This window comes from Pinus tabuliformis, chromosome 1_2 (assembly GCF_031772625.1).
Source record: "Pinus tabuliformis cultivar Carrire ecotype Pingquan chromosome 1_2, CPIR1, whole genome shotgun sequence".
Classification (NCBI taxonomy): domain Eukaryota; kingdom Viridiplantae; phylum Streptophyta; class Pinopsida; order Pinales; family Pinaceae; genus Pinus; species Pinus tabuliformis.
This window is the reverse complement of record NC_142298.1, coordinates 871,461,424-871,605,602: the sequence shown is the minus strand read 5'-3', so window position 1 is coordinate 871,605,602 and position 144,179 is coordinate 871,461,424. Positions and strand designations below refer to the sequence as shown.

At 36.9% G+C, this 144,179-nt stretch overlaps 3 pseudogenes across 1 annotated transcript; all 3 read right to left on the bottom strand.

Moving 5' to 3' along the window:
• Positions 1-6,644: 6,644 nt before the first annotated feature.
• Positions 6,645-7,910, bottom strand: LOC149208712 (NDR1/HIN1-like protein 6 pseudogene; annotated as a pseudogene). The gene has a single exon (XR_016252148.1). The product of XR_016252148.1 is annotated as an NDR1/HIN1-like protein 6 pseudogene (transcript).
• Positions 7,911-58,378: 50,468 nt separating this feature from the next.
• On the bottom strand, positions 58,379-104,598 carry LOC149208711 (lysine-specific histone demethylase 1 homolog 3-like; annotated as a pseudogene).
• A 1,882-nt stretch (positions 104,599-106,480) lies between these two features.
• LOC149208710 (uncharacterized) lies at positions 106,481-109,252 on the bottom strand (annotated as a pseudogene).
• Positions 109,253-144,179: the final 34,927 nt, after the last annotated feature.

The window sequence follows — 144,179 nt, the reverse complement described above, 5'->3', positions numbered from 1 at the left end:
CCATATCAACTCATGAGACCGTTGTTAACCATAATAATCCCAACCGATGTGTTGACATTAAACATCCAGGCTACCACATCAAGGGTCGCCTTCCTATCTGTCTTGCTGGGGGTGCCATGCCTACCCAACCTCTAAAATTTCACGCAGATCCAATCACTTCCAGCCCACTTATTTATGTTTCAAGAACCTTGGATCTCCATTCGTCCATGATGGACCACAATAGGCCACATTCAACTCACTTCATTTAAAAAAACATAGTATAAGTATACCGTTTTCAGTCACAAAAAGATAACAGATTTGAATTTCAAGAGGCAAATTTGCGGCAGAGAAGAGAAAAACTTTGTTGGTGTCTCTGGTAAGTTTATTTTTCAATGAAGACAACCAATTATGCATTAAAACTATCAACAAAATGTCTATAAAGATTTCATTTTCTGAAAGAAAACTTATGCTTCAAGAACCTCAACCCTCCATTTATTTGAGAGATAACGAAAACGAAAATGAAAGTTTTAATAAACCAAATGCCTACATCTTGAAAGTTTCAATAAATCATATGTTTACATCTGGAGATCGTTCCTTCTAACTACCTTGGCCTAGGATGATCCAATGGTTGAACATCCTCCAATCATCTAACATATAATCCAAAGGCCTAAAGTGATCCAATGGTTGAACATCCTCCAATCATCTAACATATAATCCAAAGGCCTAAAGTGATGACAGGTGGGCTGGAGAGAAGTTCTTCTCAAAAGAAAACCCTTTACGGCATAATTAATGAAAATTTGTTAATATTTTATTTCTATATTCAAAAATAAAGTAGAAAAGCATTTCAAAATTACCATAGTTTTGGAAAGTTAAAAATTTAATAAAGATAAGTAATTTTAAATATATTTTTCAACCAACATCATTTAAAATATTGCTAAATTTTAACAATTTATTGCAATTTAAATTGTTAAATTTGTAAATATTTGAAACAACCACCTTTCTTCGATATTATAATTTAAAAATACAATTTAATTTTCGTATATAAATTTTCAAAGTTCATAAGTTGATGACCATGAAGATTTCTGGTTAATTGTGTATTCTCATTGAGATATGCATCTCAATAATAACAAACAGTTATTTATCATCAATACAATTTAACTTATAAAAATTATAATTTTACAAATTATTACAAATATAAATTCAATTAATATTACAAAAAATTTAAAAATGAAACATTTAAATTTATCCTAAAACAAGATAAACATTTAAATTCATCCTAAAACAAGATAGTTATAATTTGAAACTCTTAAGAATACCTCCACAACTCTATTAATTCGTAATTAGGGAAACTATATAAAACCTTTACCTAATATGCTTTCACTTTTTCAAAATGGTAAAAACTATAATAAAATAAAATTGGTTATAAATATTTCTATTTCTCTTTCATGAGGGAAAAATTGTTAAAAAAAAAGGTTCCCATATCTTTATTTTTTTTCAAGTTTTCACTAAACTTGTATAAGAATGTGAAAAATATTTCCATTTATTTAAAAATAAATAAATAAAACATTAAAATTATCTTAATTTTTTTTAAATTTGGCAAAATTTGAACAGCCCTGTCTATTTTTCACTTTATTTTAAAAAATGTCTTTTTTATCTTCCCGACTTCTTCTTTTTCTAAAGGTTCACCACCATGATTATGAAATGGATATGTGTTATTTTGAATGGAAGAAAAATGTAATCTCGTGAGTTTGCACTTTGAATGAAATGTCTATTTTTCACTTTATTTTAAAAAATGTCATTTTTATCTTCCCGACTTCTTCTTTTTCTAAAGGTTCACCACCATGATTATGAAATGGATATGTGTTATTTTGAATGGAAGAAAAATGTAATCTCGTCAGTTTGCACTTTGAATGAAATGTTGATGCCTCTCTACATACACAAAGCATAAAGAAAAAAAGGATGTTGATGCCTCTCTACAAGCGTAAACATAAAGGAAAAATGGTCCTGGAGAAATGTGAACAAATTTACCTTGGTGTTTCTTCTTAGTTTTTCTCGGAAGTGTATTCCCATAAGACAAGGATAAATATATCCCGCGTTAAGGGTTGAAGAATATTATAGGAAAAAAACATAGGTTAAGAATAATATGGGAAAACCATAAGTTATGAAAAAGAGTTGATAATATTTAATATTTAATTATATTGATTTTATTTTATTTTTATACTAGTGCAGATTATAACAAACCTCATTTTTTAAGTGCAAAATTTGAGGAAAGGTTTGAACGTGGAAATATTTGATAGCAAATCTCTTTTTTTAAAGTGCAAAACTTGAGGAAAGGTTTACAAGTTGAAATATTTGATTGCTTTAAGAGTTTGATAGATCTCAGGTTAAGATGGATTTATGCTGGTTTACATAATAGATAATTATATAAAAATAAAACATAAATTTTCAGAAATAAGAACTATAAATACATAAATCAAAATCATTAAAATGTGATTTTTTTTTAAAGCTTTGATGTTTTGTAGGGGAAGACTTACCTTTACTAATATAGCTCTCACACAAAAAGATTCAAATTTAGCACAACAAATTGACAATTGATTATTTTTAAGTGTGGAAACTTCATTTGAATTGTATGTCTTTAAATAGGCTATATTACAAAAGAATACCATGGGAAATAAACCATGAGTTGTGAAAAACGGTGAGCCAAAATGTGTACATAACTTTAAATTGACTATTTTGTTTTAATTAAATAATTTTTATTTTTTATTTTTATAGGCTAGATTAGAGAAAAATACCATAGGAAAAAAACCATGGATTGTGAAAACTGTAAGTCAAAATGTTTCATAAAGATAAATTGACTATTTTATTTTAGTTAAATAATTTTATTTTTTGATTCATTTTATTTTAATATTATTATTTCTTGTTTTATTATTTTATTTTTATGTAATTATATGTACTAAAAATAATTTATTAATAATTATAATTATTATTTTTCTTTTAATTTTATTGTGTTTATTAAATTTTAATTTTATTTTGTTTTTATATAATTTGACGAAGTTAAACTGTTAAAAATTATAAATTCTCTTTCATAATAGTCTAGAGAGTTTTTAAATTACAACTTCTCTTCCATACTTAATTAAACACAATTTCTATAAATATGAAAAAACTTATTATCAACATTTATTTAAAAACAATTATTAAAAAAAAAACTAACCCTACCATCCCATCTCTACACAAAATGAACATAAAAGTCAAATTTGAGAGATTTAATAATTCTCGATTTCTATTTTTATTCGACGCAAAAGGAACATAAAAGTCAAATTTTAGAGATTTAATAATTCTCGATTTCTATTTTTATTTGACGATGACGTTACAGAGTTCTTGATTCTCCTTTATGCTTTGGAAAATCTTCGGATTCGTGCAAGTAAAATCACAACCAACAGTGTATTGTAACAATCTTGTTTATGTAAATATGTGTACATTACGAATTACAATCTTGTTTTTTAAATATATGTTTTTTAAATATATGTAAATTGTGAATTTCGGATCAATATAGTTTTTTAGAAAAACTAACCCCTCATTTCTTTGAAAAAAAAATCACAACCAACGGTGTATTATGAATTTGTTTAAATGAACAAGTAATTAAAGTCCTCAAATCCGAAAAGATGCAATAGCATCATGTTAAGCATACATTCTAGGGTCATATAATCTGACTTAATGTCATTTTGATTACCTGTGGCTTCATCTATGAAGTAATTATAAGCACTCCTGAAGTAATGTATAAGAATGGTGAGACATGTACTCGAAAGTTTTGATAATGAAATTGGAGGTTAACATTTAATAAAATATGAGGTTATCATATGATAATACTATTGTATAATAATGTGTAGTTTTATTTTAATATATAAAATAATTAAATTATTAAAACAACAAAAAAAAATCATAATTTTTATTATAATTGAAAATTAAAATTATTGATAAAGGCGGATAATTATTAAAACATTTGCAATATTGAAAATGGATGTTAGATGAGAGTGGATGTCAGTTAAAATTAGAAACTAATGGAAGTCAGAAACTAAAAACAGTTTAGAAATCCTTAATTTCACTAATGGAAGTCAGAAACTAAAAACAGTTTAGAAATCCTTAATTTCAAAGACTGAATTATATATTAAACACATTTTTAAATCTACACCATCCATATATTTGTTTTTTAAATAAAAAATTTGAAATTTCAAGACCACGCTGTTAATATCTATCCAAAGTGACCGCTTGAAACGGTGCATTTCGGTCGATCAGAGATTAGAAAACGACATATGACAGTATGTTTCTTGAAACTGCCGTCTTAAGGGAGTTTCTGAAAAAAATCCACTCTGCATGTCTCAACCCATTGTCAACGGTCATTCCGGGGAGAAGCTTAGGTTTCGATATCAGCGCAGGCGCTGTGGACGGAAACAGTTGGCAGGACAAAAGGCACTAAAATCCCAGCGATCTGGGAGGGTTCTCTTTTTATTTTACATCGTGTAAATCTTTACAGAGGTTAATTCCTGCGCTACTTCAATCTTGGACGTGAGTTTAACAATGGATACTAAAGATTTAAAAAGGAGAGAAGATGGTGTAGATGAGTTGGTCGAGTGGGGATGTGATGCAGGAGTATTCTCGCTTCCAAAATTATCAAAAAATTTCAGAGACAAAGTTCTAAGGGGTGTTTTCAAGAATTCTATTTTTTTTATTGTAAACAATTTAGTTTATTTGATTATATAGTAAATATGGGAGGTTTAAGAGTGATTTATGGGGTGATCTTAAAAATACACTAAAGGATTTTAGAATTTAGGAAAATCTAATTTATGGAGTGATTTTGAATATAGAAAAATTAGTGATGTTTTTAAATTTTATTTATTATAAGTTTATAGAAAATAGATTGTAAGCTTATAGAAAATAGAAAAGAACGTAGAAAGAAAAGAGAGGATGACCAAATAATTGTGAAATTAGTCTATAAGAAAGGAATTAGAGATTCTGAGTAAATGTATATACAGATTTGATTTAATGAAATATACTTTCATATATCTATTGTGTTCATGAATTGTCTATGTATGAATAGAAGAATTATAGTATCCCTGAAATCTAGAATTCACAGAACTTTAGAGTCTGTGTAATCTGAGGTGAGGTTAAACTAGTAGAGTTTCACTATCTGTGTGAAGTCTAAAACTAATGATAGATTTGTTGATTAATTTATCATGTTGAAAAGAAGTCATGTACAAGAATTAGATATTTGTGTGCGTTGTCATGACGGTGATCTACAGCGGTCAAAGAGAAAAAAGTGTATGGTTACTTTGATGTCAATGGTGCATTGACATCCAAAAAAATAAAAAAGCTGGACTTTGTAAAGAAAAAGTAAATTTTCATACATTAAAATAGAAATTATTTTTAGAAAATTAATAATTTTTCCTGCATTAAAATAAAAATCATTTTAAGAAAACTAAACTAGATCTGATAATAGCATCCCACTAAGAGTTACTTCTCCCATCCAATACGCTGGCTGACCTGCGCATTGACATCCCAAAAATAAAGGAGCGAGAACTTGCAAAGAAAAGAAAATTTTCCTACATTAAAATAGAAATCATTTTGAGAAAACTAGACTAGATCTGATAATAGCATCCACTAAGAATTGATTACTTCTCCCATCCAATAAGCTGGCTGGCCTGTCCTAGGCTTAAGGTAGTCAGGTAGTCATAAAAAATAGAAGTAAGGATTAAAAATGACAACAAAAATTGAAGACATTCATACTATTCAATATGAAAGTTTGTTTCCAAACTCAAAATATACATACCTTGACTAAGGTATTGCCTATTCAATATGAAAGTATTTTTCCAAATCTGTTGCCTATTCAATATGAAAGTTTTTATCCAAATCCAAAATATGCATAGTTGGACTAAAATGTTGCCTTTGCCAATTGAATGAGAATTAAAAGTGAACATATTCCTTAATTCAAATTGTAATTTCTTCCAAATCTATTCAAAATGTGCCTTTAATTTTACAAATTAAACTCAAATTTTTAAAATTAACTCAGAAAAATACTCTTAAAAAAAACCATTGCATCTCTAAATTATACTACGCCATTCCCACAAAGCCCAGACACAGCAAGTCAAACAATCCGTGAGGTAACCTGGACCTCGACTAATTGATTCCAGGGCCAAACCCCAGCGAGGAAATTCATCGACGGAACGGATAGCAGCATCCGTCCTCCAAACAGCCTTCCACACAACCTCTGTCTCCAAATTGGTCTCCTCTTCTACTTGAGGCCGAGGGGAACGCTGACTCACCTAGACAGTTGAATTGGCCTCCTCTGTCACTGAGTAGCCGAGACAGTTGAATTGGCCTCCTCTGTCACTGAGGATGAGGGAAAAATCAAAAGACACGAAGATATAAATAGGGAATGAGATCTCCCTTCTGCCATCAAGCTACAAACCCTTGTTTCTTTACTATAAAGTAGTTAGGAAGACAGAAGACCTCAAAATGCAACTAATAAAAAAAATACTCAGTGATCCGAACGATAACAGAAGACATTAAAATGCATCTAATAAAAAAAATACTCAGTGCTCCGAACGATTTTTAGACATTGTATTACAACGTTTTTCGATTCATCATAAAAACAAAGAAAGAACAATATAGAGTACAGAATCAATTATATTCTATATATAGACCAATGCCTACATGTAAACAAAGGCCACCAGCAGTGCGGCCATTAATGTGGTATATGCAATATGAACAAGAACTGTATATCTAAAAATCTAGCTGCAGTCGTCGCATCAAATGATCAAATCAGAAAACACTGTAATCCTATCCTCGGCCCCCTAACTATGAATTTAATTACATTCGAGATCACGTGATAAAACCCGTCATGATTGATCTCGCTTCCCAACCCTCACAGCTTCACTCTTACTTTCGACTTCTCAGTAGTAACTTTGACATTGCCATTAAGCCTGTCAACGACCAGATCCCATTGCACGCGGACCTTAATCTTCATCGACTTCAATTTCCCCAATTTTATCTTCACGGGCACGTCGGCCTTCAAATTCAAGGGAACGCTGGCCTTCTGCTGCTGCTCTTTCAGCGTGGAGACAACGGCACTGGTGAGCCGAGCACCGGTCGCGCTGAGCGCTACGTCCAACAAAGTGGTATTCTTGTGGCCCTGGTAGAATACTGGCAGGGCGCCCGTGCAGACCTCCGTGCCGGAGTAGGAAACAGCGAGATGGCTGTTGTCAAGATAATATATGCCGATCTCCTTGTTTGGATTCCGGGCCCTTACATTCACAGCGAACTGGCAATTTGTGCTCAGGTCGGCGTTGATGCTGAAGTTACTGATCCGGATGCTGTCAACAGAGTATTTGGGGATCCTCGGCTGGAAGACCAAATAAAGAATGCCACAGGCAATGGCGATGATTGCGACAAGCACAACTAGAAAGCAAATGGTGCAGCACAAGCAGCGGCAAAAGGAGTTCCGGCGTTTGGGAGGCCGTGAGTGGTACCTGGGAACCTGTCGTGTTGGTATGACTTGATCATTTGGAAAATGAATTCTCACCTGCTCATCTGAAGGAGGATAGATCCGGTCATTTCCAGATGCAAGAGTGGACTTGGGAACCAACGGAGAGCTCGGCTTCTCGTTTTGATACTTCCCTTGCTTTTTCTCTACATCTTCCAACCTTGGGTGCACTCGCTGGTTATCTGCCATCGTCCCAAACTTCTCAGAGCAGAGAAACGAGTCTAAACAAAATAGGCCGTCGAGACTCGATCCTGGGGCTATCGAGATATATGGGACTCAATTCCATAAAATAAAATAAAAGACTCTCGGCGTACTCGGAGGTCCTCAGTCGACCCAAATTCCAATAAAGAATTATGGAGACGCGGAGACTTCAAAAAAGTAAAAGTCGATTTGTAGAGTGACCACAAATCCACGGTATTGAAGAAAGCGAGGCGAAATTCAGGGGCTAAACGCGTAAAGCAAAAGACTGTAAGCATACTCTGGGGCCCTCGTCCAAACCAATGATAAATTCTGGAGGCGCGGAGCTTTCACAAAAATAGAAGTGAATTTACCGCCATTTACCGCGTTGTGCCCAAAATTCTACCGCACCAACAAAAGCGGGGCGAAATTCATTACTCAGACAGGTGCTCTCTCCTGGAGCGGTAGTAACAATTATGCTTTTTTTTTTTGAAAGTCATGGAAATTTTAGTTATATTTTTGAAAAAAATTGTCATGAAAAAATTTATAGAAATTATAGATAAATTTATCTAAATTTATAATTTTAAATGTTTTAAATTTTTTCAATACTATAAAATTTATTTTCATTAGGGAAAAATAAATTCAAATAATATTTCTATCCAGATTCCAACCATTTCTGACCGTCTAGACAATTCCACAGCGTGAGTAAAGGACTCCACAAAAATATCAAAATCCCATGATTATTTATTTTGGAATCCGTGCACAGCCTTTTCACACCTGCGTTGAACTTCATTAAACGGTTTTTATATCATCCAATCTTTATCGTGCGCGTTTTTGGCTTGCGTGTATAAACGCTATTTTTTATTATTATTTCTGGTTATATGTTTTCCATAAATTTAGTTTAAAGCTTTTCCCGAAATTTTAAATTATATTGTTAAGGTTGCTCTGGGTTTTTAAAATGGCAGGTTTTTTAATTAATTTTAGGAGAAAATGGCAGGTTTTTTAATTAATTTTGGGAAAGTTGAACCCGGTTTTTTGTTCTAATATGGCGATATAATTGTTTATTGCGTTGTTTATAGAGGCTATAATTTTGGGCAGAGAGCATATTTATTGTTTCAATTTTTTAAATTGAAGTTTTTTAAAATATTTGATTAAACATGTTTGAATTGTTTTTTATGGTTAAAAATTATTTAGAACATCCAAAATTGACCAACACAAATTTCCAAAAATTCCAACAAATTTATCAAAATAGTACCCAAATCTCCAATGTTTTGAGAGCTCAAACATGATCTATTTAAACTATTTAATCTATCATTGTGATAGATAATTTAAAATTGTTATAACATAAATTAACATTGTATAAATATAATGTATTTTAAGAGATACCAACCGTGTTCATTTTATTTATATTAAAAAATTATAATTCAAACAAAATAAAGCTTCTGTCTAGTTAATAACAGCCGTCCACATGACCTTCCTTATCTCTTACAATATCAGGGGCCTTGGAGCCGGCCCCAAGTTCTTGGCTCTAAAGGGCTCTTTTCTCTCTGCCCGACCTTCCATTATCTTCATTCAAGAGACTATGCACCCTGGTTCGGTCTCCCTTGCCTTCTTCCGTAAAATGTTTCCTTCCTGGCATATTGTTGCTACCGATGCGGATGGCCTCTCGGGCGGTTTGGTTTCCATGTGGGATCCTTCATTGATAAAGGCAAAGGCATTCAAGTGCATTGCAGGCATCCTTCTCAATGTATCTATTCGTGGGCGGCCGAATTCAATCAAAATGCTGAACATATATGCCCCTTACAGGCACAGAGCCCCCTTTTGGGACTCTCTTTTCTCCTCCGGCATTATGGACATGCACTCATTGCTCGTCGCTGGCGATCTCAACCTCACCTTAGGCACAGAGGAATGTTGGGGCCACGGCATTCCTGTCGACAGATTGGCAGTTAGAATGAAGATGGAATTATTCAACCGGAACCTGGTCGACATCATCCCGGCTGTCATGGTCCCCACTTGGGACAATGGTAGATTGGAATCTGCCTATATAGCGAAAAGGTTAGACCGCTTCCTCCTCCATCACAGTATCATTCGTCAATGGGGGATGCCAAAGGCATCGACAGGCGGGGAGCTCACCTCCGATCACAGGCCCATCCTCCTAGAATGGGCTCAGGCGGACCGAAGACTTGGCTACTCTTTTAAATTCAACGCTATACACCTCCAAGACGAATCATTTAATGAATTTATCAAGAAAAGCTGGGACGAGATCATTAATTCGCAAGACGCCTTCCTCTTAACCTTTCGAGATAAGATCCAACTCTTAAGGGCCAAAACAAAGTCATGGCAGCATTCAAAAAAGACTACGGATGCACAGGACCTCATTCGCATCAACTCTGAAATAGAGCGAATCGTCTCCTCCATTCACCTCAGTGGCAGAACTCTTGAAAAGGCCTCCTCATTATGCTCCCTAGAGAGGAAAAAGCGGGCATTACTCCTTAAAGAAGAGGCCACCTGGCGGCTCAAAAGCCGGGCCATCTGGCTTAAACATGGTGACAGCAACTCCCGATTCTTCCACTCCTTCGCAAACGGTCGCCGGCTCAAAAATTCCATATGGAATATCCAAAATGACCAAGGACAGAGCCTCTCCGCCCACCACGACATCGCCGCCGAGGCTACTCGCTTCTTTAAGCATCAATACTCCAGACAAAACACCGACCTCAATGACTCTTTTTGGGCGGTTGAACATCTTCCAACCATGTTCAACGATGAGGCTAATGATGCTTTCTACAGGTCTGTTTCGGAGGAGGAGCTTTCAGCAACCATCAAGTCTTTCAGCAATGATAAGTGCCCCGGCCCTGATGGATGGCCGATGGAATTTTTTGCGCACTTCTTCGAGCTCTTTAAAAAAGACCTCCTCTGCATGGTCGATATGTCCCGCCTGTCCGGGAACATCAACAGTGCTCTATTAGCCACTTTTATCGCCTTAATCCCAAAGTCTGAAAATCCTTCCACATTTGGCGATTATCGGCCGATTTCGTTGTGCAACTCTCTGTATAAGATCATCTCAAAAATAGTTGCTGACAGGCTGAAGAAGGTCCTCAACTCTTTTATATCCAAAGAGCAGCACGCTTTCCTCAAAGACAGGCTCATAATGGATGCGGTTGCCATGACCCAGGAGTGTATCCACTCTATCTGCTCCAAGAATATCAACGCTGCCGCTCTCAAAATTGACCTTAAAAAGGCCTTCGACTGCGTTGATTGGAGCTTTCTCAATATTCTCCTCTCTAAAATCGGATTGAGGCCTCCGGCTATCAAATGGATTATGTCATGTGTAGAATCCGTCCAGTTCTCGGTTATCATAAATGGGACTCCATCCACTTTCTTCCATGCTGAACGAGGACTCCGTCAGGGATGCCCCCTCTCCCCGCTCCTCTTTATCTTGGTTATGAATTGCCTCAGCTCTCACATCAACCATGCCGTGGGTGAAGATAGATACAAGCCGGTCCGCATATGCAGGGACATCTCCCTCTCCCACAACTTTTTTGTAGACGATATCCTCCTCTTCGCCATGCTCTGTAAGCAATCTTGGATCTTCCTCTTCTTGCTTTTCAAAAGATTCCAAGCTGCCACTGGTCTCTCCATCAACTGTGAAAAATCAGTTTTGTATCACAATAATTCGGATCCTGCTCTCGCCCAATGGATAGCTGACCGCTTTGGAATCAGCACTGCCCTCTTAAAAGACGGATTCACCTACCTAGGCTTTCGCCTCAAAGCACTGGGAACGCAATGTTTAGATTGGGCATGGCTGGTGGACCGCTTCCTCCACAAGATCTCCAAATGGGAAATGCGCCTCCTCACACTTGCAGGCAGATACATCCTCATTCGGTCTGTCCTCACACAACTGTCTGTTTATTGGTGCCACCTTTTTGTTCTTCCATCTTACATTATCAAGCAACTGACCTCCATTGCCGCTACTTTCTTATGGAGCGGTCGTTCGACACCAATAAAACTCCATCTGGTTAAGATGAGTTCCATCTCTCGGCCCAAAGAAAAAAGCGGATGGGGCCTCCTCGATATGCAACACTTCGGCAAAGCGCTCATATGCAAATCAATACACAGGGGTTTCTTTGGAAACGGACCGTGGAGTCTCTTGATGAAACAGAAGTACCTAAAAGGCCGGCCTCTGGCTTTCTGGTTCCACCGATCCTCTCTTGGCATTCGTTCTGGCTCCCCCATCTGGCTCTGTTTCAAAAAGGTTCTCCCCTTCTTCAGGAAACACCTCAAATGGACTCTTTCTACTGGCTCCTCTATCCTTATCGGCATTGACCCCACCCTCTACAACCTGGAATCTATGATCCCCCCTTCTCTTCTCCTTTTCTTCCATTCCAGGGGCTTATTCACGTGGAACTCCCTCATTGACTCCTGGTCATCCCTTAATCCCAATTGGAAAACTGACCTCCAACTTGCCATCCCTCCCCCTCTCCGCCCCCTATGGCTCTCTTTCACCTCCCATTTCTCTCACCAGGGGATAGTCCAACACGGCAATACAGACTCCCTTATCTGGTCCACCGACTCCAATATCCATCATGTCTCTGTCAGAAAAATTTACTCCTCCTCCATTGCTGACCTCCCCCCTCTCCCCTCCTTTTTTCCTGCTAAGCTCTGGAAGGCCCCTTGCCCTCTAAAAACCATCCTTTTCTCTTGGCTACTCTTCTTCGACAAAAACCTCTCCTGGGATGTTTTACAGAGGAAAGGCTGGCACGGGCCTGGTAGATGTGTTCTCTGCCTTCAGGAGAATGAATCCAACTTACATATGTTTCTTCAATGCCCTGCTGCTCAAGCAATCTGGTATGATCTCTCCACTCTTCTCAGTTTACCTCACTGTTCATTCTCCTCCGTTCAGGATGCCTTTTTATGGTGGGCGGACCAAAGCTCCGCCAGTCAAGCTCTCTTCTGCCTCACTTGCTGGAATATTTGGACATGGCGCAACCGATGCATTTTTCAGGCCTCCTGCCTGCCGTTGCTCTCTATTCTGCCCCTTATCATGGGATCCATGCCCTCTCAGGCTGACTGAACGACGCTTCTTGCCCATGCGCGCACAGGTTTATGCATATTTGTATATGTCTCACACATGCCATCTATATGGCGGTTATAGTTTTTGTTTTCCTCATGTTTCTCCATGGTTCTGCTGCGTCAGACGCTATATATCACTTTGACTACAGGTCGACACATATGCTCTCATTTCTCTCTGCTTTATGCATAGCTTCTGCTCTCCTCTATTATACTCTCATGTCGCCCCATATGCAGTCTTTTTCTATATCAGGCACTCATTCTGTTACTATCAGTTACAACTACATACGCGCTCATCCGGATCTCCAAGCATATGATCCACAATGTAACATGATCAATATATCTTACTCAATATATAACATGCCGATTTTTTCCTTCTGAAAAAAAAACTCTGTTACAATTAGTATCGGGAAAATTCAGAAATCTAATTTAAATATGTAATTATTTTTTCCAATATTTTATTCAATAATATTAATTTGAAAAAATGAAAAATATGTTTTTTTAATAAAATCATACTAATTTAATATTATTTAAATTATATTCACACATAAAATTAGCATTCTATTTTTTCCCTAAATATTAATATTTAAATTTAACAATTTAAAATTATAATTTCAATGCATTTACCAATCAATTTTTAAACTAAATTAATTAAAAAATATTTAATCAATTTTGTAACCATATTAATTAAAACAACTTTTTTTTTAAATGTTGGCAAACACCGCATCGAGATTCTTTCATAGTATTTTGTAGCATACAGCGCAACTACCACACATGGCTCTATGAGGAACATCGATTAGAATGGTGCGTACAAGTATCTTCCACCCATTTCTCAACGTTTATATGCTCTCCACATATGGACCATCTCCCTGATGGTGTTTAAAACATTATAAATTATAAATTCGTGTTTTTTAAAAATAATATATATGTATATATATATATATATATATATATTTTTTTTTTAAATAATAAAATATAATTATTTTATTTCTAGGTGTCAAATTAGTACTGAACATAATTGTTTTGTTTTGTTTTTTGTTTTTTGTTTTTTGTTTTTTTTCTTTCCAGAAGAAGAAAAAGCACCATAGATTATATTAAGTCAATATAAAAAACCATGATTGGATATAAAAGGATGACTTGAGCAGCCATATCAAGACATCACTGAGAAAAAGCATATAAGAAGGATGACAAATAGCACAACATAACATGGAGACTGTGGAGAAAAGGATCAGACCGATATTCAAAACTTCTAGAACTCGATTCTAGATCGAGAAAGACAATACTCATAAATACATATACCTATCATCATAATCATGAATAGTAGTGAAGATAATTGTTATTAGCTATTATCTAGTAGTGAGAACAATCATCTCTAATTGTTATCAATACATGTGCACTAATTCATCATTGTTATTCAAGGAAAACCACTTCGACTGGTTGGTGGCTTGTAAGGGGGCAGGCTTTCACTCCTACCCACATGCCTCTCTGTTTTGGGCCTTTAACCTATTTCCTTACCTCCAAAGAATACTAGCTCTTAACTATGCAAAAGAAATTAGAACATACCCCCAATCCATATACATTTTAAAATAATATATAATAATATCTATTATAAATTATAAATAATATTATAAACAAATAGTAATTATAGAGACAAGTGGTAGGATGACATGGCACCTTATGTTCATGACGTGTGCCAAGTGGATTTGGAATTTATGGATGGTCAACTGGCCCTTGTTTGAATGACACGTGGCAATGATGTGGCATGACATGGTAGACAATGATGTGGCAGTGATACATTAGATAATGTGGCAAGGCCTCAGGATTTGCACGAGGAGTTTGTCTTGGAAGGGTTTGTGGTGTTAATGAAATCCGATGATTTTTGTTGTTTTGGAGTCTAGAGGAAATTCAACATCCAGAAGTTGGGCCAAGCAAGAGGTTGGGAGGCCTAGAACAAGTTGGATCTCGAATCACTAGACCTAAGATATAGTGTAAGGGCCATCTAGGCTAGCAGAGGAGTTGCCTTGTTGTGAAAAGGAATGGGACTAGACCACCAGATTCTTGAATGCATCCGAGATGAAGAAGGATTGGATAATCAAATCAATGGGAAATATGCCATAATAGGGTAAAGCTGCTCTGCAACGATCTAGGGATAAGCACTCCTAGTGTTTAAGCCCTCAGTTTTGACCCATGGTCACATGCATAAAGGAACAGAGAAAATAAGGAGCTATGAGCAGAAATTTGGCGATATTAAGTGCCAAAGTTCAATTAAAATAATTTTTAATTAAAGTTAATTTTAGGACATATTTGAGTATCTATGCCTATAAATAAAAGGAAAAACAACATGAGAAGTAGAGTTCCCATATAAATCGATTAGTTGTGGTTGTTGTTGACACGTAGAATCATAGACAACTTAAATAGAATGAGGAGAAAAGAGGGAATTGAACAATAGATAGAAGAGAAGCAAACCTGAGACAGAGCAAAAGATAAGTGTTGTGCAAAGGTTGCATGCGAAGGTTAGTTGAGATCTAGAGTTGTTATGAGTTTGAGAATAGTAGATCTAAAGAAATGAGAATTAAGTTGTTGAAAATAAATATAATAAAAAAGCATATCGGTATGGGAGAAGCAACAGTGGTGAGGAGCTTTAATTAAACTAAAGAATTAGAGATAAGGAGGTTGTTGTAGAACAAATATCAAAGAAGATATTGAGATATGAGATTTAATAACTATGTCAATGATATTTTGATAGAAGAGCCTTAGATTAAATTTTGAAAATGTATGAAATAAGGGATCTGGTAGGTTGAGCAAGTAGGTGCTTGCAGATAAGGGGATTGGAGTCTCCTTTAGGTGGGTGCCTATAAATATCAAGGAGTTGGTGCTTCTAGAAAGTGGGAGCTCGCAAAGAAAATGGGGTTGGAGCTTCTTGTAGGTTGGTCCTTATAGAATCTGATGTAATTTGGAGTTAGTTTTTGCATCTACATCATAATAAAAAATAATACTTGGTTTTCTCCTATATGGATTTCCACGTAAAAATATTGTCTTCAAACTTTATGTGATTGGTGCATTGTTGCATTGTTGAATGATTTTAATTGGCTAAATAATTGCTAAAAATTTTAAAAATATTGATTTACCCCCCTCTCAGTATTTTCTTGGTTTCCAATAATTGGTATTGAGTCTAGTTCCTTCAGCAACAGTCTAACAACTAGAAGGTAGATCTAAAACATGGCCAATCAGGATGGAATTTCCACCAAAAAAACTCTTATATTCACTAGAACAAATTATGCATTTTTGAAGGTAAGAATGATAACTTACACAACATCCCTTGGTGTAGGTGTCTAGAATACATTGTTGAGTTTGTATAAAAAACCAGATCTATTAGTTGACAAAGATGGTAAGCTAGTTTTTTCTTATAATGCTAATGCAATAAATGCAATCGTAAGTGGATTTCCTTGTAGGTTTTAACCCCGTACAGAAATTACCTGCATACGAATTCTAAAAACAGAAAATAAACAATGGCGAGAGCATACCACTTAAACCAAATATACATAAAGATTTTCCCTTGGATCCCAAAACCGAGACTACCAGATTGATTTTTCATTATGTTCCTTTTAATGTTACAATACATATATATACATGTTGAAGCATCCATAAACCCCCAATCCATTAACCCTGGATTAGAACATAACCGTAGTTCCCTTAACTGGATCTACAAAATACCATGGACCAAAAACCATTGCGCCCAAAACCATGTGCGAAATCCATGCACAAAACCATAGGTACGTCCACCCACTTAATATAGGGTCCAAAAAAATTTCCCCTAGGCACTGCCTCAGACCCTATAGAGGGGGGCTACCCCCCCCTCAAACCCCCCCATAGGGGGGGCTGCCACCCCCCCTATGACCCCCCTGTTAAAGTCGTGGAAAGAATATAACACAACTCGACATTCTCCCACTTGTTGTTTTCTTTCCACAAGAGAGCTTAATCATTGATCCAGTCCTGCAACGCCCATTGTTTCTGTACACCAAGAGAACCTCACAGTGTTGACAGACTTTGTCAATGCATCTACAGTATTCTTCAAAGTGTCCACCTTTACGAGCAACACCTTCTGTCTTCTACCATATCACTCACAAAGTGATAATAAACATCAATGTGCTTTGTCTTTGAATGATAAGCAGGGTTCTTTGCCAAGAAAATTTCACTTTGTTTGTCACAGTCTATCCTTATAGCTCGCTTTACTAACCCCATACTTGAACACAATCTCTGCAACCAAACTGCTTCCTTACTTGCATGATTGGTTTCCATGTATTTTGTTTCTGTAGTTGACAGTGCCACTACAGATTGTCTCTTGCTCATCAAACTGATTGCACCTCCAAATAGGTTAAACACATACCCACTTGTAGATCTTCTCTGATCTAGATCTCCAGCCCAGTCTGCATCAACAAAGCCACGGATGTCCAAAACTCTTTCCAATCCTGGTCTTCCTTGGTAGCACAAACCATAATCACTAGTACCACACAAATACTTGAAAACCTGCTTCACCGTTGTCCAATGCTCCTTCCCTGGTTTTGACATAAACCTGCTCAATACTCCCACTGCATGTGCAATGTCTGGTCTAGTACAGACCGTCACATACATCAGGCTACCGACTACACTTGCATATGGAACACAAGACATGTCCTCTTCCTCTTCTTGTATCTTGGGACATTTTTCAGTAGATAACTTTACACCTACACGAATAGGAACCTTCACTGGTTTACTATCTTGCATATTAAACCTCTGCATTATTGTTTCAACATACTTCTTTTGGTTTAACCAGAGCTTCCTCTTTGCCCAATCTCGTTTAATTTCCATGCCCAAAATATATTTTGCAGCACCAAGATCTTTCATGTCGAATTTGGAGGACAATTGGGTCTTCAAATCCTAGATAATTTCTTTGTCATTTCCGACCAACAACATATCATCCACATACAAGACCAGAGAAATAACATGGTCACCAATTAATTTAAAATATACGCAGTGATCTGCTTTGCTTCTGGTGAAGTCAAGTCCCCCTATAAATATATCAAATTTTTGATACCACATCCTTAGTGATTGTTTTAACCCATACAAAGACATTTTTAACTTGCATACCAGTTCTTGACTAGGAACTGTACGGTCTATACATAAAACTAAATTATGTAAAAGATATACAACATGCAAAAAAGCATGACACAGATCACATTCGAATGACCAATTATAAAAAAGTGAATAGATGACAATTCCAGTACATAGCAACAAGATTATTCGTATTTGCTTTACCCTAATTCATTTGTTTGTTGAACAAATTAGTACCCAAGCCTTTTTTTGAAATTAGAACAAATGACACTACAAGCCTCCCCCAACGCAGAGAATAATAGATTACACTAGCAAAGTGATGAATAAGAACAATTGAATGTCATCATGAAGCAAATGGTATAACATATAAAGTTTAGAAGGAATGAAGCTTGATGTGTGTATCAATATTTCAGGGCATTGCACTCAATATGCTTCTTTTTTTTTTTTTTTCACTTGTAAATAATCATTTCCTTCACGTTTCTCTTCCCCAGCAACAAAAGCCAATGTAGATTCAACATTATCAATTATGTAAATGCAATATATAACACTACCCTTGTTTGGAAGATCTTGTTGACATATCATTTCAAAAGTATACCCCTGCGGAAAAACTGGTTTTGTCCATGAAGATTGACATGTGCCAACATTGACATGAACTGAAATAGAGAATATCATAGGCTTGAAACAACATAATACCCTTTCCACCAATTCTTCCAGATCACAACCCTTAGGATCATAACCCATAGCTTCAAAACTTGCATAACTAAAACCATCTTTTGGAGTTACATGAATTGTTGATAAAGCTGACTCTTCAATCGAATTCATGGAGTACCCGCAAGGATCAAATTCAAAATCACAAACTTTCACCTGAGGAAGAATTATGGATATACAGGATTTAAGTGTCATTTCCGCTGCAGAATTACAATGATCCTTGTAAAACAAATAAGATCGCTCGCGGTCCAGATGGGTCATGCACATCTCCAGTGTAAAACCTAGGTGAGACGTACCCTCTGATGCAAAATCATCAGCAAAAGTGGAGTAGATATGTCAGTTGTAAGACATTCCAGAATTTCCCATAACATAAGCCATCCCACCAGATCTGAGAGATCCAAAGTACTTATCTAGATATGACACTTCCTCAGAAAAGCTCCTGTTACAGGGAAAAGTGTCTATTTAGAACTGCTCTATCCCACTAAGGTGTGACAGCTACCTTAGAAACAAACAGAGAAAAACTACTTTTGTATTTCCTTTATGAATTATAGATAGAGAGGAATAGAAAGAACCAACCTGTGTCTTGCGCTAATCCTTTGATCCAATCCCTCTCTTCTTTGATAGTCTCCAGCTACCTGCTCCCTTGCATGCCCAGCTTCACAAAGTACCTGTAAGATCACAGAAGCAGAGCACTATACAAAGACATGGATCTATATTCATAAACAACTTAGGATCAGATTTAAGTTAACCATACAATTGTAACAAGCATCAATGATACAAAAGCATGGAGGAGAACTCAAATAGTTTTTATTGATAAACAAGAAAAGATCCAGGAGGAGTTACGACCAGTGGTTCCGACCCAACATCAACCTCCCAGCAAAGAAGCCCCTCTTCACCTCAAACAAAGCATAAATCACCCAACAATCTGATGTTTGTCTCTAGAAACCAACAACAATTCTTTACAATATGCAAAATTCCCGCCTCCGGATCTCTGGTATGAGGGATCCATATATAGATATCTGTAAGGAGGATGAGTCAGCTTGTGATTTGATTAGTGTCTTCTCTCTGTCAGTTCTTGCTTCCACTTGGAGACTGAGGGCCTCTTACTCATCCTTGGTCGAATTCAGTGAGGCAAGTGTCACAGGAGAAGATTCTGGAAGCTTCCATTGCCTCTCCACCTCGCGGAATGACACTGCCATTTGTCATTTCTCGCCCATCGCACTCGACAGAAGGGAGTTTTGAAATGCAACGCACCCTCACAGTGCATTTGGGTGAGATGCAATGCACCTAGCCAGTGGAGCAGCTGCAATGATCCTGTTTTGACCAATTCTGAGCAGTTTCTGGTGGAGAACTTCTGGGAGAAGCTGTAATTTGTTGACCTTGTTCCTTTAGGGGTTAGAACAACACTTTTAGGGACTTAGGAGCCCTTGGTTTATGGACATTTCATGCTTGGAGTTGTGGGGCACAAAAATGTCTATAACAGTTGCCCCCTAAAGTATGAGGCCATTAACCTTTTGGTGTCGGGTGAAATGCTTTATTATGAGGATCCGAAGTTCTTTCAATGCTGGGAGGAGACCTGTATTAAGATACAATACAATACATTATCTTCATACTGTTTTCATGATCTAGCTGAGGCAGGCATTCCCATGCTCAGCTTTATAAATTCATTTTCATGTACATAGGGCAGACAATCGTCTGAGGGTAGACTGATGATTCTGATAGAGCCATCATCCTTTTGGTAGGATGATTATCTGTGCTGCAATGTTGTACATTTAATGTCTTTATTTCCCTGAATATATATCGCAGCTCGGATGGATGAAACTAGATCCAGGGTCTTCAATCTCGTTAGATCTTCACTCGAAGTACAAGTCGATCCATGTGAGAAATGTTCTGAAGTCGAACATGGAAAGACATCGCTTGATTACCAGTCAATGATGTAAACTGTTAACAAGCGCGAGAGAAATCACCGATAATGATAATGATCCTCAAGGTACTGCAGTACAATTCACGTGGTGTGAATAAAGGACTTGGCGTCGAACACCACGCAAAATCTTTCGGTCGAAGGCCATTGATGTAAACCTGTCGCCGGAAGTGAGAAACTTGCCATTGAGGCATGCAAGCTTCAAAGTACTGAATGGGGTGTTCCTAGATCAACTTCTTGGATAATGAGCTGATGTCGAGAAGAAGTGATCCGTCATAGGAGGGCCTTAATTAATCCCACATCAATGACACAGAACAGAGCAAATGATTTTGATGGAGGTGAAAACGATCTGGTGATATAAGGTTCAGGGTGGCGGTCATGAAAGAATGGAGTATAATGTATGGTAGTGGGTGAGACACAGGTGACTTCTCTGGATGACTTCTCTTGAACATATCGGCGACACTGATGTGATGAATTGGTAGCATTAACTCCAAATGTGGATGGTATGGCGTGACCATGGTGATGTGACCGGTGAATGAAACAACCCAACCCGACTCGGACAAGGAGTGGAAGTGTCATGTTCAAGAGCGACTTGCTACCAACAAAGTTTCTTTGAGTTTTCTTCCCAATTTTTCCCCAGTCATTGCTGACCAGTACCTCTTTATTTTTGTCAAGCTTGAGGAGGATAACATATGCTTGTTCTATAATTTGCCCTTCGGGCAAACCCATCGCTATGTTTTAACGAGCCTAGCGATAGTGAAACTCGTTCTCGTCTAAAGACAAATTTGTCGCTAATAATCTTTTTAACGAGTTTAACGACAAAGATAACTCGATCCTTTTCAATTTTAGAGAGTCTGAAAAGGAACATAAAGGTAACTCCAAAATTCATTTTTCGTCATCTAATCCCTTAAGTCCGAAAAAGTATAAAACAATACAGAAGGGATGAATTTTCGATAGTTTTAACGAGCCGAACAAAACAAGCGCTCAATATTTTTGTGCAATAATCCCTCAGGTCCAAAAAGATTAAAATCTAGATGAGGGATAGCACTTCTTGTCCCTTTAACGAGCTGGAGAGGCCAATGGCTCGGCAATCTTTTCATATTCTACGAGTCAGTTGAAAAGAGCTTAAAGGAGACTTGTCTTTTGAGGAACGAGTGATGAAATGGGTAGCAGCTGATTCTAGGTAAGGTTTGGAATTTTCCAATCACGGCAGTGTCACAAGGATGGCTAGTGAAATCACTCTTCGCAGCTATTCCTCAAAATGGGTAAACAATCAAATGGAGGTGAATGATCAGCCAATGAAAAGTGGAGGTGACGGTGCAAACACGACCAAGGCTTTAACAGCTGAAGTACTACATTCACGATGGTTATTTACCGGGGAATAGTTCATTTTTTAATGAGCTTAAACGCGGGTGGAAACATTTGCTCATGTCTTATGCTTATTTTTTAATGAGCTTGAACTATGTGCTAAAACTGCTCGATTAATCCAGTCTTGTGATAAGAATGTCTCATATAAAAACGACAACTTTTAGAGTTTTGCCCCACATCCTTTCTTTATGCAAGTTAGGAAACGACCAATCCAAAAAACAGATAAATGATCGCTCTTTGCTTGCACTCCAAAAGGTTTGCATGCCCTCAGGTATAAAACAAAGTTTCAAGGTTACCCCTTCTTTAGTACGTTAAAACATTTGTTTTACCGAGAGAGGCCTACCTCTTACAGGTTACCCAAAGATCGTTCTATTCACAGTGCAAACAAAACACTTCTCTGGCGATGTCTACCGAAATAAACAAAGGTGAGTGGCGGTGCTCGCCAACTCACATAACTTTGACAAGAGAATCTTGTTCTAGAATAACCCCCTCTTCCAATCACGGATGGGGGTACAGACTAGTCATATTCTCCTGCGGAAACCTACCCTATACCCGAAGTTTTCCTGCCGAAGCAGACCAGGGTGCATGCCCCCTGGGTTTCAGTCATGTCCCTCCGAATCACTCGCGCTCATTGGGAGGACGGAATGGAGATTGAGACATTTCTTGCGTGAAAAGACCATCCAGGGATGGTATATGACTATTTGATCTGTATGATCCGGGAAATGAAAGCTGGTCCACGAGCTTGACCACTCTTCCTTCGTGCGGAAAACACATTACTCTAAAGAGTGAGGAGACAATTGCTCCCATGCAATAAATATAGTCTCGTCCAAGGAGTAGATTGTAATCTAGGGGTCCTTGAACTACCATTACATTCATGTGAACGGTTTTCCCTCTCAATGTTATGGGCACATCGGGAAGGATCCCTAACGGTCGACTGGTTCCTTTATCAAAGCCTGTCATATTTCTCATCTCAGGCAAAAGCGATGGCGAACCAAGCGCTTTCCAAGCAGTTGAGGAAAGGATACTCACAGAAGCCCCCTCATCTATGATGGTACCAGCCATAACCATTCTATATATCTGAACAATAATTCGGAATGGTACACTAGCTGGTAAACGGGGTCTGCCTAGTTGATTCCAGTCGAAGGAGACAACTAGGTTGCTTGGAGGTGGGACCGAATAGACGGCCGGGTACGACTCTGACGAACTTCCTTCCTGCGGTAAAGGAACGGGTAAATTGCCCCCATGTTCATTGGAGTCTGTGCTTATGAAAAGAATTCGGACGGTGTCATCCTTGTTCTCTTCAGTGATTGTATCATCTGAAGATGGAACCTTTGAAGGCAAGACTGGGTCAACTGCCGCCTCGACCTTTTGACTTTCGTCTGGTATGGATTCAGATGGTTCATCTTCAATGACAGATGCTTCGGCCGACCACCTGAGCGGGTCAGCCGGATTTTCAACTAGTGACGGACTCGGCAAGAGTTTTTTATATCCAGGAGGAAGTCGTAACGGTGAAACCGGACGATCATCCAAAACTCTTTTAGCTTCGTCTAAGAAGGGACAACGGTGGATGGCATGATCACCTTCACACAGTTTACAAGGAAATCTATATTTTCCTTTTTGTCCTGGGGCTTCACTTTCACTAGTTGACGGTGTGTTTTCAACATGATCATCAGAGGTTGACGACACCGGGTTGTGCAAACGAGGAGACCAGTCCCTTAAGATCCGAGGGATGTAAGGACAATCTCTGTGAAAGTGGTCTCCTTTGCAAATGACACATGGCGATTTAGGCCTGGTCGGTGCAGTGTGTGGATTTTCGTTAGACGACACTCGTTTGCCCCCATTCGCTTTTGGCTCCTTCTTCTTCTTCTCTTTCTTCTTCTTTTCCTTCTTCTTTTCCTTCTTCTTTTCCTTCTTCTCCTTAGGAACTTGACTTTTGGCTTTACCAGCCCCATCAAGCGAAGAGGAAGGAGGAGAGGATGAATTAGAGGAAGTAGAAGGTTGGTGGGTAACTCTGGACTCATCTAATTGCTGATTCGATTTTTCAGGAATAGTGGTGTTCTGAACGACAGAGGTTGAGAAGAGCCATACAGGCAAACCAATTGTCAGTCCTGGAAGCGACAATGTGGCCATATGGGGTGCACCAACATCTCCCCAAGAGGAGAAGGGACTAGGATTTCCTCCAAGGGGAATTCCTTGGTTGGTGGACTCCATTTTCTCAACACAAGATCAACGTAGGAAAGGGGTAATGAATATTCCGTTTAAAATAAATTTTTAGACGCTTTGACACAACTTGTGTTTTCAGTTTTTAAGAGTTGAGAAAAAACAAAAGATGACTCTAGTCTCCTTCGATTTTTAATGAGCCTGAAGTGACAAGTGCTCAGATGGACCTTTTCCGTTAAGGAGTCTGAAAAGGAACGAAAGGGACTGCTCTGGAAGTCTAGGTAGAGGGAGTACCAAACCAATCGCAAAACTGTAGAATACTTTTTACGGTACGACAGTCAATCTTCCCGAATGCTGTGTTCAGTGCATTGCGATCGATAGGGCGGCCGACATGGCTTCCTATCGATAAAGGATTTAAGCCTATAGGGGTCTCCCAAAATATACTCGACGGTACGTGGGAGCACAAGTCCGTACTGGCACTTATCGTCTCAAAGTGGAGGAATCACCCAACCATCAGTGAGGACAACAGTTACCATGCTTTACGACGCCGGAATACGTCTCTAGCTTAGACCTCTAAATGTTGTGCGTTAAGTTCCAAAGCGTTGTTAGATTCATTGAATTTATTTTAAGTTGATCTTGTTTATGAAGTTTGCCTTTTGGGTTCACCACGAGATGTAGATGTAATTCCTAAAATGCAATCTAAAGATGATAAACAAACTTTTATCTCTTTTGTGCAATGAAAATCCTAGCTACTAGGGGAAAAGAAAGACAGAATCTTTTCACAAAGAGCAAAGAGCACACTGTAAATGCACTTTCCTAAATCAAGCCAAACAGACTGTCTATATGCAAATGCACATGCATGTGTTTGTTTTTCGACTTTCTTAATATATAGATGCTTAAAAAGAAAGTTGATGTACAAATCTAAATTTCTTTTCAAGCGACAAACATAAACAAGTTTCTTTTCGAAATCAAAAAATGGAGACGATTACAACACCTTACGATTTTGAAATGAATACTCATTCTTGACACTAGAAAATTACAAATTCAGACCAAAGGCAATAGTAACAGGATAATCGACCATCAACAGCAATCAAACCTTCTCCTATGATCGAAATCGACACTTGCGACAGATTCAAATCAAAGGACGACAGTATGACTATGCTACTTTTGCAAAGGAAAACTGTAAATGATTCAACAAACACACAAAAACATCTACAGTTCTTTTGTACAAAGGAGGCGGAATAACAGCAAGGAAAAGAGGTTTCTAACAGACATATACTGATCACAGGCAGCAAAATTCAGGGATAGAACTGGAAAGAATGAAGCACAAGAACCACAGCTGCACAGAGCTAGTCTGATCACCGCACCTGTAACACAAAGAATCTGAAATGCAGCGCAAGTTGCCCCTTCGGGAAGTGCGCTGAAATTCAGGATCTCTGAACAGTACCTGCGCTGGGCCAGAAACGAGACTCTGTCCGGGTTCCGGGTCACAGTTTGCAGTTCAATCCTTGGTTTTTGGCCGAGTAAAAAGCAATCAGTAATGCAACAATCAGGGGTAGATATAAGGAGGATCTAAGAGCTATCACAAGGGCAATCAGATAGTTTGTGAATCAGTTGTTTAAATCATAAACAGATCCAGTAGATGGATTGAAGTAGCAGTTATCTACTTTGCATTTGTTATGGAAAATGCAGTTCGAATGCTACTTGTAAGTTTATGAAACAAACAACAAAGAATGATAAACAAACAAACTAATTAGCTCCCCAACGGAGTTGCCATTTTTTTACAGGGAAAAGTGTCTATTTAGAACTTCTCTATCCCACTAAGGTGTGACAGCTACCTTAGAAACAAACAGAGAAAAACTACTTTTGTATTTCCTTTATGAATTATAGATAGAGAGGAATAGAAAGAACCAACCTGTGTCTTGTGCTAATCCTTTGATCTAATCCCTCTCTTCTTTGATAGTCTCCAGCTACCTGCTCCCTTGCATGCCCAGCTTCACAAAGTACCTGTAAGATCACAGAAGAAGAGCACTATACAAAGACATTGATCTATATTCATAAACAACTTAGGATCAGATTTAAGTTAACCATACAAATGTAACAAGCATCAATGATACAAAAGCATGGAGGAGAACTCAAATATTTTTTATTGATAAACAAGAAAAGATCCAGGAGGAGTTACAACCAGTGGTTCCGACCCAGCATCAACCTCCCAGCAAAGAAGCCCCTCTTCAGCTCAAACAAAGCATAAATCACCCAACAATCTGATGTTTGTCTCTAGAAACCAACAACAATTCCTTACAATATGCAAAATTCCCGCCTCCGGATCTCTGGGATGAGGGATCCATATATAGATATCTGTAAGGAGGATGAGTCAGCTTGTGATTTGATTAGTGTCTTCTCTCTATCAGTTCTTGCTTCCACTTGGAGACTGAGGGCCTCTTACTCATCCTTGGTCGAATTCAGTGAGGCAAGTGTCACAGGAGAAGATTCTGGAAGCTTCCATTGCCTCTCCACCTCGCGGAATGACACTGCCATTTGTCATTTCTCGCCCATCGCACCCCACAGAAGGGAGTTTTGAAATGCAACGCACCCTCACAATGCATTTGGGTGAGATGCAACGCACCTAGCCAGTGGAGCAGCTGCAATGATCCTGTTTTGACCAATTTTGAGCAGTTTCTGGTGGAGAACTTCTGGGAGAAGCTGTAATCTGTTGACCTTGTTCCTTTAGGGGTTAGAACAACACTTTTAGGGACTTAGGAGCCCTTGGTTTATGGACATTTCATGCTTAGAGTTGTAGGGCACAAAAATGTCTATAACAGCTCTGGTGAGGAAATGGTTGGGCTCCAGGATGTATGAATGTTCCACGAGTGTATTTAACATTTTTTACAGAGAGAGACAGGTTGCTTGCATTGCTTAATATCGGAGGGATGGAAAGAAGCAGCTTAGTCGTCCCGCAGGTTTTGAGAATAATCTTGAATGGGTAAACAAAGAGACTCAACTCACACAAGAGATATGAATCAAAACATTCATTAGAGAGCTTAGAAACTATTTTGCATTCAACTTCGTTGAGCATCTCATCCAATTGGGTTTGACTGATTTCCCTTTGGCCCCTACCCTTTGATTCAGTAAAAAATGAAGATGCAAAAAACTCAGTCTCTAACCGTTTTTCAAATCATTTGAAACCAATTACAGTTAGCGGGGCAACCACTTCTTCACAAGGCATATCCATTTTGAATTGCGGCATAGATGGAATTCAAAGCAAGGTAGTTTTTCAAAGCGTTGATCGAGAAATAAGCACTAGTACAGTGGAGTAAAAAACTAATACCATAGCCTTGCAGTAGAGTTGGAAATTCCTAAGCCCACAGCTCCCACTCTAGGAATACCCCAAGAAAATATTAGGATGGTTCTCAGATTCACTGCACATAAATGAAGACCGAAACCAAATTTAAGATTCTGTACAACAAAATATTGTTACATCAACAAAATATTGAAGCAAAGATCCTACATTCTTCTCAAGCCTAGCAAAGAAAGGTATTCAATATTTTTCCTAAAATTCATGGATACATATCTATAGATTCAGTAACATTATTTGACATTAAATATATATGCGATATATAATTTCCGCTAAATGGGTTCATGTCGACCTAAAACAAAAAACTTTTGTCGATCAATTCGTAGCATAGAAAGAAAACATACATTGGAGTAAGCAGCAATGCGAATTTTTGGATGCCACCGCAAGGTTGAATGTCTTTAGTCTTGTATCCCAAGGGATTTTTGTATTGCGAATAGTTACTATTAAAATTCTTCCTCCCACCTTTTGCGTCCATCACAACATTTAGCCTTTCTGAATTAACACAAAACAAGCGACATCAAGAAGAAACCAAACAACCCTAAGTTATAAAAAGTATGGAATCTAAATAACATTGACGAAACATGCATGAGATGAGAATTGAAAATCAAACCTTAAAGAAAAATAGATCTAAGATGAGCATGAGATTTTCGAAAACTTCAAATAATAAGGCCCTCTATCCCCTGAAAGTTAGAGAAACAATGAAGCCCGCAAGAAAACCGCGTAAAAATAAGAGAAGGAAGATGTTGTCCTTCAATTAAATTCCCCTCAGCAAAATGGAACATGGGCATTGAAATGTCAATCTGGAAATATATAGAGGTTGGAAACATTTGGGTGAACGGGAGGATCTATATCTGTTGGAAATAATAATCCCAACCACTGTTTTAAAAACACTGACAAACACCATGCTTGCCCAGTTAACTACTGTAGGGTTGCGATTTTGTTTGTAGGCGAAAGGATTGAAGTCAGAGCAGAAGTATAGCATTGACCATTCCACAACACAACAGAGAGTTTAAGGCATTTAATGAATTTTGGTAAATAGATATGGGCAAACATTTACCCCACGGCTGTTGCCCACACTCCACAACACCTGCAAGTTCAGAAAACAATTATTATGTAAAATTGTCCATATTGCGTATTAATTATTTGCTCTTTCATGTATTAATGTCAAATTTGTATGTTGAGATAAATATGAATGTAAAGAGTCATTTGTATAGAGAGTAAGAGAGGGTGAAAGTCTGTGAGGTAATGAGGAGAAAATTGTGGAGGAAATATTGGTGGGCACGTGAAAACTAGTTTTACAGTAATTTACTCCGCAACCCTAGTGATGCATAAATCACAATAAGTCTTTTGTGTTTTCACTTGGAGCTGCAACCTCCATTTATCACACGAATATATTTTATTATGTTTTGAAATATAATACAAAGTATGTTATGTTGCGATGTGGTCTTAAACCTTCATGAGTAAATTTACACAATCTTTTTTTTTCTACTCTGTTTTGCTGTGAGTTATTTTCCTGTGTATTATTTAAGTCTCTATGTAGTTGCGATATCCTTGCCACAACATAAGACTTACCTTGCCGCAACTGAATTCTAAGCTAGGCCCCTCTCCTCTGCCCCGTAAAAATTTTCTAACATGGTATCAGAACAGGTTAAATATTTATTTTGTATTGGGGTTTTCGCAGTGCATTATATTAGATATCATTTTGGGATTCAACTGCGTTAAGTAAGTCATTCATCTATGACCATTTCCATGAGAGGAAAAACTCCACAGTTAAGCGCGCTTGAGCCAGAGGCAATCTGGGATGGGTGACCTCCAGGGAAGCCCTGTTTACCAGGTGCCATCCCTGGAAGTGATGATTGACACTATGTGATTCATTTCACTAGTTTCAATCCTACTTATTCACCCTTGTAAGCATCACCCGATGCAATGAGTGTTAAGTCGGCTATTAAAAAATCATGAGAAATTAGTCAGTTACGACTACCTCTCATGAAAATGGTCATAGATGAATGACTTACTTAACGAGTTGAATCCCAAAATGATATCTAATAGGTTAAATATTGTTAGTGTAAAAACAAGTGTTTTTACTAGCAATTTAAAAATTGTTTTGAGGGAAGACTTTTGAAGTGTATTTACCAGCAGGTAGCTTTTTTTTTTACACTTAGAAATGGAAACATTAAGCACAAGATTGACTAATCCTCAGATACCTCATCTTAATGGAAACAATTATGATTATTGGGCTATTACAATGAAGGCCCTGTTTTCTTCTCAAGACATTTAGCATTTGGTGAAGAATGGTTTTCAAGAACCAGCAGATGCAGCAACATACAGTGCCTTGTCTCAAGCAGAAAGGGATTTGTTAAGGGACAATAGGAAGAAGGATGCAAAATCCCTCTTCTACATTTTCCAATCAGTTCATGAATGTATTTTCCCAAGGATTGCAGCATCAACGAAGTCCAAGAAAGCATGGGACACCCTTCAGATAGCCTACCAAGGCATGGAAAAAGTGAAAACAACAGATCTACAAATCTTGAGAAGAGATTTTCAAACACTTTGTATGAAAGAGTCTACGAATGTAGACTCATTTTTTATAGGTGTAATTGGGCTGGTTACTCAAATCAGGTCTTATGGTGAGACACTTGAGGAAAGGAGAATAGTTGAGAAAGTTTTGAGAAGTTTTCCAGCAAGGTTTGATGCCATTGTTGTGGCCATAGAAGAGACAAAGGATCTCTCATAGTTCTCAGTGGATGAGGTTCATGCATCACTAATTTCTCATGAACATAGCCTGAATAGAACAACAAGATCCTCATTGGAGCATGCCTTCAAGACACAAGTTTCATTTGGACAAGGTTGAGGCAGAGGAAGATCATATGCTAGAGAAAGAGGAAAAATCCCACACAGAGGTAGAAGAAGCAACCCTTCAAGCTCAAGTGGAAGGGGAAGAAATCAAAATTCAAGTCAAGGCCCAAGCCAAAACCAAGCACAAGGTCAGAGGTATGATAAATCTCAAGTTCAAGGTCATTACTGTAGGAAGTATGGTTATTATGAAAATGAATGTAGAACGAAACAATATGACATTAGTAACAAACCAAACGTAAATTTCACAAAAGAAAATTAGAACCATGATAACATGTTTTTAGCTTGTAGCATAGCACAAGAAAAACATAGTGATGTATGGTATCTGGATTCAGGATGTAGAAACCACATGTTAGGGAACATAGAAATGTTTTCCAATCTAGATGAAAGTGTGAAATCTGAAGTGACATTAGGGACTGATAGCAAAGTCTCTGTCATGGGAAAAGAAAGAGTTAATATCCTAACAAAGAAGGGGGAGAAGAAATACATCTCAGATGTTTACCTTGTCCCTAGGTTGAAGCATAAACTCATAAGCATTGGACAACTTATGCAAAAGGGCTACAATGTCTTTTTAAAAAATGATGAGTGCATAATTTTGGATAGGCCTCCAAGCAAACAATTGATTGCAAAGGTTTAGATGACAAACAATATAACGTTTCCCCTAAAGATAAGATAAGATTTGAATGAAGAAGGTGCACAAGCACAACTATCAATGAAATCACAAGAGGATGGAAGAAAATGTGCAACTGTCACAGAAGTAAACTTTCAAGCAAAGGTCAAAGATGAAAATTGGTTGTGGCATTCGAGATTTGGACATCGCAACTTTGGAGGTTTGAATTTGCTGCATAGGAAAGGCATGGTGAAGGGATTGTGACTCATAGAAAAACCAGAAAACCTATGTGAAGGATATATCTTGGGCAAGAAACATAGAGAGACATTTCCAACAGGGAAGTCAATAAGGGAAAAAGAACCCTTGGAGATTGTCCACTCAGATTTATGTGGATCAATGTAGACACCATCAATTGGTGGTAGCCACTATTTATTGACCTTCATAGATGACTACATAAGGAAGACATGGATTTATCTCCTAAAACAGAAAAGTGAAGTGTTTGAGTGCTTTCGCCAATACATTGCTCTTGTTGAGAAGAAAAGTGGACACTACAACAATGTCCTTAGGACCGACAGAGGTGGTGAATACACCTCAAATGACTTCCTTCGATTTTGCAGGGAGCATGGAATTCACAAGCAATTTACAATAAGATATACACCTCAACAAAATGGTGTGGCAGAAAGGAAGAATAGGACCATTATGGAAATGGCAAGGAGTATGTTGAAGGCAAATCATTTGCCAAATGATTATTGGGATGAAGCTGTCACTTGTGCAACATATATCTTGAATAGATGTCCAACCAAAAGTATCTAGAACTTAGTTCTTGAAGAGGCATGGAGTGGTAGAAAGCATAGTGTCACTCACATGAGAGTCTTCGGTTGTGTGGCATATGCACATGTCCCAGATGAGTTGAACAAGTTGGACAACAAGGGGGAGAAATTTATATTTTTCGAATATAGTGACGAATCCAAGGCATACAAGCTCTACAATCCATTAACCAAGAAGGTCATAATCCACAGAGATGTGTAGTTCATAGAAGAGGAAGCATCAGATGGAAGTTTAGAGAAGGCCGTACATGTGAAAGCATATATAGCACATGTGGACAAAGAGGAATTGACAACAGCAAGCAATTCCTCAACAATGACTCCCTCTACTCCTATTCAAGCGCAACAAAATAGGCAGCAAGAAACATTGTCAACAAATAATAGGACAACATCACGCAGTCAAGCAAGTGCTTCTCCAAGCACGCCACAAAGCGGAACACCAAGTGACATATCAAGCCAATCTTCAACAAGCACAAGAAGACCAAAATTTAGAAATTTAAATGAGATTTATGAGCAAGATGAAGTTGATAGCAGTGCTAGTGTGAATTCCTTATTTGCATTATTTTGTCATGTAGATAACCCAGTTCATTTTGAAGATGCAGTCAAAGAAGAAAAATGGGTTGCAACAATGGAGGAAGAAATATAAAAGAATGACACATGGGAGTTAGTGAATCTTCCACAAGGAAAAGAAGTTATTGGAGTGAAGTGGGTCTATAAAACCAAGAGCAATGTCGACGGTAAAGATTGAAAGGCAAATAATAGGACAATGTCATGTAGTCAAGCAAGTGCTTCTCCAAGCATGCCACAAAGCGCAACACCAAGTGACATATCAAGCCCATCTTCAACAAGCACAAGAAGACCAAAATTTAGAAATTTAAATGAGATTTATGAGCAAGATGAAGTTGATAGCAGCGCTGGTCTGAATTCCTTATTTGCATTATTTTGTCATGTTGATGACCCAATCCATTTTGAAAATGCATTCAAAGAAGAAAAATGGGTTGCGACAATGGAGGAAGAAATAGAAGTAATAGAAAAGAATGACACATTGGAGTTAGTGAACCTTCCGCAAGGAAAATAAGTCATTGGAGTGAAATGGGTCTATAAGACTAAGAGCAATGTCGACGGTAAGATTGAAAGAAACAAAGCAAGGGTAGTTGTTAAAGGATACAAGCAACGACATGGATGAGATTATGCAGAGATGTTCGTGACAGGCGTGAGGATGGAGACAGTGGGTACAATTTTGGTGATTGTCGCGCAACATAAATGAAAAGTGTATCAAATGGATGTAAAATCAGCGTTCTTGAATGGAGTGCTGAAAGAGGAAGTGTATGTTGTGCAACCACCTGGTTATGAGGTAGAAGGTAAAGAAGACTAAGTGTATTGGTTGAGGAAAGCTCTTTATGGGCTGAAGAAAGCACCGCGTGCATGGTACAACAGAATAGATGCTTACTTGTTGGACAATGGTTTTGAAAAATTTGACCATTAATCCACTCTCTACATCAAAGAGAGCGATGGTAAGATTCTTATTGTCGTCTTATATGTAGATGATTTAATTTTTACAGACAGTGATAATTTCCTCATCGCTGATTTCAAATAAGTGACGAAGAATGAATTTGACATGACTGACTTGAAGTTGTTAAGTTATTTTTTGGGCATAGAAGTGAAACAAACAGAAAACGACATGTTTATTTCTCAAGAAAAGTATGTAGTAGACATTTTGGAGAGGTTTAATATGTAGAACAAAAAGCCCGCACAAACTCCAACGCTCATGGGGTTGATGTTGAGAAAAGAAGATTGTGGCGGCAATGTCAATTCAACATTATACAAAAGCATGATAGGCACTTTGATGTATTTGACTGCCACTAGGCCTGATATAATGTATGGAGTGAGTTTGGTGTCGAGGTTCATGGAGACACCCAAGGAGGCACATTGACAAGAAGCAAAAAGGATTCTAAGGTATGTCAATGGGACAAAAAAATATGGCGTTTTGTACACCGCAATAGATGATTTCAGGCTGGTTGGTTACACTCACAGTGATTGCACTGGAAGTGTCAACGACAGAAAGAGCACGTTAGGATAGGTTTTGTTGAAAATAGCAACAAGAAATGCTAAAAATAGAAGTGCTAAAAATAACGGTGTTATAAATAGCATTTTGGGATACATTCCAATTTTAGTTAGTCCCTGAACTAAAATTGAGAATTAAAATTCGAATTTGATCTTAGCAGCTATTTGTAAAATAATTAATTAATTCATCTTGAGTTAATTAGTTGTAGAAAATCAAACATGAAGTCTATGTGAAGACATGCAACAATTTCCCCTTTAATTGAGGAAGTTATCCCTTGATTAAGGAGATCAGAATGAGTTGTACTTTGAGTTGTAATTAGTTAGTTCAGTTAACTGAGTTAAGTCCAGTTAGATTAGTTCCAACAATTTGTGGAACTGATTGTGAGTTCAGTTAGTTAATGCATGCATGCATGTAATTGCTGCACTTCAGATAACTGAATATTCTCTCATAAATAACTTATGCATGTCAGTTCAGTCAGAGACCCAGTTGAGATGAGATGATGAGACAATGTACTATCAGTTGCAAGAATATTCCATTGAGGATATCTCTTGCATGCAGAAAGAATTCATTCCTTGGAGATTGTGTGGTTATTTCTGAGCTTGGTGAGTTGTGTGAGAGGTCAATTCACACAGGTGGCAGCTATAGGACCCAGGAGAAACTGCACAAGAAAATAGGAGGCTTGGAGGACTGAGAGAAGGCATATGTTGTGTCTATTCAGTCTATGAGCAACATTGAGGGATTGTACTGAGAGCTGGATAGCTTGTGAGCTAAAGCTTTGTGTAATCCAGACATATTTCCACTTGTATGATAATACAAAGATCGGGGTTTTTAGCTGAGGCTTTCCTGAGAGTATTCTTCTGTGTTCATGTGTGATTGTTTCTCATTCTCTGTTATATGTGTTCTATTTGATCTTGCTCAAAATCGATTAAGCTTCCGCAAGTTTGTTTGTAGAAGTAGATCAAGTATTTTGCTTTAGTATATTGCATAATTTGTTGTCTACAGTGGGAATTTCTACATGGTGTCAGAGCAAAGGTGATTAAAGAGAAGAACAGTATACAAAGAAGGGAGAAGTTCGAAGTTTGGAGTTCATAATTATAAAATTTGAATTCTTATCACATCTCAAATTTCACCAATGACGTTCAACGGTTTGAGACTCGAGTATGCTCTTGATGGCAGCTTGAATTATATAGCCTGGAAAGATCGCATGGAAATGATATTAGAGGACAACAGTCTAAAGGACTTCATTGATCAAGAAGTCCCCAAGCCAGCAGCAGCTAATGCCCAAGAATTTGCGGAATGGAAGAAATGTGTAGCTAGAGCGAGGAGAATCCTTCTGGAGGGAGTTCGAGACCACATAGTCTCGAGTCTCCATGGGAAGGAGACACCGTTTTGTTGTGGTAAAAACACAACCCCCCATTATTGATTTGTTCACTTTAAATAATGGGGGCCCTTTCTATAAATTTTTTGGCTAAACACCTTTTAAGTTTTTGTTTTAGTTGATTATCCCACGTTTTTGTTAATTTTTCATTTTTTAGACTTTTGCTTTTGATTGCTTTGTTAAAATCGATTTTTTATAAGCTTCCCATTGATACTTCTTTCGTCTCATTTGGTCAACTGGTTTGTAAATTGTACTCCTTTGAAGTCTAATAATTTATGTCACCTGGGTTAAAAATGTATAAAATGTACAATATTCCATTTTTGTAAATAAATTAGTTCGATAATGCATTTATTTTAAATATTAACCCCTAGTTAGTTATTACTAACATTTTTCATTTTTTACTTATACAGCCAAATCATGAAGCAACGGGATTTTAGTAATTTACTCCAATATCTCAAATAAATTACTAATCTCGAAAAATCAAAATGTCAAAGTGGTTTTAGTTTAGAAAATTTCATAACTTAAATAAACTTCGTTAAAATAAAACAAAAATAAAACGATATAAAATAAAATATATATATTAAAAAAAAAAAGATTTTCGATCGGATTTGAAGTTTTTAATTGCAACATTTTAAAGGACCTCGACCACTCAATCCTCTCGATCATCGATCCCCTGATTATTAAAGGGCATGGGAGCTTTAATTATAAGGCCTTACGATTTAAGTTTCATATGATTTGTTTTAAGTTTAAACTTCCAAGCCTGCAAATGAATAAAATCAAGTGGTAGAATGTATAATAAAATAAAAATTTTATTACATGATTCCATCGGGACTTTTAATCGCATCGGAACTTTCCAATAAGCACATTTTTTTAAACTCCCTCACCTCCCGATTGCTGATTGTGAGAAGGCATAAGACGTTAAACCAAAGCCTCATGTGTAATTCGCTTTATGATTTGAGTTTCAAATGATTTGTTTTTTTTACTCATACGTATGAAGAGTGGAGTGGTAGTTTAATTGTAATATAATATATTTAAATAGTTATTTAATATTTTAAATTAATTAATATATAAATTTTATTAATTTAATTTAATTAAAATTTAATTATTATTTAGATTAATATTAATTAGTTTATAAATAGTTAATTATATTAGTTAGTTAGATTAACATTAATTAATAATAGCTTATTAAATAATTAGTTTAATCTATGATTAATAATTAAATTAGAATTAATTATTAAATAATTAGAATTTTAATTTAGGATTAGATTTTTAATTAAAATTTTGATTTTTTAGTCTAGCAACAGAGTTTCTAGATTTATGCCAGATTTGACTCATCAACTTTGGAGGCTCATAGATTGAGTTTTACTTAGCCAAGTGAGGCCCAGGACGGCTCATTGGAAAGATAAAATCAAGGAAAACATTTCTGAGGAGGTTTCATTAACAGATTTGGTCATTTATTGGGTCAAAAATCAGGAAAAAGATCAAGCTCCGAATTAAAAAAAAAAAAAAAAACAAAATCAATTTTCTGAGTTTTATTTTCTGCATTTTCATTTGTCCAAGCCTCTTCTGAATGCAGATATATTCGTCAATGATATCCTTAGCCAATTAAACCATCCAAGGCATCAATAAAAAGCCTATATTTTATTTTCAATTATTTATTTAAATTGAATTTGAATGGATTTGTTTTAAATGTCAGAAACGATATTTTGATTTTATTGATTGCATCTTAATTTATTTTGATTTCTTTTTGCAAGAAAACAATAGAAGAGATATGGAGGAAAAAGATTTCAATTAATGAGAATGCTACAACAATTAAAGATTGGAATTTTGAGCAAATAAAATTGGATTGGGAAGATTTTTCTTCAACAAACTTTCATCTCAAAAATTCCTTTGGAAATATTATAAATAAAAAATTGTAGATTGTAATAAGGGGCTGCTTTGCTCTGCAATTTTGAACTTCAAAAAGCACTTATATAATAGGAATTTAGAGTTGTAGGAGGGAGTAGAGAAAATATCAAATCTGAGGATTATTGAAGATTTTTTCTTTGTATCTTGAATTATGTATGATGGGCAGAGTTTGCACTACTGTAGCTTTAGTTTTGAAGGTAGAAGTTCAAGCAATGTAAAGGACTGTTGGAGACCAAGGTCAGAGAAATGGATTCAATAAATTGGTATTTCTAATACTATTGTTTCAAATACTAGTTTCATTTTTATGATAATAGGAATATGTCATTTGTTCATGTTTGTGCACTTCTGTTGATATGGGTAATTTTGCCTCAATGTTGTCATTATGTATCTATGATCTTATGGATTAAATTCTGATTTCTGAATAACTATTTACTTAGAAATCTGTCTTATAAAACTGATTTATTAAATAGTAATGTGTTGTGAACTATTTCTGCATATTATTGTTTAATTATTGGATTTACTGATTTGATAATCAATATCATTTTTGTGAATTACTTCCCTGAATGTCGTTGGTTTATTATTTCAGTTAAGAGGTCTCAATAGGATGTGTTTCGGTATTTACAAATGTCAGTTAATTGAACTACTTTGTTAGTTTGATATTAACTAAAATCCAGACGTATTTAAATCCTTATCATTTAATTATCTTGCTCTTAGTTAGGTTAGATCTACATTTGCCTAAATGAGATAGGATTAAAATTAGTTTCTTTTGTTTTCATTATAGAATAAGTTTGCATTTAGATTAATTTCTACATTCTTTTAAGTCATCTTCTCAAAGAGGCAAAATTTTAGTTGTGGCTTGGCTGAACCCAAATCGGCTTAAGGGTCATTCTCTTGCCTGATCAGCAAGAATAAATGCTCTGATATCCCTGTCTATTGGTATTTAAAGATATATCATAAACCAATAGCTATAGGGAGAAGGTAACTGGACCTAGTTAAACCAGTCAGAGTCACTAATCCAAACGGAAAATGAACTGCTTTAAGGTCCGGACCGAGTGGCTATCCCCCAATGTTGAGACAGACATTTTTGGCCCTCAACATTTTTAGTGCTAGAAGGAGGGCCTGAAACTTGTCTATTGGAGTTTTTTCAATTTTAACATTTTATTTAAATCACTATGGCTCTTCTTAAGCTTCCAATTTGGAGTTGTATGCATGGACGTGCATCTTCCAATACTCCACCCGAAGTGGTAAGACTCTTGTCTCAGGTAAAGATTAATGGTAAGAGAAATTCTTCTGTTTTTAATCATGTCTTTCAATTTATTCAAAATGTTTCAAATTATGATTTTCAAGGAATTAATGAAGGCATTTTATGTAGAATTTTTACTCTCACATTGGCGACAAAAGTCAGAAACTGGTGTAGAACTCTTCCGGTTGCCTCAATTCACAACTGGGATCAATTTGTTGCAATTTTCATTTGTAAATTTGACGGCTATGATTATGAACATGTATGTGATGAAATTGAATATCTACGAAGATCTGAAAATGAGTCTGTTAGAGATTTTAATATTCAATTTCATTTGAATTGTTTAAGATTTAAAGTCGAAGATAAACCTACGAAAGAAGAATCATTAGATTGGTTTGAATATATTTCTTCTCTTCCTCCCATTCCCAATCCATATGAAATTAGTTCAATCTTTGTTCCATCCACTTCCACCATATATGAGAATTCCAATATGGATGTGCCAATAAATTATGATGAAGTGGTCTCACAAGGCTTGGAAAATATTTCTATCCAAATGCAAGAAGGCGACAACAACAATTTTGGAAAAAGAGCTGCTTTGAAATCTGAAAGTTACTCTACGGTGAATTCAGAAAATTTGATTGCAAATTTGATTGCAAATCATCAAGTACAAGCAACAATCAAATTAAATAATAACATGCAAATTGTTGTACAAATTTCTAAATTTTTCCATGATGAGCGAATGCCGAAATCAGAGCAGCAAAGCAACCTTCTTCAAGAAAGCATGAGTACACAAAGGGATGTTCTAGAATTTGAAATTTATAGTGAACAGAACGCACAAGAGTTCTCAAACAGAGACATTTTTAAATGCATTGTTTCAGATTCACATTTTTCCCTTTATCCTGATATTTTTAATGATGGTAATTTTTCCCCTCTTGCTATTAATGATATTTCAGAAAATAAAGAGGATGATCTAAATGAATTACCAATAAGTTTTTATCAAGATAGAGAAACAATTATTGATCATTCTTTTGCCATTAATGAACATGAAATTTTTATTCCTCTTTGTTTTGATATATTGGATGAGATCGAAGGTAATTCTAGAGAATATTGTGAAGTTGTTTATGATAATTACTTTGACATTGAGGATGTTGATTTCTATTCTTTTCAAGAGAATCCTCATGATAAATTCAAATAATATCTGAGGATGAAGAACATTTCAATTTAGAAATTATTCCAACCAATCCTCATTTTAGAGCAGCAAATTATCTTCATGATTTTACCATATGAGAAAACATTCCAATTTATGATTCATATCATCATTAAGCTCTCATTCCTACTCATAATCATAATTCTCTTTCTAATTCACAAGTTGGAATTGGCAATTATTCAAATTCCATTATTCTGGCCAATTCTTGTGAAAAAAAGTTATTTCAAAATAATCCCAATTGCGCTGTAACATTAGCTGTACCAATAGTGATTTCATTTTATTTTTTCTTTTACACTTATTTTGTTCAAATTTAGATTTATTTTCTGATTTTATTTCTGATATATTTTTGACACTTTACGCTGACATATTGAACACTTTAATAATGAACACTCAATTAATGCATTGCATGATTGGGAAATCGAAGTTTCATATTATAATCATGAACATCAAAAGCTTCAATTTCAATCGATGTTCATCTCTTATCAATTGTTTCTATCTTCTCAAAGGCAATATCAACAAGAGAATATTTTTACAATCTGGCCAGCAATCCAATTCAATTAATAACCTTCCATTATATCTAACAGACTTTTATCCATTTTTCATTAACTCATTTGAAAAATATTTGGGAAGTTTTTCTTCATGGAAGATTGTCAATAATTTAACATTTGTAAATAATACTAACAATTTTCTGCAAGCCTTTGGATCTAAAAGCTCAACTCCACAATCTAGCATGTTATCTTCTCTTTTCAAACCTTTTCAATCATTAATAGAAATCCATCCAGATTTCTATGATCCAATTGGTATTTAATTAGAAAGGAAATTTCAAAAGAAGGAGATTTTAATTAAGTTGCTAACAATAACTGTAAATTCTATTTACAAATTTATCTTCTTTAGTTTAGTTATATTTGTATTTGTATTACTAACATTTGAACTGTATATATATGAAGGAATTAAAATGAGAGAATGACTACACTGGAAATATGACTATACATAGTCATTTTCATGCATATGGTTAGAATAACAATAGAATTAATTTAGTTTGTTTATTTTTATTTCTAATAGCTTTGCAAATTAAAAAATAAAGCAAAACAATCAGCTTTTCTCATACACGTTCAGTGGAACATTTTCTTCTCATCAGAAACTTTTAATTCTTGCGTCCCATTTTTTAAATCAAAATCTCTTGCATCAATACCTCTACTCTGCCTATTTTGAATAATGTCTTGACTAAATTAAATTGAGGTTGCACTTGGCACCCATCACTTCAAAACCAATTTTCTCCATTTCAAAATATCCTTATAAGTTTTTTTCTGAAATTTATTTGTTAAAGGTGTTGAGGATATAAAGCTTCATGATCTCATTATCCCATGAAATGTATGACTGTCCATTATAAGCTTAATTCCAATTCAATCATTATTAGTTATACTAACCTTTCACTGTAATCACATGAATTTCATATTATCTTCCTCAAAATTGGTTAAAATGACCTTAAGGGTGTCCATTTTGCTATGTGCACACATTCAAATCTGTGTTGATATTTTTCCACAATTAGTGGCTTTATCCCATTCTGAATTTTAGTTTATTATTTGATGCTGCAATACGCATCATATTTATTTACTAAAGGCATTATTGAACAGTCACTATAACAGTACAAATTATTCTCAATATTAACTCAGAATGAATAAAGATAATAATTATTGTTGCAATTCAAAAGGAGACATTTTCATTTCTGATGGATTCTATGAATTTCAAATTCTCTGAATATGAATAATTGATTTCCTTCAGCTTGATTGCCCACTCTAATTTATAATAAATAATGAGATGATTTTAAACAAAGTCAGAATTTTGATAAATCAAAGGAAGAATTTGAAGATTCATGAGGTAAAATCTACAAACAATTTTCTTCTAGGTACGTATTTATAAGTTCATTTTCATCTATTATTAGTTTCTCTTTTCCTTAGTTTATTTTTTATTCTTGTTATGTTTTATTTGCAGGTTTTCATTTGTTTTCAAAACTTGAAGTAAATAGCAAACCTATTTCAAATTTGCAACAGGTTCAGGTAAATTTTATTTGTGATTCATTAAAATTTGAGCATTCTCTAACTTTTCTTTCAGTCATTAGAAAACTCAATTGAAATTTAAAACAATATCACAGGATTCATATCAGAAACATTTCAAACTTGATTTTCATATTGTTGATACTACAGTGAATATATATTCACAATATTCCCATCCCACTCATCTTTGTCAATTATTTCATTCCGATATTGCATCATCCATATCACAATCATTTGGTTAACAATGCAAGACCTCCGATATGTTACCTCACTCATTCTTTCTTAAAATGCCATATCGCGTTTCACATATCAGAGTTTTTTAGTTGAATATACTTCCATTATCTTGAATCACCGATCTCCGATAATCGACTTTACCAATATTGTGATGTACACATAATTCTAGACCCGATATGAAATTTAAATCAAGTTCATAAGACATATCACATCCATTCAATCACAATAATGGTAGGGGCATAATTTTAAAAGTATTGATGTCTCGGATCCGATATGATATTAAATTCTCATAATAAATCCATCGAATCCATGCTTCATCACATATCGGCATATCAAGAATATTACATGGTGTACTTAAGATTGACAATCGCCAATTTCTTTTGAGGTCCAAAGCCGGTCCCACCTAAGAGCCCCGTCATTAATCGCATATCGACATCGCAAGAATTATATTGACATTTTCGACATGACTATTTTCCGATATGTTGATATCGCAATTGCTTCATCGCATTTTTATTTATGCTCACATCACAATTTCGAATCTGCGATGTGCGATGTATGATGTGCGATATGCGAAGTACAAAGCATGATATGACTATCCCTGATCCCCGATATAACATTTCTTCAATGGTGTGATCGCTCGATCTCATTGCACATATTCTCTTCGCATGTTCTCATATCGGCAATTTGCCATTGAAACCTCCGATGCGATAGACTCCAACGCATGCCTCTATGCCATTAACATTTAATCGATATATGGCATATTAACAAAGGTGAAATTTTGCAGATTGAACTTTAAGCATAGTGAAGAAACATGCAATGTGAATCATCTGATAAGGCGTTGTGTTATTTTAAAAGCAATCTTGGGTAACCGCTATGGTACTAAAGCAATTGATAACAAATTTGCAGCATATTTAAATCATTTCGATTTCTCATATATTTCAGTTTTAAATAATTCCATAATTAAATAAGAAATTCAAGACCTCTATCTTCACATTTAAATTTCATTATCTTGGATTTGGTCTTAATTCTGGACAATTTATAAAAATTATGGAGTTTATATGAAACTTATAATATTTTGAGAACATTCATTACTGCAAATTCTCATTCTCATTTCTGATGCATTTGTTTTAATTTCGATTCCCTTGAACACAAAGCATTCCATTTTTACATTTCACTGCTTTCTTTAGTTTAAATAAAATAAATAATGATTTTGGGTTATAAGATTTTGGCTAGTTTGACTTCTTCATGTTTTTAATGTTAACTAAAATAAGAAGTCAGCTAGTATTGGAGAAATTGATACCTCTCAAGTAAGATCAAATGCAATTATCCAATGGTAAGATTCATGTACCCACTTTCATTAATTCTCATTTCATTATTTTAATTGCTTAAATTCTGTTGATATATAAATCTAGTTTGCAGCTCTTCATAAAAGCTTTCAATCCTCTGCCAGATCATATTTTGAAGTCCTATACTCTTCTCCTAGTTTTATTTCAAGAAGCAGTGATTATATTCATTGAAACAACTACACCAGGAAGTTTCTGAACCTTTAATATGTTTCTTTAAAGCATTCTTTTTATTAGAAAATGATTAAGATGATGCTTTGAAAAAAGAAGAATGACATCAGACAAAAAGTTTCCATTGCGTCTGAATTTTATTATGGCTGCTATTTGAAGCCTAAAACATTTACAACCCTGCAAGGTATAATTTTTCTGAATCTCGACATAAGAAGGAATGATTACATGATTATTTTCTTTTACTTCATGTTATTGAGACATTGATATAACCATTCTTGCTAGAGTTTGTATTTCAAATTTCTTTATTTTCATTTTTGTTTACTGATTCCTTTTTTCTCTTTGGCTTAAGAATTCTTTTCCTTTGGTTTTTAGTTTTGATTTTGGTGACTTTGCCATAATTTATATGGAAGGCCTTCTTGTTACCTAACAATGGTCAGCATACATAGGGAAAAATTGTTAATAGTCTACTGTTAGCTTTTTCTTAAAATCTCTTATAAAGTTTGTTTTTTTATTATAAAGGTAGATATACTTAAGGAAGAGATTACAAAATAAGAGAAGATGACAAAGTATCATAAAATCTGAAAAAATTCTTTTTCATCAAAATTGTAATCATTTTGAGATTTCAATATTTTATTAAGATCTTTCAAAGTTCTATTATCAGTCAAGAAAAGTTATTTTTAACCAAGTAAAAACACTTTACAGCAAAGCACCTTTAACTCTGAAATTGTCATTCTTAACTCTTAAAGAGTCAATGATTCTCCTTGTCCAAAAAAGTCTTATTTTTCTAGAGTATAATTCAAAAATATATTTAAAACTTAAAAGATAAGAGGTCTCATCATGAGCCTGCTTACCATGATCATAGGGGAAAAATAGGCTGACATTACCAACATTGCTAAACGAACCAGGGTAATGGCTTATGATTACAAACAATTATAAGATAAGGGGTCTCATCACGAGCCAGCGTGTTCAGTCCAATTATAACCAGTGAATGGCATTGTCAACTATCTGGCTACCAAACCAGGACAATGGATTTTACGAACTTAAAAAAAAAAAACCCAAAGAAAATAAACATATATAAATGGATTTATCTCTAGGTTAATAATTATTAAATAGAGGGGATTCTGAACCATTGATGATTATTAAGTAACCCTGTCGAGACTATAGATGTTTGTTGGCAGCAGTGGCTCTACCTGTGACAAATGAGTATATTTTAAAAGCTAAGCTGTAAAGTGACCCCTGCTTTATCTCTACAACTAATTAAGAACTGATATAGAGTTTTGAGATATTTTAATTTATGAGAAATTTTAAGACAAATTACAGTTAGATGATTCTTGCTTTTATTCAGACTGATGAACCTAGTCAAGCAATCCAAAAATAATTTTCTCCTCTTTAATTATTTTTACTTTACTTTTAGGAAAATCTCATTCATATCAAACAGAGATAACTGGTTCTTTTCCCGGTGTCGCCATTGTTGTGGTAAAAACACAACCCCCCATTATAGATTTGTTCACTTCAAATAATGGGGACTCTTTCTATAAATTTTTTGGTTAAACACTTTTTAGGTTTTTTTATTTTAGTTGATTATCCTACGCTTTTGTTAATTTTTCATTTTTTAGACTTTCGTTTTTGATTGCTTTGTTAAAATCGATTTTTTTATAAACTTCCCATTAATACTTATTTCGCCTTATTTGGTCATCTGGTTTGTAAATGACACTCCTCTAAAGTTTAATCATTTATGTCGCCTGGGTTAAAAATGTATAAAATGTACAATATTCCATTTTTGTAAATAAATTAGTTCAATAATGCATTTATTTTAAATATTAACCCCTAGTTAGTTATTACTAACATTTTTCATTTTTTACTTATACAGCCAAATCATGAAGCAACGAGATTTTAGTAATTTACTCCAATATTTCAAATAAATTACTAATCTCGAAAAATCAAAATGTCAAAATGCTTATAGTTTAAAAAATTTCATAACTTAAATAAACCTCATTAAAATAAAACAATATATATATATATATATATATATATATATATATATTTGATCGGAAGTTTTTAATCGCAACATTTTAAAGGACCTCGACCACTCAATCCTCCCGATCGCCGATCCCCCGATCATTAAAGGGCATGGGAGCTTTTATTATAAAGGCCTTACGATTTAAGTTTCATATGATTTGTTTTAAGTTTAAACTTCCAAGCCTACGAATGAATAAAGTCAAGTGGTACAATATATAATAAAATAAAAATTTTATTACACGATTCCATCGGGACTTTCTAATGGACGCATTATTTTTTAACTCCCTCACCTCCCGATCGCTTATTGTGAAAAGACATAAGACGTTAAACCAAAGCCTCATGTGTAATTCGCTTTATGATTTGAGTTTCAAATGATTTTTTTTTTTACTCATACGTATGAAGAGTGGAGTGGTAGTTTAATTGTAATATAATATATTTAAATAGTTATTTAATATTTTAAATTAATTAATATATAAATTTAATTAATTTAATTAAATTAAAATTTAATTATTATTTAGATTAATATTAATTAGTTTATAAATAGTTAATTATATTAGTTATTTAGATTAACATTAATTAATAATAGCTTATTAAATAATTAGTTTAATTTATGATTAACAATTAAATTAGAATTAATTATTAGATAATTAGAATTCTAATTTAGGATTAGATTTTTACTTAAAATTCTGATTTTTTAGCCTAACAAAAGAGTTTTTAGATTTATGTCAGATTTGACTCATCAACTTTGGAGGCTCATAAATTGAGTTTTACTTAGCCAAATGAGGTCCAGGACGGCTCATTGGAAAGATAAAATCAAGGAGAACATTTCTGAGGGGGTTTCACTAACAGATTTGGTCATTTATTGGGTAAAAAATCAGGCAGAAGATCAAGCTTTGAATTAAAAAAAAAAACAAAATCAATTTTTTGAGTTTTATTTTCTGCATTTTCATTTGTCCAAGCCTCTTTTGAATGCAGATCCATTCGTCAATGATATCCTTGGTCAATTAAACCATCCCAGGCATCAATAGAAAGCTTATATTTTATTTTCAATTATTTATTTAAATTGGATTTGATTGGATTTGTTTTAAATGCCATAAATGATATTTTGATTTTATTGATTGCATCTTAATTTATTTTGATTTCCTTTTGTAGAAAAATAGTAGAAGAGATATGGAGAAAAAAGATCTCAATCAATGAGAATGCTCCAACAATTAAAGATTGGAATTTTGAGCATATAAAATTGGATTGGGAAGACTTTTCTTCAATAAACTTTCCTTTCAAAAATACCTTTGGAAATATTATAAATAAAAAATTGCAGATTGTAATAAGGGGCTGCTCTACTCTGCAATTTTGAACTTCAAAAAGCACTTATGTAATAGGGATTTAGAGTTGTAGGAGGGAGTAGAGAAAATCTCAGATCTGAGGGTTATTGATGATTTTTCCTTTGTATCTTGAATTATGTATGATGGGCAGAGATTGCACTACTGTAGCTCTAGTTTTGAAGACAGAAGTTCAAGCAATGTAAAGGACTGTTGGAGACCAAGGTCAGAGAAATGGATTCAATAAATTGGTATTTCTAATACTATTGTTTCAAATACTAGTTTCATTTTTATGATAACAGGAATGTGTTATTTTATTCATGTTTGTGCACTTCTATTGATATGGGTAATTTTGCCTTAATGTTGTCATTATGTATCTCTGATCTTATAGATTAAATTTTGATTTCTGAGTAACTATTTACTCAGAAATCTGTTTTATAAAACTGATTTATTAAATAGTGATGTGTTGTGAACTATTTCTGCATATTATTGTTTAATTATTGGATTTATTGATTTGATAATCAATATCATTTTTGTGAATTATTTCCCTGAATGTTGTTGGTTTATTATTTCAGTTAAGAGGTCTCAATAGGATGTGTTTCGGTATTTACAAATGTCAGTTAATTGAACTACTTCGTTAGCTTGATATTAACTAAAAGCTAGACATATTTAGATCCTTATCATTTAATTACATTGCTCTTAGTTAGGTTAGATCTATATCTACTTATTGAGATAGTGTTAAAATTAGTTCTTTTTGTTTGCATTATAGAATAAGTTTTCATTTAGATTAATTTCTACATTCTTTTAAGTTCTCTTCTCAAAGAGGCAAAATTTTAGTTGTGGCTTGGCTGAACCTAAAACAGCTTAAGGGCCATTCTCTTGCCTGATCAACAAGAAGAAATGATCTAATATCCCTGTCTATTGGTATTTAAAGATATATCATAAATCAATAGCGATAGGGAGAAGGTAACTGGACCTAGTTAAACTAGTCGGAGCCACTAATCCAAACGGAAAATGAGCTGCTTTAAGGTCCGGACCGGGTGGTTATCCCCTAATGTTGAGGCAGACATTTTTGGCCCTCAACATGTTTTCAATGTGGAAAACATTGAAGGATCTATATTAGAACAACAACGATCAGAGGAAGTTGGCACTGAAAGATAAGCTTCGGAAAATCAAGTGTGAAAAGGGCGACACGATATCTACATATCTGAACAAGCTCACCACTTGTAGGGATGAGCTTGGAAGTGTAGGGATCACGACAACCGATGATGACATGGTGAGTTTTGCTCTCCGTGGTCTTCCTAAGAGTTGGCATAGCTACCAAGACTCGGTAAATGGAAGAGGGAAACTGCCAAATTGGGAACGACTTTGGTCGGATTTGATGCAGGAGGAGATAAGAAGAAGCACCAGAGATGGATCTTCATCAAAGCAATATGATGAATAAAATATAGCCTTAGTGAGTAAGGCGAGGAAAGGGAAAGGGAAGGCATCCCATTCCAAATCCAGTTCTTCCCATGGTGGGAAGAAGATTGACAAATCGAAAGTGAGATGCTTTCATTGTCATGAGGTGGGTCATTATGCTACGAATTGTTCACAGAAGAAATCCAAGAAGGGATCAGATGGTGAGGCACTGGCCTCACAGTTTGAATTGGATTTCGCCCTCATTGCATGCATGGTTTCATCGATAGTGGGATGTGTTTGGTACCTGGATAGTGGAGCTTCATTCCACATGACCGACGACAAGAATCTTTTCAGTACCTTGGAGGAGAAGGATCTCCAGATGCGAATCTTTTAAGTAACAAACTATTTCCATGGGCACTGAAACATTAAGGCTTTTATAAAAACAACCCAAGGCAGAGATTTGGGACTAAGCCATCTAAAGATATGATGTTAAGATAAAGGCTCCATGAGCTTAGCTTGTCATCTGGCCCTCCTTATAATGCTAAAAATTTGTTGACGAGATGGAATGTACCTCCAATAGATCTGGGGTCTCCCCGATGTGAAGTCCCAATTAGACCTCACATTGTTTGGGATAGGATACCCATATGGTATGTAGGCCCATCTATCATCATGTCGATTTCGCTCCTAGATATCAAGTGAGGAGTTGTTAGAGTGAAGACAAGAATGATATGCCCGAAACATGGAAACAAAGTCAACCTAAGATTGACAAACTACAAATTCATGAGATACAAGAGAGTAGTAGCAACAATAAGAAGAAGTATGCCATGAGAAGGGTCAGTGAGCTAAAACCATCTCAAACATACATGAACAAGAACATGACAAAGGTTAATTACAAATCAATTCATAATAGGTTACTAGCATGACGTGTTATAAATAAGCACAGACTAAAAGAAGACATGAAAGCCATAAGCTAAGAATGAGTTCAGTAACATATGCCCACATGAAAGCAAACATACAAACATTATGGAATTATAAGAAAGTCAATACAATGATCATAAAGATGCATGGGAACACTAATGAAAACAAATAAATTCTTATTAATGTTGCGGAAAATACAAGTACATATCCTGTGATTCATCAAAGCCCAACAATGGAATATGGGCTACTCATACCATTACCCAATGAAAAACTCTAGCCTCGCCACAACTCACCCTACTAGTTACCAAGAGTTTAGTGCCTCTAGCTCTTCAAACACAGATCAACTATCTAATGGTCGTACTAGTTCTAGTGCTAAAATTCCCCCCTTCAAATGACGCATGAGGGCATATTTATAAAGGTGAGGTGATTGTTCACCTACCATTATCTTTGACCTACCCTCAAGACTCTTGAACTTCCTCCCAACTCTCTCATGTCCAATGAATATTATATGCCCAACTAATCTATGCATAGATATGGGCATTACATTGACAAATATGTACATTTTGATAGAAGAGAAATTGTGAAGAGAATAAAGAAGAATTTTGGAAACCCTAGGGTATTAGTTGCCAATGTGTTTGCCACGTGAGGGACAAGGTTGTGTTGTTTTCTTGCTTTTCTTGTGCCTCATTTTCATTCTACCAACTTTTGATGTCATGCCCTTGGTATTACTAACTTGTTCTAGAAGCTTGTATGGATCTAGCTTTCTAGCTTGTCGAAACCCTAATTGCACAACCTCAAAGAGAAACACTAGCTTCCTCCATGCAAATCAGCATTTTGTTCCCTTTCTTCTACTTGCAAATAAATAACATTGTTCATTGTCTTGCAGTGCTAAGAGCCATGTATGCTCATTTCTTTGAACTTGTTTCTTGGATAACCATATTGTTCATCAAGAAGATCATCTTCCTTCTCTATAGCCTCATCATCATCTCCTTCTTCATTTGTTGCATTTTCGATTTCGACAATAAACCCATCTAACTCTTCTTGATCCATATTCTCACCAAAGTGTGTTCCATGCTCATCACTTGCATACGATGGATCCTTATCCCCATGAAACACCAATAAACTAACTTGCTTCTTATCAATGTTAATATTGTGCCTTCTTGTGATGAAATAACAAGTCATCACAAGATGCTAATTGGCTATAATTACCATACAAAATAAAAGCCCATTTTGCCTACCTCTCATAATCTCAACATGGCTTTGACAAAGGTGAATTAGAATTATCTACATATAATTGAATCAAAAAACTTAGAATCCTCTATAATTGCCACTACAAACATGGCCATTGTATTGATTATCATATGACCATTGTATTGATTATCATAAGCAAAAGACAAACAACCTACTGAAATTACAAAATGTAGGCATACCAATCAACTGCAGGATATCGACACTCAGAGAAACAACGAAATGCAGATATACCAATGGACAATCAATTCCAAGACACCGTAACAGAATTATTCATATATGCAATACGCATTACTGTGATTCATACCATTTTTTCCAAAATTATTAACCTCGTAATTTTACATTAAATCCAATGAGATAAAGAATGGGAACTATACAGTCTCTACATAAAACTAAATTATGTAGAAAATATACAACACGAGAAAATAGCAAGATGAAGAGATTCGAATGACCAGTTATAAAAAAAGTGATCATTGATGATAATTCCAGTACATAGCAACAAGATTATGCATGTTTGTTTGACTGTAATTCATTCCTTTGTTGAACAAATTAGTACCCAAGTACTTTCTTGAAATGAGAACGTACGACGCTACAACCCTCCCCCAATGCAGAGAACAATATATTGCACTAACAAAGTGATGACATGGAACAAAATAGATCCATCGTGAAGCAAATGGAAGAACATATAAAGCCATGTAGAAATGAAGCTTGATGTGTGTATCAATCTTTTAGACCATTGCACTCAATATGCGTCTTTGCTTTCTTTTTCACTTGCAAATAATCATTTCCTTCAGGTTCCCCTTCCCGAGCAAGAGAAGCCAACGTAGACTCAGCATCGTCAATTCTGTAAGTGCAATATATAACACTACCCTTCTTTGGAAGCTTCTGGTGACTTATCATTTCACAAGTATATCCCTGTGGACAAACTGGTTTTGTCCATGAAGATTGACGTGCGCCAAAATTGACATGAACTAAAATATAGAATATCATAGGCCTAAAACAAAGTAATACCCTCTCCACCAATGCTTCCAGATCACAATCCTTGGGATCATAACCCATGGCTTCAAAACTTGCATAACTGAAACCATCTTCAGGAGTTACATGAATTGTAGATAAAGCCGGTCCTTCAATAGAATTCATGGAGTAACCACAAGGATCAAATTCAAAATCATAGATTTTTTCCTCTGAACTTAAAAAAATTACAACATCGGGAAAAAAATAATAATAATTTGCAACATATAAAACAATAATTTAAAAGATAAACTAAAATATTAATTTTATTATTATTATTATTAAATTCAAATTTCAGAATTTTTTATTTATTTATATTTACATGTAAGTCAGAGGTCAGACCTTTCTATTTCATATAACAACTTTGACGTTGCCTACCTTCCGACTCCCGTCTTAACCAGCGTCGTGCCACATACCGCAACAAAATGAAACTAGAATTGCATGCCCCGAAATCTCGACTCCTGACTTCCCTTTCATACCGATTTACCCCCTTTCCCAACCTCTCGACCTCTCTCTTAACCTGAATATGCTCCATGTTGGGTTCTCTCTATCCACTATAATATATAATATATGAAGAACATCCCGACTTCCAATCAGTTGACTAGCCACCCCTTTTGGAGGTCAGAGGTCGGATGTTGGACCTTTTCGAAGGACAGACCTTCGGAGGTCGGAGGCAAGTCGCATGGTCAGAGGTCGGACACCGCAACACAATGGAAGAACATTCTCTTGCCCCGACCTCCTGACTCTCGACTTCCCCGTATTCCCATCCTCCTAACTCCTCACTTCCCTTTTAGCCCATCTATGCAATGCGTTGGCCTCATGCTATCTAATGCGTTATTCATTATATCAAGACCGTCTCGACCTCCGACCATGTGACTTGGGACCACTTTACAAGGTCGGGCGTGGGGCCTTTCTACTTCACAAAAGAATACTTGTCATCTACCTGACCTTACGACTCTCGACTACAATTCCATGAGAGAGAACACTTGAAAAATATGTAGTTTGTTATTCTCCACACCTGACCTCCAAAATATTGACGTCCCTCATACCCCAACATGTTGAAGGTAAACATCATGACTTCCGACTACCCAACTGCCTTGCTCTCCGAATAGAAATAAATTATATATCAGTATGCATTCCAACCATAATTATCTTTCACATTTCCCTACTTATTTGTTTAAAACAAACACCAAAATAGGAAGCCACCATTTAAAAAAAAACATTCCCCCAATTCCCACCATGGAACCTCGCCTCGATTTTTGGATGCAAGTGGTTGAAACGTCTCATCACTTGAATGATTAATTAACACATCTCATGCGAATTTATTGTTGGACATCCCGAGGGCCTCAAGAAACTAAAGAAAATTTCTTTCTTTCTACTCCCTATTTTACACTCTCTTCTTCGCACCCTGTTTACAGTAGTTCTCTGAAACTTGTCCCTCATTACAAACTATTAAGTTGAAATTCACTGCAACCGTCCTCATTTCGTGGTAAACATACACTGCCATACACAATTCCATTAGTTAATTTCATATATCTCATACAAAGTTGAATTTATTTTTACTCATCTGCAGGGAACAAGATGGGAAAGAAAGGTAAATCCACGACGTCAAAGCAGGCCATACAACACATCAAAGAATGCCTAAAGGGAGCATAAAATCCTGAACCAGAGCTCTGCAATGTCAACACAACTCTCATCTCCGACACCACCTTCAAAACACAAATGGAAGGTATGATGAAGTGGGAAGAAATATATAATTTCTTTGAGAATAGAAGCTAGTTAAATTTTGAAACTTCAACTAAGGGAAAAAAAATTAGTTTGAAAAAATTAGAGGTACAAAACTGCACAAAGTTGTTGCTAGAGCCAAAAAATTTCCTTATTACAACATGGTTTCATGGGCCATGCGACATCTAGATTTTCCCACCTGCAGTATACTAGACTACAACAAAAATTTTATAGCCTCTTGGAATCCGCAAGTACTCTCAGCAATTTACAAGCTTAGTCCTCCCAAAATCTTCTTGAACACCTAATTTCTTGATAACTTCAACAACACAGTGTTCAGGAAGTATGAAGGAAATTATGACAAAATTGTCAAACATTGGTTATGAGAAGATAGAGAAGGATTCAAACTTAAGAAATCAAAAGAATATCTGATTGTTGTTTTTAAAAGACCCGTTAGGTTCCTTGTCAAAATGTTGGCATGCCTATATGGAGAGAAAGACCCTGAGCATTGCAAATTGAAATGGATGACTTTAATGCACAACCTACTCAATGATTCAAAGCATTTCAATTAGGCCAAAATTCTTTCTCATAATATAATAGATTCCCTTATGTTTTCCATTATGTCTCCTTGAGGACATGATCACCTATTTTGCATGTCAGCATACATTATCGATATAATAATTGTTTTTGTTATGTTTCCTCTAATGAAATGGAATTACCTAGCCGAGCAACAACTCCCTATTCAGAATTATGCCCCAATTTTGTGGGAAAGTAACTTCAAATTTCACTTTTACTACATCTATAATTATGTGATGATTCCTTTCCATCAGATTTTGTTTGGAGAAAACCCTCCCAGGTTTAGTGAAGGCCTTAAAGAGGCCTTACAAGAAATAGGAGACTGGTTCGTCAAAGAATTATTCACATATATCAGAGTCTATGGAAGTGAAGTTGACCCTCATCTCCTTCCTAGATATATTCCAAAGAGGATAGACCTAAGAGAATTAGCCAATCAAATTGCCTTGAATGGACAAGCTTAGAAATTGAGAAAACTTTAGAAGAAAATCTGGCCAAACTTCCCAATTCACTTTGGAAAATTTTGCCTCAAGGACCAAGGACATGCATTTAAGGAGGGTGAAGAACTCAACCATGTTTGGTTTTATTCATTTCCCCTTCATCAATATGACCCTCGCAGAATCATCAATGACCATTATAGTGTTGTCAACTACATCAAAACCTAGACACACCAACAACCCCCCTTTGATGAAATTTTCATTAATATTGATAATTTTGACCAAGCTTTTCAAAGAGGGCAGATGTTGAGTAGAGAGGATAGAAGTAAACTCCAATAGTTTAGAGAAACTCTTTATGAGGACTTCCTTAACCAAAAGAGTCTTCATACAAGTACTGCAATTGAAGAGATGAAATCTCTCGAGATTCTCAAATACAATTTCAATGACATTATTTCATAGCATGTTTCCTCCTCTACAAAAATAGAAGAGTTCCAACTTGAAAATGTTCCTGATGTTTCTTTTACAGCTCCAAAGACAAGCACAACAAAAGTAGGAACTAGTAAAGAAAAAGAGCGAGACACCTAAATAGACCAACAAGATGAAAGGAACACAAAACTCACAGGTTAGAAATAGGAGAGACCAGACAAAGAAAAACCAACATGAAAATAGAGTTCGTCTGGCGACAATGTCATTATTATTGACAGCCCAGATCACACGACTGAGGCAGATATACAGTCGAAGAAAATTAATAAGGAACTTGAATATATGGACATTGATACAAAGAAAGAAGGGAAAATTATGAGGACACATGTGTCAATATCACTTTCTCCAATAGAGAAAAAATGTTTTCTCAGCATAAAGAATAGAGTACCTAGATATCCGTTCCACAAACCTATCGTGACACATCCATGACTCCAATTTCTATGAAAATCCCTCTCGACTCTTTTTTATTTAAACTTGTTACTGAATTATAGACTGTTGGTGAAACCGTTCCATCCTTGATTCAATATTACTCAAATGCTCAAATCAAGTCAATTTTCAGAAAAACGATGAAAATAAATCTTGAAAAGTTCAAAACCATTTTAGAATTCAGTTGGAAAGTAAAAGGAAATGTTGAGGAAAAAGTTGAAGAATCCTCCCAAGCTCTACGAGCCTTTTTCAATTACAACCAATACCATGTTGGAAAACATTTCATTGCCTACAAGAACAACTTGCAGAAGATAAAACATTTGGAAAGTGAAATTGAGAAATCCAAAGCTTTTACTGAAGAAAGTTGGCAGAAGAATTCCACAACACTTGTAGGTGGGTTCGCCATCAAAAGAGAGAACTTGCAGAATGAACACCAAAATCAGTTGAATAAACTGAAACTGAAACACTTCGTAGACATGCAGGTAATTGAAAATGCACATGCATAGAAAATACAAATTTTGAAGGAAGAATGTGTCAACAACATTGTGACCATGATGACAACATTGAAAGAAGAAATTAAAACTCTTAAGTTTCAATCAATTCAAAGTCATGAAGCAGAGAATAGCTTGTAGGTTTTTAAGGCGCAAGCAATACAAGCAAGAGAAATATTGAGAAAAGAGAAGGCCAAGTTTTATAAAGAAATGGAAAAAATTTGCACATTATTTCAACAAAATATTGATCTTGAGGACATAATAGAATATTTGGTGGAAGAAGACAAGTACATCAAACAAAAATTCACATCAATTCTTGAATGGGAAACAAAGTTCCAGCCTAACCACATCTCAAAAGTCTCCAAAATAGATAAAAGACTAATGTTTGCTTCTTTGAGTCAACGATAGTTTGAGGCAAAAGAAATCAAAGCATGCATCAAAAGGGCCAGTGAACGTTGTCTGTCAGTATGGGAGATGGGGACAAATTCTATAGAGGAATTCGATCTCTCAGGATCCAAACCATTAAAATATGTGAAACTCGACTCAATGCAACACAATCTCAAACATAACGCCATAGATGACTAGAGAGTCATAAGCACCCTCAAAACCTGGAGTCAACAAAACTTTCAGATATTTCTACAGATTCCCTTCGAGAAGATCAAATTCATTTCCAAATTTAGAATCAAGTACAAAAAAATAAAAGAGTTGTGTAGAATTTGATATCTATGTGTGAAGTGAATATTACCCATTTTCATCTTGTCCACTTCTTAGGAATTTCTCAATTATTTTCAGATTGGGCTAACTACATCAAGGAAAACACACCACATTTGGTCATCATTGACAAAGAAGAGTTGGATGAGGAGGAGGAAGCTTGAGCGGCATACCAGATTCACCTAGACATAATCCTCTCCGGAAGGATTCAAATTTCAGAGATAGATTTATGCTTTCTTGCATACAAATCTTACATATTTTCTAATTCCATACTATTAAAAAAAATTTCCTTTTATTCAATGTTATTTACATGACCTCTTACATTGGAGTAGGGGTCTGTATGCTCATGATGGCCAAGAATTTTATTTTCCAAAGTATTTTTTGAACTGAAATATTTTTTGAAGATGAATACAATGAATTGAATGCATCTTGTTCCTCTAATCACTTTCATTTTTTAATGGATGTTCCTGCTCTTCACTTGTCAAGTTTACTAATGTTTATCTCTCGCTCAATATTGGCATAATGTGCTCGGAATTTTTTTTTGCATATGATACACCTTGTTTTCTTCCTGAAACCAACTTGCTACCAATTTCTAAAGTGTGAGTTTTTTTCAAAAAATAAAACTGCCAGTTGTATGTGTATTCACCTTTGGGATTCATTCCTTGCAATCTCTTTCATTTTTAAATGGATGTATATCATGCTCAATGCTTTACTATTTTCATGTCTATGTATGGCACAATATTTTTATTTGTCTATGTATGCCACAATATTTGGGAAGAAGGTTAGTATTTCAACATGGATTTTTCAAACGTACACCTTTTTATATAACAAAAATCTTACTTGAATGCGGACTGACCTACCACACTCATTTGGTCTCATGAATTTTATCTCTTTACAAGCAAATTTTCTAGCCAACCTTTAACTTTATCAATGTATATTTATGCCTAGATAAAATAATATTTTGTTCAACACTTGTCAGTATACCTTGCTGCATGTTTCTTTTTGTCAAAGCAATTTGTTTTATGTTCTATGATTGCATATGTATTTCATAGTCAACCCTCTTTTTCAAACTACAATGCACTTAATCATTTATGTTTTAATCATAGCTTATTTTAAGTAACTTTTTTCCTCTCATCACATGGAAATATATATTTCGAACAACATTTTCAGTTTCATTTCCCAACAAATTGTTGCATTCAAAGGTTTTTGAAAAACAAAATGGTGTCTTGAATGCCTACTTAGCTATCACACACATTTCCTGCCTTGAATTTATTTTCTTGGTGCATGTATTTCCTACTAGTTTCTTAACCTTATTCATGTCTGGATATATATATATATATATATATATATATATATATATATATATATATATATATATAATGATAATCTGTATATTTTTCTATGATGCATGAAACAACCTTTTTTTTATGACATTGAAATTAAAACAAATATGTATTGTCTGACTGCACATATTTTTTACTGTCAACCCTCACATTGAAACGACAATGCGCCTAATTCATCTGCTTCTCAACAAAACTTCTTTATAAGCAATGCTTTTCCTAGCGGCACATGCAACCATTTTTCTTTCACAATTTTCTTATTTAACAAAAAAAAAATATATCTTACAATGATATTATCTTTAACTTCTCCTCTTTCTTCCTATGTGTGACATATGCATTGTTCTTCATTTTAGAAAAACATTGGAAAGAAAAAGGCGGTGAAACCTAGAGACCATATAACAAATTCACTCTCGATATAACTGTAAATTTAAAACCCTGCTTCTCTCTATCCCCTATATGGACAATGGCTCGTTGCAAAGGCATCCCCTACAATTTGTGTATACTAAATTCCCATGCCATTCTTAAAGGAATTTGTTTCATATTCCCTCTAACAATCGGTGCTATAGGCACAATGCTTGGACAATTTATATCAAATGGGATATCTATGTAATTCTAAAAAATAATTGTAGCAAACACTGAAAGTTCAGGTGGCTTCAAACCAGGCATATAGTAGATATACTCACCATATCCAAATGCACCATTTACTAGCCCAACTTTAACCCACAAATTACATATCAACATCAAATTCTCTCCATGGTGTAGCAATACCTCATGATCCAAAAAATCATCGTCATTGTCATTTTTTTCTATTCTTCTCATCTTCTCTAAGACACACCTCACAATTGAGTTATTCAATGATTTTAACATCTACCGATTGTGCAAGTTCACCAAATTATTCATTGCAAACAAGTGAACCAAAGAATCAAACAAACTCTTTTCCTCTTGACGCAGGAAACTGTTAACACATGACATTAGAAGATCCCAATCATGCGGAGTAGGATCTGTATTTATGATATTCATTAAAAGATTTCAAAAATACGCTTGTCTAGGATCATCTCCCTCTTGCCTGAATATTTTATCCAAAGTGACAACAATATTGAATATTTCCCACAACACCTTCCCTATTGTTCTCCCTGCATACAAAGGTTTATCCTTGACAAGAGGCAGCTGCCCAAGGTCACCAACAAGAATCATCGACCTTCCACCAAAAGGAGAGTCCTTCTTCTCAAGAAAGGCTTCCCGCAAACGTGCATCTATCTGTACAAAAAGCCTCAGACCTATAAAGCTCATCTCATCAATTAGAACATAATGAATGTGCCTCATTTCTTCTTGAAATGTTGCTAGATATTTCCCACTCAGCAGTCTCATATCTTTTATGGGAATGTTTAAATATGAGTGTATTGTCTTTCCATGTATATTGAAAACAACAATGTTAGTGGGTGTGAGCAATAATAGTGGACTCCTACCAGCCATTGCAAGAGAAAAAATAGCATGAAAAATATATTGAATAAGAGAAGACTTCCTAGTTCTAGTTGTACCTTGAATAATCATTCTCAACACATCATCCATTTCAGCATCAACAAAGTGGTGCATAACGATCTCAAAAGCAGCTCGTTGTTTCTCAGACAAAGAGGAATGTGCAACTATTGTCTCCCCAATTGAGTCACCACTAACAACACCTGCTAACTGGCCATATTTTATAAAATTGATAGCCTATTCCAAAACTTCATCTGGTATAATTCTTTCTTGCCAATTATAATCAATATTGTGGTCCCTTCTCCCAAGATTGTTAAAGTTAGAAATCGCTACACTATTCAAAGGAACAACCCAGGAAAGAACCTACTACTTTTCAGGATCTCTGTCAACATTATCTTCATGAAAAGAGGCTCAACATCCTCTTCATTACTCTCATCTAGCAAAGGCCCTCGATCAACATGCCATGTGTGATATCTAAGACTCCTCCAATTCTCAATGATAATTTCTCTTGAATTTCCTATATCTTAACCAATGTCGCAAATCGTCTTCTAAAAAAGAAACTCACTCCAACAAAATGTTTCAAACTCTTTTGACCCCTCGTTTGGAATAGCATAGAAACACGACCAGACATAAAAAATAACATGCACATGACACAGTTTCCATGCGTCCTTCCTCTGCTTTGAATCATAGTTCCACGGTCTCATTGTTTCTATCAAACACAAATGCTCTAGGAAATGGGGGTGATTTTGATATAGCTAAATAAAATTGTTCTGACATGAAATTTCATCAAATTGCATTGACAGTCTATGCAACACTTTCTTTCCAACATTTAACACAAAAAATTGCGATTTCAAACAACAAGAGGCAACTTTAGCAACATATGGAATTTTTCTTGCACACCAATGTCTCGCTCAACAAACATCTCTGCAAGAAAACACTTATATGTGAACAACGCAAGAGCATCAGATACACCTACACTTGCAACCCTTGTCAACATCTCAAGTTAACTTTCAGACCTTCTTTCTGCCTTCGAAGCATATTTCGTAATATATTTGATCATTGCGTATTGAGAAACAAATGCTTGAAAATCAATGTTTGCTCGCCACATAGTGAGAAGATCTGCATTATGGACATTCAAACTATCATCGTTCCGTGTCGCTTCATATTTCGTCCTCTTTTTTTCATCTACATACATTTCGAACTCAGCATGAACCTCCCATGGAGAATCATAATTGCATGAAAGGATAGAGCCCTTCTTCCATAGAAAAGAATCAACACTACATTTTGTGTGTCTTTTCACTATGTTGACCAAATTCTCATAATGTTCATTATGATTACACAGAAAAATCTGCGAGCTTTTCAAAAGGAATGAGTCATATTAACACTTCAAGGAACCATCACATTACAACAATGTATGTCGCATGGATTCCACGTTGTTACATAATTTCAAAGTAGGACTTGGCTTCATCAAAATCTAAATGGTTCTTCCAATCTAATGTTTCCCTATTCAGAGATCCTTGCAGCCACAGGAAACTGTGGATGTGTGCACAGGTCCGATGCTGCAACTCATACCTGCCATTTTTTCCCCATAGTTAGGATATAAAAACCAACCCAAAAAAAAAAATCCACCATTCCAAGCCCATATACAATATGTCAAAAGAAAGAACCACTAACCTATAACAAAATATTTGCCTCTCAGATACTTCTCAAGAACCACTTCATGAAATATATTGAATCTTTGGTGCATGTAGAGAGAAACTACATGCGAGTACTGAATACCATTCTCAATATTTTTTTCATGTTCATTATGTCGATGAGAACATGTCATTGAAGAAATAATAGAATGCAAGTTAGGAAACTTAGTGTCAGTTACACTCAATGTAAAAAATAATGTTGGGAAAACCAATTGCATCATCATGTCGGTTAGATCAAAATAGAACTTTGTCCAATATTCCCTTGTACCCCTAAGACAACAACCAAAATGAATTAATTTCTTTACTAGTTTATTGTCAGGTAGATCCCCGATCTATTGACGCAACTCTTGAATAGTTTCAGGTGCACTCTCATTGATATTATTTTTCAAGAAGAAAGAATTTATTCCCTGGCTACGATGACGCATAATCATATTCAACAGGAAATACTAAAAAATGAGGATGGCTTCCAAATCTCTGATCACAATACCTAAGTAGATGCAAACCATATTCATGCATTTCAACATTGCAAATACATGGATGAAACCAATCACCATCACTAGTGGGAAACAAAGTTGGGAAGGCCATGTCTAGCAACCCCTCAGTGTTATATTCATTGATAGGGGATGTGCCAATATCTATCCATTTGACTGCTTTGTCACCTCTAGAATATGCACTTTCAATTAATCTCCTTATTCGTTCCACTTCCCTACACTCATTAGGCATCTGAGAGAGAAACGATGATGGATGGTAGTGCAAACCACCAACCCCCAACATTTCAATGTCCTCATCGACTCTCCCCATTTCACCCAAATCAATATCCACATACTGCAACCTACTAGACACATCAATGAGTCGTTTTGTCAGAGAAGCTATAGAATCCATATTGATTCCAACATCCCTGTAATATTTATCCATCTAAATTTTGTATACCAATGCATCTAAAACATGCTTCCTCTTCACATAGCATTCATAATACTTAGACTCAACATCGCATCTCCTTACAATTATAAAATCAAGTTGCTCCACACATCGTGGAAGCTTCCTCACAATCAAAGATATGTCTTGTGGAAAACTAATTGTATGCCCACTATATTTATATTTTCCACCTCGGGCATGTGTCACTTGTAATATTGGATTCACTCACACTATTAGCATTTCTTCAACCTGCGTAAAAACTCCTAGCACCCTAGGTTTCTCACCAAGATCCATGTTATTAAATCAAGAGAAACAGTGAGCACCCCTCTAATTCTTACACCTTTTACAGATGGGCCCTTCATGCCATCTCACAACTTGTATACCAAGATATTATTCATTACAACCTTTACACATTTTGACAACAGACAAGTTATCAATCCTGCAATATAACTTTTTATGCACCTCAATCATCTCCCTGGTAAAATCATGTCAGCTAGTACCACTCGCTCTGTGAAACACAAACCGAGATGGAGGACAATCTAACACAACCTCCCAGGTTGAGCATTCGCTTTAACATTTATTTCCATAAATTCATGGGAATGCATTCTTCTATTTTGGTTGAAATTTGGTTCATTCTACTTGCATAAATTTAAAATCATAATGCCAAATGAAACCTATAAAAAATCGACTTGCTAACTTTTTGAGAGAAAATACATACATCTCTAGCCCAACACACCCACCCATCTCAACCTAACGAGCCGGCAAAGGTTGCATTTTTTTTGAATTTACTTATTGACCACTATTCACTCCAATATTTATCTGCCAAAAAAAAAAATACAATTAAAATATGAATCTAACATTTTCCAAACACATATTCAAATGCACAAATCCCAACAAAACAAATCTAGTTGCATGACTTGTCCTATCCGATGAGAGGGACCCTCCATAGACTCTCTATGAATAACAACATTGAAAACACACTTTCTTCCAAATACACTTGTTTTGACATTCCCAACTCACTATCGCAAATTGTCAACCATCCAAGCAAGCATAGTACTATCAGCAAAAACCTCAGATGGCCAAAACCCATCTTGACGAACACACAAATTCTCTGTTCCTTCCGCCTCTATCTCTCCACCAATATCCCTTACAACATTTCTTTTCACTAACCAATGAAAGAATAGAAAACGTGGAACAATTAATATATTCCATTCACATGTAAAAATCCTATCGAAACAAAAAACTCCTTGATGCACCTGTTATCTTCCAAGATACCTAGCACAAACAGAATCTGATAGAGTTGTGATATTCACTATATAGTTGCTAGAATGAATGCTCGACCCCACATTACTGTATGATGACTGAAATTCCCCACCGTATCGCCCAACATATTGTTACCATCAATAAAACCCGATGTTGCAAACCGCTCACCCCCACAAATGTGCCCCTGTTCCAATAGTCCATTTGTTCTGTTCTGCGCAAAGGAACCATCATTCTCACATGCACCAACACTTTCTTTGCAAACACAATGTTGGAAAAAATACACAACGATAAGAAATTTTTGCTTCCCTAGATAAATGTCAACATGTTCAACATCCACATAAAGGAACAATTTCAAGCAAATCTTATTCCCATCATACTATTGATATTCCCGTATGTACCATTGTCTACTCCATCATGTTGACGAATTATCAATGCTCTTTTCTTTTCCTGGTACATGGCTCTTCTACGTGAATTTACTACATCCTCGTTATATCGATACCATTACCAATGATATTCATCCACTCTCTCACATGAACCAGGAAACTGAGCTCTTTTCGAACCACAATTTCTTATTCCTTCAGTTGACATTCCTACACCAAATTTCAACTCAATTTTAATTTCTCTTTTCAATCTTCTTTCCCATCCCACACGCTCAACAAGTATAATTGTTTAAGCATAGACACCTTACAGAAGAAATAAAATTCAATACTAAATAAACTTTAAATACTTACAATCATCCTAGCATATTACATAGACATCATATATATAAACAACATCTCTATCACTACAACACACACAAAACCACCACTTTCGCAATCTCATATAACCAATAAGGAATCACTCTACACAATCCACAGATACATACATAGAAAAATAACACTCAAGTGTCATGGCACCATCCCATAGTCGCGGCCACCTCTCTCCTCCCCCCCCCCCCCCCCCACTATTCCTCCCTATCCCTCCCACCCTTCGAACTGCTTCCATATTGTCGGGTAGACTCTCTCCTCGCCCTTTCTATTCCTCCCAACCTGTCCTGACATCTGATCTTTGTTGGCATATTCAGGGTTGAATCTCTCCTCCCCCTTTATATTCCTCCCCACACACCCTGACCTCCAACCTCCGTCGGCATAGTCGAGGTTGACTCTCTCCTCCCCCAGCTATTCTTGCCCACCTGTCTTGACCTCCGACCTCAGTCGACATAGTCGTAGTTGGATCTCTCATCCCCTTGGTGTTCCTCCCTACCCAACCCGACCTCTGACCTTAGACCTCAAGTTTGTTTATTAACTTCACACTTGCCCCATTTTCGACAGACCCCTGGGATTTCCACCCCAGTAACTAGCTAGGAATCACCACATATGCCATCCTTTTCTGACCAAGGAACACCCTTACCTATCACACCAACCAACCAGCACTCACCATGCATATAATTCTTTTTTACTAAGGACAAACCTCGCCTATCACACCAACCAACCAACATTCGACATGCGTATCATCCTCCTAACCAACGATGACCCTTGGTTGACACACCAACCAACCACCAATCACCACATGTACCGTCCTTTTCTGACCAACGAAAAACCTCGGTTGTCACACCAACCAACCAACACTCGACATGCACAAGCTTTATCTCTCGGGGGGGGGGGGGGGGGGGGGGAACGCAAGATGCACCCAATCTACGCTATAAAGCCATAATGTTGCTCTCTTAGGCCCATCCAACTCACTCTCTGCCTTCACCATGAATTGGAAAATGGATTCCTTCCCTCCCATGCTGAATGCATAAAATGAAAGCCCTCGTCCCCACCCTCGAAATATGGCTGAATTCTACGTTCGCCATGTTGAGTTTCTTTCCTCGACCCTGGCTCTGCATAAGAGGTTCCAAAACCTGCACCCTTGCTTCATTCCAAAATTTTCTATATTTCATATGTTCTCTAGTGCTACCCCTCCTGAGCTTCAACACTAAAATCGTCAACATCTTCTCACCCCTTCTTCTTTCGACCAACTCGGATGGGGATTTCCATGCATGGTGGATCCAATGCTCTAGCGCTCATTCTTCCCCATGATTTTTACTTCCACTTACACTTCTCCTTGCATAGGTCATTTCTGCGTGCACCATTCTGGGGCCTGAAAGTAACTACATGTTGTTTTGCAAAATCTTCCACTCCCTATCCCCCAAGCGGAAGACTCTAGCAGAAGATACCCATCCTCCTAAAAATGTAAGGCTGTCAAAGAATTCCTTCGAGCACCTCAATGCACCATCACAGGCAGAAGAAGAAATAACTTCATCAATGCACACATTGTCCCCTCTCTACCCTAGAAGCATATACATTAACAACCGAGAAGAAAAGACATACCCCTCCCATACAAGTGGTTTACATGTAACCTTTCACATTAATAAATGTGTCTCTAAGACCCATGTATTCAATTATATGTTTCTTTTCACTAAAGTTATCTTTTTAAAAATAAATGGTGTTGAGCTGAGAGTTACCACTTTCCCTTTATTATGTTTTCATGATTTGTAGTTTTTCATTGCTCATCTAGTTCCAAATTCTCCCATCGGGAAACAAAATTCACATACATACTAATTCAAAAAAAATGGTAAATTTATCACCAATACTTATTTCGTTGTTATGCTTCACAATTGTACAAACATTTGTTGTTAAATTTTCATAAGGCTACATTGTTCTTTACTTTGATAATTTCTTTTCATCATTAATATAGTAATTTCACCCCATATCATAATTAAATTATTCAGATCTACAACATTATACATTAGCATATGTAATTATATAGAAATAACATCATCATCATCATCATCAATGCAACAGAACATAAAAGGAGCAGTAGAAGGAAAGCATGCACACACATAGAGACACCAAGATTGGTCCGAGACCAGGAAAAAACCCATTATGGGGAAAACCCTTGCAAATATTCTTCTTCTTAGATCATCATCAAATGATTTAGAAAAAGAGTGTACAATGATCCATAACTTTATCTATGCAACAAAATAGCTATGGTATCCATGAAACAGATCTAATCATGCTTGAAAACAAAACCCTGATTCTGATGATTGTAATATGACGTCACTAACTGTAGACAACTGCTAGATACTACCATCACTATGTCGAACACCGCTGAACACTGAGAAGAAACTTTAGAATATTGAAATCTCATCTTTGAGTCTTGGATGTAGGGAGTAGGAGTTGTGTGAGCGTTTATAGTAGACCTAGTTGCTCTCTGTGACCTGTATGTCAGTGTCTATGGTAGCTCAGACACTCTTAAACCATTCTGTGCATGCGTCCAGTGACCAACTCACCAAATCTTCTCAAAAACCCTTGGACGCACTCTTATAGTTATTGTGCATGTGTCTAGGACCTACTAGACACTCTCAAGACCACTATGTGTGAGTGTCTAGGGACTGACACCTCCAGATCTGCCTCTAGAACCCTAGACGCTCTCCTAAGATTTTGTGCCAGTGTTTATAGGTCTCTGGAGGCTCTCATAGGCTTGTGTGCCAGCATCAAGGGACTAAAATTCCTAGTTATGTTCCAGTGTCTAGGGCTAGAAAGCACTAGATCAATGCGAGCTTCGACCTTGAGATTGCAGACCATTGTGTAAACTTTCCTCCGACATACCTATGCGAACCAAGAAAATAAGAGAAGAGAAGATGGCTTGATCAAATGTGTATAAATGAGCTTGAGGTATCTTCTATTTATAGGATTTAATGAGTGTCCACTTGGGGTTAGGCAATTACTTATGTGGTTAAGGCTGACCCATTCCATAATACATGTATGAATAAAATAATTCACAACTCAACTTTCGCTTGACCAAATTGGGTGATATTTAGGTCGATTTTGGTCCTCTCGAAAAGAGGAATATAATGAAATCATTATATAGGTAATTTGAGCTGTCCAAGGTGGAATTTCACTGCAGTTGCAAAAATTAACACTCCCTCTCAACTAGGGAGGATTCCACCTGCCAATATTTGTCCATCAATCAATATGCCATTTTGGAATCTTCAAGTGTCATCATGTATCATCATGTATCATCTATGTCATATAGACATTGTGCCATGTTCATCTCAAGTGTCTCATCATAAAAAATCATCATTGTACATCTCGATTTATCCTTTGCTTATTCCTGCTTATCTCTTGATTATTCCTGCTCGTATGCTAAACATTATCGAATCTATAAAAAGAAGAATTTGTTACCAGAGGGGAGCTTAAGCTACCACCCTCTATCCATTAGGCTACTACCTGGAATCTTTGCCAGCGGGCTGCTACCCAGAATATCCTCAATTGTCATCGAAGAGTATATCATCAAGGAGCACATCTCAACTTGGAACCACATCGGGGAGCACATCTTGACCCGGAATCTCATGGGGTAGCTATACATCTATGACCCCATATCGAGCAATAGGATTTCCAAACACACAGGGGAGAAAATCGTCGACCCTAGAATCTCATCGAGGAGCTTACCCTTAACCCAAAATCTTATTGGGGATCTTACCCTCAACCCGAAATCTCAAAAGGGGAGTAACTCTCAACCCAATCCTATTTCCTATTAGTCTTCCCAACAATTAATATCAATAGTCACGCGGTAGAACACCTACATCATAATCACCTTGGGTTGTACACCCCAAGTACACTCTCAACTCATTGGCAATACGAGGAGTGGTATTACCAACAAGCTCTGCTTGTGGGTATGATGCCAACTGGGGTATATTCTGCAAATACCAAACAAGGGAGTAGCACCTACAACCCTATGAGTAACATATAGGGGTCATGCCCTATTTTCCAGAGTTCCCTCAACTCGAGGAGCCCTTATCCCTCAATTCCTCACCCTTGGAGCTCAAACAGGGGGGAAGAGTTGGTTCAGTGCCACTAGTACAAAATGGCTAATTCGTTACTAAAAAAACAACTAAAATTTTCATATAAACGACCATTTTTTAGGTGGTGACCAATAGTGGCTAATTTACAGTATCTTATAATGCGGCCAAATTTTAGTTGTTTTTAGCTTAGTTATAAATTTGTTGCCTCAATTTTATCATATAGTAGCATATTTAGTCATAAATTTGGTCATTAATTTAGTCATTAGTTTGCACAATTAATGACCAAATACACAACAAAAAATACTACTATATGCTCACAAAAAAAAACCAATTAATGACCAAAGAAATATGACCAAAATGTTGGTCGCGTTATAAGATACTATAAATTAACTACAAATAGTTATATATATGCAAATTTTAGTCATCGTTTGAAACCAATTAATGAACAAAGGAATATGACTAAATTTTTATCGTGTTATAAATTCTATAAATTAGCTACTAATAGTCATATATATGAAAAATTTAGTCGTCATTTCTAATCACAAATTTATCATTTACAGTAGTCATTTATATTTTTTTGTAGTTTCATATTCATTATATAACCGACTAATTTAATAGTTTATATTCATTTCATTTACTTTGATTAATAAAACTATAAATGACTAATTTAGTCGTATATTGATTTTATTTTTGTTCATTGTTAATCAATATAAACTACTAATTTAGTAGTTTTAGATTGATTTTATGTGTTCATTATTAATCAATATAAATTAATTAGTATGATTTTGCGACTAAATTAAAAAAAATGTTATACAATATGCATATTCATCTAATATGAAAACACAAAGCTACATATGTTAATTATAATACTAAATAATATCAAGTACAATTATAAATAATTTCAACTACATAAATTAGATTATATGAAATGTCAAATATTATAATATGAGTTTCCAACTTAATATTAGTTGGACTACAGTTTATACATAAAATATTTTATCATCACTTCAAAACATTATCATTGTGTTTCTAAGGCATTTTAGGTGAATCCACTAACTCTAAAAACTTGACAAATAGTCTCTATGTGTATGTCTCATGTGAGATATTGGCTTTAAGGGTGTCACTAGACTGGTTCTCTTCTATCTCTCTTTCTGCATTTGTTGCTCCAATTTTATTACTCTCCTCTTTCTTCAACCCCTACTTCTTACCATCAATACTTAGTTCCTCTTCTGAAAATTAAAAAAGATACAATGCAGAGTATAAGACATGAAAGATAATGAACGTTGGAATATACTATAAAGGATTAATACACCATATACCTCAACATCAATTATGTCAATGCCACTTTTCCCCAGAAACGCAAGAAACTCAAACTAGTTTTATTCAAATGGAAACTAGTAGCCACTATTTCACTATATGACCTACATAAACAAAGAAAATAAAACATCACCATAGAAAAGAACACCTCAAAAATTTGCATCCAATACGAAAAAAAACTATTTAAATTTTCCCATATATTAATTGATCATTGACAATAATAATATGTACCTGTAGCAGAAAAGTGAGTATATTTACTGAAAATGTGAAATTTAGGCATAATGTCTTCTTAATTTAAGACCCTTAACATATTGAAATGACAAAATATCAATGGACTATTCATATTAGACAAATAAATTTAAGGACTACATTAAAAAAATGAAGGAATCAATACAAAAAAACTATACAAGCCTTTTTTTCGGCATAGAAAAGATACATTGTCACTTAAAACAATTTTGATATCTCCTTATCATGTGATCTAAATTTATGGAAAAAATATCAATCATGAAACTCGGGAAACTCAAACTAGTTTTATTCAATTGGGCGATAGTAGCCACTATGTCGCCAGATGACCTGCATAAACAAATCAAATAAAACGTCACCATAGAAAATAACACCTGAAAAGTTTGTATCCAATAACGAAGAAAACTATTTAAACTTTCCCATATATTAACTGGTCATTGACAATACTAATATGTACTTGTAGCAGAAAAGAGAATATAGTTACTCAAAATGTGAAATGTAGGCATAATGTCTTCTTAAGCTAAGACCCTTAACATATTGAAATGTCAAAATATCAGTGAATTCTTCATATTAGACAAATAAATTTAAGGATTATATTAAAAAAAATGAAGGAATCCATACACAAAAACTATACAAGTTTTTGTTTTTTTGTTTTTTTTTTTTTGTTTTGTTTTGTTTTTTTTTTTTTTCCGGCATAGAAAATATACACTGCCACTTAAAACAGTTTTGATATCTCCTTATCATGTGATCTAAATTTATGGAAAAAATATCAATCATGAAACTTGGGAAACTCAAACTAGTTTTATTCAATTGGGCGATAGTAGCCACTATGTTGCCAGATGACCTGCATAAACAAAGAAAATAAAACATCACCATAGAAAAGAACACCTGAAAAATTCACATCCAATAACGAAAAAAACTATTTAAATTTTCCCATATATTAACTGATCATTGACAATACTAATATGTACTTGTAGCAAAAAAGGGCATATATTTACTGAAAATGTGAAATGTAGGCATAATGTCTTCTTAAGCTAAGACCCTTAACATATTGAAATGTCAAAATATCAATGAATTTTTCATATCAAACAACTAAATTTAAGGACTATATTAAAAAAATGAAGGAATCAATACACAAAAGCTATACAAGCCTTTTTCCGGCATAGAAAAGATACATTGTCACTTAAAACAATTTTGAGATCTCCTTATCATGTGATCTAAATTTATGGTAAAAATATCAATCATGAAACTCGGGGGAAATTTACCTATGTCATTTGCATTAAACAATTTACAGAGCACATATGACCATGAGCCAAGTCTACTGCATGAATTAGTCTCGAACCTAATACCATTGCAAGTACAGTAGAAAAAATAATTTACAAATAAACAAATAAAAATGCATAAACAAATAATGATTGAGGAGTTAAAGTAGCATAATAAAGAGAGTTGAAAAGAGTCAAAAACATATGCAAGCTTCAAAAGGAATAGATTCAAAGATCTATGACCTATAAAATGGTGTCTTAATGTTGTCCAAGTATCAATGTTCAATAAGTAGCAAGTATTGTGGTTCGAAATCAATATGTTCTAATCTATAATAGTCTCATAAATTATCCTAAGAGATTGACTATGTCGCACACTAATATGACATTTTGGGGAAGATCTTATGCTAATAGTAAATTCATGTGTGTAGATTCAAAACCACAAATTTCTGTGTTATCCAAAAAACAAATTGACATCTCTATAAAAATTTATAATAACATCAAATATTGAAGATAGTATTCTATCCTACCATTGTACCATCCTTTGTTGGGTAGTCATTAGCATATATGTTCAACATTGGTTGCCTACCCACAACTTGCACTTGTTAGATGAAAGGCATGAGGTTATTTGGAATTCCCTTAAGATCTTCACCAATCTGGCTACTTGGGTGAGCTCTAACTGGGACGAAGTAGCTTAATAAAATCATTCTCCGCTCTAGTTTTACCTTATAAATATCATGGGCTATGCCTTTAAGGAAGAGTTGAATAAATAGATGGAAAAGGCATTACTTTTTGTAACTACATGGTCCATCTAACCATTAATAACCAAATTATTTTAAGTGAAAAAGATGTAAGAATCTACTCAAAAAATACTAAAATTTATTAAAATAGCAATGACACTCAACAACTAAAAAATACAATATGGAGATATAACTATTGGTGCACACATCAAGTTGAACAACAAACCTTAGTGGATCCATAGGGATTCATTGCAAAAAGTTGGAAGTCTTCTACACAAGGAATCACCTTGGGTTGTCCATAAACTATAGTTGATGATGAAAAAACCATTTGATAAACATATTTGAGTAAAACATGATTATGCTTCAAGTTAAATTACTAAAACTAATTTATGAAATTAACATCTAGTAGTGTCATAACTCAGCATCATACCACATTGATACCCATGTCCTTGTATGCAATGGGCATACTAAAATGGATCACAATCATCCATAAATGAGTAGCAGACAACACCGATACACATATCCTTGTATGCATACTAAAATGGATCACAATAATCCCCAACTATCTTACTCACTTGCATCAGCTTCAATGAAAACATTTTATATATTGATCTGAGAGAAACATTGAACATATATGTTATCCTTCCTTATAATTTTCATTTTTTTTATCTATTGACCCATTTATTATGCCACTAGGGAGGAATTGGAAGCATCAAGATGATACACATCTTAATTAGAAAAAATAACAAAATATATTTTGAGATTCTACATCAAATTAAACATGCAACTTTCACACAATCAAAACATATGACAAATTTGCTTAAAATCAGGAATTTTTGTGCTTGTATGCTATGAAACACAAGTATTTTGAAAATCCATACCATTGCATATTTCATATCTGTAATCATAGTGAATCATGTATCACAAAAAATGATGCCATTTTAACCAAATGGATGACTTATTTAGATCTAGGTGAAACAATGTAAATTTTTAAAAATATTCTCAAGTCAAATTGGTTTTATAATGCCCTCTTTGAAAAATATTTGGGAACTGATTTATGTACTTGTAATAAATCATATAGAATATCACAATGATGATTTTATCAATTAAAATACCTCAAATAATGCCTTGATAACTCTACTATCATTCAAACTCGTGAAGTAGCTTGAGCTGGCACCACGAATAACCACCACAATAGCAAATTGTACGAGTCACTGCAGTTTATGGTTGCACAAGTTTATTAGTTATTTCAGAATTGTTTCTAAAGTTGATCCAATTCTTACAAGATAAGAAAGTATCTACTAAAAAAAGAAACTAAAAAATAAATCAGGAAAATCAAGGATATTTCAAATCCACATACTTCAGCCTTCAAGGAATCATATGTGAATAGAATTAAGAAATGGCCATGGGATCACCGTTGTCATCAATCTCCACTAATATGTACATCAAGTACTTTGAAAATAAGGTATTAGGATCCCTTCCACTAAAACTAGATCAAAGGGACTAATTCATAGATGTATGAATATTGAATACTCTCATGGAATGAAAATCCTAAATGAATTTCTGAATCATATCAACAAGAAAAATGAAACCATCCGATTCACGATGGAGGTGGAAAATAATAGGACCATTCCCTTCATTGACATTCTCATAAAAAATAATTAAGATGGATCCTTATTGGCTTATCCCATCAAGTTTACCAAAATAAAACCCATACCACTAGATACTTACATGTAGATTCTCCTCATTATCCAGTGTAAAACCAAGCTGCAACCAACACTCTAGTAATGAGACACTAGGATCTTTGAAGATGAGCACAAAGAAAGAACTACAACACTTGGAAAAGGTATTCAAAAGAAATGGTTATAGTGAGAGACAATATAACAACACTCTCCTAAAGGCAAGGATGATCCCCAAAGAAGGCAGGAAGAAGAGAATGTAATATCAAAAATAACATTTCCTTACATCAAGGGAGTGACATAAAATTACAGAAACTATGAAAAGGGGTAGCGCAAAAGTCACCATCTCCCCCCCAAATACCATACCAGGCAAGTTAGACTATGTAAAAGGCCTAATCAATAGTAAAATGTAGAAAGGAATCCACACTATAACATGTTCTTTTGGAAATATTTACATTGCAGAAACCGGTAGGTATATGCAAAATAAAATTAAGGAGCACTTGCTGATATAATTTGATAACTCTACTATAATGCCTCTACATTGGCATAATTCTATAATATACATAATTATAAATATCATTAACAGTTGCAAGGTTTAGAATTACCTTTTTTCAACCATATTTGGCCATAATATCATATAGATTTGAAGTGCCAACTAGATTGTTCTTATAATAATGTAATGGAATTGCTACACTTTCACCAACAACCTTCAATCCAACAAAATGTATCATGACATCAAATCTACACCATGACAAAGCAAAGCTTCTAATTAGATTAAATAATTTACTACTCGTAAGGGTTCTAGTGCAAGAAATGGAAGGATAGTACACAAAAGCAAGAACAAAGAACCAATGATCAACAACTCAACCATCAGAATAAGTAGTCTAAAGATAGATAATATTTGGCAGTCTGCAACTATCTCTAATTTATATATGGTGCTAATCAACATACTGAATTGTAGATGATGAAACACAAATTATGACCTAAGCAATCTTGAAACAAAATATAGCTATAGATGTAATAAAAAAGAAGGGAATAAAAATGGAATATGTAAGGAATGATTCAGAATATTTTATACCCAATAAAAACATCAAAATAATAGTAATAAACATATAAAATTTGATTCAGTATCTAGAATACAGAATGTAACATGAATAACCAAATATACTACTTACTTGGCCAATGCAAAAACCTTCTCTATATCCTCTTTGCTGCAAATATCTCCCTGCAATCATAAGTACAATTCACTTTGATTATTCATGTCATTTATAGTACCATTTTTTCTATCATTACACCCTAACCAAAGTTTAATATATATTCAAAGATATAAGTGATTCTTCTAAAAAAACATAATACAACTAATTTACAGAGGAGACTTCACTGTTTCAAATGACATACAAATTGAAGGTTTGTTGTCCATGATGATGGATGTAATGTCCTCTCGAAATATCAAACATTTTACAAAATTTACACACAGTTCAATATCTAGAATTCAAGCATCATGGTTTTTTGTTGAAATAAATGCAATCCAAAGGAGGTGAAAGGTACAACTAGTTAAAATGATCTATCTAAAAAATGAATCTTCCCAAAAACCATAGTAAGACAAGCCTTAACAATTTAAGAGTAAGTATATATTTTAAGAAAATATGAAAGATAGGTCAGATCATCTAAGGAATTATGCTCTATCACCATGCTTACCAATTTGTTTTGTTGAAGTTAAACAATCCTCAGATTTCAAAGCCTACAATTGAAATCATAGTGTTTTAGAGTTTTATAGGAATTTGTTATTTTAACATGATTTTTTTTGGGTTATATAAAAGTAAATTAAAATAAAATAAAAAATTGATACCTTCGTGTGCCATACATTCTTGTCAATGCTCCCAATAAATTCTTCCTTGTTTTTTTTGCTAAAGCGACTGTAATTTGTGTCCCTAAACAGCAATGGAAGTTGAAATTTTATCCCTAAATCAATACAGTCTGTGCCTTTTCCTGAAGCAATGCAGTTTGTTCCTGTGATTGAAACGCATGTCACTACTTAAAACCTAGAGATTTGAACAATTCCCTATGGACGTGCTTAAAACTAAATCAACCTGTCAGAACATTGATTTGTGTGGCATTGGAAAAACTACTGTAGTACGGGAACTCCACAAAATAAAAAAATTAAACTTATAATTTTTAAACTCTCTACCAAATTTTGGGTAAAATAACTGTTTCCTCCTACACCAATTAAACCTAGCATTGAATTGTTCGAAGCATTCATTTCCCTATATTAGCTAGAAAGAGATAGTAGTAGAGTGCAATGAATGTGCCATTATTGGTTCAATTCATATCTAAGGAAAATTATCAGGACTTGTCATAATTAAATATTGATTACCAACCAATCCTCAACCCGATGTTAACTACTTCCTTCACTTGTCATCCCTGAGTCATAGTTTTATCCATGGCACATTTCGACAATGGCTCACTATATTATTCTTATTACCGGGGCCACGTGAATATCATTACATGCAGAGAAAGAGGACCCACATGTTGATTTTGTTGTTGCTGGTTCAATCTGTGAGCATGACACCCTCAAATCTAAAACACTTTAAACCCCAACCATGGATCCTTTGTCTTAATAATCTTATCCATCCACCCATATTACAAACAAAAACTTGTAGGTTCAATGCACTAAATCCAATGGAGATGGTACTTTCATCTTTTGAAAGAAAATAACATACATCTACATGAATACATAATACATAGATGTTTTTTAAGGAGATTGTAGTTTCCAACTTCCAAAAGAAAACAATATTCATTTATCTAAATATATAGATGGTTTTTAAAGGAAATAAATAGTTAGTTGTGTATATCTAGCTCGAGTGGTTCAATCTCCAAAAACATGTGATATTAGATATTTGACACGTGATATTATCATCACAATTTTCATCTAAAATATGTTAGAGATGATGTTTGAAACTAAATTTAAAGAGTCAGTTTTTATGGGTCTCTACTATAATTTAATTGTAGGAATGTGCATATGTGCCCTTTTCAGAGGATTAAAAATTTGGGATTGAACCATGCCAAGGTACTTCGATTTAAATCTTTTTCCAATGATTCATGCTATAAAAAATGAGTCAAAATTGTTCATTTTGATTTTACTGATGGCTTCACAAATAATAAATCTGTAGAGTATACAGATCATGTTGTTTCAATCCTTGAAATTCTCATTGGATTCCAATCAAAAATTTCAGTGAGCCCTTCCATGGAAAACAACCAGTGTGATGTGGACATTAATGACAGGTAAATTCTAGGTCTACCACTTGAAAGTCACAATCTTACATGGATTTATGGTTTTGTGTAAATGTAGAAAACCATAGGCTTGTGAAATTTAGAGTGCCCACACTGCAGTACAAGAATGCATGGGATTTTACACGACATGATTTGGTGTCTAGTCCTATGGAGCTTGCTTACATTGCATTACATGCACTATATTTGAAAACTTGTCTACACCACCTCTGTGAAAAATATCTGCATTCCTTTAGTTGGAAATCGAAAGCATTTAATTTCAATGAAATCCTTTTCTGGAATACTTTCTGACACAACTGTCTCAAGGTTTATCCATTTTTCTACTGGTGTGTGAATATACATAGAGAGGATGGATGAGGTTGAGCAGTGCATGGAAAACATCCTAGTCCTAATTATTCTGGATAGGAAGGTGAGTCACTTGAAAAAGAAGCAGAGTTAAGATGAAAACTTGACCCAAAACAAAATCCAGTAAATGGGTATGATTTACTAGTGGCATTTGAAAGGGAAATAATAGGATCTGAAGAGAATGATTTTTTCCCTTTATATGTATATCGAAACTAAAAAATTAGGACTAGGTAATGAACTCTGTTTAGACTGATATGCATATGAAATTGTAGTGATAACTTGATGATATTCCTTGTCATTAAAATGCAAAGGTATTGTAAATGGTTGAAAGGCATCTCTAGCAGAAAAACAAGATGATGAATTTAATAACTCGACCTTCATTCTCAGGTCAGCTACAGGCTGGGAAGATGAGCTGAAATTATAAGGCATCAATTCATCTCCACCATAATCAAAAGTGGGCCCATCATTCAATTCAAAATATATCAAAATAAATGAATCTCCAAGCGATGATGCATTGGTGTCAGTGTTCAAATTCAATAAAAAAAATTCAACATTGATACCAAGAGGCATTTTGATCAGTTCATTCTCCGCACTATAATCAATTCAATTCAATTTTAAATACAACTTCAAAGGACTACAAGGTCTAGTAGGAGCAAAAGGTTCAATGATTGAAGATATAAAATCATTTTCGCTCATATCTCTGCATCCAAAGCTTGTTGATGGTTCACATATTTGAGAAGATAAATGTGATATTATTACCCCATCTTCAGATGTTTTCTCATAATCCACCAAGAGATCAATAACTAATGAATCTCTATTTCCTTTTCCAATTGAATTAAATGCATCAGAATATCAAATTGGTATGTTGGAGACAGGATATTGCAGACCAATTATTTCTCTAGGTTCTGCTGGTCCAAAAGCACTTGTGTAAGGCACAACTGATAAATGAGATGCTCATGTGGATAGTGTTGCGTCATAATGACCTACTTCATCCAGTTCAATAGATTCATTTAAGTCAAAAGCAGGTATTTATGATGAATCATTGCTTCCATCATACTTTGATAGAGGAATGGTCATTGCCATAATTTGGTTAAAAGAATGCAGTTCATCTCACCACACACTCTGTGCTGTTGTTTTCAAACAGAATTCTTGATGTTCTACAAATGTTGAAGATACAACTGTAATGCTTTTTGGACCTTCATAACCAATATTAGAAGATACCTCTGAAAGCTCATTATGTTTGATTTGAACTTTCCTTTCAATTTCAAAAATATCAATAATAGTAAGATATCCCATCTCTGTAGTAACATTTTTGTTGTCATAACTAGTAGTCACACTGATTCCTTTATTTTCTACTTCTCTAGATGCCACAGTATGCTCTAGTTCCATGCACTCTCTTTTTTTGATCAGATTTTCCTAACTATCATCCTTATATGTGATGCTCCTGGCAATAGGAAGATGTTCATTACCTTTGTGTTCACCCTTCCCTTGGTCTTCATGTTCAAGTCCATAGGTAGAATGATGTTCCTTGGCATCAAGCACGTCAGTACTTTTATTTTGTTCATAAGACACACTTATATCCTCTACATCTTTATCAGGCAACTTATTATATCCAGAGTGCTTGTCATGGTCTTTTTCTTTTGCCAACCTTGTTTTCCACTTGATGTGTAATTTGCACAAAATTGTTGTAAAAAAGGCCTGAATGACAATTATTTGGCTCTCTAACATCAGAATCGAATGCTCCCTAACATTAGAATTGAATGCCCCTGTGCATGGAACATATCCTTAACTTGGCTTTTCTTGGTTTTCATTTCCAACCTCTTTTTCATTTTCCAAGCATTGTTCACTCCTTCCTTGGTTGTCTCCTTGTACACTAATGCCCCTGACATGTACCTTTTCTTGTTGTAAATTAATTGCATCCTGTATTTGGTGTCCACCAAGTCCCTCTTTTTCGTCTCTTCTCTTTAGTTCAGATTGTTTTTCAGTCTGAATCCAATCCATCTTTTCCTCTAATGTACATTTCTCCAACATCATAACAAAACTCATTCCTTGGTTATTCCCCACCCCTGTTTGAACATGAGTGGTCTTGTATTATGTCTTCAATAAGGCCCTTTATACCATCCCCTACCATAGCAACATTTCCAGTTTCCAAAGCCCTCATAGAGGAATTCAAAGCATCCTCCTTTTTACCAGTAAATTCCACATTTTAAAATGTATCCAAGTTGGTTCTAGAAGCATCTTGATGATCCATGGAATAGTGATAATTCTTGTCTTTCTTCATATTCAACACATTTTGACCTACTACATCATCACTTTGAGGTGAATTGAGTTTGGATCCATAACCTGATAAACCATCATGGCCTAAATTCTCTCATGTTCTCATGAAAGTTGTTACAGAATTGCCTACGACATTTGCATTCTCATCTTTTGAGATTTCAGTCACAACTATGCTTGCCAGTAAATTCATCCCACATTCATCCATGCTACTGTTTTTTCTTGAGAATGGATAGAGAAGCCTTCACTAGTACCTTCTGATTTCTCACTAGGTTCACAGTATTTTCTTCTTTCTATCTCAATGGTCCCCTCTGCCAAGTCTTTCTTTCACTCTTCCATTTCATCAAGGTTTGAAGATAAAATTTGAGCTGTATTGCACATTTCCAACATTTTTTCACTATTTTCACCATTAATGCTACACTCACCAATAGGTATAGCACTTACGGATTTGGTTTTATTTATCTAGCAATCTTATATATTAACCTTTGGATAGGAATTAACATAAAAAATAACATTCTATTCTTTTATCTTCCCATAGTGCACATCCTGTTTTTCTTTCTATCAAGGAGAAAGCCCATGGTTCCCAAGAATTTCTTTATCTACATTCAATCCACAATTTACACTTCTAGTAGAGCTTCGGGATGGGTTAGAAAGTTTTAGTATCAAGTATCAACCTCTGAATGCTATCTCGTCCAACAATATTTATTCCCTTGTCAGATAATTTTCCAAAGTGTGAGTCTTTCTCACCTGATGTATTTCACTACATAATTATGCTTTCCCAACCATGGATTCTTCATGGCTCCCTGATAGAAGTGAACTCTGGACACCTTTTATTGAAATCTTACATGGTGAACTAGAAAAGAGGACTTCTTACTAACTAAACATAACATAGAACTTTGAGTATCTTCTTTTTTTAACTGGACTAGCAACTTTTACAAGTATATAATGAATTAAATACAAAATTTCCTCTTAACTGTAAAATCAAGCAGCAAATTTCCTTTGTTATTTATCAAAAACGAATTGTTGAAACATGAAAAAATTGATCTGTTCATTTCAAACATTCAAGGGACCTAGGATCAACTATATCATTAAAACAATAACATAAGAAAAAAACAACAAAAAAGAATGACAAGATGTGGTGAAGTTTCAGTGCCTTTACGAGATTGTTGTATTGCAATCATATCAGCTGAAGCAATCAGTAGAAACCATACACAGTGGCACAAGAGTTGTGTCCCATCTTTGCCCATGGAATCTTGTTTTCCCCATGCAAAAGGAAAAAATAGATATTCCCTTAGTCCACTATAACATAAAGTTGCATTCTTCACCCATGTTTCTTTCTAATATTTTTTCAACAACACCTTTAATGTCATTTGCAAATCAAGAACTAAATACAATTACAATTATATTAAAGTTTGACTTGTTTAGGATGTAGAAGTACTCAAATATAGAGTAATCGAGTACAAACTGAAAACATATTTATAATAATAAGGTGCACGAGGCTTCATTACACTTTTAAACTTGAAGAATATAGAGAATAAATCAAAAGTTCCTAAATTCACAAACCATGCCAGTTTATTATGAACTATCAACTCAATTAGAAAATTGGAAATTTCTGGAGAGGGAATGAGTGCAATTTAATGCCACATGACAATAGCCATCCAACACTTCCCTCTGATTTTATTAGAGGAAAATTGATGCATAACAAATTCTAAAGAGACACACAATTTATTTATTTATAAATAATGGAATTCCGCTGATGAAATTTGAAATAAACTCATAGTATTACAATCTCCTTGAAAAATGAAATGACAAGGTAATCCTTGATAATTGATTTCAAATCCATTAGATGAACTTGCAATTTTCTTTTATGAAAATTCATTTAGCATACCAGGATCCATATGTTGAGAATGCCAACCTTTTCTTTTGTGACAACAAAATACTTCATAGTAGTAGCAGGTAGCTACAACATCTTCCTTGCTAAACATAGACACCTAGTTGTTTTCTTTGCATTTCCAAACATGTCTTGAAGTAAAGAATATTTTCTCAAAGGATTTTATCCCCATTAGGAGATCCTTTTCAAAGAACACTAGAAATATCTCCCACATCAAGCCTCTTAACCATGTCCCTCACTTCACTTCTTTCACTATCATACTACCTTTGTGCAACAACCATAGCCTCAACCTCTGCCATGGAGTCCTCCCTGTTTTCTAGAATGTCAATGCTTCAGACAACTTCTTAAAGACCACTCATCAGTGCACCACCAACAATATCTGGATTCTCTTTACATGTTTCCTCCCCAGCAAAGAATAAACAATTTTCTACATGCCTACTGGTGGGCTCCAGTATTGTAGCAATAATGCTACAACTCCTCGAACTCCCTTCTTTAATTTTGTCAACCCGGTAGTTCGTAACAAACTTGGAAGCGACGGTGTTGTATGCACAAGTACTAGCTCTTGCCGCAGCTGTCACTTGGTTAGCTGGCACAAGTCCGCTAGGGGCTCAAGCCAACTTCTATGATCTCTTAGAAGAAGCTTTTTAACTGATGGACGAAAGATAACTCAAAGGAAGCTAATCTACTTGCGGAAAGAAACTGAAAGCCAAAAAGAAATACAAACCCTAGCAAACCCTAGCAAACCCTAATTCTACCAACTAGTCCCGCTGATGCAAAAATGAGAATGCAAACTACGAGAAGAGATGCCATTACTTCTAGGAAGGTAAAATGCATGTGTCTAAGTTATCACTATATGAAGACAACATCTTTTTGTATTTTTGATTAAGTTATTAGGATTATCATGCATGTGCTTTTAACTAGTTTTCCACGGTGCAGAGATGGATCAAGGAGGAGAAATGCTTGGAAAAGGTTGGGATGGTACAGAGAGGGTCTAAGGGATCCCTAACATTCTTTTCGAGAGTTTCACAAAGTCCGGATGCTATGCAACCGAGGTTATGGACTTCTACAGGAAGTTTGCAGGGGTTTCTACAGGATGTTCTGTAATTCTTCTACAGGATGTTTCGAAATGGGATTTTGGAGCATGGATGGAGGGAAAAAGATGGAGGAATGAGTATGGAGGTGAAATAGGGGTGTGAAGAGGTCTAGGACTTGGTGGATGAGGCTAAGGAGCGATTGGATTTGTTCAAGGATGGATGAAGCGATGTTGCACAAGAAGATGAGAATCATGGCAAAGTAAGCGAATGAGGTAAATGTAAGGTAAGGGTTCTGAGTGAAGGATGAAACAGGTAGGTTGGATGGGGTATGTGCAGGTAAGGAAGGGTAATAGGTACTCTGCAAGTGGTTTTTCAAACTGAACAAACAAAGACATGCAAGAAAACAAAGATCTAGTTATAAAACCTATGACCTAGTTACTTCACTGTAATCTGACCTAACAGCAAAAGGAAATGAACAGAAGTTTATTTGCAGTGAAACCATGTGAAACAACTATGAAACTAAGTGATCATAAACCTAAGCATGCATCCAAACTGATATCAAGTTCCACGAATGAGATTCAAACACTAATGATTGCATGGTGAAGCAAAGAAAGTGTTTTTGTTTGGGACAACATGGTTACTTCAACTCTAGCCCCTGATCCGATAAGGAAGAGGTGAAACCAAAAGCGTTTGCTGACCCTTTTTTGGAGCTTTTTCCTGTTATTATCCTACCAATATATTCTAAACATAAACAACTACTTTAACCATCAAATGAAATCTAAGTAACGAAGCAAGACTTAAATTTAAAGAGCAGATTTTATTTTAAGAACGCAGCAAACACACATAAAGATAAACAAAGGAGGTACTGGGCGCTTGAGATGGGCCCAACCCCAAGAGCTACAGCCTGCAAAGAGAGATTTAGAGCTGGTGCAAAGATGGATTCATCTTTATTGATCAAGAAATGAAGAGTTACATCAAAACTGTCCACAAGAAGGACTTGAAAATGAGCTGAAAGCAAAGCTAATCTATTGCATAAAAATCGAACTACAAACTAGCTAACTAATGGCTGCAAAATGACTAACCACTAGCTACTATCTACTGGCTAACTAGCTAACATCCACTGGCTAACAAAATGGCTAACTGGCTAACCCAAATGAGGCCCTAAGCCTTCTTATTTATACAAATTGAGGACCCAACAGTCCTCCTAAACTTTAGGGACTCGGCTGCCCAAGACTTGTAGTTAACAACAGTCCTACTTGACTTGCTTGGCTGCCCTTGTGTTGATTGATTCGGTGGCCCTTGAACTCCGAGCTGATGGTGGAGAATTCGAGGTAAGGGCCCATAAATGAAGGGGACACCTTCCTACAAATCCTCTAGCTTGTTCTCCCACGAATTTGGCTGCCAAGTGCTCATTAAGACCTTCAATTTTGTCTCCAAGTTGACCAAAAAGGCTACACAAAGCACCCATTAGACTTGTTGGCATAATGACTAACCATATTCACTCTATTAACATAAATATAATAAAAAACATGCAATAAACTAATGAGAATGGTGGATTAAGTCAAATTAGGAGGTTGAATGAGCCCAAATAATTGTCCATTTTTTGGGGCTCATCATCACCCCCCTACTGAAAGTGTTGCTCATCCTCTGAGCAACCAATCTCTCTCCTCGTCTTTGATGGCCCTGGTGGCTTCTTTGGCTAACATCTCGACTGATTTCTCCTTTGGCTTCCCTCTTTTCAAACTTCCTGTAGAAACAGTTCGCTGGCTTCCTGTAGAAACAGTCTGCTAGCTTCCTGTAGAAACAGTCTGCTAACTTCCTGTAGAAACAGTCTGCTAACAGTTCTCTATCTTCCTGTAGAAACAGTCGGCACTGTCTTAGCCTGCTTGTCCTCTCTCTGCTGTTCATTAGATGTTTCCTTGTCTGCTGGAGGCCCTTCTTGCTGCTGTTGTTCTCCCAAAATGGAGGGCCTATCTTCGTTATGACTTCCCTATAGCTGTAACTACTATTTCAGCAGCTCATTCTCCTCTTGTACTTTGTCTCTTTCAGCTTAGCCAGAGTTTCCTGTAGAACCATCTCAGCTTCTTGTAGAGCTGTCTTTGAGTCCATCCTTTCAATCCTTTCTCTCCAGGTGGATGTTTTCGGGCTTCGTCGTTCATAGGTGATGGATATCTTTGGGGGAGACTCCTCCTTTTGTTTAGTTGTGGCGTCCTCAATGATAATTGGCTCTTTTGACTGTGGTTGGGGTCTGCCCACTTTTATCCGTGTGCTCCTTCTTGCTTTAAAGTACATGGATGTTCCCCTTTTTCGCCTCCCTTTTTGCTTTGGAGATGTGCTTAGGGCAGCAAGCACAGTTGCTGCCTCCCTAGCCAATATCTCGGGTGATTTCTCCTCTTGCTGCTCTTTTTCCCCGCTTCCTGTAGAAATCCCTGTGCCTGTTTCTGCCTGTTTTGCTGACTGTGTTTTCTCCTTTTGTTTTTGTGTGGTTTCTTTGGCTGTGACACTCTTCAGTTGGACTTTCTCGGCCTTCTTTGTTCTGCGCTGCATCCTCTTTTCCCTTGGTGTTTTTGCTGTTGTTTCTTCCCCTGTTTTAGGCTTAGCAATCTGGCCCATTTCTCCTTTTCCTCTTTGTTCTTGCTGTGCCTGGATGTCTTGCGGTTTTTCACCATCGATTTTCTCACCTTTTTCAATGTGTTCTTCTTCCTCACTGCTGGATGGGGTGATATCTTTGGCCAAACTCTGATATTGTCATCCCTAGACATGTTTTGGAAGATTTCCCATGATATGGGGACAATGTAGGTGTGTAGGGCATCTTCTACTAATAATTTGATGAGCCCATGATGGGTCATCTGGTCTGGAATCCCTTCATTCATTTTTGTCCCACATTCAACCAGTGACTGAATAGGGAATGCTGGTTTCAAGACTGCTGTGACTCAGCTCTCAGCGATCTGGTTATGAAAGGAAGAGTTTTTCTTCTACAGACAGAGGACAGAGACCAAGTTTTCTTCTCAGGGCACATTCAGATATGCAAATTTTAAAATTTTCATCCACAGGCTGGCTCTCACAGCTGCATATGCCTTCCTTATAAGAGAATTTTAGAAACAGGAAACGTGGAGAAGAATCTTGATGCAGACACAACTGAGAAACTCAGTGCAACACACAGGCAAACTTTCTATTTCCAATACACAGGCAGATTTTCACTGATTGTCCAATCCGATGCCATGTTTAATTCACCACCTTGCACAAACAAACCATGCATAGAGGAGTTTTTTTTCGAGCCTACCTCGTCTGGAGCTCCAAATTCAACGAAAATTCTGGGTTTTCCTTCCGCAGAGCTGTTCTCTGCCTTTCCTGTAGACGCCTTCCTGTAGGCGGCTCTCGTTTCCTGTAGAACGAAACAGTGCTCCCTGTAGAATGCCGATAAGCAGGAGGGTTCTAAAAAATGGCTGAGAAAGATTGGTTTGCTACTATGGAGGTGGTATGGAGCTTGTTGCAGCTGCAAGGACGATGATAAACTGGAAACAACGAAGGTGAGAGTTTGATTGGTTGTTTATGGAGACTTCCGTTGATGGAGGGTGAGCTGGCCAAGTGCACGTTGGCCCCATGCAGACCGTTTAAACAACCACCACTAATCACGTCCATCACGTTCACTAGACTGTTTGTTCTCTGCCTGTAATCACGTCCATCAATCACGCTGGAGTTTTACTACCTGTTTCCAGTTTTCTTCCTGAGATGGCTGAGCACACGTGTCGTAGTCACCCACCGAGCGCTGTTTGAACTGGATGAGGGTGGCCAGTTAGCTGGCCACCGATTTTTTTAATCACAACCATCTCATTGTTCACGCAGTTCTCAAATTACATTCATGCAACACAGGAATTAGTTTCAGTCACATACCTGGAAGTCGAACGGCTGCTTGTGAAGCTTTTTGCTACTGCATGCTCTGATTCTGCTGCTGCATGCTTGGATCCTTTGATTGCATGAGGGCTTGGCTGATGGTTTTTGATTGCTTTTCCTTGTGCAGGTGTCCTCTGGCCAGATCTGAGCTGCATGCAATTGTTTCCACGTTCAGATCTGCACCTTCAAGCTGCTGCTGCTGCATGGTCACAAAACCAGAACGTGTTTTCGCCATTGCTCTCAAACGGTAAACCGGATTGATCTGAAACTCGGTGAGCATGTTCCTATCATCATTATGCATCTCCCATAGCAAAATCGTGATCAATGGATGCACGGATTTTGAGAAAAATGGAAAATGGCTGAAGATTTCAGAGATCGATTTCTCGGAAACCGTGCATCGGAATCGGCTGAAACTACTTGGGTTGGTTACCATCACTCATATGCATATCCCCATGAAATAGGTTTTGAAACAGATGCACGGATATGGAGAAAATGTAAAAATGGCTGATGGTGATGGAGGATGATTCCTTGGAAACCGTGCACCGGAACGGCATGAAACTGCTCAGGCATGTTGTCATCACCCTTGTACAATTCCCCATAAAACGGTTTGACAAATGGATGCATGGTCTTCAAGTTATGGCAAAAACAAATTTTGTTCTATGTCTTTTTGCTTCAAGGCTTTTTGCAAGTGGTTGCATGGAAGGAAAAACCGAGCTTGGGCTGTGATGCAGGTATGGAGATGATGGAGAAGGAGTTGGAAGATTGCATGAGGACTTCTGAACCCTCGAGGAAGCTACCATGTTCGCCAAACCACTTTTTGAAATCCATGTCTAGTTTCCCACAATTTCTACAGGAAGTTCCTGTAGAAGCACAATGAGAAGCACAATGGGGTGGAAAAACGATGGAGAAAGGCAAGGGATGGACACACAAGTGCTTGTAGGCCTAATCAACAGATTCCCACCATTAGATTCACTTTTGAAATTGGATTTGGCTCGTCCAAAGGTTCTACAGGATGTTTCCTGTAGAAATACAGAGCTTCCTGTAGAAGGCACAAGAAAAATTCCTTTAACCTTGATTTGAGTGCTCCTCCTGTCATGAAACGTCCTCCTTGCAACCTGCAATTAGCCAATGGAATTAGTTTTACTTTTCTTTTTCTTTTTCTCTTCTTTTTTTTTTTTGAAAAACAACTAGGGCGCCTCATGGAGGTTTTCACCCTAATTGCCTGCCTTGGGCGCCTCCAAGGGAGGTTTTCACCCAAAGATCTTATTCTCTTTTCTATTTTTTTTTCAACCCATTGACCGCCTCATGGAGGTTTTCAATCAATGAGCCAATCTAAGGCGCCTCCGAGGAGGTTTTCACCTTAGATTTTTATTTTTTCTTTTTTCATTTTTTCTTTTTCTTTTTTTTTTTCTCTTTTTTTCTTTTTTCTTTTTTTTTTTCTACCCTATCCTACTTGAAAAACAAACTCATTTTCAAGTATAAGAATACTTCCAATGGAGCCATGTGCACATCGAGATTAGAGAAAAAATGATGTGAAGGCTCGAAATGCATGCTTGGACAACTATCCGGACTTTAGAGACCAAATGATCTGACTTTGAAGGGATCAAACATAGCTGAGGAAGAGAGTACCGCTGCAACTTAGTGACCTTCTGAAACCATATCTCAATATAGCTTTGATATCCTTGGTCCTCTTGCTGATTTGGATCATTCTTCATGTCACCTTCTATCATGACCTTCTGATCTTCCTCTTTTTGTTGATCTTTCTCTTGAGTACATGGAGGATTTGATGATAACCATGAGGGAACTCTCTCGATCTCTGATTTAGATCTCTTCTCTTCATCAAGTGCAGCCCATGGTTCTTTGATCTCCTCTTTGGAACCTTCTTTTTCCTTTGGTCCTTCAATGTTGTCAATAGATTCTCTCTTTTGCAACACTCTTCCTGAGCTTTGGTGAACATCATTGAGCTCAAAAGGAGTCATTTGCATATGTTGTGCCTCAGATTTGCAATGGGGTTGAGCTGCTCCATTGTATGGCTAACAATGTAAACTTTGAAACGGGAACTGATACTGTTTCCCGTTTCGTAGAGATAGCAAAAAAATGACCCGATTTTCAAAAGTGGTGATGCAGAATACACATGTTTTTTTTAGAACATGGTTTTTGGAACTTTAATTTTTTTTCATGTTCAAGGATGAAATCAAGTTTTAGAATGGTAGTGATTTTCATGCTGATTTTAAAAAGTGAGTATTCTGCATCACACCTTTTTTTTAAAAGACCTATTTTTTGACTTTTAATTTTCTAGTGTGTGAAATGTAAAAAATTATTTTCTAAATTTGATAGTTTTTGAAGTCGTCATTTTATTCATATTTTCTTGTTCTCTATCTTAATTTTTTTTTTTTTTTAGAGGGGTTTTTATTGTTTTGCGTTTTTAAATTAGAAAGTCGATAGTTTGAATTTTAGATAATCTACATATTTATACATCCTTAAATAATTTTTCAATCCACATGAAATAATTGTTTCTAAAAAACAACATTTTTTAACAATGGACATAAAAATAACCATTTTTAACATAAATATAACAAAAAAACTAAACGTTTTGATAATTTTTTGCTAGAATTAACATGTCAAAATCACAATTTTTATACAAAAATATTAACTAAAAATGGTCAAATAATAGTTTTTTTTATGAATTTCATGTCAAAAAAATAATAATAACAACTTTTTTTTTTCAAAAAATAATAATTAACTTAAAAATCAATGCGAAAATCACAGTTGTGCTCTTTCTTTCTTTCACATACCAGACTCTTGATGGAAATTTCACCTCTTTTGAACTTTTCCAATCTGAGATTAGCTTCTTATCACTTAAAGCACTTGAAATATTTGTAGGCATGAGCTCAGGTGGAGTTCGTTCACCAATGTTTTTTGAAGATACACCTTTAAGACTCTTTGGTCCAGAAAGATTCACAGAAATTTTCCTTGATGCCATTTTCCTAAAAAAAAACACATAAATTAGTAAATAAAAAAACATATTAACTTAAATTAACAACAAAAATATACCATAAATTTTTTATTTGTATAATCATAATTGCCCAGCCACCTCTAACGGGCAGGCGGGTCGATGGGTGAGCGGGAGTTCAGGTGAGGGATAATGAGGCTAAGTGCACAATTAGGCAAGTATGGGTGAGCCCCTACCCATGCGCCCCCCACAACCCCCTGACGACTACATTGAAGCCCCGACCCCATTAACTTATTCCTCTCACGAGAGATCTCTTGTCTGGATTCACTACACATTAATAATTAAAGTAACACGCCTGATCCAATCTCCGAAAATGATGATGATGACAAATACCTCGATATGATTACCAAGTTATTGTACTCCCTGCATCCATCAAATCTGTGTTTTCTCTTTGTTTCGCTCGCCAACTCTGTATTTCTTTGTGGTCCATCCTTTGCATGCCACGCTAGATGTTTGTTTTCAGCTGAATTTTCTGTTTGAACGAAGCTTCCTAAGCTTCCCCCCCTCCCCGGCCCCCCTCCCCTTCCCTCACCCTACCCCCTACCGTCGCCCCACACTCCTGCACCCCATCCCCGCTCGCCCCCCGCCCCCCCCATCCCCCCAAACCCCCGCCCCCCCACCCCCATCCCCCCAAACCCCCTACACCCCCCAACCCCTCCCCGCGGCCGCCCCTCGCCATTGCGCCAACCCCCCCACCCCCCACCCAACTGTACCCTTCCCTAGCCCCCACCGACCCCGCCCCCCGCGCCCCCCCCCCCCCCCCAACCCCTTACCCGCGCACCCCCCCTACCCTTAACCCCCCACTCACCCCCGCCCACCCCCTACCCCCCCTTCCCACCTTACCCCCTACCCGCGCACCCCCCCTTACCCTCTACCCCCTACACCCCCCCATCCCCTACCCCTGCCCCCCCCCCTGTTTAAATAAAAATTGTTTTGGTGTTAGTTTAAGGAAATTAAATAAAATCACATAATTCTATTTTATAGTTAGTGAATTGGACATACTTTTTAAAAGATATGTAGTTAAAACTATATTTTATTATTATAATTATTATTACTATTGCAATTATGCCAAAGTGGATATGTTACCAGGAGATATATGGATTAACCGTTCATCTTTATTACTAAAGAAATTCAACATTCACAAACTACTCATACTCCCATAATTGAGGGTATGTTTCCATTAAGATTTTTGCAAAACAAAACAAATACGGTGTTTATATGCATTATAGTAAGTATTCGCACTTCCTTTTTTGGGAAAGTCTAAGTGCTCCAAAGTGGATATGTTATTGAGAGATGTAGGAATTAACCCTTCCATTTGATTACTAGACAAATTCAACAATCACAAGCTACCTATACATCATATACTTATAGTGTCTCTCCATTAATATGTTTTCTAGACAAGTCAAAATTGGTGTTATGCATGCATCATATATGAAGAATACCCACTTCCTTTTGTATCATACTTTATTCTTGATGAAATAGCTTAATATTTGAACCATACCTAAACACATTGATTGTATATCCAAGAATTTTATCAAGATTAAAGGTCATGTTTCCATTGCAATTATTGTTGGACAAATCTAACATATTCAACTCAGTGAGATTTGTAACAAATTGAGGATTAACGCCATGAAGAAAATTATAAGCAACACCTAAAACTCTTAAGTCATGAAAATGCAAGATATCAAAGAATCTCACAAATCAATATATTTTTTTAATCCAAAATTATAATGGACCAAAGATGTACAAGTCCAAGAGATGTTATTAGATTGGAAAAGTGATCATTCAAGGAAGTGCAACTACCAAAACATTTAGGAATTGGTCTCTTTATGTTTTTGTGTGATAGATCTAAAACTTGAAGTGAAAAAAATAAGTGCATCTACCAATACCCTTAGGAATCAATCCCTTTAGGTTATTTTGTGATAGATCCAAAAACTCAGGTGAAATAAAATCATTGATTCTATTAGGGATGCTCATAGTTAATTTGTTCATATAAAAAAATAATGCCTCCAACAAATGGTGATTTCCTATCAATGTTCCCAATTAAATTATCTGAAGACAAAGTTAATCTCTCTAATAAATGGAGTTTTACAGTCAATGCTACATTACTCCTAGTTAAAGTGTTTGAAGATAAATATAATACTCCCAAAGAATGAAGTTTTCCAATGCCTTTCCAAATAGTTCCTTTAAACCCATTGAGATAGTAGAAAATGTTGGAGAGAATGCATATAGACTCAGTGTACTCCCATACATGCACATTTACTTAGTACTGAATGTAGAGAATATGAAACACGAGGGTTTTTGGCCCCTTTGTCAAGAAGGGGGATGTGGCCTGGACTGAGGATATTTAGATAGCCCAAGTCTTTTGGAATAGTCACTCTTGACGGGTTTATAGGGTTTGTTGGCATTTGGATGTCTTCCTCTTGTAAAGAAAGGAACCATGGAATCCTAAAGTTTCCTATTGTTATATGTACATGAATCCTAAGTTATGTTCTATGTTAAGTATGCTTAGACTACCAGTTAAATAATTAGTAAAATATGATACAAAGAAGAGACACATGTAAATGGTGCTAATAATAAAGGATGAATGATGTTCTCTTCATAAAATGTTGAATGTTCAAGATGCAAACTAAATACTATGGCTAAATTATAAATGCAATTATAATCTAGAATATGAATTATTCTTAATGAGATATATTAAAAACTACAATAATGAAAGCCTTCGATCTTTTAAACAAACACAGAATAAGTTGTTTTTAGATTTCACATCAAGAATTACTATCTAGTTGTTATTTCTTGGTGAGGTAAATTAAAAAGACCGCAGTAATAATTTCTATAGTTGAATTATCTTTCAATTATTCATTTATGAAACAATTCAATAAACATATAACCAAATGAAATAATAAATTAAAAACTCTTACAACAATAACGAAATGAAATAATAAATTAAAAACTCCAACACAAGTATTAATCCAATTCGTGTAAAAATAACTTTCTCAATAATCTGAATCAGTGGAAACAATTTACAGGAACCTAAATCAAACCAAATCAGAACACTTACACAAAATTATTTTAGATCAAATAATTCCACAATCATTGTATAATATAATTCAGCATTTGTTTCCCCTCTATTCAGCCTTTCGGTATGTGTGCTACCCTATTCTACAGATATTGATACCCCTTATTACATTTATGGCCCTTTTTATAATAATACAAAATTAATCCAACCAAACCCCAGTTCAACGGTTTTTCTTCAAAAAGAAAACTCAATCTTCTTCAAATATTTGTTGGTCCCCATTAAGCAATGTTCATTTGGTCCTCTTCCAATTTCTAAAGGTCAAAATAGTGCTCCAAATCTCCCGATCGATCTCATCCAACAGACTTACTATCTTCAACAACGAACACTGTCAGGAAGACAAATCGCAAGTTATAACAGAGATAGCTGCAAAATAAATCACATAACTCATACACAATTTAAGATTTTGTAGTTGCTCTAAATTTACACTAAATCAAAAGCAAATATAGGTAAAGATTGAATTCTTATGGCAATAGCTTCAAAAATTCCTATCATATGAATTGGACTTTTCCAATCTAACTGAAATAGAACTCAGTGTGACTTCAGGTTTGATAAACGATTATTTTGCATGCCAGCTTTCCGCAGAGCGTGAATCTTTCAATTGCCAGGAAATAACAACTGAATCCGAAACTGAATCCGAAGATTAATCTTGTGATTACGACGAAATTGTAATGATATTCAGAGTTATTATTTTGGTGATCTTGGTGTAACAATCACTAGTAACACAATTGTAGTTGAATGTTTAATCAAACCTGCGGGTCGATTCCCCACTCCCCACTCAAGGCAAGTACTAGTTGTGATGCAACCTCCCTTATTTTATTTATCATTTGAAAGTTTAACGATTCTCAATTTCCATTTTTTTTTCTTCCATTGTGAATTTCCCTTTTTCTTGTTCCATTAATGAATTGGCCTTGACACTATGTTTCACTGCATTTTCATAACTATTTAACTCAATTTGAACTCAAAAAGTTAAAAGGAACAATAAAAACAAAGGATGTCTATGTTGTTTGATACAATTTATTCTTGGAGTTGACTTTTACCTTGCTTAGCTAATTTTAGTCTTGCATTTCATGTCATACATGCACTTACCTTTGGGCTTGATACATAAGACTTTAACCTTGCTAGTTACATTTTCAAGGAAAATTTGGACCCACTTTAATTTGAGGTATCGTTAAAATTAGGGGGAGACAATTGATGTCATTCTATGATAAATACATTTCCAAGATTAATGGTTTTCATATTGCATACCTTCTAAGTGAATTCATCCTTTATCAAATATCGCATCATGGGATACAATAAGTCCAATTGATATGTAATTTCAAGAATGCTTTGTTTTACTTTCATTTCTTTTTTTTTTAATCGACACAAAATTCCCATTAATCAAAATAGTTTTGCAATGAGTATATGGATATCAACCGAATTAGTTTAAAATTACAAAAACTCTGTAGATTCAAAAAATTTCTACCCAGATATATTTGTAAATATCTTGAAATCATTTATGTTCCAAAAAAAACTAGCCATACATATTTGTTTATCATTTCTTTGTAAAGCGTTGCCAAGATAGTTACAATTTTTTTTCCGTAAGAGAAGATTGAGCTTCTGGATACCAAAACCAAAATTATAGAGAAAAAATAAAATGATAGAAGAAGCGTCATGCAAAGCAATAAGAAACTATGGTAATTACGCTACGATGATGGTTTGTTGTCCAACAAACCATTGGTGCACAGTCTACACTAAAAAGAGCTTCCAAAACCGAAATCTTAGTAAGTAGTGAATCTTCACTTTTTGTATCTCACTTGTCTATAGTCTTATTTGGATAAGTATATATATACTAATGAAGTAAAAGTTGTCAAATGTGTTATGTGAATTTCTCTTAAATTTGATTCATTTGATCATGCATAATTCTTTAATCAAACCTGCGGGTCGATTCCGGGAATCGACCCGCCGCCGGTCGGGTGGGGCGGGGCGGCCCGGGGGTGGCGTGGGGCGGGGCGGCCCGGGGGTGGCGCTGCACACCCCGGGCCACCCGGCCCCGCCCGACCGGCGGCAGGTCGATTCCCGGAATCAACCCGCAGGTTTGATTAAACAATAATACAGTTAATTGAATGATACAGAAAGAAGGAATCCAAGATGCTTTATGTATATGTATATGCTGATTTCAATTTCTGCAGTTTTCGTTTCAAATGTAACGATCCCTTTTACATGTAGCGTATGTATATATATATATATATATATATATATATATATATATATATATCTTCAGGGGTTTGCTGCGTTCAGAAGATCTCATTTATAAAATGTCTTTAAAAGGAATATGCTTCAATTTTACACATGATTCCACTGAACACGCTTATCCTATTGTCTGGAGAGCTACAGAGTTGTGGTCTAGATTCATGTAAAATAGTTGCAGTGGAGATTTATTTAAAAGAAAAACATGTTTCTTTAATTATCATAAATGACATAATAAAAATGAATATGTAAAACAATAGTTCAATACAGATCATTGAAATTTATAATTAATTACATTCGGATATCAATTTTTTTTAAATTATAAACCCAGGAAATTTTAATGGAGGATATCAATTTTAAATGTATAACATGCTATTGATTTTTAATAATCATTTCAGAACAAATACAGTCATTTTTAATAGCATGGAAAGTTTATTTACTTTGATCTATACGTTTTGTTTCTATGTATAACATAAAATATTTTTTATAATTAATGTTAATGAATATTAAAGTTGATTTCTTATTAATGTATTGTTTTAACGAATTTTTTATTTCATAGTAATATAACAAAATTTACAGCATCAAAAAAATACACAGAAATTAATTCTCTTGAATCCTTCCATTACGTTTGAAAAAAAAGGAGAACTCATCCTCCCTGAAAGTTCAAAAAAACCTATCCTTCCAGGAAACTAAGTTTCGCCATAAATCCATATTTAAACAATATAAGTTTGCTAATATGAATAACAAAAATTTAAAATTTAAACTTTAAAATTTAGTTTAAAAAAATTTTTAGTTTAAAGTTTAAATTTTAAAAAAATTTAAACTAAAAATTTAAAATTTTTAGTTTAAAGTTTAAACTTTAAAAAAAATTTTAGTTTAAAGTTTAAATTTTAAATTTTTAAATAACAAAAAATTTTTTAGTTTTAAAGTTTAAATTTTTAGTTAATACAAAAAAAATTTTAAATAACAAAAATTTAAAATTTAAACTTTAAAATTTTAAAAATTTAAACTTTAAAATTTTAAATTTTTGTTATTCATATTAGCAAACTTATATTGTTTAAATATGGATTTACGGCGAAACTTAGTTTCCTGGAAGGATAGGTTTTATTGAACTTTCAGGGAGGATGAGTTCTCCTTTTTTTTCAAACGTAATGGAAGGATTCAAGAGAATTAATTTCTGTGTATTTTTTTGATGCTGTAAATTTTGTTATATTACTATGAAATAAAAAATTCGTTAAAACAATACATTAATAAGAAATCAACTTTAATATTCATTAACATTAATTATAAAAAATATTTTATGTTATACATAGAAACAAAACATATAGATCAAAGTAAATAAACTTTCCATGCTATTAAAAATGACTATATTTGTTCTGAAATGATTATTAAAAATAAATAGCATGTTATACATTTACTGTTCAAATTGACCATTAAAATTTCCTGGGCTTATAATTTAAAAAAATTGATATCGGATGTAATTAATTATAAATTTTAATGATCTGTATTGAACTATTGTTTTACATATTCATTTTTATTATGTTCTCTTATGATAATTAAAGAAACATGTTTTTCTTTTAAATAAATCTACACCGCAACTATTTTACATGAATCTAGACCACAACTCTGTAGCTCTCCAGACAATAGGATAAGCGTGTTCAGTCGAATCATGTGTAAAATTGAAGCATATTCCTTTTAAAGACATTTTATAAATGAGATCTTCTGAACGCAGCAAACCCCTGAATATATATATATATATGCTACATGTAAAAGGCATCGTTACATTTGAAACGAAAACTGCAGAAATTGAAATCAGCATATACATACACATAAAGCATCTTGGATTCCTTCTTTCTGTATCATTCAATTAACTGTATTATTGTTTAATCAAACCTGCGGGTCGATTCCCGGAATCGACCCGCCGCCGGTCGGGCGGGGCGGGGCGGCCCGGGGGTGGCGGTCGGGCGGGGCGGGGCGGCCCAGCCACCCCCGGGCCGCCCCGCCCCGCCTGACCGGCCGCCCCTGGCCGGGCCGCCCCGCCCCGCCTGACCGGCCGCCCCGCCCCGCCCGACCGGCGGCGGGTCGATTCCCGGAATCGACCCGCAGGTTTGATTAAAGAATTATGCATGATCAAATGAATCAAATTTAAGAGAAATTCACATAACACATTTGACAACTTTTACTTCATTAGTATATATATACTTATCCAAATAAGACTATAGACAAGTGAGATACAAAAAGTGAAGATTCACTACTTACTAAGATTTCGGTTTTGGAAGCTCTTTTTAGTGTAGACTGTGCACCAATGGTTTGTTGGACAACAAACCATCACCGTAGCGTAATTACCATAGTTTCTTATTGCTTTGCATGACGCTTCTTCTATCATTTTATTTTTTCTCTATAATTTTGGTTTTGGTATCCAGAAGCTCAATCTTCTCTTACGGAAAAAAAATTGTAACTATCTTGGCAACGCTTTACAAAGAAATGATAAACAAATATGTATGGCTAGTTTTTTTCGGAACATAAATGATTTCAAGATATTTACAAATATATCTGGGCATAAATTTTTTGAATCTACAGAGTTTTTGTAATTTTAAACTAATTCGGTTGATATCCATATATTCATTGCAAAACTATTTTGATTAATGGGAATTTTGTGTCGATTAAAAAAAAAGAAATGAAAGTAAAACAAAGCATTCTTGAAATTACATATCAATTGGACTTATTGTATCCCATGATGCGATATTTGATAAAGGATGAATTCACTTAGAAGGTATGCAATATGAAAACCATTAATCTTGGAAATGTATTTATCATAGAATGACATCAATTGTCTCCCCCTAATTTTAACGATACCTCAAATTAAAGTGGGTCCAAATTTTCCTTGAAAATGTAACTAGCAAGGTTAAAGTCTTATGTATCAAGCCCAAAGGTAAGTGCATGTATGACATGAAATGCAAGACTAAAATTAGCTAAGCAAGGTAAAAGTCAACTCCAAGAATAAATTGTATCAAACAACATAGACATCCTTTGTTTTTATTGTTCCTTTTAACTTTTTGAGTTCAAATTGAGTTAAATAGTTATGAAAATGCAGTGAAACATAGTGTCAAGGCCAATTCATTAATGGAACAAGAAAAAGGGAAATTCACAATGGAAGAAAAAAAAATGGAAATTGAGAATCGTTAAACTTTCAAATGATAAATAAAATAAGGGAGGTTGCATCACAACTAGTCCTTGCCTTGAGGGGGGAGTGGGGCTTGAAATGACATGCAGGGGAATACTTTAGCAAATGGAATAATTTCACAACAAAACATAAAAACACACTTATCTAAACATAAAAACAAAAAAATTTAATTCTTCAAGTTCAAGCTTCAACTATGGGCCTCTAATGGACAATATGAAAATACTTTGCCTGGTCCATATTCTAGTATTGACAATCATAGTAATCAATCTGGCTTGGAAACCCTCGCTACCTTCAATTCACTGAAATCGAGTTGCCTAGTTCAATTTTCGTTAAAAAGGAAGAATCACAAATCATACCCATAAAAACAATCATTAATATAATCAATAACAAATGAAAATCAAGTCGTGTACAAATATTGTTTTAATGAAAAACTGAAACCCTGCATGCGTGGAAACTCAGCAAGTTACTCTCGATGCATGCGCATTTCGAAATTCACAAAATACCAAACAAGAAGCATAAAATTGCAAAGGAAGATATTTAAAAGAAAAACAGAAATTCTCTACCTTGAAAGCTTTGGAGTTCTACCATCCCCTCTAGAAGATATGGTTTTAGAAAACAACGCCAAAACTGAAAATTTCCCATTGATCCCCACATAAAGGATACGTACCAAGCAAAAGAGGTTGTGGGTTTTTGGCCTGTACAAGCACTTATATAGGTTGACCAGGTTTAACTTTTGGCTAGATGGCTTTATCTAGTCTCTTGCGAATATCGATGGCACATTGGTGCAGATTGCAAAATTTAGAATTAGATCTTTCGCTCAAGTTTTTTATGATATTTTTAAGAATACATGATACCACTGGCACGCCCTTCCTACACACAGCTCTTGAAGGTAGGGGGGTGGCGGGGGGTGGGGGAAGGTAGGGGGTAGGGGTAAGGGTAGGGTGGAGGGGGGTAGGGCGCGAGGCCCATGGGGCCGGCGTTAAGGAAGGGGGGGGGGGGGGGTAAGGGGGGGGGGTGCGCGGGGGGGTGGGGTAAGGGGTAGGGTAGGGGGTGGCAGGGGGTTGGGTTGGGGGGGGGGGGGGGGGTAAGGGCAAGGGGTGGGAGGGGAGCAGGGGGGAGGGGGCGGAGTAGTGCGGGGTAGGGGTTGGGGAGGGGGGGTAAGGTAAGGGTGGGGGGTGGGGTAAGGTAAGGGGGGTAGGGCGCGAGGCCCATGGGGCCGGCGTTAAGGAAGGGGGGAGGAGTTGAGATTGGAGGGGAATGGGAGCTAGGGGGTGGGCTTATGGGAAGGAGAGTTGTGGGGTAGGGAAGGAAGAGTTGGGGAAATGGTGCATGGGTGGGTGAGTTGGGGGTAGCAAGGGCTGGCGCATGGGTAGGGTAGAATGGGGAAGAGGGCATGGGTGAATGGGAAAGATCGGTAATGGGTTGGGGGAAGAGGGCACGACGACGGCCTACCCACGGTTATTGGGTGATTGAGTTTGAATAATTGTTTAAGACAGTTTATATAACTGATGTATGCATTGTATCTTCAAATAAAATTAATGTTTTCCATATTTTATTAAATGAGAAGTTATGAAGCATTTTTATGTTGTTGGATTATGTCTTAAGTATGATAAATTTTATTGTTTAAATATCTACAATGCAATATCAAATTAGAGATATAATGTCTGTTTTATTCAGTATACAAATAAAGACTTTTGAATTCATTCAGTGATATAATTTGTTCATAATGTCATGTTTTTTTAGTTTTATAGTTGAAAAAATTTCAATTTCTTTTGTATCTAGCATGTTGTGGTTGAAAACATGTTAAATTTATACTTAGGAAAGAAAAATGATATTCTACCAGAAACATTAATGTGTTTTTTCCTTAAAATTTAACTTTGTTTGAGACATAAAAAATTGGTTTTATTAGCATTTTTTTAAAAGTTTGAAAATTGACCCTAAAAAAAAAAATCATTATTCCAGTATCAACACTTTCGTTTTGAAGCTATATTTTGCACGAAAATTTCGTAGTAAATTTCGTAGTCACTGCCATTTTTAAAACACGTTCAAAATTGACACCTAAAAAAAAAAAACATCGTTCCAGTATACGCACTTTTCGTTTTTAGCACTGTTTTTGATGTTTTTTTGGGGTTTTTTGGCCAGAGTTCCCGTTTTGAGTTTATAGTTCCCGTTTCAAAGTTTACATTGTTGGCTTTGGAAATGGTACGGGTAGTTGAGTGGAGGTGTGAAATTGAGATGGAGATGGATGGCATTGTGGTTGGGTAGGCATTTGGGGTTGCCTTGGTGGAGGAGGAGGCGATGGTTGTGGATGAGCAGGTGGTGGAGGAAAATGAGCAGGATGAGAGTTGTACTGGGGCCTCCACTCCTGATAAGGTGCATTCCACTGAGGCTGAGCATAAGAGTGAAATGAATGAGAAACTGGTTGGGCATAATATGGATCTGTGAAGGAACAAGGAGGAGGTGTGAACCAGGAAGGATGAGCAGGGGGACCCCAAGAAGGCATGAAAGTGGCTTGATAGGGGTCATAATAGGTCTCGAGTGTCCCTTGCAGTTCCTGCTGGTAAGATCTAGGTCCATGCGGCCAACTTTGGTTCATGTAATAGAGTGATTCAGTGGCTCCTTTGGCTCTCTGATATGCAGCTTTGAATCTGGGTAAGGAAGGGCACTGATCTGTAGGATGGTATGCTTCATAGACAAAACACACTTCTATGGAGTACAATGGACATTCGTTCCTAGGATGCTTTCTAGTGCACCTAGGACAAAAAATGACCAAAGCCCTCTTGGCTTCCTCTTGCTTCTGTTGGATCCGCAAGGTATCCAGTTGCATGGCAAGAAACTGCCTCATATCACTCTTGAAATCTTTGATCTGATTTTCAAATTCATCTTTGGACAAGATGTTGCTCCCAACATTTCTACTTGTAGCCATTTGCTCCAGAGGAATGTTTTCTTCTTCTTCTCCCCTAGAGGTTCTTTAAATATGCCTTGATGTCCACCCAGGGGTTCTTTAATCACAGCCATTGAAGAAGAGAGAACGTTGGCTGTGTGAAGCAGTGGGGGTGTTGTGCAATCATTTTTCTAACTTATCTCTACTCCTACAAGACATGAAATGAAATCTTTTTGGTTGATTTTTTCTTTTTTCTACTTCTACATGAAAAACTGAAATAGATTGAACTGCAGCTAACTATCTTGCTAAAATGAAAATGCGGAATTGAAATGAAAGCAGGAAAGGACTAATCTATTTTGCTCAAATGAAATTGCAGGAATGAAATGCTAGGCTACGCTTGCGGAATTGAAATGCTAATCTACGCTTGCAGAAATGAAATTGCAGAATTGAAATGCTAATCTATGAAAGCGAGAAATGCTAATCTATGAAAGCGGGAAATGCTAATCTACTTTTGCATAAACGAAATTGCATAATGGAAATGAAATAAACTACTTAGCAGAAGGTTGTAGTAGAAAATAGAAGAAAAGCGACAATCACCAATACTCTGACGCTTCCCTGGCAACGGCGCCAAAAAGATGGTGGGCTCCAGTATTGTAGCAATAATGCTACAACTCCTGGAACTCCCTTCTTTAATTTTATCAACCCGGTAGTTCGTAACAAACTTGGAAGCGACGGTGCTGTATGCACAAGTACTAGCTCTTGCCGCAGCTGTCACTTGGTCAGCTGGCACAAGTCCGCTAGGGGCTCAAGCCAACTTCTATGAGCTCTTAGAAGAAGCTTTTTAACTGATGGACGAAAGCTAACTCAAAGGAAGCTAATCTACTTGCGGAAAGAAACTGAAAGCCAAAAAGAAATACAAACCCTAGCAAACCCTAGCAAACCCTAATTCTACCAACTAGTCCTGCTGATGCAAAAATGAGAATGCAAACTACGAGAAGAGATGCCATTACTTCTAGGAAGGTAAAATGCATGTGTCTAAGTTATCACTATCTGAAGACAACATCTTTTTGTATTTTTGATTAAGTTATTAGGATTATACTGCATGTGCTTTTAACTAGTTTTCCACTGTGCAGAGGTGGATCAAGGAGGAGAAATGCTTGGAAAAGGTTGGGATGGTACAGAGAGGGTCTAAGGGATCCCTAACATTCTTTCCGAGAGTTTCACAAAGTCCGGATGCTATGCAATCGAGGTTATGGACTTCTACAGGAAGTCTGCAGGGGTTTCTACAGGATGTTCTGTAATTCTTCTACAGGATGTTTCGAAATGGGATTTTGGAGCATGGATGGAGGAATGAGTATGGAGGTGAAATAGGGGTGTGAAGAGGTTTAGGACTTGGTGGATGAGGCTAAGGAGCGATTGGATTTGTTCAAGGATGGATGAAGCGATGTTGCACAAGAAGATGAGAATCATGGCAAAGTAAGCGAATGAGGTAAATGTAAGGTAAGGGTTCTGAGTGAAGGATGAAACAGGTAGGTTGGATGGGGTATGTGCAGGTAAGGAAGGGTAATAGGTACTCTGCAAGTGGTTTTTCAAACTGAACAAACAAAGACATGCAAGAAAACAAAGATCTAGTTATAAAACCTATGACCTAGTTACTTCACTGTAATCTGACCTAACAGCAAAAGGAAATGAACAGAAGTTTATTTGCAGTGAAACCATGTGAAACAACTATGAAACTAAGTGATCATAAACCTAAGCATGCATCCAAACTGATATCAAGTTCCACGAACGAGATTCAAACACTAATGATTGCATGGTGAAGCAAAGAAAGTGTTTTTGTTTGGGACAACATGGTTACTTCAACTCCAGCCCCTGATCCGATAAGGAAGAGGTGAAACCAAAAGCGTTTGCTGACCCTTTTTTGGAGATTTTTCCTGTTATTATCCTACCAATATATTCTAAACATAAACAACTACTTTAACCATCAAAAGAAATGTAAATAACGAAGCAAGACTTAAATTTAAAGAGCAGATTTTATTTTAAGAACGCAACAAACACACATAAAGATAAACAAAGGAGGTACTGGGTGCTTGAGATGGGCCCAACCCCAAGAGCTACAGCCTCCAAAGAGAGATTTAGAGCTGGTGCAAAGCTGGATTCATCTTTATTGATCAAGAAATGAAGAGTTACATCAAAACTGTCGACAAGAAGGACTTGAAAATGAGCTGAAAGCAAAGCTAATCTATTGCATAAAAATCGAACTACAAACTAGCTAACTAATGGCTGCAAAATGACTAACCACTAGCTACTATCTACTGGCTAACTAGCTAACATCCACTGGCTAACAAAATGACTAACTGGCTAACCCAAATGAGGCCCTAAGCCTTCTTATTTATACAAATTGAGGACCCAACAATCCTCCTAAACTTTAGGGACTCGACTGCCCAAGACTTGTAGTTAACAGCAATCCTACTTGACTTGCTTGGCTGCCCTTGTGTTGATTGATTCGGTGACCATTGAACTCCGAGCTGATGGTGGAGAATTCGAGGTAAGGTCCCATAAATGAAGGGGACACCTTCCTACAAATCCTCTAGCTTGTTCTCCCACGAATTTGGCTGCCAAGTGCTCATTAAGACCTTCAATTTTGTCTCCAAGTTGACCAAAAAGGCTACACAAAGCACCCATTAGACTTGTTGGCATAATGACTAACCAAATTCACTCTATTAACATAAATATAATAAAAAACATGCAATAAACTAATGAGAATGGTGGATTAAGTCAAATTAGGAGGTTGAATGAGCCCAAATAATTGTCCATTTTTTGGAGCTCATCACCTACCCAAAACATCGTAGTCCTCTCCAGAAGCACCAAAGACAACATAAGAATAAGAACCCCTACTAAATTGGTCACCACCTCAATTTGTAGCAACATATGCAATGGGGTCTGGTATAGTAGTTTCTCCAAACAACTTTTGGAGGATCATGACTGCATGTTTAACATGATCGGAGGTTTATAAATCCTAGCCATCTATTGCAACCTTTCCAACTATAATAGTAATCAGAATTGGTGAATTGACTAATTTTTTTAGATTCCAAAACATAAAACATCAGCCTCATAACTCTATGTTCTCTGCAGTTGCCCCAAAATAATCCACACTCTCATCCAAAAAGACCTTTGGGAATCCCATAACTACCTTGTTCAAGACACCAAATCCAAGTTGTTGAATGGAGGCTAATTTCCAATCTGGAAGAGCTAGTGAAAACTCTATTGTATTTTCTTTCAAGTAGCTAAGGGGTACAATTATTAGAACTACATCACCAACAACTCCTGATTATTCTCAGTGAAAACTTTGACCTCTCTCTCTATTCCACCTTTTGACTTTGGGTCCTTCGTAGAGTATGAAATCTTTGTTACAACATGACCTAGCTGAATATTAAGACCTTCAGTTAATGCCTCCATAATAGTGTTATAACCTCCTTTAATCATACAATGAGCTCCTCCAAAACCTCCGTAAGTATCATCCTGATTCCAGTAAGGGAGTGAAACCCAACTAAGTTTTGTTGCACAACCATACTACAAATTAGCAAAATGCCAATCCATAACTCATCTCTCAAGTGGATTGAGGCTCTATTATTCCATGCTAGAATTTTCAGATAAATTTAGTTTATCAGGTTGAGATTCCATGTTAATTCCATTTTCCATACATGCAATCCTATTAAGACGTTACTTTTAGAAACTACCTTTATGCTAGAATCAAATATGGCACTCAATGCCTCTAAATCTCCCACTGAGGAATCCAGACTTGTTCTTTGACAATCAGAATTGTTAAGAAGACCATTACTGCTTGCCAAATTTGAAACAGTTGAGCTTGATTGAGCAATGTGACGGTTTTTTTAGAGCATATTATAACCCCTCATCTAGAGAAATGTGCATTTCTACATCTCCATTCTAATTAATAAGAATGACCATATCATCAAGTGGGATGTTATACTCTGCTTCAAGTGCCTCATCTAAGGTGGCAGGAAATTTTGACCAATCACAGAATCATATAGAGGGAAGTAACTATTTAGCACTGTCAACTCCATGCCAAGTTGTGTACAAAGAAATGCAGATGGATCTAGTTTTCTTTCTGTTTCCACATCTGCCTCAACACTAGTAATAATGATAGCACTTAGATCCATTGGCACTGAAAGTGCTGAACAATCTGTATAAACTCTTCCACCTACCCTATCTCATGCTTCTAAAATAGTTACATGACAATTTAGCCACTCCAAATGCCTAGCAACTCCTAGCTCAAAAGGCCCTGCACCAATAAACTTTTCTGACTTTCTGAAATAGAATTTCTATCAATGGCCTATGGTGCTGAATTTCACTTGGATTATTATTTATCATTTTTTTAGTCCACTTGCAAATCATGCTTACGAAGATTATGCAAACCTTTTTCTCTGTCAATATCGCTAAACTCATCTTCACCATAAGATTTTTTTATCTGGTCCAAATCATAATCAACTTTGAGTAATGGATCCACTTCCTAAAAAAACTTCATTTCCAATCCCAGCAGAAATGTCTCTTGTTCCTAGCTTATCATCTTTGTGGGCAACAAAGATTCAATTTCCACCTCAGTTTTCACAACAGAGCTTCTTACAGCCTCCACAGTTAAATTCCCTGTTGTATTGGGTAAAACACTGGGGCTTTGTCTATTTTCATAAGAGAAATACCACATTCTTCATAGTCCATTTTATCTGATTTTGTTGACCCAGAGCAGTTTTCTGCAAGTTTGTTTCTCTTCACATATTCCACATTAAGCAACATTGTTTGGTTTTTACCTTCTACCTAAATTTTATTCTTCCTAGGTGAAAGGTTTTCCTCATAATCCTAAATCTGACCAAGAATGAAAGCAACCTCCTCTTCTTCATCAATCACTTTGTCACCACAATTTTCTGTCTACATACTCTCTTTTGAAAGCTTCAACTTTGGCTCAAAATCATCTTTCGTTTTTGGTTTTTTCACTGCAATGCCAACAAATATACCCCTACAGTAATAATCATGCACATTGTAAGCCAAAAATTCTCTTCTTATTAGATTTTTTTTAAGGTTATAACAGACGCATGGAAATACATTAATGACTACCAAAGATGCAACTCCTTTGAAACAAGACAAATGTAGTAAGTTTATCAATAATTTTATCATAAATCAAAGAATAAAAGAATTTTTTAAATAACTAATAAGATGACACCAAAAAATCATAACAACAAGAAATATAGTATATTCATAGGCTAACCTCTCACAAGTCATTTTGTCAATTGGATGTCTATCTCAGGTGGTTATTTGGGTATCACCCACTTAGGTTATTACACATGTACAAGAGACTAAGACTAAGGACATTTCATACTCCATCATCCCATTCATTATGTGATCAAAAGGCGGCTCTACTGTCTGTTAAATGATCACAAAACTCAGTTTTGACCTTCTTCCAATATTTAAATGAGATATTCCTATCTTTGTTCATGCGGGAGACCCTTAGGAAAATATCCATATTTTTATGGTCCCATCTACTGGAGGCACCATGTGGCATGCCAAGTGTAACACCTCCTTTGATTCTAGATCCATGAGACCTTAGTGGATCATATGCTCTTCATCAATGAGTTTCCCCACCCTCTTAAGGTGCCCCATAGAAATTTCATCTCAGAGCCTAAGATAGTTCATGTCATACCAACAAGAATTCAATTTCCTATAGACACCATTAGTGAGATGCCTCTTCCAGGAAACAACACATTTCACAAGTTCATCTAGTCATCTACCTATACAATATTTCTTTTGTAAAACATTGGATGTTAGTAGAGATGTATATACAAATATTGTTGACTTGGAGGAGGAATATCCTTCTCAGTATTCCTCCAAAATCCCAGATAATAGCTCCAAGAATTCATGATCTTCTCTTCCTTGTACCCCTGTACATGAAATTTCTCCTAAGGTTTTAGCTCTTAATAGTATGTACGCAGTAGTATTTGTTTTCAACACCCCCTCTTTGGGTGGTTTTCTCTATAACTATACTATTCTAGATGATGTTTCCTCTATGATTTCTTTGAATCATTGTCTTCTTGACAAATAAGAGAAATGAAACTTCAATTTTAAATTTGTGATCTCTTTCCATTATCTCGTGATTTATTTATGAAAACTCTTATTGTAGGTAAGAAAGAATTTAAGAGTTCAAACGTATAATAGAACTTTAAGAAAGCATGGAGTTATGGGCTGGACAAAAGTCGAACACCTTGAGAAGGTGGAGTCCTATGTGTGGAAAGCTTCACTTGGAAGCAATTGTAGGCAAAGGAGACAAAGTCTATGAAGGAAGCAAAGCATGGTCAATGAAGGTAGCATAATCCAGTAGCTTAATGATGGAAGATTGTCAAGTTAAAGGCATAGTCAATTTTCCAAAATAAAATTTGAGTCCCCACTCTAACACATGTTAAAAGTGAACTAAAAAGGTGGACTCATTTAATGCATGTGATTAGAATGTGCAAGAGATCAATACTGCAGATGTGAAAGAGAATTCAAATGGAAACACAAAGTAGTACATGTCTACTTAGCAGAGACCATGAGAAGTCTCAATGCCAGGATGTTAAAGGCTCAAGAAGCATAGAGCCATAGTCATTGGGTTCAAGAGGAGTTGTGAGCATTGTTTTCTTTGGATTTTTCACCAAAGCCTCTTGTCTCAACATACTCCACCTAATAACGACCAAGATCAAGAAAAGAAATGAAAATGTACTCCCTATTTCTATGCCCCATACAACACCTTTGCTCAAGAAGGATCCTGAGGGACACACAATACCAATTGGTTGCCCACATAGTCCCGGGTTGGCAAGTAATGACAAATTAAAATTCTCACATCTCTCGGGAATCTCTCCCAGTAATGCATTTTCTGAGAAGTTTATGAACTCGAGGCCAAATATTTTACACAAATTGGGAGGAATGATACCTTCAAGATGATTGGAGGATAGGTCCAAGTACATTAGTGAGGCTAGGTTATCCATCTCTGCAGGAATTCTTCCAGTAATACTATTATTATGAACAACAAAAAACACTAGTGAAGATAGATTTCCTATAGTAAATCTGTTATTGCTCAAATCCAAAAACAATAAAGGATTTCCCAGATTTGGAAAAGATGATGGTAAGAGACTGTCGGTGAGATTGTTGTTGCTCAAATCTAAATGAGTGAGCCTTTTTGGATTTCCAAGCACTGCAGGAAGGGTGCCCGTCAGTTTATTATTTGTTAAATTAAGCTTCACAAGGCCTGAAATCCTTCCTAACCCCATAGGAATACTACCAGAAAACTAGTTATGAGAAAAAATCAGACCTTGAAGGTTTTGGAGTCTCTCAAAATTAGGTAAAATGGGCCCACTAAGAAAATTGAAGGACAAATCCAGCAAAGTCAGATTTGCAAGCCAAGAAAGTTGTCGAGGAACATGACCAGTAAGTAGGTTTCCCTATAAATTTAACTCAACTATCACGCTACAATTCCCAATCTACTCAGGAATGTTACCAGTCAAATTGTTCCACGAAAGGTCCAATAGTCCATGGTGCTGTGTAAACTCGGAATCAAGTAATGGGAATATTTCCTTGTATCCAGCACAAATTTCACCTGGAATGGAACCAGAAAGCTTGTTATGAGAAAGGACAAGGTTATCCAACATTTCTAGCTGCCCAATCTTTCTTGGATTGTGCCAGACAAATCATTACTTCCCAAATCAACAACCACAAGATTGACATAGTCAAAAAGTTGAGGAGGAATTTTTCCTGAGCCTGTTTCCATGAAGTGATAAATTTGTTAAATTCTTCATTTTTCCAACCTCTTTAGGAATAAATCCTTGTAAATAATTGTTATCAAGGTGCAACCTCTGGAGATTGTTGGCAGTAGACATGGACGGAGACAACCCACCCACAAGGAAGTTATTGCTGAGTGATATTCCAAGAAAATTCTATGAAATCCAAAGCTCATCTGGTAATTTTCCAGAGAAATTATTGTGTGCCATGTCTAAGGTGACCAAAGGCAGACTTGAAAGATAGCCAGGGATTCCACTAGAAAAATTGTTCCCATCCAATAACAAGTCTGTCAAATTCATGCACTCTCGGAAAGTGTTCTCTATGCTAGTTGTAAATTGATTCAGTGACAAAGAGAGAGAGGCTAGGCTCTTGGCATGACAAAGCTCTGATGTTATTGATCCATAGAGCCTATTAGCATCAATTCCCAATGTTCTAAGAGATGAACAATTGCCTAGTTCCTGAGGTAAATGACCTTCAAAATGGTTTTTGGATAACCTTATAGAAGTTACTCTTCTCCATCTACCAAGTCGGGATGGAAGGGGTCCTGTTAGAATATTTGCCTCAACAATAAAAATCTGAATTGACTCTAGATTTGCGAAATCATTGGGGAGCGGCCTAGTTAATGCGTTAAATAACAAATCTAGTACCTGAAATTTTCTACAATTGGAAATTGTGTTTGGAATCCACCAACTTAGTCCATTAATCATAGTAATTAGATATAGAAGGTTGTGCAAACTGCCAATGTTGTTTGGTAATGATCCTTCAAGGTTATTCTCTGAGAGGTCAAGTTTCGTCAGAGATTTAAGGTTTCCAATTTATGAGGGAATGTGCCCACTAAACTTACAACCCCAAAAATATAATATATTAAGCTTAATAATTTTTCCAATTTCAGTTGGTATTTCATCACTAAATGAGTTTGATCCTATCCATAGACAGATCAAATTTTCCATGCCCCCAATTTCCTTTGCCAACAATTCGGATAGTACATTATAACTGAGATCCAGAGTGACTAAATTAGTAAGATGGCCAAATTCAGTAGGGAAAACTCCAGAGAAGGAATTTTCACTGGCATCTAGATACAACAATTTTAACAAATTCCCCATATTTGGGGGGGGGGGGAATGCTACCAGAAAATATATTGGAACTGAGATCAAGATACTTCAAATTTTCAATATTTTCAAGCTCGGTAGGAGGGCTACCAGAGAATGAATTAAAATTTAAAATAAACTGACAAGATTAGTAATCTCAGGGGGAAACACACCATATAGATCATTATTTCTTAAGTCTAGATATTCTAGTTTTGGAAGACCCCAGAGTTGTGAAGGTGGTTTCCCTATCAGTGCAATATTGCTCAAATTCAAACTCTGCAAAAATGTCAGGTTTCCTATTGTAGGGGATATGGTTCGCCACATATTTATGCAGGATAAATCCAGGGAGAAAACCCCTCCCTATATACATTGTATACCCATCCATGCATAAGGAGAGGAGTTTGTTTCTAGCCAGTCAGTGAGGACAGTTTCATTTGTGAAGCATTTTTTCAAGCTTGTCAAATTTTGAATGTATTAAGAACAACCTGTGCTAATGAACGATTTGTAGAACAATATAATACATAAAATACGTACGAATTCTTGAGGGTCAGTTGTGAGGAAAATATTAGGCATTGTGCATGCACCATTGACCCATGCCATTTGAACGAAATTGCATTCCGACCTGTGTAAATATACACCAACTTTAAACAGATGGAGAGTTATTGCAATGATGTAAGCTTTTCCAGTATGAGCGGAAACACAATTAGACTTTCATAAGAGCCAAAATGGAGTTCTTGGAGACAATTCAAGTAATAGATAAAGAGAAAGGAAACCATAAGGCCAGAGGAGGTAGAGTCTACAAAGGTGTTGCTTAAGTTGAGAGTGGGCGATATCTTAACCTCAAGGTGGAGGTTGAAGTGAACCAATGTGTACCCAACCATCATTTATATAGACTTCATAATTGAGGCCATTTTCAACTGGTTCCCTCTAAAAATAGTCATGGAGGCCCAAGGTTCAATCTCACATTCCCTCAAATTAAAAATATGATTCGATGTTTTTGGCGTGCATTATATAATTGCTCTTGGAATTTTGTTCCTTCAACTCCTTCTTTCATCTTACCCATTGTAGGTTTGACTAGGCCACATTGCAGTGGGCCTTTGCTGCATCTTTCCACATTGTATAATTCCCTTTGAATAACACAATTATCTTGTAGAAAACACACCATTTGTTACATAAACGATAGTGATCCATTACGATTCCCAATCTATCAGGGGTAGACTGGGTAGCTCCAGGGGACTTGTAGGAGTAAGAGAAACTCATAGCATTTGAGAGGGATGAAAATGAATAATGCACATGGAGACTTGTTGAACCCTTATCCCTCTCACCAAGGCTTGCTTTGATGTCACATAGGTCCAACGTTCACTCTTGGATGGACCGATTAATCCCACATGTAGGATCCATTGCAACCAAAATACATTTCTTTATATAATAATTCATATAGACACACATAAGATTAGGAGGTGAGGCCATTTAAGCCTTGTCCTCCACATGACCCTCATGATATAGCAGGCTTTATGGGAAGGAGTGCATGTATTAATGCTTTTCTACTTCAAGCAAGTGGGCACCTGGAGCTTGAGTCTCTCAATCCCTCCTTTACGCACTAAACACCTTGTATTTGAACCCTTGAATTGGCCTTTTAGTTTGCTTCAATGTTTATACTTTGACATATTTTGGCAAGATTTAGGTTTGTAAGTAGGGGGAGTTTGAAGGAGGGATCACATAACCACCATTGAGTTGTTGATCATTGTCACCTTTCAAACACCTTTGTCTTTGAGTACATCGAGTACAGTTAGAGAAAATCTATGACAAGTGACATTTTACCTGCTATCTAATAGAGATATCTATATGTCCTGGAGCACATTTCTCAACTTTGCAAATATTTTTGATAAATAGATGTGTTTATTTATGCATAGTATATTGTTAGTAACTTGGAAAATATAGTAGTGTAGAACACTATCTATTTCCTGCTTTTCTAGGTTGTTGCATTCAACAATTATGTGTTGAGTTTCTTTCTAGAGCTAATCTCAGGAGAAATTTGTAGAGTATACGGTATTGTTTATCAAATATTTTGTAGAATGGAAAGTGGATTTCATGCAAAGAGGGGCAAGAAAATATTAGGAGTTGAATTGAAAAGAAAAATGTGAAGACAGAGTAACATAGAAGACTATTTATTTCCCACCTTTCTAGGTTGGTGCATTCAACAAATATGTTCCACAGTTTGTAGAAGATTTCAACTCTTCTTTATTTTTTAGAGAAGAGAGAAAGTCTATTAGAATAGGGAACCAACTTGGAATAGTGTGCTTCAACCTTTAGATATCAGGGTAAGACCTTGCAAGTGAATCATCGCTGGATCCAAGTGGCACATTTGAATTTGGGCTGCAATGAAAGACAATAATGTGAGGTGTTGCACCAAATGTGAACCTTGAGGTGTGCCATTATAAGATGTGCATAATTTTCCCAAATATGAAATGAATTTTGGGTCAGCATGCATTTCTCTATTATTCTAATTTTGTTGTATCACAGTCCTTTGTATCTTGTATGTTTAGGATCGTTTTTTCTAACCATTGGTCCTTGGACTATTTGAGCTCATGCCTTTACCTATGAATGCCTGTGTTTCACTCTAACTAATAATGTATGTCAGAAGTGTCATCATAGTTCCTTTGGCCTATGGCCATGTTTGTTAATGGGAATAAAACTCCTTGGCCTATGGAAATGTTTAGTAGTGGGAACACAGCTCCTTCCCATGTGATCAACTTTCCTTTGGCTGGTGAAATGACTCTTTGACCTGTGGTTATTTATCCTTTGGTTTGTAGCCTCCCAATTTTATTCCAAATGTTCTCATTTATTCTCAGTGCTAAAAATATGAAATGTTGTCGATCCTCCCTAAATTTCTACATTCTATAAGTCTCAAACTCATTTCTCACTCTCTTCACTTGATACTTTCCCATCTTTTCCATTCTTTTAGAATCACAATCCATGCTGTGAACAATGAAAACTTCCTAATCTCTACTTGTCCACCCATTTTCACTTTGCAATCAATGCCTCCTTTTTAAAACCCAACTGCCACAAATATGCACACACAAAGGAAAATAAAAAAGGATGAAAAGTTAAAAACTAGCACTATCATCAATTTGTTTGGGTGGTTGAGACAAGATTTGTTAAAATCCTGCTTGTGACAGGTTCGCTCTTTGTGTGTCTATTGATTTAGTTCTTTATAAGCTAATAGTTGAGTGAGGTGGCAAGGTACCAACAACCTCATCCTCACTTTCGGGCTTGAGGGTAGGACTATTTGTATTCCAAGGAAAAAAACTAGCACAATTGATCCTCTTTAATCAACACTGTCGCATTCTAAAAAAATAGAAAATAATATATTTCACCATAATCTCTCCCATTCATAGATGGAACTAATTAGCATGAAAATAAAATATATATACAAGAAAGAACTAATTTGGAGTTAATAAATATAAGGTTGTGGATCAGATATGAGAACTCCCATGGTTAAGATAGAGTTCAACGATTCAAAAGTGAGTAATCAGATTATGCAGTGAGGATTACTTCTCTACACAAGTTATTTGACATTTGATTTGCAAGGATAACTGCTGGATAGATGAAAAAGTTTTATAAAATTCAGAGTAGGACTATGCAGGGCAGAATTTTATGCTTGTATATAATCCCAAACCTTGGTAGGGGTAGGATATAACTATATACATATGTTCTTTTTAGTCAAGTCATATTAGAGTCTTGAATGTGTGACTGATTAAATATGGGTCTTGCATCAATGGGAAGAATAATCAGTTTATCTCAGACCTGTTAACATCCCTATGTTGTGTCTCCTGCATTTCCTTGTTCACAATGACTTAGGGACTGCCAGGGGCTGCCCCCTGTTTGGAAGGGGACGTTCCCGAGGAAACTGGGTCTTGCATCAATGGGAAGAATGTTGTGTCTCCTACATTTCCTTGTTCACAATGACTTAGGGACTGCAAGGGGCTGCCTCCTATTTGGAAGGGGATGTTCAGAAACTAGGTGCTGCCCCCTATTGGCTTGAGGGGTCCTGACCCAGGTTTAGAGTTAGCTATGCAAACCAACAAAACGCTAAACTGTTGGCCCTTTTGGAAACAACCCGTGTAGCACAGACTGTAGTCTCTCCCGAAGCAGTATTGGGGGGATGACAAAACTAGGTTTCTGCATCTAGACGTCTATGTGATCTGTTTATGTTACTTCTAGGGCTTTATCCCGACCTTCACAACCCCTAACCCTTTAAATGCAGAAGTCACAGTAACTTAGAGAAACAATATTTGACCCTTCGCGGAACACTTAAAACATTCATAACATCATGTAAATTATCAGATCTACTACTTTCACGTACTAGTTAAGTGTTTCTTCAGATAATTACAAAAAATAGAGCGAATACACATAAATTGCATAAGTAAATATAAAGGCACATATACACAATTATCGCTCCAAAATAGTCTTTAGATATAATCCTTCTATTACAGACTTCTCTTCCCTGCGCACATAGTTGCAGGTGCCCACGCACTTAGCTTGCAGACTTACCAAGGTCTTTGTGCACACAGAAGAAAGAGCATTCCCCTTTTCCTAAGTACATAAAACAGACTTTTCTGCCTCATACTACTTGCCCATACAATGATATTCAATTATCTGACCCACTTCCTATGACTTGCTATGAATCCTTTATATAGCTTCTTCTTTTACAATACCATGGTTCGCGAACCATGGGTGGGTCACAAAACATCCTATCTTCTAACAAACTAAGGGACTAAAGTCCCTTTTGACTCCTATGACCTTCACACTCCGCTCTCTCAAAATGTGGAGACTTTACATACTTAAAAAAATTAGTTACAAATTTACCCTAGAGGACTTTGTCCCAATAGGCCCCCAACACAAGCTCGTGACTTATCCTCAAGTCACTCTGCTAGTGGCACCTTGATCTTCGCCTACAACTAACTAAACTCAATCTTTAACACCTGCAAGTCTGTTGTTCCCTGTGTAGCTGCTTGGTACACTTCCTTGACCAGTTTTTCAGTAGTTGGGCCTTCAACTACAAGGCCCATGGTCCTTTGTGTCCGTTGCATCGCTTAGGGCTTGCTCTACACTAACAAAGTCAACTAACTGGCCTCATCTTCCCACGACTGTATCCTTGAAGAGATGGTCACTTCCTTGTGACATAGCTCATCAATTTCATTCTGGATGAGCTTTCCTTCCTGTAATCGAGTGAACCTTTGCACTGGTGCCAAGGTTCGTGCAGTTAATCAAATTTCATCAAACTGCCTTTTCTTTTCTCTAATGTCTACTCCAATCTTTTACAGAGTTGGATCCTTCTGCAACAAGGTTCATAACTTCATGTCCTACTCAAATAGCTCAGTGCAACCCTTGATTGCATATTCCAAGGTGGTCGTTCCTTCTTTAATAGCAGCTCTGTGCTGCTCTCTGACTTTTGGAGGGGTAGTGGGATACAACTTTAGTTGTAACTATGAGATTTTCAGTTGCAGCTCAAACCTGACTCGACCAGTTTCATCCTTATACTCTTTCACCGCAGTGGCCAGCTTTGAATTTTCTCCGCGCAGGCCACTTCTACTAGGATCTTGAGCTCTAGAAGCTCACTGCAGGCCTATGCAATAGTAGCTTCCACCAGTTGTCTTCGTGTTATTACCCCCTCTTTTTCCTTGAGGGCCTGCGTCTTTTCCTCAAAGATTTGTTGGTTATTAATTTTGACTTCGTTGATTACCTGCAGCATGTGTTTCTCCTGAATTTTGAGTTCGTCAGACATCCCTTGGTGTAGCTCATGCAGAGTCTGAATGGGCAATGTAGCCAAATTTAGACTTAGATTCTTCATCTGCAGCAGGTGTGCCTTCTCTTTCACTAAGTCACCACGCAGGGACCCTTTTGGTAGTGGTATCATGCGGAGATTCTCAGTGATTTCAACATCCAATACTGACTCGCTCACTTGATTCAGGCTCGCTTGCGTCCCACTTGCCTGTCCCACACTCACTTGAATTAGACCTGTTTGTACCTGCAAATCCCATAGGCCATGTTGTACCTTATTGAGTGATTGTTGGTACTGCATTTCAAAGTGGCTCATGAGATCTATTGTTGCATCGTAGACCACATCCCCAATTTTATCCAAGTCCCCCTTTGTGAGGACCAAAGGCATCGTGCCCGTTATTTTGTTGGACTTTTGTTTCTTGCACTGTCCTGTGGAAGTCCTCTTCTTTCTCTTCTTGACAATGAAGGGGGACTCCAACTCCACACCCCCTTCTTCTTCTGCCACTATTTCTTCCTCCACCTATGTACAATTAGCGTCTGACTCGTCGACGTTAATGGTAGCATGTGACGTAGTCTTTTCTTGCACTGCTTCTTTTTCCTTGGTCACCGCTTCTTTCTCCTTTGCAGCAGCTTCTTTCTCCCTCGCAGTAGCTTCTTTATTCCGCACAACCTTTTCGCGAGCGGAAACTTTCTGTGCCTCGTTCTTCATTTCTGCTATCATGGTCCGCGTTACTAAACCTTCAGCAACTGTGCTAGTACCTATGACAACATCATAAGAGGTGAGCCAGTCACTTGGCCACTTGCTGATGACCCCTACGATATCTTCCTCAACAACCAAGTAAGGCAACTTGTGCCATATGCCCCTGACATCCTTCTTTGCGTGAATATGCAGATTATGGAAATATGCCTTAAAATCAGTGATATTAGTGTATTGCGCGTGCAAAGTGGGTGATAACCTTGGCCACTGGTTGATCACCATTCTTAGTTTTGTCTCAAACAACACCCAGAATATCTTGGTCTCCATTATGCGCTTGAGATCTTTAGTATCCCACAACGAAGCATACTTCGTTGCCTCCATTAGGTCCGAGTTCTACGGAGGGAATTAGCTCTCTTTGGGCGTCCTCCATGCCACTAAAGTGATCAACAACAACAACTAGGCATAGTGAAATGCCTTTCCCTCATCCTGGGCCTCCCTGTAGTCCTCCAGAAACTCTTTACATAGATATTGAGCCTAGTTATACTGGACTCCTTTCGCGCACTGCATAGCCAAAGAGACAACTAGTGCTGGGACTTCATGCATGCAACACTTTCTCATGATCTTACCAGCTAAGATCTGTGCAGAAAACTGCACTGCGCCATCTGATATGGACTGAATAGAGTATCCGCACGACTTCTTGACCAGACCAAAATTTCCCTTCATTTGGTCTGCCAAATTCTTTTCCTGTGACTTTCCTACAAAATCCTCTGCAGGGTCCACTCCTTGGGATGGTAGCAATGTTATGCGGTGGATTAGCTTGTTTGTGATCAAGATGGATCCTCCCAGCCAGAGAAACCCATAATGTACCAGTGTTAGCAATTTGGGCACACAACTAGTGTTAATATTGGTGTGACTGAAGTGCGGCACCCACAACATGTTTAGGAGCCACGCGCCCCCAACTCTAGCCACCCAGTTCATTGGTTCAAGGCACGTGATGCCCGACTCCTCATAGTAGACCTTCTTGAGGTACTTTTTTGGCACTAATTGTGGAAATTTATCATGGTCCCCAAGGTCCCAATCCTCCATTTTTAGATTCGGTATATGAGCCAACAAGTTGCCCTCAAACAACACACTCTGGCAACAATGGTGTGGAAACCATAAACTTCGCATTGTCCAGATATTTCGGCACTTTAGCGGTGGATTTTTGGGGTGGGATATACTTCGGCAGCTATGTTATCAGTTCAAACTCTTCTGCATCAACCTACTATATTCCTCTGTGCAGTTCTTCCTCATCCAGATCTAGTGGCTCCATTGGTTGTTTGGAATTATCCATTTTTCCCTTATAGCAGATTTCTATCGAGTTTTTCCATGGTTATTTCTGCACCGACGCTTTTTGAGGTTTCTTCTGCTTCGTAGAAGCAGATGGCTTAGGCCTTGGCGACCTAGGCATGGTAGTAGGAAATATTGTAGGTATAGGTTGGGCTACCACTGTCTCAGATGTGGCTGGCTCCGTCTTAAGGTGAGTTGCAGTCATTCTCTCAAGGAAGCTCTTATGGTAGTAATGAGACAAGTTTGCGAATGCCTGTCATGAAAGAAGTTCCTCCCAATCTGGCTCAGACATACATCCCTTTACTTTGTGCAAAGTAAGGTGAAAAAAATTAAGACAAAATCTCGGAAGCAAAGTGTTCAAATGTGGAGCAGTATGCCATATTTATAGACCAATTTGAATTCAAATCCAACCATTCCCTCCAATTCGTGGTCATTAATTCCCATTTGGTAGTAAATTTCCAAAGATATGCTCCATAAATTCTTACCCCCACTCCATTCAACAGAAAATTATCCATCCAATCAGCCACAGTGCTTCCAATGGTCACTTTTTGGCTAGGCTACGTGGGGCCCACCTACCTAGTGCAGCTCCTTCGGTGCATCCCCCCTTGGCACCATCCTTCGACTTGTCACACAATACCTTCACTTTGCCTTTTTAACTTTCGGGCAATGTAGTTTATAGTCCCGTACTTGCATTTTCCTAGAGTACTAAGACTATCCCACAATCATGTAGTCATTACACAGGGGCGGGGTCACCCCTGTACAACTTCAATAAAATTCCATTGACTTTTCCCAGAAATAATTCCCCATTCAGCTTCGCGAGCTGGACTGTGCCTCCATTGGTAATTTCCTTCACAACATATGGCCCCAGCTAATGCATCTGAAATTTTCTTGGGAAATTTGTGAACTTACTATCATATAGCAAAACTAAATCTTTGATCTTGAAGGTGCACTGTTTGACATGGCGATCATGCCATGCCTTTTGACGGTCCTTTTGCACCTGCTAATGAAATCCAACCAAGAAGCGATCTTCCTCTAATTCAATGAGATACATGAGCCATTCTTCCATGCTATCGCGATCAGCCATGTCCGTAACTGCTACAGTCCATAAACTTGGCACTATGTACTCCATGGGGATTACAACTTCTTGTCCATATACCAGCCTGAATGGTGTTTGTCCAGTCAAGTTTTTGTAGGTAGTCCTATACGCGCAGAGGACCGCTGGTATGTGCTCATTCGAGTCATTTCTCTTGGCATTGGAAATCTTCGTCAAAGAACTTTCCATAATTTTGTTGAAGGCTTCTACTGTGCCATTCGCTTGAGGGTGATAAGGCATACTGTTCTGATGATATGTCTAGAATTCCTCAAGCAATGTAGCAATTGTCTCATTCAAGCGGTGTGTGCCCCTATCAATCATCAAAATATTAGGGAATCCGAATCGAGACAAGACATATTCAAAGATAAAATTCATGGCGGTAGCAGTGCTACAATCTTTTACAGGTTGTGCCTCCACCCACCTCTTTAAGTATTCAGTCACGGTAATCATATATTTGGCCCTTGTCTTCTTCCCCAATGGCTGTATTGGTCCCACAAGTTTTATTTCCCACTTATCAAATGACTGCAACGTTACTTACTGATTCAGTGGCAATACATCTCTTCGTGATTGTCTCCCCATCCTCTGACAGAAATCGCACACCATGCAATATATTTTGGAGTCCTTATGCACAATCGGCCACTAAAGTCCCGTGTGTAGGATCTTCTGCGCAGTTGATCTTCTAGCATAACATCCTCCCGCTATTCCTCCATGCACTTATGCAAGGATACTTTGCTTTTCATACTCGGAACATACATATGAAATATTTCATCAGAGGCCGTTTCGTATAAGTGTCCGACGATAATAGAGAAATTTGTAGCCCGAACCACCAGTTCTTTCTTTTGTTGCATCGAATACCCTTCAGGAGTTGTACCTATAGGCAATAATTGAATTATATCGATGAAATTATCATCTGCAACGCGAACAACGAAGAGTTGTGCATTAGGCAACCCTTCCTCTAGATTCATAGGCTCATCCCCATTCTCAATACGCGATAGGTGATATGGACCAGCATTTAGGTGCCCTAGCTTCACAATTATTTCAAAATCATATTCCTAAAAAAGAAACAACCATCTGCAAATCTCCCCCCCAACACAACCTTGTTGACCAAGTATTTCATAGCAGAATGATTTGTATACATCTTGAAGTGTGCACCCAATAGATAGTGCCAAAATTTCTGCAACGCATACACCATTGCTAAACCTTCACGCTCTGTGGTTGAATAGTTATTTTCTGCCTTTGAAAACTTTCTACTTGAAAATTCTATTGATTGGTCAATATCTCCTTCGCCTAGTTGGGTCAGCACAACTCCTAGTGCGATGCAGGAAGCATCGACATGAACGTGGAACTCCTTCTTCCAGTCGAGGAACACTAAAATGGGCACGGTGACCATTTTCTCCTTTAAAATATCCAAACTCTTATGGCAGTCCTCGTCCCAGCAAAATGTCGCATCCTTTTTCAGCAATTTCTCCATGGGCATAGTGATTTGCGCATATTACGCTTTGATGAACTTCCTATAATATCCCATATGGCCCAACGTTGCGCGCAGTTGTTTAACATTCTTTGGGGCTTCTAAATTGATGATTACTGCAATTTTGGTAAGGTCTACCATCAATCCCTGCTTGCAAACAACATGGCCCAAGAGTATTCCGTAGGGTACGCAGAATATGCATTTCTTCAAATTAAGGGTTATTTGATGCTTTTGACAGGTATCCAACATGAAGCGTGGACTAGGAATATGTCTCTTTACTAACTTGAACATTGTCTAGTCATCAAAATAAACCTCTAAAAATTTATGGATAAATTCCTTGAAAGCTGCAATTACCACCCTATAGAAAATTTCAAGGGCATTCTTAAGCCCGAAAGGAATCACTATTTACTGAAAAAAACCCCATTCAGTGGTGAAGGTGGTCTTACTCCGGTCCTTCAACGCGATCCTGATCTGATGGTACCTTGAGAATCCATCTGTGAATGAATAAGCTTCCTGTCCTCCAACATTCTCCAGTACCTCATCCGTGAATGGCATAGGGAATGGATCGTGGACACAAGCATCATTCAACTTCCTTAAGTCTACGCATATCATAATTTCACCTTGTTTTTTCTTTTCTTGAACCACCATGGGACTAACCCATTCTGGTTCCTCGACAGATTTAATGATCCCAGCTTCAAGCATTTTATGTAATTCCTTGCACACTTTTTCCTTATACTTAAGATTTAATCAATAGGGGCGTTGTTGCACTGGCTTTGCATCTGGCTTCAAAGTGATCTCCATGACTCCCAGATCCCCTACTATCCCTTTTAGATCAGAGAACTTAGTGGGAAACAAGTCTTGATACTCTCACAATAGCTCCACAACCTTATCTACTGTCTCTTCGTCCCAGTAGTCTCCTATGTTCGCAAACTTCGGTTGCGCTTTTGATCTAATATTCACCTTATTGGTCTTTAAAGGCTCTGATATATCAGGCTTTTTTGCCTTAAGTCTCTTGAGTTCACACTATACTTCAGACTCAAGAATGTGGATGTTTTGGGGATCTCTCTTGCGATCCTCCATGGTCACATTGTAGCATTCGAGCGCCTGGCACAACTGCGTACCCTAATCTGGTTTTACCCATTCAACCAGTTCTTCAGGCATTCTGAATATCACAGGTTTAATTTCCTGTAATGCCTCATCATACATTCAAATCCATCTTCAAAGCTAAAAGTTAACAGAAAACTTTCTTTCAAAACATCCCATTCTGCAGTCCCATGTCGCAGCTCTGTTTCCAGATACCAGTTCATTGGGATTTTATCCAAAGTGTGGCAGAAGATATGAACCCACTCTAGCTGCGGTTCTTCTCCCCATTCTTTTTTCCAACGAGCTAAGTGCTCACGCGAATCATCCTTCCCTGTGTATTTCTCTGCAATGTGGGTATTAGCATACCCAAACCTCAACTTCATCATTCTTCGATACTCCTTCCAATCTGCAAAACTATTTTTATGCGTGCCCCACCAATGGGCAGGCGTAGCTCACAGCATAATATCTAGCGCTTGGAACCGATGTTCCTCTGGTACATCCCTTTCAAATTTATCCAGAAATAAATTGACATCCTCTAAACCATCATAATATGGTAAATTGTGTACCTTGGTGGATATACATCGTAGCGATTTGGTAAGCATGTTGCAGTGCAGTGATGATACTTCATGTAATCAGTTTTGCCAGTGTTCGAGCTCCTCATCTGAATTTGAATTATATGAGCTATCCTTCTCCCACATGATTCACCCATCTGCTATAGGGTTAACCCATTCTTCATCCCATAAATTCAACTTATAGATCTGCTCAATTTTTCATCCTCCTCATAATTGCGGTCTGGTTCAGTATATCACATACCTTTGGCCGGATCCAATGGCACAATCACCCTTAGTTATTTATTCACAAATATCATACTACGCTTCCTCAGATTTATGATCACATTCATATCAAATTCCCAATCAATTCCAACCAGTGTTGGATAAGGGTTACTATCATCCACAATTTCGATCACTTCAAAGTCGGCTATGGCGCGCACTCCTTCAATATCCATAGTTACCCCATGTGGGCATCCCATAGGAATAATCTTCTATTGATTGGCCATTCTTAGCTGAATCGGGGACCACTATAGCACTGGTCTTACCATTCTTTCCTAAGTTTTTTATGGCAGAACATTTTCATCAGACCCAAAATCAAGAATTACCTGGTCCATTTCATATTCTCGAATCTGGTCAGTTAAGCTCATTTTGCGACTCATTCTCTTCTTACTTTTTCCCACCTTATGTACTGCACATTGTTTTGGTATAGGCTTGTTCTTATCAATGAAATTATCTATCAATTCTTGCAGTCCTTCTACTACCTTCTTATCCCTTAGGAGTTCCATACAGGTTTTTAAAAGTGATGCTAATAATGACGGGTCTGTCTCTTGCATAGTACTAGTCTCTTTAGACTTTTCCATATTTTGAGTCCTTGATTTAGAAGCTCCTTCATCCACGAAGCTCCTCTTTGCTTCCATAAATGTTTCCCTCACCTTATTTACATTGAATCTCATCTCCTTATCAGCAGCCTTATGAAACAATACATTTTCCTCAGGTTTCTTCCCTTTATCCTCCCTAGTAGTTATACCACTTCACATGACAATATTAACACTAGGGCCTTCTTTGCGTGGTTTAGATCTCATCATTTGGATGTTCTCAGTAGGCTATTGAGTCTAAGTCTTCTTTTATTGCATCTTTGTGATAAGTACTGGGCAATATTCTATAACATGGTTAAACTGTCGACAATATTGACAGGAAGGGTGTGTTGGATTATGACAATCACGTGAAAAATGACCCACTTCCCCACAATTGTAACAGATGACCTGACCATGAACCCTTCCAAATCCTCCTCCTCACCCTTGGAATCCTCCGCGCGTCGCAGATGCACCCTGATCTTGAGGATGAATTGCTGCCTGCATTCTATACGTAGGGGTTCTATCCATCATCAATTCATAACTTTGGCAATGGCGCTCATCATGACCTATAGATTTGTATAAATTGAAAAACAACTACGGGGGGGTTTGTAGAAACTTTTGTAGTAGATGAAAATTTTCCATCGCACGTTGTCCTGTAACTTAACAAATAGTGAACCACGGTGCTACTCCCGTGTTCAGCCCAACATTATTTTCTGGCTTCACGAGGACAGGGCCTCCCCAATAAGAGAATTTTGATAGACCAGGAAATGGTCCTTATCGTGACCATAGCCTTTGCATTTCAAGAACCAAACTTCTACGTGAACTTTAGTTTGGAATTCCTTTCCCTTTTTTAGGCTCTGCAACTCCATATGTAAGCTAGCCAATTGCGACTGAATCTGTTGCACCCTAAAATTCATATCCTAAATGGGTGAAGCTTCCAATCTCATAGAAATCTCCAATGCTTCATCTTGCGTGCCAATTTTCTGTTGTGACAACGACAATCTCAGATAGGGTAGCAATGAAGCAATGTACCAATCCCTATGTTGATCATCTGTGACCTAGATATTAGCCAACTGCAACAAATATTTAAACCTCTGATCAAAGTCCCACGTGGACTCATTCACCCTCTGCTGGATCTCTTTGACCTTTGTCACTAACTGGGCTTGTCACTTAGGCTTCTTGAATTCATTTTTGAGCGTCTTATTTGTTTTGTCCAATGTTACATTTGGATGAGACGAACAATACTTAATATACCAGCTTAGTGCTCTATATTGCAGTGTTGTAACCATCTAGAATTTCTTCAAATCATCGTATGTAACCTATTGTGACTTCCACATAGCATCTACTACAAACCAAAATTGTTCAGGGTCTTCTGTCCCCAGACCTATGAATATGGGCATCTTCATTGCGTTGGCCATATTGAATAGTGGAGGTAGAGGTGGAGGTGGAGGTGGAGGTGGAGGTGTAGGTGTAGGCGTATGAGGCCGAGGTGATGGTGGAGGTGGAGTGGATGGATGTGGTATCCTTTTGATACCCTCTCTTACTGTCTGTAGCGCACCTATAGGTGTCCTCAGAACACTACTTTCTTCGTCATTGTCATACGCTCCCAACAGAGGACTGTACTCAGCACCTGAATCTAGATCTCTTCTGAATTTTTTTCCACTTCGCGTAGCTCCAGTTAGATCTCTTCTAAACATTAATTTAATGGCATAACTCTTTTCTCAAACAATAGCATTTTAATCCAAGTCTTGAGGGATTTCAGATACTTACCTCTTGTCCCTTTGAAGAATTGTTGTTCAGCTTCAGTATAGCTTACATATGTATTGATTGCGAACTCAATGATGAATCTACCCAAAATGTTATCGATCTAGTAGGCGACAGTCCTCATGATCTTATTTTCTAAAGCTTCCAGATGCCTTACCAACTCTGGAGTCCACGCAATGGGGTTGTCTAACTTCCATGTACCCTGATTATCTTCCAATTTGTACAACCACTGCTGTAATTCACATGGTAAAGAGAAAAAAATTGTACTCGTCTATCTACAGATATCTATTCAGCCACTCTTCCTTCGACAAGCACGGATTCTTGTTTTCCTGAGCTACAAATTAGTGCAGCTTCTGATCTATCCACTTCTCGATTTCTTTCTTAGTTGGGAACCATTTATTCAACATCAAACATTCCTCAGACATATCCTGGTCCCGACAACATAACCATTTGTTAGCTTGAGGGGTCCTGACCCAGGTTTAGAGTTAGCTACGCCAACCAACAAAACCCTAAACTGCTAACCCTTTCAGCAACAACCCGTGTAGCGCAGGCTGTAGTCTCACTCAAAGAAATATTGGGGGGATAACAGAACTCGGTTTCTACATCCAAAGTTCTGTGTGATGGGTTTTTGTTACTTCTAGGGCTTTATCCCGACCTTCGCGAACCCTAACCCTTTAAATCCAGAAGTCACAGTAACTTACAGAAACAGTATCTGACCCTTCGTGGAACACTTAAAACAATCTTAACATCATGTAAATTATCAGATCTACTACTTTCATGCACCATTTAAGTCTTTATTAGATATAATCCTTCTGTTACCGACTTCTCTTCCCTTTGCACACAACTGCAGGGGGCCGTGCACTCATCTTGCATACTTACCAAGGTCTCTGCACATGCAGTAGCAGGAGCCTTCCCCTTTGCCTAAGTACAGAAAACAAATTTTTTTGCTTCAAACTACTTGCCCATACAATCATATTAAATTATTTTACCCACTTCCTATGACTCGCTATGACTCCTTTATATAGCTTCTTCTTTTACAATACCATTGTTCGCGAACCATGGGCGGGTCACAAAACATCCTATCTTCTAAAAAACTAAGGGACTCAAGTTCCTTTTGACTCCTATGGCATTCACACTCTTCTCCCTCAAAATGCAGAGACTTTACATAATTAACAAAATTAGCTACAAAATTTACCCTAGGGGACCCTGTCCCAACACCCCCATAGCCTGTAGACGTTTCTTGCCCAAAATGGTGACATATGGGAGAAAAGACTTGATGGTTTCATGGATGTCTAAGGGTCTCCTTTCAAAAATGGTGCCTATATGGCACTGGTTCTCCCAAAAAATATTCACTTGGTTTGGTTGGCACTAATAACATAATAAATCATCTATGCAATGCCTATGGGAAAATGAAACCTCACCCCCATCCCCTGTCACTGAAGTCTTAAACTCTATGCTACATAGGACTAAATATGCACATTTCTTAAAACCATATCTTTGGTATGTCACAAAAATATAACTTGTAGAATAATAGGTTTTAGAACTCGACATGTTGGTGGAAAGGCATGACTATATACTGAGGAGTCTAGGACAACAGAGCTACAGAGGGAAACATGTAGAATGATAACACTAAGAAGCTCAATATGATATATAAATGAAAGTAGGCATCTTTTATTACCCTAGTTCTGTGAACTAGGAATATGGTGGTGTTGTAGCAGCTGCAACACCTTCCAAAATTTTGTTTTGCATCCAAGTTTTGGAGCCTTCCTTGGTTTTTTCCCTTGAGGGTTGCAAACAATCAGGCTCATTCCATGAGCTATTGTTGAGTCTTTACTCCCATTTTGCTTGATTGACCACCAATCATCTTTTGGCATGTTGATTTCTATGTCATGCTTGTGAGTTTGTTCTAGCAATTTTGAAGGTTTGTCTTTGTGTGCATGAGTTGTTTTCACTCTGTGAACATTGGTCATAATCACACACAAAGTTGCATGCACTGTCGCGCAAGTTTCGTTACGGTCGTTCGAAGATCTATCTCATGTGTCGCACTTGTCGCTCTTAACCTCTACGGAAGTTTCACTAAGAACATGTTTGTCTAAGTGGTTTGAGGAGTCCTTTCGCCAAGTCATGCTAAGTGTGTGATCATAATTTCAGGTATGCACAAGTTCACTTGCTCTCACACTTAGCCATTTTTCTTGAAAATATGTCTACTAGACAACCCTCCTTTAGCCGGATCTCGATTGAGCTGCACTGTGTAGTCTCAGCTCTCAGTGACCCTACTCTGCTACCCAGAACTGTGCAGAGCTTGAGGCTATCCTCTGGGGAAGTTTGCACTATGTAATACTAGAAGTGAGCTAGTTGACTGTCTCCCAGAACTGCGCAGAAGTTGTCCCTAAGTCTGATCCACTCTGTGCTTCGCGCAACATCACTCATCAAGCCTCCCCCTGGTATACTGGAAAAGTTTTAACTGCACTATGAGCCGAGGCTTCACTACTCCCAAAACATGCATAGAATTTTCCCAGTTTCCTGCCCTGCACTATTTGCAGAAACTGCGCAATCATGTGAGTCAGGCCTCTACTACCTATCACAACACTGTCCCAAGGAATTGCATAGATTTGACTCGCAGGCCCCCTTACTAACTTGTATTTCTCTCCTTTTGATAATTGCACAGTTGTGACTGACAATCTCCTTGCTGCCCCACTCTACACTCATGCCACAAATGGCACAAAAACTGCCTATCTGACACTATCTCTCAGAAATGCATAGTTATGGCCAGAAACACCCCGTAGACTGATCCAAACTTGCTTTGATAAACTGTGTAGAAATGTCTACTAGTGCCTCATGCTTCCTGCTCTGTCTTCCTTGGAGAAACTCCATAGATTCCCAGTTGGACCCCTAGATGACCTACCCAATCCTCATTTTGAAAATTGCGCAATTCTTCCTCCCAATTGGGTTCTACCTTGCAGTTGTCACTACTATCCTAGATTGCACAAATATGCCTTCCAGTGACATCTGCATAGTTTTTACTAAAAATGCTCTAGAGCCTCGCATCCCGGCCTGAGTTGTGCTCTACGTAGTTTCAGTGCCTTGTCCCTCTCCCAATCATTTGCACCAAAACAGAAAACAATACATCATGTTAGACTAGGATATTTTTGGATTTGATGTCGTCTTGTCATGAGTGATTGTAGTAATAGGTACGTTGATGAAACATGGTGTGATGAAAAATGGGATGAAGAAGGAGCACATACTAGAAGTCTTTCTCACAGTTGAACGAAATCACAAAGCACATTGAGCATCAAGCGAAAGGGACACATGCACGAGCACCATCAAGCAAGACCAAGACCATCAAAGACCCCACACACTTTTCCATGTAGAGGTGAAGATATGTTACGCCGAGAGCACACCCATCACTCAATAGCACAACAACTCGACACAGACACCATAGTCATCTAGTACATGTTTGCAATGTCACGTCGAGTTGTGTCATGCATTGTATCCGCCACATCACTACTATGAGCTATACTTGTGTAATCAAATGTAATGTAATGTAAAAGTCCAAGAGACGCACATATGAAGTTGAAGAGTCACATTAGTTGAAAAGTCATAGGAATTCGAAGAGTCATGAGGGAAGTTGAAGAGTCATGAGGGTCAGTTATCCCCTTTGGCTATATATACCCCCTCATTGTATGAGCAAAGAAGTTTCTCCTTGGCTCCTCCCACATAGCCTTGAGAGTTTGTAGTATGTTCTTTGAGGAGTGAGGAGTGTCTCCAATGTCCCACTACTGGGCTAGTGCTGTATGGCGTACAGATGTGTCTTGGTCCTTTTGATTAATTTAGAAGCTTGTCTTAGGCTAGCTTGTTTTCACGCATGTTTTGTATCTGTTTGTAAGACTATTCTTTAAACGTATATAATGCATGTTTCCTTAACCTGTACTAAATATAGTTGAACTACTTTGGTTATTTTAGTACTTACATTGTTGAAGATGTGTTGTATTGTTTATCACTCTTGTCTCATCCATGTGGACTACTCCGTCAGACATTAGATAGACCATCCTTGTGCTTTCTTGGTTTTAAAAACTGTCACCCTCGTGTGGACTACTCCGAAGGACAATTTACGTGTTTTCCCTTAAACTTTGGTTTTCATGATTGCCGCATCCGTAGTAGACTATTCCATTAAATCTTGGACAAACCCTTGTTTTCGCTTGTGTCTCTCCCTGGGTGGTACTACTACCTCTCATCTAGAGGATCACTTTTACCCTCTCCCTTACAATAAGAGAACCTGGACACAAAGTTACATTACGCACTCACTAGGCATACTCACCTCGCTTTCTTGAAGTTACAAGAATAACACTCTCATGTGATAAACAACAAGAGCTAAGGAAAATCTTTAAGATAATGGTAATTGGGCCATTGTACCAGATGGGACTCCTACACCAAATGGGGCGATGTCTAGTTGGGACTTCATATCGGGGAGATCTCCTAAATGTTGGTGGGTCTAGGACCGTCAACATTTCTGACGCTAGAAGGAGGGCTGCCAGTACTTTATGGTTGAATGTCCTCTCAACTCCATGTATCCATCATCTAGTCAAGGTATTAACATGAATTTCTGTAGAAATTCCCACCTGTAGATCATCTGATAATGCAATATACTAAAGCAAAATACTTGATCTACTTCTACAAACAATTATGCGGAAGCTTAATCAAATTGAGCAACATCAATAAGAACATATATAACTGAAAAGAAGAAATCAATCACACATAACATAGAATATATAACCAGGGAAAGCCTAAGCATAAAACCCCAACTTTGTATTATCATACAATTGGAAATCTTGTCCAGGTTACAAAAAGAATCAGCTCAAAAGCTTTCCTGTTCTCTCTGTAATCAAACAATGAAGCTCATAGACTGAATAGATAAGTATATATCCTCATCAAGTCTTCCAAGTTCCCATTTCTTTGCGCAATTTTTCTTGGGGTCCAGTGAAGCCACATGTGTGAATTGGCCTCATCACACTCACTGTACAAGAAGAAATAACAACGCAATTCTCTTGGAAAGAAATCCTTCTGCATGCAAGGAATATTCACCAAGGAATATCCTAGCAACTGATAGTACACTGTCCCTCCATCTGATCTCAACTGGGTCTCTGTCTGAACTGACATGCACGAGTTATGTATGAGAGAATATTCAGTTATCTTAAGAGCAACAATTATATCCAAGCATGCATTAACTAACTGAACTCAATTTAAACAAACTGTTTAAATCACTATAACCAGACTTGACTCAGTTAACTGAGCCAATTAATTACTACTCAAATTAGAACTCATCCTTATCTCTTTAACTGATGGATAAATTACTCAATTAATAGATAAACTGTTGCATGTCCTCATGTTTGATTTTTCCCAACTAATTAACTCATGGTGAATTAATTAATTTATTTTCAAACAGCTGTTAAGTTGGTGAGTCTTACATTGCTCGGTCTTCCTAAAAAGGTTCACTGCAGACTATGATAGAGTCATGAGGTTTAGTGTCTGCAGTGAAGTTGGTTACTCCTTAACTCCTAGATCCAAACAAGAAATTTCATATCATCACCTTCGCATTGTCCATCCCATCACTCATCAGTTTTCCAAAGTTTTTGGACTGATTCCAGGAGTACACAATCTTCCCTCTTCACAGAGGAAGCAAAAGACTACACCCACTAGAGTGGTAATCTCACCTATTGAACTTACTTAATTTAAACAAACTGTTTAAATCAATATAACTGGACTTGACTCAGTTAATTGAGCCAACTAATTACTACTCAAATTAGAACTCATCCTTATCTCTTTAACTGATGGATAAATTCCTCAATTAATAGAGAAACTGTTGCATGTCCTCACATAGACTTCATGTTTGATTTTTCCCAACTAATTAACTCATGGTGAATTAATTAATTTATTTTCAAACAACTGTTAAGTCCAAATTCGGATTTCACTTCCTATTATAGTCTAGGGACTGACTAAAATAGGAAGGGATCCTAAAATGCTATTTTTAGAAAAGCTGTTTTTAGCACTTTCACTTTTCATCCATTGTAGCTAAGTTCAACACTGGATGAAACTGCTATTTATAATAGTGCTATTTTTAGTATTTCTTGTTGCAATTTTCAACACCCCCTCTCAACAAGAAAGGGATTATCAGTAACCCCAATCCTGTCTCTGTGGAACTCAAACTTGCATTTTGACAATGCCTTTGTCAAAATATCTGCATCTTGTTCCTCGGTCGAAACATACAAAAACAACATGATCCTCTTGACCACACAGTCTCGAAGATGGTGATACCGGATATCTATGTGCTTGGACCTGTCATGAAAAACTAGATTCTCAGAGAGTTTGATGAAACTCTGATTATCACAGTAGATCACTGTAGGATCCATCCTCTGACCAAATAATCCCACTAGAATCTTCTGCATCAAAATGGCCTCACATGCAGCCTGACTAGCAACCATGTATTTAGCCTCTGTTGAGCTAAGTGCAACTGATCTCTATTTCCTGCTGTACCAAGAAACTGCAGCTAAACCAAGGTTGAAGATTCCTCCAGAAGTGCTCTTCCTATCTGATGGACTCCCTGCCCAATCCACATCTGTGAAGCCCTGAAGCTTCACTCCCTTTGTTCGTCTGTACCACAATCCAAACTGAGATGTGCCTCTGAGGTATCTTAGCACATGCTTTGCTGCCTTCCAACACAACTTGGTAGGCTGAACCATAGCTTGACTCAATTGGTTCACCACAAAGCATAAGTCGGGTCGTGTGTTCACTAGATACATAAGTGAACCCACCAATTGCTGATAAATAGTAGCAACTACTACCTCACCTGAAGTAGCATACTCCTTCCTCCAGGTCCCAGCTAGAGTAGTCTGCATGGGTTTGCACTTCTCCATATGGAACTGCCTAAGGATCTCATTGGCATACTTGCCTTGAGATACAAAAACTTCTCCATCTCTCTGCCACACCTCCATGCCTATAAAGTAGTGCATAAGACCCATGTCTTTCATCTCGAACTCTCTTTCAAGGTCCTCCTTGCAAGACTTTATCAGCTGATCATCACCTGTCAAAATTAGATCATTGACATAAAGTACAATGATCAATGGCTTACCTTCTACCATGATGTGGTAAAGGTTTGCATCTGCTTCACTCTTGGTGAAGCCCAACTCGGTCAAATAGTTGTCGATCCTGGTGTACCAAGCATGGGGTGCTTGCTTCAGTCCATATAGAGCCCTCTTGAGTCTGCACACATGTGACTCACTGTCGAAGGTTTCACCTTCTGGCTGCTCAATGTACACCTCCTCCTCAATCGTCCCATTGAGGAATGCTATCTTCACTTCCATCTGGTAGATCTTCCACCCCATCTAAACTGATAGTGCCAATATCAATCTTATCGATGAGTACCTTGCTACAGGAGAAAAAGTCTCATCATAGTCAATCCCCTCAACCTATGAGAAACCTCGGGAAACAAACCTTGCCTTGTGTTTCTCAACAATGTCATCAGCTGCCTGCTTTACCTTGTAAAGCCATATGGAACTCACCACTAACTTGTCCTAAGGTCTTGGGACAACATCCCAAACACAGTTCCATATGATGGAGTCATACTCCTCCACCATTGCATCAACCCACACTGGTTGCTGCATTTCCTCCTCGAATGAAGAAGGTTCGGAATCTTCACACTCCCCAACCAGGGCCATGTAACCAGTGTAGCACTCTGGCGACCTCCTCTGTCTGTGCCGAGAAGATGGTTGTCCCACATTCTCCCATGCATCCAGCATCAACCTGTCAGCTTCCCTTGAGTGTTTCCGCCCATCTATGGAAGTATCAGCATGAGTGGATGTTTGCACTCTCGGATCCTTTGCATGCAGCTGCTCCACATCAATCTGAGGCTGCTCCTCCTTACGAACAAAAGGTTCCTCATCTACATGCAACTTGAGCTCCCTCTCAAGTGACACTTGCATGGCTTTCTGCTCATCGAGCTTCAGATCACTGCGTACCACAATCCTCTGAGTGGAAAGCAGGTACACCCGATAGTTGTGAGGTGTATCCGTGTATTCCACAAGTATTCCCAACTCAGCTATTGGGTCTAGCTTCTTCCTACCATCTTTGGTCACATGACAGTAAACTGATGATCTAAAGATTCAGAAGTGACTTACATTAGGTCTCTTCCCAGAATAGGTCTCCGTAGGTGTCTTCATCCCCACTATACGGCACGAGCTTCTGTTATGCAAGTATATTGTTGTATTGCATGCCTCATCCCACAAGTGCAGTGGTAGGCTTTGGTCATGCAACATCGCTTGAGTTTCTCACACAATCGATTTGTTCTTCCTTTCGGCAACCCCATTCTATTGTGGGTTATGGGGTGCCGTCAATTCGCGTTTAATTCCTTTTGAAGCACAAAAGTCGTTAAACTGCTGAGAGACATACTCTCCACCATTATCACTATGCACAGCTTTTATTTTCTTTCCTGATTCTTTCTCTGCCAAGGCTTTAAACTCACAAAACCTCAAGAAGGTCTAATCCTTCTTTTGCATAAAGTAGATCCAACATCTATGAGAAATATCATCAATAAAAGTAAAATAGTAACTTTGTTTAGTGGTGGAGACTGTAGAGAGTGGTCCACATACATCTGAGTGAACTCACTCCAGGATTGTTCTAGCTCTACTGTCTCAATCCGGAAAGGAAGATTTCAAATACTTACCCAAGGTACAACCTTTTGCATGTACTCGTATGCTCAAGTTTTCCCTTGGGTAATCCGGTAGAAATTTGCTGCATGATCTTCAGGGCTCCATGGTGCAAGTGGCCCAGTCTTCTATGCCATAGCTCGCCAATATCTTGGCTCTACACCATCTCTGCTTTGGAACTCAAAGCAACACAGTCATCTATCTCCATCTTGTAGAGATTCTTGACTCGAATCCCTATTCGCTTTGTCTGTCCAGTGCCGATATGCCTCAGGAATACCTTTCCTTTGCTAAAGACTACATCATAGCCTTTATCTTCTAGCAAGGCAATGGACACAAGATTCTTCTTTAGACCTGGTACATAATTTACATCAGTCAAGGTGAGGGGAGCTCCATGCTCCCTTTGAAACACAACCATACCTTCACCTGAGACACAGTACTTTCCATCATCGCCCATCTCGATCCGCATCTGGAGATCCTTCTCCTCCAAGGTACTGAAAATATTCTTGTCACCTGACATGTGGAAAGAGGCTCCACTGTCCAGGTACCAAACACATCCCATCATGGATGAAACCATGCATGCGATAAGAGAGAAATATAGCTCAAACTGTGAGGCTAATGCATCATCATCAGATCCCTTTGAGGAACCCTTCTTGGATTTCTTCTGTGGACAATTAGTAGCATAATGGCCCACTTCATGACAATGAAAGCATCTCACTTTTGATTTGTCAAACTTCTTCCCACCATGGGAAGAATCGGATTTGGATTGGGATGCCTTCCCTTTCCCCTTCCTTTCCTTACTCGCTAAGGCTAGATTTTCCTCATCATCTTGCTTCGATGAGGATCCATCTCTGGTGCTTCTTCTTATCTCCTCCTGCATCAGATCTGACCAAAGTCTTTCCCAATCTAGCAGTTTTTCTCTTCCATTAACCGAGTCCTGGTAGCTATGCCAACTCTTAGGAAGACCGAGGAGTGCAAGACTCACCATGTCATCATCCGCTGTCACGATCCGTACACTTCCAAGCTCATCCCTGCAGGTGGTGAGCTTGTTCAGATACGTAGAGATCGTATCGCCCTTTTCACACTTGATCTTATGAAGTTTGTCTTTTAGTGCCAACTTCCTCTGATCACTACTATTCTGATATAGATATTTTAATGTTTTCCACATTGAAAAGGGTGTCTCCTTCCCATGGAGACTAGAGACTATGTGATCTCGAACTCCCTCCAGAAGGATTCTCCTTGCTGTAGCCCACACTTTTTCCATTCCACCAATTGAGTAGGATCAGTCAGCTTCGAGACTTCTTGATCAGTGAAGTCCTTTAGACCGTTATCCTCTAATACTACCTCCATGCGATCCTTCTAGGCTATATAATTTGAACTGCCATCAAGGGCATATTAAAGTCTTAAACCACTGAACGCCATAAGTGAAATAGAGATGTGATAAGAACTTGATTTCTATATTCAGGAATCACAAACTTCAAACTTCTCCTTCTTGTATACTGTTCTTCCTTGATCACCTTTGCTCCAATACCATGTAGAAATTCCCACCTGTAGATCACCTGGTAATGCAATATACTAAAGAGAAATACTTGATCTACTTCTACAAACAATTATGCGGAAACTTAATCAAATTGAGCAACATCAATAAGAACACATATCACTGATAAGAAGAAATCAACCACACAGAACACAGAATATATAACCAGGGGGAAGCCTAAGCATAAAACCCCAACTTTGTATTATCATACAAGTGGAAATCTTGTCCAAGTTACAAAAATATTCAGCTCAAAAACTTTCCTGCTCTCTTTGTAATCAAACAATGAATCTCATAGACTAAATAGACAAGTATATATCCTCATCAAGTCCTCCAAGCTCCTACTTCTTTGCGCAATTTTTCTTGGGGTCCAATGAAGCCACATGTTTGAATTGTCCTCATCACAGTCACTATACAAGAAGAAATAACAACACAATTCTCTTGGAAAGAAATCCTTCTGCATGCAAGGAATATTTTCCAAGGAATATCCTAGCAACTGATAGTACATTATCCCTCCATTTGATCTCAACTGGGTCTCTGTCTGAACTGACATGCACGAGTTATGTATGAGAGAATATTCAGTTATCTTAAGAGCAACAATTATATCCAAGCATGCATTAACTAACTGAACTCAATTTAAACAAACTGTTTAAATCACTATAACTAGACTTGACTCAGTTAACTGAGCCAATTAATTACTACTCAAATTAGAACTCATCCTTATCTCTTTAACTGATGGATAAATTACTCAATTAATAGATAAACTGTTGCATGTCCTCATGTTTGATTTTTCCCAACTAATTAACTCATGGTGAATTAATTAATTTATTTTCAAACAGCTGTTAAGTTGGTGAGTCTTACATTGCTCGGTCTTCCTAAAAAGGTTCACTGCAGACTATGATAGAGTCATGAGGTTTAGTGTCTGCAGTGAAGTTGGTTACTCCTTAACTCCTAGACCCAAACAAGAAATTTCATATCATCACCTTCGCATTGTCCATCCCATCACTCATCAGTTTTCCAAAGTTTTTGGACTGATTCCAGGAGTACACAATCTTCCCTCTTCACAGAGGAAGCAAAAGACTACACCCACTAGAGTGGTAATCTCATCTATTGAAGAAGTAATCCTCACCACTCTTGAAGAGATGGTAGAAGTTATTGAGAATGAAGAGGAACCTCCTATTTTCTTAGAAGGAGAAGAAGTTAACAACATACTTTTGGACTAAGGTTCCAGAGGACGCAACAGAGGGGAAGGAAATGGAGGAGGTGGAGGCAGAGACGAACCAACAGATTTGGAGATTGAACTCTCTGATTCAGAAGAAGAGGAGGAGGATGAAGAAGAGGATAATATGGTTGATCAAAATCTGGAATGGATGTCACAGGGTCCATTGGCTCTCTAGGGTGTCTTGAACAATATGCCAAGACAGACGGGGAAGTTTTTAACAAAGTATGACCTTGACAAATCCGTGAAGGTAGAAGACCATATAGACACGTTCTACCTACATCTGCAGACATTCAAGGTATGTTACGATGATGATGCATGTAGATTGTGTGAAAATTTCTAAATCGAACAAGTGAGAAATCCTACTACAATAAATTGATTTGCATTACCTACTTGTGTTCTTCATTTAACAAGTTATTTTCAGAAATATTTGGAAAATATTAATGTAAATACACTGCAACCTACACCAATATATAGATCAAGTACTAAAAAATAAATGAGACAAACACACAAAGGACACTTATTTTTGGACTAAACATCCTTGGAAAAACCCAATGCAGGAAAACTAGTGCAACAACTCTAAGGGTTTTCTATTAATAAGTAGAAGTCCCGAATACAAAGACTGGCTTCCCTCTGGACAAACCAGTGATAGAGAACAACAAATTTGAGTGAGTTTTACCTCACCTCACACGACAGATTTTGGCTAATCTGACAACGAAACTATCTAGCCCTGGATACAACTTCGCTTCCCCTTCGTAATAACTTTGTGAGCCTGCATGGAGCTCTTTGAGGCTCTGTGTAAGATATTTTACCCACTGTGTCATATTTCTTGGTAGTTCTTGCAGTTCCGACTCTCTGCGTGGAAGGCAACTTTCTCCCTCTGTGCTGGCCCTTATGTCTCTGCGTCAAGGTTGCGTGGGCCCAAACTGGCCCAACGTTAGCTCTTCCTAGCTACTTCACTGCCTCCACAAGCTTCTGTCTACCTCTCTGTCAATATTCCAGAACTATCATTGCCCCTTAGCCGCAAGATCTCCCCAATCGATTTCCCTCCTGAGAACTTCTCACCTCAGAAAATTGATTTCCTGAATTTCTCTATGTGTCTTCTCCAACTAACCGCAAGCCTCCATTTACACTTTTCCAGTTGAGAAATCAATGGCTGTGATCTAATCTCTAATCAACGGCTAAGATTAAATTACATTTGATCCTCGTCTCTTAGAAGATTCTCACCCATATTTTCATTAATACCCATTAAGATTTTAATTTTCCTAAGTTTAGACTTAGGAACCCCATTTAAAATATTAATTATTTTAATAAAATACAATCCAGGTGGAATTTCTCCAAACGATTTATGGGTCTAGGATATCTCTTGTGTTCTAGCCCCTCCACAAAATTTCAAAGCTAGAGCACATCTGATACTACCAAAAATCAACATAATATTTCCATGTACCTTGGATGGCAGAGCAGCAGTATGGTACCATAGCTTTCCAGTCAACTCCATTCAGAACTGGGGGATGTTTGAGATAATTTTCCTTGAGAAATTTGTTGAGGAAAAAACCCCTACCATGTTGTTAAAAGAGTTGGGTAGTCTCAAGATGGAGAAGAAAGAAAAAGTGAAATATTTTAACCAGAGGTTTAATCGTATCCTGAAAAAGTTCACTGCAGACACTAAACCTCATGACTCTATCATAGTCGACTACTACATGTCCACACTTCTGACCAACACTACACACTTCATCATGCGAGCTATAGAACCAACACTTTCAGAAAATTGCTAAGAAGCAATTAATGTGGAGAAAGACCTGCACATGGTTGGAGTCATTGTAGATGATGAACCAGCTAAGGACTCCAAAGACATGAGCATGAGGTCTCATACTGCTGTAAGTAATGTAAAGGAAAAGAAAACAAGTGAAATTGATACCCTTAATCGTCTCCTCAAGTCCTTGACAATCAAAGTAGCAGAATTCAAGCAACATACGACCAAGACAACAGTGAGCAGCAAACCTCCTAGATTGGCGCAGAGGAAGAGTGTGACACTAGGTAGTAGCAATGGTCACCCGACTAAATCTGCACAGAGCTCCAATCTTGTGTTCCAAGTGGACCACTTTGTGAAGGATAACTTCCATGCGATCCACAAAGAACAACATTTAGAGAAGTCCTGTCTAGAATGGAACCAAATTATGGGCACTATGGCTTCAAGGATGAATGATCATTTTAAATCTAGTCAGCAGGTTCAGTCGGAAGATGAAGATGATGAAGATGATGTTGCATCTGAGGAAGCTACAAGTTCTAGGAACATATCTAACATGTACCAATGTCTTAATGTTTCCCAGAACAAAACAACCATCGAAAAGGAGCCCCCAAAATAGAGCAATCGATACAACTTGAGAAGTCAAGGGGCTCCTACTGTGATTGATATACCAAAAGAAATTCAAACAACTGCTCAAAAAAGTTGATCCACAGAATCCTCAACACAGAAAACACAAAGAAAGTCTGGGAAGATAGCTACAAACAAATATACATCCATGAGAAGCAAACTACAAAACACTCCACTGGACAGTACAAACACAAGTCTTCCCCCGAACAACTTGGTGAGTCTTCCCACTTTGGATTACAATATTGTTGAAGATATGAAGAAGACCTCTGCAAGAATTTCTCTGTACGAGCTTACCAAACTCATGGGTCAGTAGGATATTCTTTTGGCACACTGGGGAAAACCTCCATAGGTAATGTTGCCTCTTCCAGCAAGGGACCAAGCAAGTCTCCTGGATCACTTGCATCTGTACTCACCGCGCTTCACATGGAAGAAGAAAACTCGCTCTTCCCACCATTTTTGTTATCATTCGAAATATTCCACTTCAATGTACACAACTATTTCGTTGACTTTGGTGCATCAGTCAATGTCATGCCACTCTCCATTGCTAAATAGATCAATGCGTAATGGAGTAGTACAACTATGCAAATCATCCAATTTAACCGAACATGTGTACCATCCATTGGTGAACTTAGGGATGTGATCGTTTGGTTGTCATTTGAAGGACGAGTTCACCAGTTCATTAACATTGTGATCGTGCACATCCCAGAAAAATTTGGCTTATTTCTCAGCAGATACTAGTCCAGTAAGTTGCAAGGATATTTTGTTACAGACTGGTCACACTTATGGCTTCCGTACTAGGGCAAAAACAACCAGAATTGGGTGTTGTCGGAGACATTGAAACACAACGTTACTCACTTGAATGGTCATAATGAACCGTTGGCTTTCGCAGAACTTCTGTTCGAAACTTCATTTCTGGAAACGTAGTTGGGGTGTTATATTGCACAGTCGAGCCCCACCCCACCAGATACACAGTTGGGTCTCTTTCTTTGCCCAACTGGTGGAAATGAAACTTGTACAATACTTTGTAACAGTAGTAGCAGTAGTATTAGCAGTACTAGTGTGGAAAGAAGTCCTTGTACATATGACTTGTGGACCTTGTATTTCGACGGATCCAAAACACAGGATGGCTCTGGAACCAGGTGTTTTTGATTGACTCAAGGCAAGGGAAACACTTAGTCTTAAGCCGCTTGGAGTTCAAGTGCATAAACAATATTGCCAAATATGAAGCACTCGTCTTGGGTTTACAGAAATCCCTTAGCCTCAACGTTTTTATGCTGAAAGTGGTAGGTGATTTAGAGATTGCGGTATGGTAGGTATGTAAAACCATACATTATGTTTCACCTCGTCTTAAGAGTTACCAACAAGAGGTATGGAGAATTATCTCTAATTTCCAAGCTTTTAATACCATCTTTGTACAAAGAATGCACAATGCAGCTGCAAATGCTATGGGAAATGTAGCTGCTAGGATGAGACTGCTTAGGGATAGATTTACTGTTGAAATTTTGTATAAGCCATCTATCCCTGACAACATCACTAATTTGCGTGTTTTTATGATGATGAACAAATACTGCATTTCATGGCCAACACTGGCATCTTCAAGGAAGCAACGATAGTTGAAGACGTGCATAAGTAGTCTCTACAAGATACAACTTATGACAGTAAAGGAAACCTCATCCCCAATGCTGTGGTTTCACTTGAAAATCTATATGACTTGAAAAACCACTTCAAAGGGCCCATGAACTCTAAAACCAACAGTTCCACACTGATGCACGAACAGATTAACTTGGGAATAGATAGATATCTGAAGTTTGTGAATCTCGGTAAGTGTTGTACATCGGAAGAGTGACAAGCCTTTTTTCGCCTATTCATATAGTACCATTATGTATTCGCGTGGACATACGATGACTTGAAAATAGATGACACATGAATAATCCAACACATCATTCTGATCAGAGAAGAGGTCAAGAAATTTCCCCAGAAGCTCAGAAAAGTCCATCCATCCTTGAATAAGTTGTTGGATGCTCAAATCATTTACAAGGTTCGTCATTCTACTTGGTTTTCAAATTTAATTCATGTAAGGAAGAAGTCCGGGGAGATCCGCTTATGCATAGATTTCCGAAATCTAGATCGGGCCTCGGACAAAGACAACTACCCTATGCCGTCTATGGAGCACAACTTGCAGATAGTATCTGGAGAAAAATGTTTTCTCTACTTGATGGCTTTTCCAGATATAACCAGGTTCTGGTAGCCGAACCTAATAGACCTAAAACTACATTCTGTACCAAGTGGGGTACGTTCGCTTACCAAAGAATGTCATTTGGGCTGGTAAACGCAGGTGCAACCTTTCAGCATGCTATGGACATCACCTTTCATGGGCTCATCAGACAGAGTGTGGTGGTTTACCTTGATGATGTGATAGTCTTTTCCATAAAACAGTCAGACCACCTACGCCATCTTAAGAAGATCTTTGAGCGATGTTGAAAGTATGGGATATCCTTGAATCCCAAGAAGAGTGTATTTGCAGTGTTTGAGGGGAACCTCCTTGGGCATATCATCACTAAGAGTGGGATCAAGGTTGATCCAGACCAAGTTCGGATTATCATGCAGATTCCTCACCCAGTCAACAAGAAAGCTATGTAGTCCTTCTTGGGGAAGATCAACTTCCTCCAGAAGTTCATCTTAGATTATGTGCAGATTGTTAAATCTATCCAAGACATGATCAAGAAGGACACAGTCTACAATTGGGGGAAGAAGGAAAAGGACACGTTTTCCCATATCAAGCAGGCAATAGCAAATGCACTTGCGCTATACAACCCAGTTTTCAACAAATATTTCTTGCTTTATACTTTCACTTTCGACAATTCACTCACTCTCGTTGTCACACAGAAGGATGAGCTGAACAATGAACTATTGGCATTATGATACAGGTTTTTTCCTTGATGGCAATTCTCTCAGATGACAGTTCACAGTGCAGCAGGTTAACAACAAAATATTACAGATCAGACTCCAAAGAATGAAGAAAGAGAGGTATACGCTGGTTCACTTTGTCCAAGAAGCGTATACACGCAGGTTAACAGAACAAAAGGAGTGTATAATGTATACACGCACTTTCATAGGAGGAAAAGCATGTACATGTTGGAAAACCAAGTATTTGATCCAAGGTATTGGTCCAAGGTATTTGGTCCGAGGTATTTGGTCCAAGGTATTGACCCTAGGTATTTGGTCCAAGGTATTGGTCCTAAGTGGTTTTGGTCCAAGGTATTGAGAAAGGCCTAAGAGTATATAAGGAGGAGAAGATCATTAGGCCAGGTGTGCAAGTAATAAGATTCTAAGAAATACTTCTATTTGAAGTATATTTTATGTTTGGGACTAGATCTGAAATATTCATGTGCAACTTGAGTTTAATATTGGATTAGGAATCATGAGACTTGAAATGACTTATTCTTGAATGATATGATATTGGGTGAGACTAGATCTGATGTTTTGCACCTGTTCTATTCATTATCTATCATGATCTGGGTTTGTCTGAAGTCTGGAATTGCAGCAAAGTTCTGAGTCAATATTTGCAGATCTATACGCAGGTTCATCTCAGCCAAAGAGCGTATACATGCAGGTTCAGTTCTTTCAAGTAGCATATACAAAAGAAAAGCTTCTTTTCAGATTTGATTGATCTATCTGATAAAATTATATTATTTTATTGTTGTCTGTCAATGAAGTCTTCTTAGATCTGAATGTAAAATTGAATGCATAAGGAGGCTGGCATTTGATTGATTGATTGTATAAGTGAGAAGAAGTGATCTCTGTCCTCACCTGTGTAAAGCTCTGAAAGTTGATAGTGGATATTCTGAATATTGATAGTTGGTACATGCCTGATTCAAAAGTTTATGTTTGCAGTAGTTTTGAAGGTATAGGCAGGTTCAATTAACAAAAATAGCATATACAATCAGTTTGGGTGCAGCAAAGTAGCGTATACACTCTAATGCATGATTTTTGAGGTTACAACTAGTTCTGAATGATGATGTAGGGTTCTGGTTTCAGCACAATGTTCTGGTGTCAGTGATCAGATTGTTCAGATTATTTGAATATTGGTTGATGCAATTTAAGTTTAAAAGTTATGATGGGTCCAGTGTGAAAACTTGATGAAACGTGGCCTTCAGATTATGGTGTTGTGATCCGAGATTATCTAGTTTGAAAATTCATGAAACGTGGTCCCTGGTGGAAGAGTGGAGTTTTTCTGTAGGCTGGCACCTACGTACTAGTAAACATATTGGCTAGTACAAGAGCTAGGGGGTTGTAGCTCCCTTCCAATAGAAGCTAGAGAACAAGAGAAGGTTGTAACCTTTTGCAGGTAGAAACCTGCGTACTGGTATGAGTTTGCACCAGTACAAGATTGTAAACAAATTTTCCTATTATTAAAAGAAGACAGAGACGACAACAATAGGTGGTTTTTACCCATATTGGGTTTCCACCTTACATCTTGGTGTTCATGTGTGTTGCTTATGTGTGATGATTTATTCTTCTTTTACTGCACTATCTAATAAATATATGATATACTGATGTAAGATCAACACATGATAAATTGCCTAAATCACAAGTTCTCTGGATATATGCTAGTTTCCTTAATCACAATCGCATGTACACGCTAGTTAATTTCACTGAACTAGCGTATATAAATCTATTTGGGAAATAAAAATATTGATATGATAATACTAACCCCCCTCTCAGTATTATTTCCAACAATTGGTATCAGAGCCAAGTCTTAGAAGAAGCTTGATCGCTTGAAGAGAGATCCATCATCATGAATAATCAAGAAAGCATGGGATCCATCAGACCGCCAATCTTCGATGGGAGAAACTTTGTTTATTGGAAAATAAGAACCACAACCTATATCTACAATCGCTTGGAATAGATGTCTGGGAAATTGTGGAAGGAGGATATACATTTCCAACAATGATTCCTACAGATGCGGCATGTAAAAAGCAATATGAAACCAATGCCAAAGCTATCAATACTTTATTAGGAAGTAAGTAATATGGGACTCGTTCTGATCTATGAAGGAGACTATCAGGTAAAACGTGCTAAGCTTCAAACTCTCAGAATTCAGTATGAATCTCTTAAGATGCATAGTGATGAAAGTATAGCTAGTTACTTCTTACGTATAGATGAGGTTGTTAATTGTATGAAGAATCTGGGTAAAAAATAAAGGAAGTTACCTTATGCTGCCAGATGTCCTCATAAAGATAAATATGAAAAAGGAAAGGAATATGAAAAAGGGAATAGAAAACAAGTTGTGAATAAAAGGAGTTACTATACTCATGAAGATAGTGATGGTTTATCTAATAGTGATGAAGATGAAATTGGACAAGATTACAGACTTCTCATGGCTTATGATAGCAATGGTTTTTGGGATAGTTTAGAAGAGGATAGTGATGGTTTATCTAATAGTGATGATTATAGACTTCTCATGGCTTATGACGATGATAATTTTTGGGATGCTTTAGAAGAGGAAGACCTTCATGAAGAAATATCTAAACTCAAATCTGTTTAGAAGAAAAGAATATGATTATAGATACCTTGACATATCAACTTGTTGAAAAGGAAAAACACAATGAAAAACTAGAATGTGAAATTGTGGGTCTAAGAAAGGATCTTGAGAAAACGGAATCTCTCAACCTTAGATTTTATAAAGGATCAGAAACTTTAAATGAAATTATCAAAGTTCAGCGTTCTCTTATGATAAAGATAGGTCTTGGATATACTGAAGAAGCATCTCAATCACAAAAGCCATCAACCTCCACCAAAAGCTATCTTGATGCAGCAAAGACCAGTGAACAGTATGAAAATCGTCAGCAAAGGCATAAAGCTGATCACCAGGTAAATCATACTCAATTTACTCCAAGAATGAATAGAAGCCACAACCAACCTCAGGAAAATCATACTCAATTTTCTCCAAAGATGAATATCAATAGAAACTACAATCATTAGGTTAATAGATTCGATAGTCACAAGAACTTCTTTAATGGGCAATGTTTTTCATGTCATAATTTTGGGCACAAAGCTGCTCAATGCGTTGCTTACAAAACCATCATGACTAGAGAAGCATGAAATCAAAGGAATGTAATAGGAACCAAGAGAAGTTCCTATAATAACTTTTCTCCTCTTGAAAATGAAATAGAATGCTCAATCTGTAACAACTTTGGGCATGAAGAATCTGAATGCAGGAGAAAATTTCGGAAAACATCTCAAAAGGTGAAAATGCTGTTAAATCCCAAGATATGGAGAAGGAAATAATTTCAAACAGAAATATGTGGCATAGCCTTGTATGTATAAGGACAAGAAAATCAGTGGTACATCGGCAGTGGATCTTCCAAACACATGACAGGTGACAAAGAAAAACTTCACTCATATAATGCCTTAGAAAAAGAAAAAAATGTCTCATTTGGAAATGACACTCCTGCTATCATAAAAGGTAAAGGTTATGTTTTCTTGAAATAAAAGGTTAAAGTTAGAAATGTTATGTATGTAGATGGTTTAAAGCATAACCTGTTGAGTGTCAGTCAAATGTGTGATCAAGGAAATGAAGTGGTGTTTCGATCAAACAGATGTGTTGTTCATGAGCTTGATACATGAGAGACCGTGATCAAAGGTACAAAAACTCCAAACAACTTATACATACTCAAGGGAGCACAACAACAGTGCTACCTAAGCAAAAATGATGAAAACTGGCTGTGGCATAGAAGATTGGGACATCTAATCTTTTCTCAAATAAGAAAAGCATGCAGACTCAAGGTTGTTCGTGATCTTCCAAATATTAGCATCCCAGAAAAATACAATATCTAAACCATGTCAAATCGGTAAGCAAACTAGAGTTCACTTCATGGAAAAAGAAGGGTTAGCTAGTAAGCCTCTTGAACTTGTCCATACTGATTTATGTGGACCATCAAGGAAA